Here is a 144,179-nt window from a genome sequence, read left to right on the forward strand (position 1 = left end):
TTCTTCTCAAACTCTTTTCTTAGCTCTGCTGCTGCTGCTACCACCGCCTTCCAGCTTCCTTCTTCTTCCCTCTCATATTCCAGGCTCTTCCTCAGCTCCCGCCCAGGCTCCATCCCAGGAGCAGGAGTTTAAAGGGGGTGTGTGTGATTGACACCTATAGTCAGTGCGGCCTCCTGTCCCTGATCTGCATAGCCACGCCCATCGCCCGCTATTGGACGGAAGAAGCCCCGCCCCCGCGCTGTGGCCCCGCTCCCTGCCTCAGAGGCCGCCCGGAGATAGGAGAAGGCCCCGCCTCCTTTGCTGAGGACCCGCCCTTTTCCCCGCCCTTGGCTTGAGGCTGCCCGGAGACGGGAGCCGGCGAGCGCTCCGGCAATTGGTCAGCGTCCTGCGAACTTTTCTATTGGTTGCTAGTAGCGAGGGTGGGCGTGCCCGGCGGGCGGTGATTGGCGGAGGGCGGAGGGGGGGATGTGCGCGAGGGAAGGGGCCGCTCCTGGCGGGGAGAGGGCCCGGGGGTAGCCGCTGCAGGATGGGGGTGGCCGGAGGAGCGGGTCGCTGAGCAGTGCGCCACTAGCCCCGGCAGCTCCGCCGCGCTCAGGGCTGGCCGCACCCCCCTCTCCCCGTCCCATGAGGAGCTGAGCCGAGCCGAGCGCCGGGGCAGCATGAACCGGGTCAGCGCCGCTTCCATCGGCAGCGCCGCCAGCGCCAGCGAGTACCGGGTCTGCACCAACTGCCGGAAAGTGCTGAGACAGGTACCCGGGGCCGGGGCTGCTTGTGGGGGGCGGGCGGCGGAGCCAGGAGCCTTGGGGACGCTGGGGGGGTAGTTGCCATCTGCGGGACCAGCGGCGGAGGAGGGACCCGGGGCCGGTACGAAGGGGGCGGGACGCGGTGCGGGACCGAGACCGAGGGGTGTGAGGGGGAGCGGCGGTGGAGTCGGGGGGCGATGGGGTAGCGGGGAGGGGGGAAGAAGCGGGTGATCTGGGACCTAGGTGGAGGCTGTGGTGCTCGGGGGGCGGGACGTGGGGTGGGGGCGGCTGGGAGGGCGGCGGAGCCTGGACTTGGGGACACTGGGGGGTGCGGCCGTGGGGGTGCGAGGCGGGATACTGGGACTCGGGGGGACGGCGCTGGAGACGGGACCCGGGGACCCTGTGGGTGGGAAGCCGGGTGTAAGGGGGGCGGGGTGGTGGTGGTGGTGAGGGGAGGGGGGGTCGAGGCAGGATACTGGGACTCGGGGGCGCTGGAGGTGCGAAGGGGGACGGCGGCGGTGCCGCGAGTCGATACTGGTGTGCTGGGGCGAAGCGGAGGGGCTGTCCCCTCAACGCATAGGGTGGGGGGTGAAGAGGAGTCGCAGTAGATCTGAGGGGGATCCCTAGCCACGGACCATCGGGGGGTGGCAGGCGGGTGAGTATGAGGCGAATGGGGCATAGTCTTTAGGTACGGGGAGGGGGGGCGCGGTGGGCATCTCAGCCCCAGCAAGGTAGAGGGAGGAGCAGACTGTCCTTCCCACCCGGTGAGTGGCCCTCTGGCGAGGGACCCTCTGTGCTGCTTTCACTGATCTCTGCATCTGCTTCGCTCCGGTGTGTCTGAGAGGTTTCCTCCGGACCATAGATGTCCCTGTTACCTGGTGAGCTCAGCCTTCAGCCGCATCTCACATTAGTGGGATTCCTAGTTTGCAGCCCAGGAAAGCTTATGCCTGCAGAAATGTGTTAGTCTTTAAAGTGCTACAGGACTCTAGTTGTTTTTGCTGTGTACAGACTAACAGGGCTACCCCTACGGAACTAGTTTCTCATGGTTCGCATTCTCCCCCTTAAATGCTTTTCTCTTATTAGCAATTCTGTCTGAGAAATAAAATATAATAAAATATACGTAGAAGTCTGTTTTAAGGCTTGTTGCTGTGAAAACTACCCTAACACTTTGCTGTGGGGATTTGTATTGGATGTATATATGTATTTCTGCCAAAGCTTCCGGACCCTAAGTGTTTACTGGGATGGATCATTAGAAACACTGGCTCTGGCTGAGTCTTGTACAATGGGGATTAGAAAGTTTATCCACCTATCCCTTAGTAAAAATGAATTTATCACTACAGTTTCTAGAAAACCTTCCCCCCAGCCCCCGACTGCCTGTCTGAAATTTAGAGCATTTGAGAGAAAAAAAATCTGTCTGGTTATTAACAGCTCCCCTGGGCAGACTGTCCTTTAGGATTATTCTAATCGTTTACCATCTCCTCTCTACATGTGATTAACTGGGAACATTAGTTGAAGTGCTTTTTGTTTGTCCAGCGCAAATGAGTTAAAATTGCTGAGCTGTGCAAATGCATCAGGATTGAGAGACTGAAAAATGCAATATCTTTTTTTTTTTTTTTTTTTTTTTTTTTTTTTGGTCGATCTCTCTCTAAATACATTTTGCAACAGGGTTGTTCTTGTAACTATTAAGAAAGCATGTAAGTCAGTGAAGTCAAATATTTGCGCTCTTTGTCCAAAAACTGTTTTTCTTCCTCTGTCGGTCAGGCTAAGTGCCAATCAAAGTTGTTTTTCAAGCCTCTTTTCGCTGCAGTAGGCTGCTTTTTTTTTTTTTTTTTTTTTTTTTTTTTTTTTTTTTTTTTTTTTAAATAAAGGGTTTGGGTTTTGGAAAAGAGGTGTGGGTGAGGGGAAAGCATATTTAAATTGAGTGAAAGAGATGGGCATCTCAAAAGTCATGTTTATATAATATTTTAATGAAATTGAAGTCTTATTAAATGTGAACACTTGGTATGTGCAGTTATTTTTCCATAAAATCTTTGACCATATTCCAGTTGATACTTGGTGCTCAGCTCATTGTAGTGTAGCTTGTGAGAAATGTAATGGATCAGAGAGAGAAGTGCCTATCATTGCAGTCTAATGTTAACTATTTCACTGCTGGGTCAAACTTTAACTTGTTAACTAATTGCTTTGAGGAAAGCAAATACTTAAAGAAAAATTTCACAGAAGTTAAAAGCCTGAAGTTCTCTCTGAGAATTGACATGTTTAAAGGAATTGACTTAACAAATTAACCAGTGCCACATCACTCTATGTAGAGAGTGGGGAGGGGAGCTTGCCATGATCTTGTCAAATAATCATAGTTTTTGCTGACTAATAAATTGGTGTTTGGCAGTTCTCCTATTTATAAAATTAAATTGATCTGAGATTTCTTGAAGCCATAGTGTCAAACTGGTGAGTAAGTCTTTTGTTTTATACCTTGTAATGCTAGCAAAAATGGCTATAATATACTTTCTGCTAGCCTTTAACATGCATTACTTTTCTAGTAATGATTGTGAATAATTATTTATTAGCATATGCTCTGATGAAATGCTGCTATTCAAGTAAATTAGGGAAGTTAATGGTGGCATGCTTACATACCAGGGTGCTGGGCACTGTACAGGAACCTAGTTGGTTAACTGGATCCATACAGCTCTCTTCGCTGTCCTGCCTTATGAATTCCCTGTTGGTGGACTGTGCAGCTACTTTTGCTTCAGGATTCATAATTCCAGTGGCAGTTGTTGAAATTAAATTAAGAGCATGTGACTTGAGAGGAATATTTTGTGACTGAATTGGTTGTGATGTTATGGCCTCTAGCCCAGGCTAACCAACAAACATAGCAATATAGAGCTTGTCTCATTTGCTCTGTAAGAAATATGTTTGGTGTAATAAAGTCAGTGTAAACTTTAACCTTTTGCACAACATTAGCTAATTTACAAATAGAAAATACAGAATTCTTCTTAGGTGTAAATGAGATGCAAACTTTGATCTAGGTCTCAATGTATATGCTAAAATGCCTTGAAGATTGTTGTTCCTTCACCTTGTTTTATGACTATATTCTTTTAAAACTCACATGACAATGCGTTGGAAAAATGACTATAAGACATTCTGAATCTGTTCCTATTCTCATCTGTTTTTAAACTGCTAAAGTATAATATGAGCAACAGCTATTGTTGGATTGGGTGATATAGCAGTGAGGGAAAACAAGCCTTCCAATTTATAATGAAATTCTGAAGAGACAAACTGAATATAAACTCCTTTGGGTGAATTGGGGTATCTTATATTGAAAGATAGAAATGGAGAAAAACTAGATTTAGTGTGCTTAGTCTGTTTATTTTGGATTAATCAATCATGCTTTTTTAAGATGTTTTCAGTCTCTGGAGAAAACTAACTAATGCATTTTTCAATATGGGAGAGCCCATTGTACAAAGATTATCATGAATAAATAAATAAAAATGCAGTCTGGATATAGTGATCTAGCAAGCTAGGGCTGCTGGTTAAATGTAAGATTATACATGCTACTTGAGTAGCAGAGGTGGGAGGAAATGCTCATTTGCTTTGTAGAATTCAAGAGGACTATCAAGAATGTCATCAAGTTAAGGAAATGCCACAGTAGTAAAGCCAGTTGAATTTGACTGTCTTTCAGAGTAGGCTGAACCAGACTGGGAAGTGAGAAGTACCTACCAAACCACACACTGCCTTTTGTATTGTCAAGAAATGGTACAGTGTGGTTTTCTTTAGGGACCTAGTAGTCAAAGTACTACTTACATGAGTGGATCTCTTCATTTTACAATGTTACACATTTTATTTTTAAAGACTTCAGATAAACTTATATATCTCATATAGAACACACCAGTCTTCCTAGTCGTCATGGTGTCTCACTTCTCTGTTTTGAGCTGTATCACAGCTCTTTAATTTTATAGTCTTTTAAAATTAGCCATCTGCGAAATCTCTGATGTAATTTTTTTTTAAGGCGCTCTCATAATGAATTAACACACCTCAACATGAAAATACAGATAAACAATTTCTTATGTTGCCAACTCATGCTTTTGTCACAAATTTTGTGATATTTGGTGTTTGTGTTAGAACCCTAGTCCCTGGAATCTTACTCATGAAAATTTCAGCTTTCATTTAAAAGAAAAATTTTTTTTTAGCACATATGGTTGCGAAGAAAAGATTGAAAATGTGAACTCTAAAGACTCAAAACTAGAAGGCAAATTTAATACAATGCCAAATTTATAACTTAAAAAAAACCTCATGAATTTTTGGGAGTCTGATGCATGATGTTTGAACACTTGGGGTTGGCAGTATTGCCACCTGCCATATTTTCTCATCCTGTGTTGTACACCTGGCTTGTTAGCACAATATTTCTAGTTTTAAGCAAAAGAGTATTTTATTACTTTAAATTCCTTAGTGTTTTTACAAACACTTGTGAAATTGTACAGAGCAAGTAACTCCTTTTCTCTGATAACTGCAGTGAAAAGACAAGAATGGTCTTCGATGTTTTTCTGACAGTTTGTATGGCTCTGTATTTTTCCAGACTCTGACCCTTTTGGATAATTGTACTCTTTTTCCTTGTTTAATTATTGGCTTTGCTGTGTAGTATTAGAATGCATTGTTCTCTCAGCATAAGATGCTCCTGTACACTGATACTGAGCATTCTTGTGTTCTTCCACTTATTCCAAAAAAGTAGAGTAAAAATATGTTATGTTTTTCTAATCTCAATTGTTGGAAGTTAGAAAATGGAACAGTCAAATTCTCACTGGTCTGAGCAGAAATTACCCTTTACTGAAATGTTATTGTCTTGCAATGAAGAGAACAACAAATTGTCCTCTGGGGCAAAATTCAGCTACAACAGACAAGACAGCACAGTGGAAGAGCACAAGACAGTGAGCTACTAAGGTAAGGAGAGTTTGGCTGCAGTGAGAGTTCAGTAGCAAGGGAGAAGCTGACCTCCATGCTAGCATTCTCTGAAATGCTTCTAGTTCTATGCAAAGGGCCAGAAAAACAGGCAGAACTGAAGGGTCTTAATTCATGGATGAGACAAGTGTGTAGAAAGGAGGGTTTTTTGGTTTACTAAGAACTGGAGAACATTTTGGGAAGGGATGAACCTATACAGGAAGGATGGGCTCCACCTAAACCAAAATGGAACTAGACTGCTGGTATGTAAAATTAAAAGGTTATAGAGAATTTTTTAAACTTAAGGACTGGGGAAAAGCCATCAGCTGTGGAGAGGCACACAGGTAGGGTGGAGACATCCATTAGGGATGGATTTATTAAAGGGAGAATTCTATATTCCAGTAAAGAGGCTACGAAAGAAGTTGGCAAAGTTCAGATAAGAGCTAGTGAGGAATAGTTAAACGTAAGAATCCCATTTAAATGTGTCACATGAAGGCAAGCAGCTGAATATTGACAAGCGTACAAAGGCTTGTATACAACTGCAGAAGTCTGAATGCTGAGATGGGTGAACTAGAGAGCCTGGCATTCAGTGTGGATATTGATGTAATAGGCATCACTGAAACTTGGTGGAATGAGGATAATCAATGGGACATGGTGATGCCAGGGCACAAAATATATAGGAATGACAGAGTAGGTCATGCTGATGTGTGAGTGGCACTATATGTGAAAGAGAATATAGTCAAAGTAAAAATCATAAATGAATCAAACTATACCCATAGATACTCTATGGGTTAAAAATGTCATGCTTGAATAATGAGTATAGCAGTAGGAATATACTATCACCATCCAGGTCAGGTGGTCAGCAGTGACTGTGAAATGCTTGGGGAGATTAGAAAGGGTACAAAGGCAGAAAATCTAATAATACTGGAGAATTCCAATAATAATGGAGGATTTCAACTACCTGCATATTGAGTGGGTATATGTCACCCTCAAGAAGGGATGCAGAGATAAAATTTCTAGACACCATAAATGACAACTACTTAGAGCAGCTAGTCCTGGAACCCACAAGGGGAGAAGTGATTCTTAACTTAGTCCTAAGTAAATCATAGGATCTGGTCCAAGAGGTGAATATAGATAAACTGCTCAGTAATAGCGATCATAATGTAATGCAAATTTAATATTCTTGTAGGGTGGAAAACGTCAAAGAAACCCACCACAGTAGCATTTAACTTCAACAAGAGGAACTACCCAAAAATGAGGAAGATAGTTAAATGGAAATTAAAAGTAAAAGTCATAGGGGGAGAGAGCCTTCATGAAGTTTGCAGGTATTTAAAAACATCATGATAGAGGCTCAAATTGAATGTATATCCTAAAAAAACAGTAGGAGGACCATAACAATGGCTAAACAGCAGAGTAAAAGAGGTGATTAGAGGCAAAAAGGCATCCTTTAGAACTTGGAAGTCAAATACTAGTGAGGGGAATAGAAATAATAGAGCATTAACTCTGGCAAGTCACGTGAAGAGTAAGTATAATAAGGCGGCAAGCCTAGAGAGAATTTAAAGAACAACTAGCTTAAGACCACACAAACTAACAGCAACATTTTTTTTAAGTATATCAGAAGCTGGAAGCATGCCAACAGTCAGTGCGGCTATTGGCTGATTGAGGCGCTAAAGGAGCACTTAGGGAAGACAAGGATCTTGTGGAGAAGCTAAAGGAGTTCTTTGCATCAGTCTTCATTGCAGAGAGTGTGACTGAGATCTCCATACCCTGGACACATTACACGATCCATTGTCTACAGCCAAGCCTTAAGATACAACCTTATTTGCTCCGATCCCTTAGAGAGAGACAAACACCTACAGGATCTCCATAAAACATTCTTAAAACTACAATAGCCACCTGGAGAGGTGAAGAAACAAATTGACAGAGCCAGACGGGTACCCAGAAGTCACCTACTACAGGACAGACCCAAAAAGAAAACAACAGAACACAACTGGCCATCACCTACAGCCCCCAGCTAAAATCTCTCCAACACATTAAGGATCTACAACCTATCCTAGCAGATGATCCCTCACTCGCTCAAGCTGTGGGAGGCAGACCTATCCTTGCTTACAGACAGCGCTCCCAACCTGAAGCAAATACTCACCAGCAACCGTACACCATACAAGAAGAACACTAACCCAGGAACCTATCCATGCAACAAACCCCGTTGCCAGCTCTGCCCACACATTGACTCTAGTGACACCATCACAGGTCCTAACCATATCAACCACACCATAAGGAGCTCATTCACCTGCACATCTACTAATGTAATATATGCCATCATGTGCCAGCAATGCCCCTCTGCCATGTACATTGGCCAGACCGGACTGTCACTATGCAAAAGAATAAATGGACACAAATCAGACACAAAAAATGGTAACATCCATAAACCAGTTGGAGAGCACTTCAATCTCCCAGGACACTCTGTAGCTGACTTGAAAGTTGCCATACTTCAACAAAAAAACTTCAAAAACAGACTTCAGCGAGAAACTGCAGAGCTGGAACTCATCTGCAAACTTGACACAATCAAACTGGGTCTGAATAGGGACTTGGAATGGTTGTCTCATTACAAGAAGTAATTGTCACTGTTCACACATTCTTACCTCCTAATCAATGGTTGTGAATAGGATTCAACTACTCTAACTGAATGGACTTCGCTCATACCTAACTTCCCCATTGTTGTTACTTACCCTTAGATGTATGTATACCTCCTCTCTGATTTCTATTCCTTACATCTGACGAAGTGGGTTACAACCCACGAAAGCTTATGCCTGCAGAAATTAAATTTGTTAGTCTTTAAAGTGCTACAGGACTCTCGTTGTTTTTGCTGTATACAGACTAACACGGCTACCCCTCTGGAACTTTACACCTAATCTATTCTTTTTCGGTGAGAGAACAGAGGAACTGTCCCAGATTGAGGTGTCCGTAGAGGAAGTTTTGAAAAAATAACTCTCCAGAACCAGGTGGTATTCACCCAAGAGTTCTGAAAGAACTCAAATATGAAATTGCAGAACTCCCAACTGTGGTATGTAACCTGTCACTTAAATCAGCCTCTGTACCAAATGACTGGAGGGTACATACTATAACACCAAAGGCTCCAGAGGGTGATTCTGGCAAATATAAGCCAATAAGCCTAACTTCAGTACCAGACAAATTGGTTGAAATGATAGTAAAGAACAGAATTATAAGGCAAGAATTATAAATGAACATGGCGCGTTGGGAAAAGTCAATGTGGCTTTTGTAAAGGGAAATCATGTCTCTATATTAGATGTATATTAGAATTCTTTGAGGGTGTCATCAAGCGTGTGGATAAGAGTGATCCAGAAGATACAGTGTACTTTGACAAGCCTTTGACAAGTTCCTCACAAAGGCTGTTAAGTAAAGTAAGCAGTCATGGGAGAAGAGTAAAGGTCCTCTCATGTATCAGTAACTGGTCAGTACCAGGAAAAGACAGAAAGCAAACGGTAGAAGTAAACAGTAGGTTTTTCACAACTGAGAGAGATAAAGAACGTTGTCCTCCAAGGATCTGCACTGGGACCTGTGCTGTTCAGTGTATTCATAAATGATCTGGAACAGTGAGGCAGCAAAATTTACAGATGATACAAAACTACTCAAGATAGTTAAGTCCAAAACTGACTATGAAGATTTACAAAGGGGTTTTACAAAACTGGGCAACAAAATGGTAGCAGAAATTCAGTGTAGATAACTGCACAGTAATGCACATTGGAAAACATCATCCCAACTATACATATAAAATGATGGGATCTAAATTAGTTATTACCACTCAAGAAAGAGATCTTGGAGTCATTATGGATAGTTCTCTGAAAACATCTACTGAACGTGCAGTGGCAGGCAAAAAAGTTAACAGAATATTGGGAATCATTAGGAAAGGGATAGATATAATAAAACAGAAAATATCATATTGCCTCTTTACAAATCCGTGGTACACCCACATCTTGAATACTGCATGTGAATCTGATTGCCCCATCTCAAAAAAAGATATATTGGAACTGGAAAAAGTACAGAAAAGGGCAACAAAAATGATTAGGGGTTTGGAAAAGCTTCTATAATGAGGAGTGAGTAATAAGACTGGGACTTTTCAGTTTGGAAAAGAGACTATTAAGGGGGATTATGATAGAGGTCTATAAAACCATGACTGGTGTGGAGAAAGTTTAAAAAAGGAAGTGTTATGTACTCCTTATAACAAAAACTAGGGGTCACCAAATGAAATTAATAGGCAGCAGGTTTAAAACAAACAAAAGGAAGTGTTTTTTCACACAATGCACAGTCAGCCTGTGGAACTCCTTTGCCAGAGGCTGTTGTGAAGGCCAAGACTATAACTTGGTTAAGAAAAGAACTAGATAAGTTCATGGACGATAGGTCCATCAATGGCTATTAGTCAGGATAGGCAGGGATTGCTGTTTTCCAGAGGCTGGGAATGGCTGACAGGATGGATCACTTGATGATTACTTGATTCATTCCCTGTGAAGCACCTGGTATTGGCTACTTTCGGAAGACCGTATGCTGGGTTAGATGGATCTTTGGTTTGACCGAGTATGGCTCTTCTTATGTTATGACCCAGTATGGCCGTTCTTATATTCTGGCCAGTTTCTGCCTGAGTTACAGGGAAGCAAGGAAGTATTGGTGGCAGATTGGCAAGGAGCAGTTAATTTTTTTCATAAGAAGCTTCCAGTTTGTTCCCTGGGCTTTATTAATGGTTTTAATTATTTTATCTACTGTTTTACCTACTAGTTGGTGGTATGTTCCAGTACTCAACAGAGTATTGGTATGTTCTCCTAACTCACCAAACTCTGAGTTAGAAGACCTGGGTTCTGTTCTCTGCAGTGCTAATTAGTTTTACTATGACTTTAGGGAATTTGAGAGAGAAATTCAGTGATTTGCCTATTTGTAGAACAGGGCTAATGCTCAATTGTGAGAATGTGGTTGGAGATCTGCAGAAGAAAAGTTCATTGTAAATTAAGTATTAACTTTCTCCTTTCCATTTTGGCTTGGGAGGTTGGAGGAATAGAAAATAGTCATTGAATTCTCACTTCTGCCCTACTCTTGCTCAACTAGGGGTTTGGGTTGTGCATTTATTGGATAATAGGGCCATTAGATACTGTAACATTATGGTTCACTCTGCGGGGCTAAATATCTGGTTTTGTGTCCGTCTGTGTTGGTCAGTCTGTCATTACTAGAGTCCTATTCAGCAGAAAAGAACCTCAAATTTTAGCAGGAAGGAAGCATAGTTGTTTGACTTCTTCTTAACCATCACAGTAGGAACCTGAATGAAGGTGATATATATTTGATTCTTCTACCTTGCATCTGTAAACCTGTACATCCCAAAATTTCTTTACCAGTGTTCCCTGTGCAGTAGATCCTGGTGACATATGCCACCTTAGGTAGAGTTTGTAAAAAAGCTATGCAAATAACTGCAATGTTGTGAGGAATTGTGTTACAAGAACAGGGGCATTATCCATACATAGATTTTTTTTTTTTTTAATAACTTTGAGCCAATATTTTGAACGTACTAGAAAAATAACTCATGACGTTCTTTCCTAACCAAAAAATAGCTTTCAGTATTAAAATTCATCACAAGATCTAGTATTTTTTGGCACTTTTACCCTGGTCATTTGATCCAGTATTGGTGGTAACGTGGGCTTCCATGTTCAAATTTGATGTTTTTAAAGATCCAATTTTAAACTAAATCTATCCAAAGTGGGCATGTTTGGTTTGAAGACCACATTCCATATGAATTTAACATTTTCCCCCCAATGCTTCAGAATCATTACACGTGAGCTTCTGAATAGACCAGAATAGGGGGATGTATCCTTGCCTTTCTTGCTGCTGCACCAAATCTTAGGTACCGCATTCAGCAGAAATTATGTAAGAGTGAAACCCATTTTTGTTATGGAGCATCCTTCTCTAGGTAGATAGCAACCAAAGTTATGTTCAAAAATCAATAGTGGGATTCTGTCTACCTATCAGTGTTCAGATGCTTTATAGATGGCTAAAGAAAGCTTTATCCCTGAAAGTAAACTGTCTTACAAAAGTCCTATGCTTGTATCATTACTGACATATCCTCAATAGGTTTGGTAACTGGAGGAATACCTTAATTCAGTTAAACTGTTCAAGGAATATTCACTTTAAATGTCTGTTTTAACCCACCAATTTACTTAGTTGTTTTGAGATAGGCTGCTTAATGGAAATCAAGAGTTGTAAATTTGGGTTAGATCCCACACAGTATTTCACCTCAACAGAATCATGTTGTCCAAATATTCAAGGTTTAGTAAACGCAACTATTGATACTGAGTTACACTATTTCGATATGGCTCAGTTGAAATTATCTTGTGTTATCATACATAGTGTTTATGCAGAACTTTGTCCCACCAACCAAGTTTAATTGGCGATGAGTGGTGAAGACTGAAGGATATTTTATGAAGAGAAAGCCTATGACGTAGGTCTTGTTTACATCAGAAACTTTGCCCTAGTTCCAGCAATTGGTGTCAAGCTACCAATGTAGCTACTCTGGTGCAGATCCCAAGTGCAGATGAGGAAGCTGTGATCTATGCAGAAATTCTGCTAGTAGTCTAACTAGCATCAATGGAACTTCCATGCAGATTGTATCTTGTGAACTAGTATAGCTGTGTTAGTGACTGGCTGTTCAGTTGCTGGATTTGGGGTTGATATCCAATGCAGGCAAGGTCTTTCACCTGTAATGCTGCATAGCTAAGCTGTTGTGGTTAACAGCTAAGCCGTCAGGTTAACAGCTTCCTTTATCTTAGCTCGGACAGCCTTAAATTTGAAATTTTTGTTTATTCACATTCTCTCTAATTCATAATTTACTGAAATTGGAGGTCCCATTTTGGAGAGATTTGTTTGATTCAGGCTCTGGTATGTCTTATCTTTATCCTAGGAGAAAATGAGTTACTGGTATCAGATGCTTCTTCAATTGAGGCAGATGCAAATAAATACATTTTTGTCAAATAAGAATTTGCCACTCTCTCGCCTGAAAGAGGACTCCGTGTCCCTAAAAGCGTACTCCTAAATCTTTTCTTCCACTTATTTTATTTTGTGAAATATTCCAGCTCCATAAATGTTTGAGTTCTTCAAATACTTAATTTCTCAAGTTAAAAAAGTCAGGCCTGATCTACACACAAATTTTCTACTAGTATAGCTATGTCAGTTAAGAGTGTGATTTTTGTTTTTTAACAGATAGTTAACTGGATGCAGTTATAGTTTATTCCCTTTTCCACTTCCTTATAGGAAAAAGCTATACTGGTTTAAATACTTCTATACCAGTATAATTGCATCTACAATTTAGGGGTGGGAGGGGAGGTTGTACCATTTTATTATACCTGTGTAGTTTCAGTGGTACAACTTTTGCATGAGGAGCAGGCCCATAAACAAGGTGGGACAAGCAGGGCAGCCGCCCAGGCATAAGGATGGAGGGAGGGAAAACAATGATAGGGGACAGAGGCCTGCAGCGGACATGGTATTGTCACCCTTACTTCTGTGCCGCTGCTCTCTGGTGTCACTGCCTTCAGAGCTGGGCTCCCGGCTAGCAGCTGCTGCACTCTAGTGGTGCTGCCTTCAGAGCTGGGTCGACTGGCCAGCAGACACTGCTCTCTGGCCGCTCAACTCTGAAATAGTGCTGCCACCAGCAGCAGAGCAGAATTAAGGGGGCAATACCATACTATGCTGTCCTTACTTCTGCACTGCTGGTGGCAGTGGTGCTGCCTTTAGAACTGTGCAGCCAAAGAGCAGCGGCTGCTGGCTGGGGCATTCATGTTGTTTGAAGCACAGGAGGACTGTTATCTTTAATTCCTCTCCTGTCCTGCACCCAATAACCCTCCTACATTGTTTTTGTTTGTTTGAATTTTTATCCTGCTCCTGCTATTATGGCAAGGGGGTGCCATTTACGGGAGATTGCAGCAAATGTTCTAGCCCCAGGCAACTTGAGTGTGGAATGTGAGTTCTGCAGAGGAGAGGGGCTGCTCCCAGCTTGTTGCCTTTGGGGCAGGGAGTCAGTATTTTGTTTACACACAGAGGCCAGGTGATTAAGATAAAAAAGGGATGGTGATTAGATTAAGTATCTGAAAGTCATTAGATGATCCTGTAGACAGCAATCCTTGGGGGGGAAGAGGGGAAAGGTGTTGAAGAGAGAATGCGGGGGACGGACGGACAGACGATGACTCAGAAGAGCCCTCTGAGCCAAGGTTACATTCAGAAAAGAGGGAGATGTGTGAGAACTGTGACTGGGGGCGCTCTTGGCAATAGACGTTTTACCTGATTAAGGATTGGAAGATTTGATCCTCCAACTTTTTTTCAGGAGCAAGAACTACCCAGAGCTTGTGCGCCTGTTTATTTTCCCTTCCTGCCTGCAGTGGCCCTGATATACCTCTCCATTTTTTTCTCAACTTTAAAATGTGGAATTTTCTTGGTGTTTGATTTTAAATATTTCCCCTATGAGAACTGCAACTCAATCACTGTAGTGTTGTGTTTCAGAGCCTTCTGGAAAGTGTTGCCAACTCTCATGGTTTTGTCATGAGTCTCATGATAATTATTGCAAAAACAACGACAGGACTCTCGTTGTTTTTGCTGTATACAGACTAACACGGCTGCCCCTCTGGAACTTTTCACCATGTTAATTATTATTTTCCTTAAAACCCCAGCTCCTGGAGTGAAGTTGATATGTGATGATTTCGGCCTTCATTCTTAAAGGAAAAGTAAGTTTTTAGCCCTCGTGGCTATGGAGAAAACTTCAAAATGTAACTCCTGTGCACTGTAAATATTAAAAAAGCAGAAGACAAATAAAAAGAGTGCCAAATCTGTCATTTTTACATAATCTCATGATTTTAAAGCCAATCTTATGATTTTTGGTGAGCCTGACTCATGAGTTTTGATTATTTGGGGTTGGCAATACTGTGAAAGTGACTTGAAAGTGTTAGACTAGAAACTGACTTTAAACAGAAATGAAACTATTATTTGTAGTATGGTAACACCCCCTATGACTTCAGGCAGGTGCAGTATAAACTCAGAGCCTTGCCCTAGTAGGATGCTTTCAAAAGTTAAATGATCTATTCCAAGCTTGGTGGACTGCAAAAAGTAAGTAGCCTAACTGATAGAAAATAATCTAGATTTTTCTACTATTGTTTCAATTGTTGTATTCAAGAATTTGTAACAAAGTAAGAATTTACATTAACATTTTAAACATAACTAGTGTCCTTTAAGTGACTTGGTATAAGATGTCAGAACATGTATTAGAGGTGAGTGGGTCTCTTATTTATTTATTTTTCATTCTTTATATAGGAATTAGATACAGTGCTTCTGTCATCTGCAAAAAAAACTAGTTTTTTCAGGTGTCCAGGTAGCCCCTGGAATGTTAATCATGGTCCCATTTGGACTACTGAATAATCCACATCCCCGCATAACATAGTGTCAGTGCTTAGGTCGGTATAACAAAGTCAGCAGGAGAGCTTCCTCCTCTGACATAGCAACCACCTCTTGTGGAGGTGGAGTTATTAAGCCAATGGGAGAACTCTCTCCCGGTTTAGAGCGTCTTCACCAGAAGCGCTACAGCCGTGCAGTTGCATGACTATAAATTTGTAGTATGACCTTCAGGCTCCCCATGCACCATAACAAAGTGCTCTGAAGACCACCTTTTCTCCAGGAGCACTGTTTGGTTTAGACCAACAATTCTTGTAAATGTAAAACAAACAAAAAAACCTTATGTTCTTTCTATGTATGAAGGCCAGGAGAAATTCAGACCCATAGCTTAAAGTTATGAGGGGTAGTCTAAAGAGCTACCTTACCTTTTGAGATGCAGAAAATTTCCATAGGGAATTGACTTTAATACTTTTTAACATTCAGGATTTTCATAACTGATTAAGAGTTAAATATTCATAAGCACAATGTATATTTTGATTAGTGCACTTCAAATCAAAATTATTAAATATAATTGACTTTCTTAGACTGTATTAAAGAACTCAGATCACCTTTATATTTCACACCACTAATCCCAAATAATGTAAACTCTGGGGGTTTAACTCTTAAAGGGAGGAGCATACATGAAAATCACTCACCTACCTAATGTTTTCACACACAGATATTAGTTACAGCAAGTCACATGAAATAATTTAGGAATTAAAAACTCTAATCTGTAGAGGTGCCCAACAGCTCAAAAAACCAAAATACTGTTAGTGATTGAGGAAAAAAATGTGAATTGTCTTGGTCTAAAACTTTTTTTTTTAAAAGGACGACAGACCTCTTTACTCAGAATCAATTTGTTTGAGTCTCTGTTCTGTGCCTACATTGGAGTCCCTTTAATTGAATATCAACAAAATAGAACTATAAGTCATATGTATTCTCTTGTTTGTATGAATTCTGCAGTTGGAAATTATTAAATATGAAAGCACATGTACAGAATACTGAACCAGAGCCAATTTAACAGTGTCTATTGGTAAATGTGTTTAATATTTCCTACTTTATCTAGTGTAACTATATTCCCTTTGCTACTCATTAATATATTTGAAATTTTTTTAAACATATGATTCTAAATCTGTTTTAATGTAGTTATGCCTTTTAACTGAAAGACAGCATCTGGATTTTCTTATTCTACTGAACATTTGCTAGACTATTCAGATTCCTAATTTAGGGGCTGAAAACTAGGGCAAACCTATTTTTTAATATAAACTAATAGTGTTTAACTCTAAGTCAAGTTGACTTTAAAATTGTTACACACACACAACTATATGTAAAATGAAACTTGGGTGGAAAGACTTGCACAGGCCACTTGTCTTTGTTCAGATATAATTTTAATTTTTAAATGCAATGTACTCTGGTCATGGATACAGGGCAACTGCACCTTTGTGCTCTTTCTGGTTTCTGAGTGCACCACCTCAGGTGTAGGCCTTGTTCCTTTACATATGCTGGGATGGAATTTAACAATTCTCCTGCCTTTTGACTGGGACCTGGGCTATGTGTATATCCGCCCTTCTTAACTTGCAGGTCTGACCTGTGTTGGGGCACCTGAGGGTCTTCTCTTCAGGAGTCTGTGACAGATGGTGCATAGTGACCAAAAATGTTTGAAAACTAAAGTATTGTTTGTTTAGCAGTAGGAACAAAGCTTTTAGGAAAAAAAAAATTTAAAACAGGCTTTTTGGCACATGTAGACTAACTTCTTCAGATATCCCCCTCCCTCTGAGTCTGTGTGTCTGTCTTGTTTGCTGGAACAACTGGCTCTCGAGTGTCCCTTTAAATCCTGCCAGAGTGTTTTTGTTCTTCTGTTTTTGGCAGATTCTTGGTCATTCTTAGTGAAAACCATTTTTGTAGGTTGGGTGGAGACAGTTAGAATTATTAAAGCTACCAGTTCTGGCATTGTCCCTTACAGACTCTGAAGTCTCAGTTGATGGCTGTCTGTCTGGAGTCATCTCTTCATTTCTGCGTGTATTCCAGAGCAACCCCCAGTGAGTTAAACCAATATAGTCATCCAGAAAACCTCTCGATACTGGGTTGGCCTGCTTATTAATAAATTATTACAGGGCATCTCCAAATTGTCACAACTTCCAATTCTGGTTTAGCCAAGGTACCTGATGTTGCTTTTCAGACTTAGCTGTGGTTCTAACATCATCTAGGAACATTTATCTACAGTACTGACTACATTAATCAGTGAAGAGAGCCAAGTTATTGAACTTAATTTACTCTCCCATTTTATTTTTTCTCCTTAACTCCCTTTCTGGTAGTAGTACAAGGAATAAAACACCTTGCAGTGGCTAGACAAATATCCAGCTACCAGTTTTAAATCAATTTAATATAGATTAATCTGCAACTATATGCATTTTTTATCAATACTTTTAAGTGATGTGACTCCTGAGTGGAAATTTTAAGTCTTTGTGGAAAGAGATGCATTGAAACAGCACCTTGGGTGTACATCTTTTTTAAGTTAGATGTAAATTAATAGTCACCCACCCCATAATAGTGAAGGCTGAATCTGCCGACACATCTGAAACAAACTAGGTTATAGCCTTATTTGTCTCTAGTCTTATTTTTTCCTCCAAATCTTATTAACCATGTTGTTTTGGCTACCATCTTGGATTCTTATATAATTTTACTGCTTACTTTGTAATCAATATATGCTAATAAAATAAACTTTATTTTAAAGTTAAGTGCAGGAAGGACTGAACAAAAAGATGAGACGAGGAGTGACTTTCATTCAAACTGTTTAAAACTGGTTTTCCATATTTAACACCTTGGGAGAAAATATGTCTTTGTTAAAAATTCAACACCTTAATTCTCCAGTTTCCGAGGGACCCAACAGTCCACATCTTAGACCTCCAAGGAGTTATCCAGCAAAAATGGGGAAGAGAGCATTTGACATACTTGATGTACCCAAGAAAAATAACAAACAGAAGAAAAATATTTTTGTTGGGAGCTGGGGGACTTTATGGCTGCCTTAGATATATTTTAAAAAAGCAGAAAGGTGTGAAAAATATTCCGCTTCTCCCCCAACCTCTTTGCAGATCACTTATGTGAAAAAGGACTTGTGAAATGTAATAGATTTACAGTGCTGGATACGTAGCCTGCTTGTGCACAGGAGACATGTAATACAAGCAAAAGCAGTTCCACCTTTCCTGGTGTTTTAGAGGGGACACTCATTCAGGTGAGTATAGCTTTTCCTCTGTCTAGTCAGTGCTTGGCTGCTATCCAGCCTTCCACTATAGGCATTGATTTCAATGGTAGTGATTGTGTTGTGTACACTAAAATTTGGACTGCAGGTTTTTTTTCTTCATTTATGCCACAAGAGTAATTTTCAACCAAATCATAGTCAATTCTGTGGCTAGTACAAAAGAAGATAAAAGTACACTGCACATGGAGAAAGATCCAGCCAGTACACAATTAATAAAATATCTGACATGCTTGGAACCCAGTAGTTCAGAGAGGTTTTCCAAGACTTCAGCTACTGCCTGAAAAAGGAGAGGGGTGTTTATAAGCAGAAAGCTGCCTGTGGGAGTGACTGTAAAATGAAACTGGCTTGTGTAACTCATCCCCATTTTTGATGAGAGGTTCCCTTATTCCTTTGTATTTTGGTGAGATCATCTTCATCTTTTTTTAAAAGGGTTCCCACACAGTTTTAAATTAATCAACATAGTTATCATATAAAAAGCTTTCTAAAAAACAGTTAAAACCATTCTGATCTCTGTCATGTTTTTCTCTCTCCAAATAGAATTTGGTTTTATGTAGCACGCTGCAAACTAAAGGTACTTTGAAGCATTTTCCAGTGACAACAACAAGTTAGATCCAGGGGTGTCAAACGTGGCCTGTGAGGTTAATTTTCGTGGCCCATGCATTCTAAGTGCTACCAGCCCGAGCGCCGCTGGCCCAAGCACTCAGGCTGGCCGGTCTGCCCCAGCTCCCAGAGCGCTGCCAGCCTGAGTGCTCCCAGCCCTCAGAGCCCCGCCAGCCCACCCCGGCGCAGAGCGCAGGTCTACTCCACCCCTGGGCTGGCCAGTCCACTCCGGCGCAAGAGAAGAAGTGTCAAGTTTCCAGGCAGAAGTCATAAAAGATAAATTTAACGTGCATTGTCACTGAGTAAAACTTAATTTTAGTTGAAATGTGGTAATGCATTTTGTACTCTGAAATCTGTTTTATATTGGTAGATATTTCAGTTGAAAGTAAAATACTTAATTTTTTTGGTTAATAATAAAGTACAGTATTAAGTCGGTATGGAAAGTGAGTAAGTGAAAGCTGCACCATAGTGTTGCCTCATTAATTTTTTTTTTTTTTTTACAGTGTGGCCCGCCAAGTGAACAATTTTGTCTTAAATGTCCCTTGTGGCCAGATAACTTTGACAACCCAGAGTTAGATGATGGGATAGCAATTTATACTGTGACAGTGTTTGTTCACTCAGCAAAAGTTTTTACAGAGCTGTGGACTTTAGAAGCTGACTTATTGAGGTGGTATGTTGGCCGGAACACACACTATCCATTTCCTCTATTCAGATAGTGCCATGGTTTCTTACTCTTCTACCTGAACATCTGCAGAGGAGTAGCAAAAAAAAAAAAAAAAAAAAGCATATCTCAAAGATGGTACTCAGACAGCAGTTTGAATGGTTTACGGTAGATGGCTGAACATTGGGAGAGAAGGCAAGCAAGCAATACTAGATGACCAAGAAAAAATTTAGTTAAATAGTAGTCTTCACAGGAGAACCTTTGGGGGCTTCACAGTAAAACACAGTACAGTGATCAGTTTTAAAAGCAAACTAAAGCAAGTGCAGACAAATTTCTTAAATTTAGTTTTAAACGCCAAGCGATGCTTCCGACCATAGTTCTCACGGCATCAAGTAAGAACCATAACAGCGCTGTGTCTAAACTAGCAAACTTCATAGCTGCAAATTTCATAGGTACAATTAACCAATCACTTTGTTGTATAATTTTGGATTATACAGTCTCACCTTCCACTCTTTTATAGCTGCTTTTCAAGTAGCAGGATTCCACCCTGCACTAGTATCTGAAAGATATGTGTACTTATCCTCTTGTAACTTCCACATACAATGTTCATTTTACAAATAAGGTGTCTAACTTTCAACCCTTCAAACTTAACCCCTTGACAGTCAGGCTATGTTCTTTCCTTGTGATCATCAACCAGTAAAACACTTTATGGGTCAGACCCTCTGGGACACCTGTGCATCCTTATTATGTTCAGTGGGTTGGATGGACATAACTGGAATGTGATAAACAATTCTCATGATTGAGAAAAAAGGACTAGAACCCAGATCCCTCTCCCATAGCTGTTACGGGCTTTGAGATGCTAACTAGAGTAAAATGTAGTAAAACTGTCAGTAAACAAAGGGGATATGACTTTGAATCGTTATGGTGACCAGATCTTTTCAGAAAAATGGCACTTGTCTAACTTTCGTCATTTTTCACATTAGAACTGTAGTTTTAAGTCACTGAAATGTTACTGCCAAAAATGTTGAACACGTGAATATATATAAAAGCAGAAAAACAATCTGGACATAATCATAAACATTTGCTTGCTTACTTCTGGAACAAAATAACTATGCCTTAACTAAGCATTTTAGATGTTCATTAAACCTAGAACTGATCAGAAAAGAGACAAAATTTAGAGGGGTGTTTGGGATATGGTTATTGGTGCTGTTCGCAACTTGACATTATGAAATTCATTTCTGCTTTGTTAAAGTACCTTGAAACAAATGATTAGATGCGATCAAAGACATTACCAAAAACCTGAACTTTTGATTCTGAATCCTTCCCACCCTTTCAAATGTCACTTAGAACATGAACAAGGCTCTGCCATCCCTGACTATTCTGGGTCTCGCTTTAGATGTCTTCTATGCTAAATCCATAAGTTTTCACCCTCCGGTACTGTTCAGAGGGATTATTTCGGTTGGTCCCTTTTACATGTTCCTCTAGCTGCCAGTGGCAAGTGCTCTAGCTTCATTCTTAACACGTCCCAGATATTTCCATCTTTTTTTTCTGGATAACTTTAGAAATAAGGGTGATGTGAACTCTGAGCAGTTCAAGCATTTGTTATATATTTTCCCAAGGCATTTGGTTTTGAAGGTATTTAGACATCTGTCTATACCACCTAGATTTTCAGCTTTTACATCACTGCATTCTCCTCTTGAGTGCATATACGTTACACTTTAGGTGTATGCATGCCCTATGCACTTGAGTTGGCACTGCCTCCTTCTCAGTTCCTTTCTATTGATCCCTGTGAGTGATAGACACAAAAGTTGACTGATTTTGTTTGGGTGAGGGACATATGAAGGATAAATGTCCCATTTGTACCTTTCTTCAGACAAGAACAAAAAAGCAAAGTGACATAAAGTATATTAATTTAAAAACTTGATCGGTCCCTGTTCATGAAACGATGAAGACCTCTAACATGAGGAGTGCCCCTCTGGCTGCTCTAGCTCTAAAACAGAAACTGGAGGACAGACTTTTCATCTTGCTGTCCCGCAGCTTCCTTTGAAGCCATCTTTGTCCTCGGAGACTCTCAGAACATCGGTCTTATTTTTTGTCTGAGAAGGACAGTGATAAATCCTCCAGCACCAAAGTAACAAACAGATTGTTGCTGGCTCTGGCAAGGCAATTGAACCTGGTGCTTTTACTACTTCTGCCAGAGAGATCTTTAACCCTGATGTCATCATATACAGTACCCCTGACATTATTGGAAGAACGTTTGCTTCTGATATTTATACTGTTGACACCGCAGACATTCTTTGTGGTGAAAGACCTTTTGTCTCCTTCTCCTTGACTCACTTTCTTCATTTACTGGTACCAGTTACAGCAGCTTCAGCCATGTCAACACTACTTATTTCCACAGAACCATCAGCTCTGCCAGCACTGTTGGTGCTGGTAGCACCATTGGTCACCTTGACTCATCCCTCTGCCTTCCATCTGCCTCAGCTACTTCCACTGGCTCCAATGGATACATCTTCGATGTTGATATCACCAGTTCCTGAGACCTCCACAAACACCTACAGGAATTGCACCTCCATTCTTTGAAGAAAGCTACATTTCTTCCTTTTCAGACTCTGAGCATGGTAGAGACCTATCTCTCCTGCAAGGTCTTTCAAATCTTACAGGTCATACTCTACTTCATTTGTGCTACAGAGCAAGAACATTATTTGTAAAGATGCCTCTGTTTGCTGCCCACCACCATGGACAGTACAGACACTGGACTATCCATGTTGGTCATCTTGGGCCTCTTGGACTGCTACCAGAGTATCCATATCTTCATTGGCCACAATCCAGGAGAAAGTCGTCATCTCCATCACCTGTCTGTTAGAGAAGATCCTCCTACATTTTGACAGCATCCTCCACTTTTGGAATCCACAGAGGAAGAGGTGTCTAGGGAAGAACCTACAAATATCTTTCCCCAGATGAGGCCATAACTCTAAAGTCTTTGGAAGAATGTGACAATGACTCTGAAGTCTTTCAAGATCTCGTGAAGAAGGTGGTCATATTACTATGAGTGAAAGCTGAAGGCATACAGGACAATCCACACATATTTGTAGATATTCTGCAAACTCCAGCTCCAGAAAGGGGTTCCCTTCCCATTAATGAGACCTTGTTAGACCGTGCTGAGACCTTTTAGCTAACCCTGGTGTCTATTACACCACTGCTTATCATGTGAAGAGACAGTATCAAGTTACCTAATAGGAATTTGATGATTTCTTCAGCCCCAGTGTCCCAAACTCTGGTGGTCACAGTGGTGAATAAGCTCTTGGGGTAGTCTTGCCTGAAGGCTACCCTGAAAGACAAAACATGAGATTTGATTTGTATGCTAAAAGGCCTATACCATCCTCATCTGCAAATGAGGGTGTCAAATTATCAGGCACCCTTGTTCAAATATGTGTAATTGGTCAGCAGTTGCAACATTTGTGGACAAATTGCCTGAGGAATACAAGGAACAGTTCTTGGCTTTAGTCTCTGAAGGACACCACTACCCAGATATGCATCTTGGATATTATTTTATGCGCTGTGACTATAGCCATCTCGATGAGACGCTCTTTCTGGCAACAGGCCTCAGGCATTCCAAAGGAGTGGCAAACCAAAATAGAATATCTTCTGTTTGAAAGCTCTAAACTTTTTATTAAACGACTGATGATGCCATGAGCATATTAAAATTCCTGTGTGACTCTACTTTTGCTGTTTTTGCTACTCCCGTAACAGAAAGAACAGTTTGAGTCTCAGGTGCAATATAGATCCCTAAAAGACCCCACTAGATACTCCCTCCCAGTTTGACAGTGAATCATTTCTTTGAATAGAGTTTTTCAACCAGTTGTGCATCCACCATATATTAATTTCATCTAGACCACATTTCTCTAGTTTGCTTATGAAAATGTCATATGGTGCTGTGTCAAAAGTCTTACTAAAATCAAGATATATCATGTCTTCTTGACAAATCTAGGTGCTTGCAAATTGATTGTTTAATAATTTGTTCCATTATATTTAATATTGATGTTAGGCTGACTAGTCTATAATACCCTGGATTCTCTTTGTTCCCCTTTGGAGAAGGGCAAACAATACCCATCTTTAAAGTCTTCTGTGAAGAATCAGTTTCTGTATCATCTGACTGACAGATAGCTAATGTAATGCAAATTTTTACAAAGACCTTCCAGAAGCAATTTTGGTAATTACAGGCCAGTAAGCCTAACTTCAATTCCAGGCAAATTGGGTGAAACTAATAATAAAGAAAAGAATTACCAGACAAATAAATGAACCTGATTTGTTGCAGAAGAGTTAACATGGCTTTTTTAAAAGGGTAAATCACACCTCATCAATCTGGTAGAATTTTTTGAGGATGTCAACAAACATGTGGACAAGGGAGATCCAGTTGATGGTAGTGTACTTGGACTTTCAGAAAGCCTTTGACAAGGTCCCTCACCAAAGGCTCTTAAGCAGAGTAAGCAGTCATCGGATAATAGGGAAGGTCCTCTCATTGATCGGTAATTGGTTAAACGACAGGAAACGAAAGGTAAGAATAAATGGTCAGTTTTCAGAATGGAGAGGTAAATAGCAGTGTCCCCCAGAGATCTGTACTGGGACCAGTACTTTTCAGCATATTCATAAATTATCTGGAAAAGGGGATGATGAACAGCAAAGTGGCAGAATTTGCAGATAACTGTCTTAAGTAATTTTCTGTTAAGTCCAAAGCAGACTGCGAAGAATTACAAAGGGATCTCTCAAAACTGGGTGACTGGACAAAAAAATGGCAGATGAATTTCATTGTTGATAAATGCAAAGTAATGCACATTGGGAAACATAATCCCGTCTATACATACATGATGAGGGGATCTAAATTAGCTGTTACCACTCAAGAAAGAGATCTTGATGTTATTTTGCATAGTTCTCTGAAAAAATCTGCTGAATGTGCAGAAGCAGCCAAAAAGCTAACAGAACGTTAGGACCCATTACGAAAGGGAAATTATAATAAGACAGAAGATATCATAATGCTACTATTTATTTCCATGAAATGCCCACACCTTGAATACTGAGTGCAGTTCTGGTCGCCCCATCTCAAAAAATATTTCTTAGAATTGGAAAAATTACAGTGAAGGGCAACAAAAATGATGAGGTGTATGGAACAGCTTCCATATGATGAGAGAGTAAAAAGATTAGGACTTTTCAGCTTGGAAAAAAGATGACTGAAGGGGGATATGATAGAGGTCTGTGAAATCATGAATGGAGTGGAGAAAGTGAATAAGGAAGTTGTATTTAACCAGTCACATAACATAAGAACCAAGTATCACCCAATGAAATTAATAGGCAGCAGGTTGAAAACAAACAAAAGGAAGTATTACTTTACACAATGCACAGTTAACTTGTGCAACTCATTGCCAGGGGATGTTGTGAGGGCCAAAACTATAATTGGGTTTTTAAAAGAGCTAGGTAAGTTCATGGAAGATAGGTCCATCAATGGCTATTATCCAAGATGATTAATGATGCAACCCCATGCTTTGCGTGTCCTTAAGCCTCTAACAGCCAGAAGTTGGGACTGGACGAAAGGGGATGGATCACTTGATAATGGTCTTGTTCTGTTAATTCCCTCTGAAGTATCTGGTAGCCACTGTCGCTAGATAGACCATTGTTCTGACCCAGTATGGTCATTCTTATGTTCAACTAGTTCCTTAAGTATCCTAGGATGAATTTCATCAGACCATATTGATGTGAATATATCTAACTTATCTAAATATTCTTTAACCTGTTCTTTCCCTATTTTGGCTTGCATTCCTTCTCCCTTGTTTTTAATATTAATTGTGTTGAGTATCTGGTCACCTTTAACCTTTTTAATGAAGATTGAAGCAAAATAGGCATTATCCACCTCAGTTTTCTTGATGTCAACAGTTGTTAGCTCTCCTTTCCTAGTAAGTAGAGGACCTACACTTTCCTTCATCTTTGTCTTGGTCCTACTGTATTTAAAGAACCTCTTTTTATTGCTTTTTATGTCCCTTGCTAGGTGTAACTCATTTTGTGCTGTAGCCTTTCTGATTTTGTTTCTAATGCTTCTGCTGTTCTTTTGTATTCCTCCTTAGCAATTTGTCCATGTTTCCACTTTTTGTAGGATTGTTTGATTTTCAGGTCATTAAAGAGCTCCTGATGGCTCCATATTGGCCTCTAACTATTCTTCCTGTCTTTCCTTTGCATCGCGATGATTTGCAGTTGTGCCTTTACTGTTTGTTTATTATTGTCTCCTTGAGAAAATGTCATCTCTCCTGAACTCCTTCTTCCCATGGGACTTTTACATACCAGTTCTGAATTTGTTAGTCTGCTTTTTATTTATTTATTTATTTTTTCCTGAAGTCCATTGTCCTGATTCTGCTGCTCTCACTCCTTCCTTTCCTTAAAATCATGGCATCTATCGTTTCATGATCACTTTCACCCGAATTGCTTTCCACCTTCAGTTTCACTACCAATTCCTACCTTTTGGTCAGATTCAAGTCTAAAATGGCTGTCCTTATGGTACTTTCTCCACTTTCTGAATAAAAAAAAATATTGCAAATCAGTTTCAAAAAAATTATTGGAAATTTTGTGTTTTGTCATATTAAATTCCCTTATTACTTCCAGGTCTTGTGTGTTTTGCTCTGCCTCCTTGATTTCATTCCCCTACCATGATATCACCCCTGTATTTTTACCTCCTTTTATCTTGACTCAGAGACTCTCAACTGGTCTGTCTCTCACCTCCTTCTGGACCTTAGAACAAGCGTGTATATTTTTGATGTATAATGTAACACATCTCTTTTTACTCTTCCTGAACAAGCTATACTCCTCTATACTACTATTCCAGTCATGAGACATATCTCATTAAGTCTTTGTGATGCCAATTAAGTCAAAATTTAGCATATGTACTAATGCTTCCAGTTCTTCCTGGTTTATTCCCCATGCTCCTTGTATTTGTGTCTAGACATCAAAGATGTTGAGCAGTTTCCTCTGATATCCCTCTTGTTGCTCTTCTGACCCTTTTGTAGTTTTCCATTTTCTCCCCTCCCCCACCTCCTCCACTCCAACATCTAATCCTTTAAGGTTGCCTTTTTAATACTCACCTGTGGGCTTTTATCACTTGTCCCCTTTGAACCTCATTTAAAGCCATTCTCACTAGATTGGTGAGTCAGTATGCAAAGATGCTTTTTCTTTTCTTGGTCAACTGGACTCCATCTCTTCCTAGCAGACCTTTGTCCTGGAATAACATCCCATGGTTGAATGTTGAGCAATGTATAGAAAGTCTGCTGTCAGTATGTTCATGCCATTTTGATAAACAGCAGAAAGGACTTCAGTAGAGCCACTTATGCGGTAAAATGAAAGAGATGTTTGGTCTGTGTTGAATCTCATCCAGTATCACCCAGTCATGCAGAGTTCACACACATTGGATTATCTCTTGCATCTGAAGTCTTCTGGTCTCTGTCATTTCAGTGAGAGTACAGTTAGCATCAGTTTCCACATAACACCTGTTGGTGGAAGGATTTTTTTTGGTCTTCACATCCCTTGGTAACCAGGTTTTTAAAAGGATTATTGCTCATGTTTACTTTCCTGTTTCTGATCCAGTACCTCCCTGGAAGTTGAATATTGTACTGTCACACTGAATGGGTTTCCTCTTTGAACTGTTAGCAACAGCTTCCTTCCTTATTGCTGTCAATGAAAACTGTTTTTGGTAGCAACTACTTCTGGAAGGTCGGTGTCAGATCTTTAAACTCTTTTAGCCAATACTCCTTACGTGATATTCCACAAAGACAAAGGCCTCTCTTAGGCCACACCCTAAGTTTATGAATATGATGGTGTCTGCATTCAGCCTTGACCAGACCATACGTGGTTGTTGTTTTTTTTTTTTTTAAAGCATTCTTTCTGAAGCCCCACTCTAACAAGGCTAAGGAAGAGCTTCATACTCTGGATGGTCTATTCTTCTACTTAGCCTATCCCCCAAAAAAAAAAAAAAGGGCTTGGAGATGACCTGAAACCCCTTGTGTAGTCCATGTTGAAAGGGCAACCTGTTGTAGCTCAGAATATATCACACTGGATTTCTGATTGTATCAAGCTCTGCTAGAATCTAGCAAAGGTCTCTCATCCTCTGAGGATAACAACCTATTCTACTAGGATAACAACTCATTCCACTTCACGTAGTTTGTTGAGCAACACACCCAAAGTGGATCTTTTGTAAAGCAGCAAACATGGTCATCTGTACATACCTTCTCCATACATGACTCCAGTCACTGAAACTTGTTGAAATAATGTGAACTTGGGCAAATTGGTGATGCAATCTCTGCAAGTAATCAGAAGTCCTAGCACCTGCAAGGAAACAGCTGGTGAATGTATATGTGCACCACCACTGTAAGGAGGAGAAGTTACTGTACGGTAACCGTTCTTTGAAATGTGTTGTGCGTCTGTACATTTCACAGTACTTCTGCCTTCCCTGTTACTTTGGTTATTCGCTAACTGATGGTGAGAAGAAAGAAAGGGAGGTGGTGGCCACACCCCTTCATGCTTGTGGCTCCATGCATGAAGACTTCAGGGTCACATGTGCCTACTGCTGGCAGAAGTCTATGATATATATTGGGCCTACATACCTTACAAGTGGAATGTGTATGTGCACAACCCTTCTCGAAGAACAACAGTTACTGTACTGGTAAGTAACTGTATTTTACTGTAGTGGGTTGAAAATTCATGGTTTAGTCTTTAAATTGTAAATGTAAATAACAAAATCTTGTTTAAACAGGTAAATGGTGCTGTTGCCATGATATTTTCTTTTTGATATCCCCTTTGGCTTGTGTCACTGCCAAGGGATGTGAATTGATTCATCTCTCACCGTTTGAGTGAGGGAAATGGTGGTGGTCTTCTCAGTAGATTTGTTTTTTCATAACTAATTATCCCCATGTGTTTTGTGATGTTGGACAGGCTTTTGGTCTCTGCTTGCAGGTTAGTTCAGATTCAAATGTATTGTTAAGTCATGTACTGTCTGTTGTATCCATGTATGCTTGTTCCCATAATGAAGTCAATGGTTATGCCAAACAGGAAAGGTGCAAAGATGCACTCTTCTTGGACACCATTGTCTGGTTAACCATTAATTCAACTCTGTATTTACTTTAACTGCAAACTACACCTTGATATAAAGCCCTGATGTTACTTTTTTGTTGGTATACCATGACACCTAAGGATGATCCAGAGTGAATTGCGATGGAGGCTGTCAAGTGCTTTCTTAAAATCTGTGAAGTTTGTCTTTTGCCATTTGATGCTCTTTAATGATTATTAAGTATTTGAAGTTTTGATTAAAATATTTTAAATATTTTAAAAATCTAATGTCGTTAGGAAATCCTCTTATAATAGGAAGATGCCATCTTATTTGCAGTATGGGTGAACATCACTCAGCTTTGCAGCATTCATAGGCTACTCATAATGTTGCTTGTATTATAGGCTTGACAAAGCACTCGTAGTGAGTAATCTTGCCCAGTTGAGAGATGGATTATATCAGGAGTGTCCAACCTTTTCATGTGAGGGGCCACATTGCAATTTTTTTTCACTCGGGGGGCTGGAAGGGGATGGGCTAGTCCTCCACCTGGCTGGTTGAGGGGGAGCTGCAGCTGCGCCCTGCCAGTTTGGGGCTGGAGGAGGGGCTACTGCTGTGCCCAGCCAGCTGGGAGGATGGGGTTGGGGGGCTGCTGATGCGCCCTGTCAACTCAGGGTTGGAGGGGAGGGGCTACTGCTGTGCCCAGCTAGATGGGAGGGTGGGGTGGGAGGGCTGCTGATGCACCCTGTTGGCTCGGGGCTGGAAGGGAGGGGCTACTGCTGTGCTTAGTCAGCTCAGGGGTGGAGGGGCTGCTGCTGCACCCGGCCGACCAGCACGGGGCTGGAGGGGACCAGGGCTGCTCCTTTGCCCCGGTGGGCCGGATAGCAGCCTTCGGCAGGCCAGACTCTGGCCTGTGGGTTGGACAACTCAGGATTAGATGATCCCTTAGATCTTTTGTACTTAATAGCTATACTTCTGTGACTAGCAGTATGCCTGATAGTTCTTTAGCTTTTTTTAATTAATATCCATATTTAAAAATGGGCTTGCTTTATTGTACTGAGACTGCTGTCAGACTTTTGTTCAGATGTTAATTCAGGCTTTTTAATGTGCAAATAAAATGGAACCTGTATTATATCAAATGTTTGTTCTTTCTGTTGTCAACAATTTACAACATTGACTTAATGAGCTGGATTCGTTTGACATAACTCCATCAAGTTCAGCACTTAGATACTTTGGTTCTGGGCAGTGTAGAAAATCATAAGTTGATGAATTCAGTTGACCATACTTAATGTTGAAGGAGAATTTGTAGGCAGAACAAGCCATGGCCTCAATTTGTGAAATGGAATATTCCATGTTGAATAGCTGGTAATGGATAAAAGAGATTTGTAGGGAAGTATGTTACTACTTGAGGTTTTTTAATGTAAAGTATATGTTTTCCTGACACACTCATTTATTTCTTTTGAACAGTTTTGCTATACTGACTCAGAGGAGCCATACAGGTAACACGATCAAGAAAGTATCTCTTTTGACGCCCTGCAAACGTAGACTTTGGACAGCGTGACTGTTCAAGAGCACCAGCATCAAGTTAGCATGATAACTTCTTCCTTATTCCATTGTCGCTAAAGGGAGTGTATTTCGCTAGAAACTACACATAAGAGAATGAAGAATAAAATAGAAAAGGGGAGTCAATTGAAAATTCTTTGCAGTTACCATAGATAATTGCTTTCATGATCCTCTTTTTAGCATAATTAAACCCTTAATTCCTCTCCCCAAAAAACACCCATCTAGGCAAAAATCTTGTGCAAAGTAGAGACCCAAACCATGACATTTAGTCGCTATTTAATTTCATTGATTTTTATCTATTTTTCTTGGGGTGTCAGGGTATCAAGCAAGAGTCCTGGTCTCTGGTCCAAATTGAATCCAAGGTTGGTAGATAATAAAATGTCAGTCATCCATGAATGCACACATGCAGGTGTCCCTTTCTTTATCACTGAGACCTAGCTGATGACTGTGGTATGAATTTTGGCATAGTTGTCTCCCATGGAGTACTCAGTATAGCATGGGCTGAAGGAGGATTATTGAGGAGGTGATGTGACATGTTTATGTTCAACTGACAATGTAGGAAATCTCTGGCCCCAAAACTAAATGTGGTGATGTCATAGAATTATAGGGTTAGAAAGGGGGGACCGCAAGGACTATCTAGTCTAACCTCCTGCCAAGATGCAGGATTTGTTGTGTCTGAAACATCCAAGACAGATGGCTATCCAGCCTCCTTCTGAAAACTTCCTGTGAATGAGCTTCCACAGTCTCTCTAGGCAGTCTGTTCCATTGTTCTTACATCTTAGGAGAAACTTTCTAACTGTATTTGGGTATCAGTCCTGGGATAAAGTTGAAACTAATTCTGTTGTAATGATAACACTGTCATGCCACAGATTCTCAGTCTGGACTGTTGGAGATCCTTTCTGCTGCAACACCTTTCATTAAGGCTGATAGTGCTCTAACTCTAGTGATCTTTCAGAGTTGGCTCAGGCTTTCTTGGCCATCGTGACAACCATGAGATTGTCCTCTGTCTTTAAGGGCTTTCTTGTTGGGTATCACAGGTTTCTGTGCTGTTACCTTTATTTGAGTGTGAATGAGGCCATTAGAGTTAATGAGAAGATTAGGGTGAAGTACTTCAGCTCTTAATCTTATCCCGCCTGGAGATTGCAGTTTAATGTGTTTTAGTATTTGGGTAAGATTTGGTGCATGAGAGCAAATACTTTTAGGTTTGGTTCAGATAAGACAGAGGCAAATATGGTGCAAAGCAGCTGGAAGATATGGTTGCTAACTGAGAAAGTATCTTCCTTTGTTACCTGTGTTCACAGTCTGGTGTGTTGGCTGAATTTCCAGCTTTTTAGACTACCAAAGAGCAATCAGTAGAACTTCCTTCTTTCATCTGTCTGGCAGGAGGATGCAACCTTACTTTCTCAGGTGGGCCTCTCTATTCCAGGGCTCTGTTACTTCTGGATTAGATTACTGTAATGTCTTCTACTTGGGGCTACATGTTAAATCCATTCAGAGAAGCTAGTGCAGAACATAGTATCTCACCTATTAAATGGAGTTTCTTGCCATGAGTGCATGACTCCCGTGCTTTGGTGTGCATTGGGCGCCTGTTTGCTTCTGGTTGGAGTTTGATTGCATTGTTGACCTATAGGACCCTAAATGACTTGGAACTTGCCTACCTGAGACTGCCTCTCCATGAGTGATTCTGCTGCAATTATAGTCAGTGGAGGTGATTGAACTAGACTCCTGTTTATATAAAAAGGTGTGACTGCTGGCAGGACATACTTCAGGAGGACCTGTCAATTTCTGCATCATTTCCCTACATCCAAAATAGCTCAAATTTATTGACCGTGAGGATGTGCTGAAAATGAAAAGCCTCTGTGTTTGAGTGTACATTTGGAAAGAGCTGAGGTTGGGGTTGCTTAGATGTCTTTCAGAACTTGGGGGTTAAGGAGAGCTTCTGTTTCTGTTTGCTGGCTGTATTTGATTGGGTGGGATCTGCTGCTGTGTTGGTTTTCTTATTAGTATGGATGGGTATTTTTAATGGCTGGTAGAGTCTGGGGTAGGCATCTTTTACTATATGAAATCAAAATAAATATTGTGATCTGTTACCAAAGCAAAAATTCTGACCTTTATTTATTATTATTATATAACCAATTACTTGTCCATTCATCATAGATGTTAAATGCATGGTGCCTAAATTCATGCTGCACAAAAAGCACTACCTGTCAAAAATGGCTAGTTGTATAACTCCTCATAAGAACCTATTCTATCTGTACTCTGTTTCCACAGATAATAAATTAAAAATTATGTTTCTAATAGTTTGTTGTTTTAAGCGGTGTACAATTGGCTTGTTAATATTGGGTGAGGGAGTCAGTGGGAAAGGGGAAATAAATTTCATTGCCAAAGTGCCTTAAATTCTGTCAATAAACGATAAAATCTTCAGGGTTACAACATACAAACTAGAGAATCTGGACATTATTTGTTTTAATGGTCAACTCTGAACATTCATAGTTGTTGACTTTTGTGTTGCTTCTGTAGCTATGATCTAAGAACTAAATTTACTATAGGAATTGGACAGCTTTAAAAAGATGCTCATGAAACATTAAAAATTTTGAAAAACATTTTTCTGTAATCAGAAAGCATTCTGCTTTACATCATATTTGCTACTTTCTTTTTCTTCTGCTAAGGACGCTTTCTGTGAAAATAGGACTCTTAAAGAGTTTGTGCTTTTGATGTGTGTTCCACACTTTTTACTTTTATACTTGTAATGTCACAATATGTTGCTGTGAAAATTTATTGCAAATGGATTATAATTTGAGGTGTGTGGGAAGGGAGATAAATTCTTAAGCAACTAAATTACTGGGTTTTTTAATATAGTTGTTTTAATGTTAAAGAGATACAAAATGATGAACAAGTAGAAATGTCGTCATAAGTAAACTAGAGAAATGTGGTCTGTATGGAATTTCTATAAATTGGGTGCATAACTGGTTGAGACTATACTCAGAAGTTATCAGTAATTTGCTGTCAAACTGGGAGGACATATTTAATGGGATCCTGTGAGGTCTGCCTGGGTCTGGTACTACAGTGGAAGCTGCTTAATAGCACAAACCCGGTGTTAACTTTTGGCTCAAGCAATATTTTGCCAGGAACCGATCCAATTTATTTTAATGTTAATGGGATTCAGATATTGGCAATTGCATGCTGCTTATGGAACTTGTATTTGAAAGAGGCCCCAGCCACAAGCAAGCTTGCAGGGCTGCGGCCAGGGAAGGAAGCGGTGGGATGTGCCTTTCACTGGCTTCAGCCTCATAAACCTGCCTTTTGCTTATTGGCAACCACTAGCTACATAATGGCTACTTTTTGCTGGCAATCCAGGGCTTGCTAGTAAGTGGAATTTGTTGTATTTAATATTTTCATTATTGACTTGAATAATGGAGTGAGAGTGTGTTTAAACTTTACAAATGGTGCCACACAGGTAGAGTTGCAAGCACTCTGTGGGACAGGATTAGAATTCAAAATGACCTTGATAGATTGGAGAAATTGTCTGAAATCAACAAGATGAAATTCAGTCAAGGCAAGTGCAGAGTATTACAATTGGGAAAGAAAAAATCAAATGCATGACTACAAAATAGGGAATAACTGGCTAGGTAGTAGCAGAAAAGGATCTGGAAGTTATAGTGGGTCACAAATTGAATGAGTTAACAATGTGGTGCATTTGCAAAAAAAAAGGCTAATATTTTGGGGTCTATTAGCAAGGGTGTCATATGTAAGACATGGGAGGTGACTGGCACGCTCTGCTTGGCACTGGTGAGGCTTGAGCTGGAGTACTGTGTCAAATACTAGGCCCTGCTCTTTAGGAAAGTTGTGGACAAATTGGAGAGAGTCCAGAGGAGAGCAACAAAAATGGTAAAGATTTAGGAAGCCTGGTCTATGAGGAAAGGCTTAAAAAAATGTAGGGGGAACTGATAATAGCCTTCAAATATGTTAAGGGCTATTATAAAGAGAATGGTGTTCAATTGTTCACTGTGTCACTGATGGTAGGACAAGAATTAATCTGCAGCAAGGGATATTTAGGATAGATATTAGGAAAAAATTTCTAAATATAGGGGTAATTCAGCTCTGGAATAGGCTTCCACTGGAGGTTGTGGAATCCTCATCATTTGGAAGTTTTGAAGAACAGGTTAGACAAACATCTTTCAGGAAAGGTCTAGATCAGTGGTACTCAGACTGAGGCTTTGAACCGCATGAGCTTACTGAGGTCTGAATATCACTGGTCCTGCCTCAGTGCAAGCATCTGGACTAGATGATCTGGCAAGGTCCCTTCCAGCCCTACGTTTCTGAGAGTCTGTATTTCTAAATTGGGATGCTTCAGAGTTTTACGTTATCTGCTTTTTTTGTTTAAGGTCTTGCCTGTCCATGGCTCTGCTCCTCTCCTTTCTCTGGTCTTGATTCATAGATTTCCAGCCAGATATTAAACAAGTGTTACTTGTAATAAAAATGAAACACTTAGTTTTGAGGGGGTTTTTATAGGCAAAAGAAGAATCTCGCTTTTAAAGCAAAAGTATCAAACTATTGTGCAAAAGCAAGAAAGGTTTTCCTTTTAATAAACAAGGACTATTTCAGAGTTTCAAATAATATAGTAATTACTGACCTTTCTGAAAGTGTTAAATAGTTTTGACTCAATAAATTAGATGCTTACAGAACTGCTGCCACAGTCCAAAAGTGCTGATCACGTCAGAAACTTATAATCCATCCATGAAGTTATGATTTGAGTTAGTTTGTTTTTCCAGTTCGGCAGCTAGACAAATAAATGACTCTTCCACTGTATTTCTACACCCTCCCCACAAATAGAATAGTTACATACACCCAAGAAAACCTTGCCAGATTCAGAATGATGCTTCCACATGTCCTGTACATTGTTTTTTGGCAATTTTTGGGGGTATATTCTGTTTTAGTCACAAATTCTGTTACTAAATGAGTGCTCATATAACTTCTCTCATTCCTTCTTTACTGTCTTCCTTGGGGCAAAGTAAGGCATGGGTTGTGGAAAAATCTGGTAAAACTGAAGGATGCCAAATGGCTATGATTTGATACCTCTTTGATATCAAGCCTAGTCTATTCTTACTGAAAACCAGAAGGTATAATCACAAGCAGCAGGTATCAGTGCTGTCAGGATCCAAGAGCAGAAAATTGGGCAATATTTAGGCTGGTCAAAATTAAAATGTAGGTTAACCTTGCTACAGCATTAAGGGGTGTTGGAAAAAATTCACACCCCTGAATTCTGTAGTTATGCCAACCTAACCCCTGGCATAGATGTGGCTAGGTTGATGGAAGAATTCCTTTCTCAGTCTAACTACCGACACTCAGGGAGGTGGATTACCAACATCAGGTGCGCCCCCCTAGTAGGAACATTTGGGGTGTGTGGTAAGGCTAGGCCAGTCCCAATGGGAGGTGGGGAGGGAGTGCCATCCAGCCCCACTCTGCCCCCAGTGTGGTTCCGCTCCCAGCCCCAGACCCACAGCTCCTGGCCACGGCTCTGGCCCACCCTTGGTCCCAGCAGCCGCCCCACTCCCAGCCACAGCTCCCTGTGGCCCTGTTCCCTGCTCCTGGGGGCCACTGACAGGACTAAGGGGGAATGTGAGGTAAAAAGTTCGGGGACCATTGACCTACATCAACAGAATAACTCTTGATGTAGGAAGAGTCTACAATGCTATAGCACAACAGCAGCATGGTTGCAGCTTTGTTGCTATAGTGCTTATAGTATAGACATAGCCTTAGGAAGTGATAGCAAGGATAATACAAGTGTAGACACTAATTCATGTTGTTTGGCCCCTTCCAGTTAAAATCCTGTAATATTAGCTATTCTTTTAGCACTAAAAGCTGGAGTATTTGACCTCTTGTGATTGAGAGTCTAACTGGGTGCCAAATTTAAGTCAATATAAACCCCTGGGATGTGACAATATCATGGTGATGGTAACTTTTTTGTATGCCTTCAAATGCTGTAGTGCTAAGTACATTATAAAATGACATAGTTTATAGCCAGGGCTCTGGCTAAAGAAAGGTTAAAATGTCAATGAGATGGAGGTAAAGGGTTGTAGGAAACCTTATGAAAAGATCTGCCCATAGTAAGAAAGAAAGATGAAGTGTATCTAGTCACAAACCTTAAGTAATAAATATTAATTGTAGACTCATACTGCAAATCTGTCAGACAAGAATTTCAGTATGGGAAGCTGTTAAATCTCATGATTGAATAATGAGGGGTTTTAACTACTGCAGTGTGAGCTTGTCTGAATTTCACCACTGGGGCAGGGCTTAGAGGAGCATTTTATGGATACTATTGAAAAAAATTGTTTTTAGAGCCGCTTGTCTTATTGCTTAGAAGGGGGGATGTGACTCTGGTGTTAAAGGAAGATGGTCAACTTGACATTTAAAAAGAAAATTCATAAAGCACCTTTCTAAATAATGTGTGAAAATTAATTTAAAAATAAGTGTTTTAATGCTCCCATTTGGTGTTTAAGGGTCTCTTCAGCCAGAAAAAACACTGTACAAGGGGATACAGTGAAAATGACTGTATAGTGTCAAATGCACACAGTAAACAAACATCAAAGCTTTATTCTTCAACTCTTTAGTTATAATAACCTTGTCAGTTGTAACTTATAATAGTTATGAAATTTTCAGTCACATTTGATTTTTTTCTTTTCTAGTTGAGTGTCCCATTAAGTAGGAAGAAGGGGTTAATACAGGGCATGGATGTAGAAGCTCCAGTGGGCTACCATGATAGCAGTACAGTTGAGGCTTGATGCAATAATTGAACATGACCTGGTGAGGATGTCACTCTGATGACAAATTTTAAAAGGACACATCCGTAAAACTCTGAAAGTGTGTCATCACATGTTGGAAGGTTCAGTTTAAAAAGAAAATATGAACCATAGAATCATCTTAGAGGCTATTTAGGCAGATTGCAATAGAAGTACATATAGTTTGGATGCTTCTGAATTGAGAGAACAAATATACTTGAATGCTTCTGAATTGAGAAAACAAATTTGCTTGAATGCTTGAAATATCTTAGATGTAAGAGGGGGCAACTAGTGGCTGGTGAACTAGTAGAGAATTACGTGAATTTTCCATATTCTATACAGTAGAGGATTAAGGGGAATTTCCTGTTTCAGAGGCACTTCTTATGAGCAATCGGAGAATGGCCTTGACAAAGAATGAAGTTTCTGAGGAAGTTACAAAGCAATATAACTCAAGTGCATTAAAGCGGTGACAGAATTGTATTTATCTGGTGTTTTTGAAGGATATAAAGTGTGAAATAGTTTACATCAGCAATCTATATATTCTTAAACAGCAGCTATCTTCTGAAGACTGGAAAGCTATTAGAGTTTGCTAATGAACAATAGGACACCTATTTTACAAACTAATTGGGAACTGAGGTTTTATTAACTGATTTTATGAACTCCTAACAACTCAGAATTACAGTAGCTACAGTGCATAATTTGCATTATGATGCACAGCATCACTTAGTCCTTCAATCTATTGCAAAGTGATTTCCAATGCACTGAAGACATCAGAATGTGAAGAGATGTTGACTTGTTCTTAATTGATATCACTTTTATGTGATTCAGCCCTTCCCCCTTTGGGGGAAAAATGGTTCATTTAACTGATGGTTCATATAATTGAGGTTCTATTATATTGTCTTAAAATGCTAAGGGAGATCCTACGAATTAGATGGAGAACCATTACTTAAGTAGTAGGCATATTTATGCATCTTACAAAGAGGAATATAACTTGATAAGGTCAGACTAGCACAGCTTTTTGGGGGGTGGAGGGAGAAGGGGACTTTACTGGGTCACCTGTGGGTTTGTTCTTTGGAAAGAGTTACTAAAACTGTAAGGATAATCCAGTAGACACATGATCATAAATCTTTCATAAAGTTCCTCACAAGCAAAAATCATAGTGGAAAGCTGCTCCTCATTAATTGTGGGATGCCTTGTTGGGGGAGGGGTCTGTATTCAGACCAGTGCTATTTAATATATGGATGATTACATTGTGGTTGGTAACATATAGAAAGTGGAGGGGAGCTTGTGGTGGAAGCGAGTTGGTGGGCCAGATTCTCCCTGCCATTCTAGCCCCTTTACACCAGTTTGTGGGTCCCCCAAGCTGGAAGAACTGGCTGCTGTGGAATACTTTTGACATAAGGAGAGTGACCCTTGGGCAGCATAAGTCCTCAGAATGAGGCTGTGCCTCTTGCCCCCTCCCTCTTTACTTTGTTAGTCTGGTTGATACAATTGTTGGAATTACATAGTTGCCATACTCCGCTGTCTATTCAACACTTGGCATCTGACAGCAGACACACTCCCTTATAGTTGCTAAAAATAAATTTTGAAACTACAGTAAATGAGGGACAGTCTTTGGATCTGACTTGTTTTGGCAATGTGCATACTAGATTATTTAGCAAGTATGAAGGACCATGTGGTGAAACCTACAGAATGAAACTATTTTATACTTTAATACATAGTTAAGTGCTCTAAAACTCTCAAATACTCTTCCTGAAAAATCTTGCTAGCAATTATACATTTTACAGAAGGGAAATAACGGAGGTACTTGCTGAAGCCCCTACCACAGCTAATGTCAGAACTAGGATTAGAACCTAGGAATTTCTCTCTACAGTTCAACGTCATCTTAAGAACTCAACAGAAATGTAGTTTTAAAAGTCACATATTTACTGATGAAGCATTCTGTTACTTAAAACCTTGCATCATGAAAGCTGTTCTTTGCGTACAGTTATGTAGCATGAATCCTCCCTCACTGGTCAAAACAATGTGGGGAGAGGGAGATAAATTACACAGGCTCCCTTTTTAAAGCTTATAATGAGCATCTTGAACATGCACAGAATGCTTATCATTGCATGTCTCCCTGAAGGAGGTGGAGCTAAACTTTGACTCCATAGAGCCTGGTTCCAAAGAAAAGATGCAGTAGCAAATATTCGTATGGTCCAGTGTGTAATTTCACTGTTGTATGTCAATGTTTTGTACAGTATAGCAGATCAGCATATATTTGGAAGGCTTTGATCATCGTTTTTCATGAGCAGCTATATTTTTCTGAGGATAATGAGCCTAGGAAAGGGGAGTTGACCTTGACATTCCTGAGTTATTGATAACTTAATGAGCATTAACTTTGAATGAGGTGGATTTTTGATTGCTGTACTCCTTCCTCAAAAGTCCCATGTGTGAAAGTTCTGACAAGATAAATGAATCAGCTGTGTCTCACCTCTATCTCCATGACATCTATCTTTCTATCCTCCTCCTTTGTTTTCTTTACCACTGATAATCTGCAACAAACTGGATGCTTTTGCCTGTGAAGTAAATGTTGAATAATTCCTGGTCCATAGCTAAGCTGGGAACTCCAAAGGGTTCAGCAGCCTGAAGAAACACTTTCAAGGCCATCTCACCTGGGAAGCAGGGAGAGAGATACACAAGTCTCCACAACCATCTCACCGTCTCATTATGTGGAGTAGAAAATCCAAACCAGAGTCTTCTCTTTCTATCTTTATGATAATATTTTGTTTTGTTTTTATCCTGCTACGCAGCACAGTGCTTATAAATAACCTATTTAATATGATGCAATTGCCACTGACTGAACAGGTTTGTATGGTTACTTATGTTGTGTTCAGGACATTAATGATTACGTTACCCACCTTGTCTCTCAAATATCCTTGGACCGACACCACTACAACTACACTTCATACAAAGAACCAAACAGCCTATTTCATTGGTTTATATGAGACATCATTCTTCTTCAGTGGGTCTCTTGAAAAGATGGTCACCAAAGATGAGGTAGGCTGTAAACTATTTTCTAGGATGCAAATGTATGAGATTAAGAATTTTGAAATCTCAACTACTGATGTATGGTGCATGGCTGCCTGAAATTATATTGGGAAGGCTGCAAGATCTTTCCATCCATCATAATACTGGTATAAGAGCAACATAGTGATATCCTTGGTTTCTAATTGGAGGGATTACAGATGATCTGGTTATCAGATAGTTGTCTTTGCTATTGAATAAACTAGTGAAAACTCTTATGGTCCAAAATCCTACGTTATTCCATCAATTTTAGATTGTTTGTCATTAGAGCTGGATCGGAATTGGAAATCTACTTCATGGGAAATTCTGACCCTTCTAAATGTTTTTCATTCTAATTCAGAATGAAATGATAAAAATTCCTGTAAAACAAAAATTCCTAGATTTTTTTTGGTTTGGGACTATTGAAGCATTTCGTTTTGTCTTGTATACTTTGACTATGTATACATTTAATATAATATAAAGTATAAATATAATCATATTTAATTTGTAAAAGTTGAATCAAAACACTGTCAAAACAAAACATTTTGACTTTTTCCCCCATAGAAAAATGTTGTCAAAATCAACATATTCCTCAGAAGTATAGATTGATAAAACGACTTGTTGACAGAGCTGCTCAGTTTAAATTTTTTTGACTACCACTCCTTGCAATTTGTCCTCCAGATTCTTTTGCACAGCCTAAGGCATATTGCCACATCCCTAATGTTGGCAAACTGAGAATTGAGATTTTTCTGTAGCTTTTGTCATATTATTGGGGGAAGAAGACTCCAAAGAAACACAAGAAATATCCAATTGAATGTGAAGCCATTTTGATTACTAAAAACTAGAAGTTTAGTATTTTTATTTCTTAATTAATCTGCAGTTAAAAATCTATTTAATCAGGATGAATGTTGGTTCAGTAATTAAGCACTTAATAGCAACTAAAATACAGCTATTAATCCTATATTACAAAAGCTTCTTGGAGGGGAGGGAAGAGACATTTTAGATGCTTTTTTTAATTTGAAACTCATTCTTTATGGAATTGCTAGCTTCCATGTTGTATCTGGGTGCCTCTGCTATGACTCGGTAACTCATTTTAGGTTGGTAAATTGATCAGCCTGCCAGGACTCAGAATTAAGTCTTTCTGCTTCAGTTGCTTTATTTCCACCAGGTAAACTGCTTTCATTCGGTGTGTTTCAATGGAAGATGCAACAGTCATGAACACATGTATACATACAGTTTAATCCAGGGTTTGTTGCGTGCATGTTTGTGTACCTATGTATATATGTACATGTGCTGTGTCTGGAGTCACATAATTTAGCACTTATATAAAAAGCACATTAAAACTAACTTAACCAATGTCATTTGGTTATAATTTTTTAAGGGGAGCATGTAGATCCTGCTATCCTAAAATGATGGATCCTCAAATCTAGTTTATAAAAAAGAGTTAAAAAGGTTTAGTATACTTCATGAATAATCTTGAAACTATTTTTGATTTATGAAGGTGCTTTAAGAATCAAAATCCTTAAGCATTAATGATCTCTTGAGCAATGCCATGAAACTTTATATACACAATCTTCTATAGGCTCTTCTTGACCTGTGGTTTTGTATTGATGCACCTATATATTTTGCTCTTCTTTTTTGTATAATTATTACAAGAATATTTCCTTGTATGTTGGTCTGGGTGCAAGACAGCGAATCTGGCCTAGGAGAGGCATCTGAAGGTGAGTTTAGGAAGATTGTCCCAGAAGGAGAATATCAGACAGCTTCCATTTACTGTTAAGCGCTCAGATCTTAATCTACTGGTACTTATGATTTTGAGTATCTTTGAAACTATTGAATTTCAACAGATCTTCTGAATATCTATTGTTTCCTTCTTTTACAAGGACACAGTCAATCCAATTTTAAAGATAAAATAGCCTACAACTTTGAATTCAATTAACTTCACAGCTGCAGATAGTGAACTGTGCCTTAAAGTAGAAAATTAAATCAGGTGCCCACTTCTATTGATAAAGCTAACAGTTGGTTTCCATTAAAATCCCTCTTCTAAAAGTTGTAACTTGGCCACATTAACTTGCTTGGCATAGAGTCTGTGTTGAGATCTTGTACCTAAGACAAGTTTAATTTATTATGTATTTAAACAATGTTCATTAAAACCATCTTAATTTACAAGACTTCAACAAGTCACTTCAACCCTAATGTAACTGACTCATGCTTTCAAATGAGGGTTTGAAAATCCAGTCACCCCAGGTAAATGGTAAGCTTTCCCTGACCTGTGATGGGGCAGACTTAATACATTTCTGCAGATTTAAGATTCCATTTAAAAAAAAAAATTCTAAGATAACGCACAATCTTCCAAATGTTAACTGATGCAGTGTTGTCTGCTTGAGTCTGAAAGTGTTCCATTGTTACTGCTATTCTGACTGGCAAAGCTGATCAGTTGCAATATGAAATTAAATGTATGGTCATTCTTTTCTGCTGTTCACTGTTTCTCATGACTTTTTGGAACTGAAAGACTCTCAAAAGAGGGATTATCTCAGTTCATGCTGCTAATGCTACTTGGAAAAGCAGTGCCTATCTCTGCTCCCCGCATGGGTGCCATTTTAGATTTTTTGAGAGGGGGCAATTTAACCATGATACCAGGGTCTACTTAGGCACCGGAAAACTCTAGTTTTTGGGGGTTTTTTGCAGGTAATTAACTTAGAAATTAGGTGACAGGAGCACTGTACCTAATTCCTATATAAAGAAAAAAATATATAACAAACACCGGTTAAAGCCATATTTTAAGTTTATTTGTAAATTTAGAGCTATCAGGAGATGGGAATATTTTGCTGTACTAATTCCAAATTAGACTAGGTGGATAATAATGACAACACTGATTTAGGCCACTACAAATGAAAGAATTTTAAAAATTTAATGTCGTTAACTATTTATGTGCTTTACTTTGTGCATTTCTCTAAGTGTGGACAATGAAAAAAATCAATTCTAGTTCTTTTAATTAATTTCTCTTTCGGTGTCCTAGTGACTGCCCCAATGTTCGGGTTTCAAACACTGCACAGGAATCTTGGTCTAAGAAATATTTTCAGTCAGATACGTAGTTTTAAAAACGGTTTTGGAATCTTTTTTTGTTGTCTAGCTTTGTAGGTTTTATAGCTTTTGGTATTTTTTTAAAAAGTCATAGGTGCTGAACTAAGGATGCTGTGGTGCATCACTCCCTGACTTGGTTTCCATCATATATAGGGGCAGCACAGAGGCTGCATGATCTCCAGATTATTCTAGGGCATGGTATTTTTTGGAGATCTTTCTAATCCATCATGAAAGAAATTTTCAGCTTCTGTGTTGTAACTTGATCTTTCACCACTAACATAAATGAGCTGATGCTAAACTACCAGGGTTAAGATGAACATTTAAAAGCTTGTCAAGGGGGAAAGTAGTAGTAGAGAGAACACATATGCGTTAATTAACAGATGAAGGAGGGGATGAAATTAATGATGGCTCAAAAGTAGCTGAGATACCAAACTTTAAAAAAACAAAACTTCTTAAGTCACTATCTAGAGTGTAATTGAAGCCTTGTCTACATTTGAAAAATAAGTCGACCTAACATAGGTTGACTTAAAGTCACTGCTGTAAGATGACTGATGTCCATACTTCCCTCTTTGGGTCGGTGGAGTGCTTCCGCACCAGGAGTACTTCCACCGATCTAAGAGGGGCGGTGTAAGGAGCTGAGAACTTGGTCTCTCAGCTCCCTCGTAGGGAGCCTGGCTGCCCCACAGGCTGCCTGGCTCCCCACAAGCTGCCCCCCTCCCGCTCCCCTGTTCCTGCCAGAAGCTGGGGGAAGCTGCCTATGGCTTCTTACCTCCGCCTTCCCACTCTCCACTGAAACTGGGCATCCTTATCAATCTCACAGCTGAGCCATGAAAATTACAAGGCAGCCACACCAGGAGTGGGTGGAGAAGTGCCTGGGTTTCTCCTCCCACTCCCAGCCTAGAGCAGGAACCAGATACTGGGGCTTCTCACCTTGCTCTCACTTGGGAGTGGGAACCAGCTGTTCAGGGGACTTTCTAATGACAGCCCCACAGCCGATGTAAGGGGACACAATGTCTACATTGACACTGCATCACCCGAACTAAGTCAACATAAGCCCCACACCTCTTGTCAAGGTGGTTTTATTTTGTCAAAAAAATAGGGAAATTGTATTGGCAGGTGCTTGATTGCAGTGTGTACACCATCTCTGTTTTGTCGACCAAAGCTGACTTCGGTCCACAAAACTCTCTAGTATATACTAGGCCTAAATTATGGATGTTAGCAGCAAAGATCTATAATGAACAAATTTTGGCAGCCAAATCTTACAAATTGTTCAGATTGGCTTGGGTTTATGTGCACTGAATGTTTTATACAAATAGTTGTGATAAATGCAAAGAATTGAGTTGGAAGGAGGTTTCTAGTGTGTTGGTGTACAGATTTGAGAGAGTAAACATCACTTCAATTAAATACACTGAGGTAATCAAGTTTGTGAGACAGATCACTCAGAAATATTAGAGTAAATACAAGAGGAGCGAAGATTACTTACCAGTTGGAAGAGAAGAACAGAGAGCACAAGCAGACACACAGCTACAAAATGGCTGCTTGAGGGCAGCAGTTGCTTAAATCTATCTGTACATGTAAGCACCAGTAGTTCCTCAAAGGGTATTCTGGGAAAAAGGTCCTAGAAAAGTGCAAACCTGGGGAGATTTGGTAAGATCAAGGCATTCACAACATTTGACTGTAACAACCTACATGGATCTACCTGGTAACCTGTAGGCAAATGAAAGATTCTCACAGACAAGTGGGATTAAATGGCCTCACTGGAGTACTGCCATTCACTAAAAAATTAGAGGGTTAGAGGAAAAAATGGGAATGTTTTAAGTGTAATTTAAATAATATTTGGTGTGTGACAGCACATGCTTATTTCTTCACAGCGGGGCAAGATTACAGGTGGTCATTCTTTAGTGCTGTTCTTGCAGCCTGAATCTTCCAAAGCTGGGGTGTCTGAGGATAATTATGCCCTGAATGTGCCTGGGGCAGAAGCCTCCCCGTCTGCACAGCCCTGTATCTACTGATGTCATAAGGAGCTTGCTCTTGCATTTTTAACATGTTGACATGTGAAGGTGAGAGGTAGATCATGATGAAATCTGCAGCAAGCATCTGCAGACCTAAGCACAGAGCTTGAGAGCTTCCTTCCTCCCACAGCTGAGCCTGTTTATTTCAGGAAAGAAAAAGTGCTGCAGAGGCCCTAGCCCTGCTATTGGCTCAGCCAGATACACCTCTGCATTCTTATTTGCTGAGTAATGAATAGGCCAGTGAGAGGAGGGGGCTGAGGAGCAAGCGATGTCATCACTCCTGGCTGGTGAGGGTAGTGAGGAGAGAAGCAAGGTTGCTCCTAGCTGTTATGAAAATTAGGAATGGCTTTTGCCCCCCAACCCCCTGTAAATGGCACCCCTGCCCACAGGAGTGGAAATGGAATCCTCTGCCAGAACCACCCTCCCCCTCACCCCCAAAAAAACTTAAGGCAGGGGTTTTCAACCTTTTTTTAGAAACTGTACCACTACTGTCTCAAGGTGTCATTTGAAGTACCCCCAAGGCCACATGCGTGCCTCCCCCACCTCCTGCGTAGGGCAGGAGAGGTGTGCCGCCCCCCACTAGATGGTGCTGCCCCTCACTAGACAGCTGCCTCAGGGAGGGGGCTGTACCTGGGGAGGGGGCTCTGCCACCCCTGCTACCCCCACCCTGCACTCACCCGCCATGCAATGCCTGGCTCTCCCAGCCCAGTGCCAGCTTGGAAGAGGCAGCCTCACCCCCCAGCCTGGGGAGGTCACAGGGACAGCCCTGCACGACACGCAGCGAGGATGGGGGGCGCAGGAGGCTCCCAGCTGCGCATCGTGAAGGGCTGGCTGGGCACCCCCTTTCCCCCCCGCAGGCCAGCACCTGGGGCATGGCCCCCTTGGTACACAACTGCCCCGTCTCCCACCCGCTCCAGCGTGCAGCTGGGAGGCAGGCTGCAGCCACGCACCTCCTGCTGGGTCTGGAGTGGGGCCCTCCAAAGCGCGGGGCCCAGGGCAGTCGCCCCGATCCTCTTGCGTACCCCCTATGGTACTCTGAAGTGCCCCCAGGGGTACGTGTACCCTGGTTGAAAACCTCTGACTTAGGGTAGGGTAAATAGTGGAACACACACTCTGCAGAGAGGAGGCGCAAGATCGGGCATGGAATTGCTGCTTGTTGCTTCCACCAGCCTCAGGGGAATTCAGATTCACAGGTCAGAAGGGACCATTGTGATTGTCTAATTTGACCTGTATAAAACAGGCTACAGAACTTCCTCAAAATAATTCCAAGAGCATATATTTTAGAAAAACATCCAATCTTGATTTTTAAAAATTGCCAGTGATTGAAAATCCATCATGACCCTGGGTAAACTTGTCCCAGTGGTTAATTATTCTCACTGTTAAAAATGTATACCTTATGGCTTCAGGTATAAAGGATTCACTGGCCAGATCAAATACAAAGGGTACAAAAGATACTCTATAACAAATGCTCAAGAGCAGCAACTTGGTAAGATGCTCCGATGTTAGGTGGATGCTGAGTTTCTCACTGGGGAATTGCCCCTAGAATGATCAGTGGGTTCTTGCTCACTTTTTCATATGTACCTAGAGCAGAAAGTATCCAGATTTTCAAGCCCTATTGGCATAGCCTTCCATACATTCTGTGGAAAATAGTTCTGTGTAGATGAGGATGGGGGAAAGATTTTTATTGTGTAGTTTTGTTACTAATAACTACTTCATTCCAGTGCCCAATGAATACTTGAGAGCAATAATATTTTTGCTGGCGATTCAAGAAACTGTGAAAACTTAAAACATAAGGTTCTCTCCCTTCTCCAGTAAAACCAGTGAAGACCAGACTTGACATTCCTGGTATCTTTAATATTTAAAAAATAATTCCTCCCCGCTCCTCCCGCTCTTCAGGTCAGTGTGCTAATGCTACAGTATAGAACACTCATAGGCATTGATCGTGTTGACAGGTCTACTGGGTATGGTATTGGGAGGCTGTACGAAAGCACAGACCTCGAGAATCTGCTGAGACTTGGAGATGTAATGGTCTGACCTGACTGTTCTGCAGATGTAAGGGATGTAATCCCCGCGTCTCTTGACATAATATTGTGATAGAAACTCCATAAGAAGATTGCAGTCATCCAGTTCCCTTCCCTCATATCCACAGAGGTGCAATTTGCCTTTTGTCAACTGGAATTGCAGTAACTGACCAATCAGAAAAGTTCTATGAGGGTCCTGGCCCATATCACTCCAAAATGTTCGGTATTAGTCTGGCACTCCTTCCTTCAACACAAGGTAATAATATCTCCCATGAGACTGAGATGTGGAAGGAAGAACTTAGCAGACAAATGAAAATTTGAAGGCATCAAACAGTGAAACTTGCAGGAAAGGTTACCTCCTGTCCTAGGACTTTAAAGATTGAACCAAATTGTGATGAAAGTCTTTAAAAAGTGTTTCTGATAAGTCACTATTTCTTGCTGATCTTTTGAGATTTAAGATGGGTTTAATTCTGAATCTTTTTTAGAATCATAGAAGATTAGGGTTGGAAGGGACTTCAGGAGGTCATCTAGTCCAACCCCCTGCTCAAAACAGGACCAACCCCAACTAAATCATCCCAGCCACGGCTTTGTCAAGCCAGGCCTTAAAAACTCTAAGGATGGAGGTTCCAACACCTCCCTAGGTAACCCATTCCAGTGCTTACCACACTCCTAGTGAAAAAGGTTTCCTAATATCCAACCTAGACCTCTCCCACTGCAACTTGAGACCATTGCTCCTAGTTCTGTCCTCTGCCACCACTGAGAACAGTCTAGTTCCATTCTCCCTGGACCCCCCCTTCAGGTAGTTGAAGGCTGCTATCAAATTCCCCCCCTCACCCTTCTCTTCTACAGACTAAACACGTTCATTTCCTTCAATCTCTCTTCATAAGTAATAAGCCCCCTAACCATTTTTGTTGCCCTCCGCTGAACTCTCTCCAATTTGTGCACATTCTTTCTATAGTGGGGGGTCCCAAAACTGGACACAATACTCCAAATGTGGCCTCATCAATGCTGAATAGAGGAGAATAATCACTTCCCTCAATCTGCTGGCAATGCTCTTACTAATGCAGCCCAATATGCCATTAGCCTTCTTGGCAATAAGGGCACATTGTTGACTCATATCCAGCTTCTTGCCCACTGTAACCCCCAGGTGCTTTTCTGCAGAACTGCTGCTTAAGCAGTTGGTCCCCAGTCTGTAGCACTGCATGGGATTCTTCCGTCCTAAGTGCAGGACTCTGCACTTGTCCTTGAACCTCCTCAAGTTTCTTTAGGCCCAATCCTCCAGTTTGTCTAGGTCTCTTTCTATCCTGTTTCCACTCTTTTTCTTCCTAATCACCCTGGTGCAAAACTACTAAGGGAGAGTGTAATGTAGTTTGAAGTGAAATTTTGAATTCCAAAACCATTTGTTTGATTTATGCGTTGGCAATATCATCAGTGATAAACAGAGTGCAAGCTAACAACATGGGGGTGGGGGAAGGGTTGAGGGGTCAGAGAAAAATGTGTCATGAGAAACAGATGATGGGGACCCCCTTTCTCCTCCTCCAAAAAAGAAACCCTGAATAACCTATTGTATGGCACCTGGTGAAAATGTATAATTAAAGCAAAACTTGTAGACTGGAATTGTAGTGGAGATGGAATCATATATGAAACCTGTGCGAAGGTTGTCAGGGATATCCAGTTTTACTGTGGGTGTTTACTTGGTACAACCTCACAGCATAGGAATTGCATTTCAAACTGCAGATATTTAGGGATTCCTAATTGTGCACACAGTTATTAAAAAAGTTTAAACAATTGTAATTGAAACAGTTTTTTCTTGGGTAGCAATAAGCCTCAGAGGAAATACTTCCATTGTAAAGTGTTGCAAATCTGAAACATTGCTTTCTGTCCAGTTCTCTGCTGTACTTATTCATATTTGAGTTCATTGGGTAGACCTTAAGTCTTTAGAGAGTGTGTGCCCAGAAATGTGGGGTCTGATCTAAAACTTGACAATGCCAAGGTAATCATACTTAATGCCTGTAAACGTCCCATGTTTTAATAATAGCATCCTGAAAACTTGTATAACTGGATTGTCTTTGTTACTTAAGCTTGTCAAGAGCACAGTAGTGTTTTAACCAGTTCCCACTAAAACATAAGTGAGTGGGGGAAAAAAATCAGTCCTTATATGTCTGATTTGAATATTTTACTTTCTACAAACCTGTGTTATCAGTCATAGGGAGTGATCTTCATATAGTATCATCCAAATTTTTGCAAATGTAGACCTGTACTTTAATGTCTTAGAAAGAGTGAGTGAGGGTTACATACTTAGTTGTGGACTTAGTGAGTACATGATTATTGATTATTTAAGGTTCATTAGTTATGTACAATAAATTCCAAAGTATATGTTTAAATAGAACTTAGATAAAATAGGACTCATATGCATGTTCTTACTTTCCAGTATAAACTATTTTTGAAATCATGGGGTAGGAGGAGTGATAACATTGGATACGTGTGAAATAAAAATAGCAAACACCCAAAAAAGGGGCTGCTTTGACCTTTCATGGTGTGATTTAGTCTTAACAGAAAGTGACAAATGAATTATCTCATTGTCTTTACCTTTTATTGATCTTCATTATGCTTTCAACAGAGCTATTTATTCATTGTTCACTTACCTAAATACTGTTTCCTTCTTCCACTCTTAGCAATAGTCTGTGTAAAACATCAAAGGAGTAGTAACATACAGCAGTATCATAACTGTGATCTGCAATAAGGTAGAAGGAAATCTGGCCTGGTTTTGCTCAGAGGCTGTATGCAGACTGCTTTTCAGAGGATTGTGCTGAGAAGGCCCTGACCATGTGCCTCAGCCTGGTTAACCAGCCTCATGGAGTCTTGCCATTGGCATTCTGTGTGTCTGTTAGCGCAAGAAAGGGCAGAATATATGCCTGAATAACAAAATGGAGACAGAATGCATTAAATGCTCATTTCAGCTGAATTGTTTTCTGGCAGCAGAAAAAAGAGAGCAGGTAAATCTGCCAGAAAAGTGATTATGCTCACCAAGAGTACATGAGTGGACAATGCCCCCACCCCCTCTAGAGAGAGTAGTCCCTGCTAAAGAGGGCAGTTTTCTACCAGTAGTAGAGTTCTTAGCCATGAACTCCACCCTAGATCCCAGTTCCTTGTCTGGAATGGGGCTAGAAAAGGGAAGCTCTATTCTACACCTGTGCTGCACCAAAGCCTGGTGATTATGTAACAGTTCATTTCAAGTGGTAAAATTGGCTGGCACTTTGAGTGCCATGTTACTTTATAGGTGAATTTCCCACCCTTACCAAAATCATTAAACCTAGTTACCAATTCTTATTCTTATTCCCCTTTTCCCAACTAGCTGGGATTGGGGCACTGGATCATTCTTTTCCAGGCTTGCTGGTCCAGTGCTCCCTCCATATCCACTCTGTCTGCCTATACACATTCTATCCACCATTTTCTTGGCTATCCTAGTCTCTGCCCACAAACTCTAGTTTCAGAGATCTCCCTATCAGGATTCCCTTCATCCTTCATACATGCTCATACCGTCCTAGCCTCCTCTCTTGCAGCTTCTCTCTGATACCACAGACCTTGGTCTCCCTCCTGATATATTTCGGCATGTGATTCAAAGATGTCACCACTCTCACTGACTGCAAATGTTTCATTTCAGTGGCTTCAAGTCTTCTCAACGCCTCTTGTTGATCCACTCATGCCTTACAATGGTTTTGTATGGTTGTCTTTCAACTAGTCTGGGCATCCGTTTATCATAATTCATTGCACTTATCTTGTGCCATATTTCTCTCACTCTTAGCAGGCTTGCTTGCAGTAGTTTTCTGATATCATTTGTTACTACTCAGTCACCCATATGACTTCAGTCTTCTCTTTACTCATTTTGAGGTCTTGATTTGTTAGGGCCCTGTTCCAGGCATCAATCCTCTGGACAAATCTTCCTCAGTATCAGCCACTAGCACAATATAATTTGCATAGATCAATTTCATGCCACCTTCCATTTGGATTTGCCTACTTATGAAGTCCATCACATTTTCAAATATTAATGGACTACTAAGCACTGATCCCTTGTGGAACCCTACATATACTGAAGAGCGTTCGCTGCACCTTTTGTCATGGAACCAGCATACAAACCCATCACCATCTGGACAAGGTTCTCCAGCATCCCATGGAATCATAGCAGAGGCACAAGGAGTCATCTAGGTACTTTGAACGCTTTCTCCAAATCAATGAAAGCCCATCTGTGCATGATGTTTCCCCTCCTACTTTGTTTCCACCAACTGTCTATCGATCAACTTACTGTCTGTCATCCCTTTTTCCTTTTCTAAAACCACTATTTGACGAATGTGACTATATAATCATTCTAACAGTTTCGTGCAATGGGACAGCAACTTAATTCCTCCGTACTTTGAACAGTCTTATATGTAACTTTTTTGTTTATATATTGTTACAATATGGACTTTTATTTTCTTCTTCACAAACTGTGTGCAGAACTCGTGTGAGCCAGTGAACACCAACCTGTCTCAAGGCTTTAACCATTTCTGCTGTGATTTCATCTGCAGGCTTTGCCTGACCTCTTCCTCAGGGTAACCTTGTTGTTGGGATATATACTGATTTCACACACAACCTTCACTACTTCACTCATATTTGGGGAACCATTAAATGGTCATTCACTTTGGTGATTTCCCGAACAACTTTACAAAATTCGTCACAAACCATCACTCCGACTCAGTTTCTCCCTCTACTATCACCTGTGTAGTATAACTTTCAGCCCAGACCCAGGCTGCATTTCCTAACCATTTGGTCTCTTGCATGCACAGTGCATTGTTGTTGTTTCTTTGGACTATCATCTTGGCCAACTGCATGCCCTTACATATTAAAGTTGACACATTGAGAGTAGCAACTTGCAAAGATTTGTAGATATTTGTTTCATGAGTCTGAATTTTTGTCTGGTGACTCACCTTTTGGACTAGTCTCCCTGATTCTGGGGAGAGGCCTCCAGGAATTTTATTGGTCAATGGGTGTCGAGCTTGAGGTAGATGAACTCTCTACTTAGGGCTAAACAGCCATCTCACTGTATGCAAGAATCCTTGGTAGGGCAATAATGAGCCAACCCTTAAAACCAGTAACTACTCTTGCCTTTTTAAGTGCAAGCTGAAAATGAGCAAAAAGCCAGTGTGTCACTTAGCATTGCAATCTAGATCTCTGGCTGGTGAAACCTGACAAGACCCAGAGCTTGGTTGCTGCGTTCCTCTTTATGGGATATTCGGTTGGTTCTCAGGAATGCATACAGTTTCCACTTGTCTCTCCAGGGCTCCATAGTGTCAATACTTTTATCTCGTACTCTAAAAACTTATTTCCCACATTGGGAGAGTTTAAATAGGAGTTTTCCTTCTCCGAGGTCATTTGCCTGTCACTGCAAAAGGACCTCTGAGCAGCCTGGTTTTAAGGCACCAGATACTCAGCTTTCACATCCCCACTCCTTCTTTGGAACACCTCTGCCATGAAAAGGCAAATGGTAACAATTTGTTTGTCACCTAGGTGGTATTACACTGACCATTTTGGAGCCCTTTGTATAGGGACTAAGCTCATCCTCTGGCCCATGGCAACCCTTAGGAGACATTAGCGTAGTTACCCAAGAGAAGCTTGAGTTATCACTAGTCCTCTGGCCCTGAAGAGCTACACTATCCCAAATATTCCTTCTGCAATGAAAATTAGAATTTTAAAATAACTTCAGAAAGAGAACAGATCAAATACAGTTCTAACAGTGGACTTAGTAGTTAATGAAACAAACATGTTTCCTAAAGTGTCAAAAATTTAAATACTTGCTGCTTTGCATAGTTCTTTCTACTTACGGATATTTTAGTGCTCAGTTCTCCAAATTAAACATGTAAGAAAATACAGCAAAACTGCTTGCACGTGCCCATTAAACAAAGAGAAAGTATTCACCTCTTCTGTTTTCCACAGAATTTGGTTTGTAAGTATTGTAAATTATCCTGGGACTTCAACAAGTTACATCCAGTACATTACAGTAAACTATCTTCCTGCAACTGGTTTCACGTGAACAATTCGGATTATTTCAGTACGGGAGACAGCATTTCCTCAGCTATGAACACTTCTCTGCCAAAGTAATGAACATTCCTCTCATGTAATCCCTAAATCATCAAACTCTTATTTTAACCTCTTACCTGAATACTTTTGCACCGACATTATTTCTGATGGTCTGAAAAATCAAAGTGGGTGGGATTTTTTCCCAGAACGATTACAATAATATGCACTGCTAGTGTTTTTACTTCCCTATGCCGCAGTCTGTTGCAAAGACTAGTGTTTAAAGTAATCTCAAAACAGTGCATATATTCATTTACAAAATTAATGTATTTATCAAACACCTCTTTGATGGCATTGTTGAAGGCATTAGCATTTGTCAGGTGAACATAATATTTTAAGTGCAAATCTGATACTGGTGCAGATGGGCAATTTATTAAAAGCAATCACTAATAAAGAGTAATTGCTGACTTCAGAAGATATGCAGTCATGGATCTGAGAGCATAAGAACTAATCCTTTTGGAAGGAAAGTGGCTGAATGGATATGAGCCATTTGATAAGCAATACATTTGAGTGGGTGCACAAGCCTTAGGGAAGGTATTTATGCTGATGTTGGAAAGTATCTTCTCTTGTTTTACTTATGGTGGAAGGAATAATGCAGATCTGTAGACCAAAGACTGATTTATTTATTTTCCTCTCAGTATTCAAACTTGGTTGGCATCTTGCAATGAAACTTGTCTACACCTTTTGATGTAGAGCATCTGTTTATTGCAGAACTTCATGGTTGTTTGCAAGGCATACAATAGTTCAGTAGTTCATAGTTATGCAAATCTTCATCACCTTGCATATAGGAACTGAGATAACAGGCTAATACTGTTTTTCCCAAGGTTAGTGTCTTAAGAAGACTTAGTTGACTATTATTGAACCAGTAAATCAAAACTCATTCGTTCTTATGAAGATTATGCTGCTTGTGAATTGCAATCAATGAATGTATGTACTGTAACATGCGCACACAGAATCCCAGGCACTTTATTAACACAGATTATAATAGGAGAGCAGAAAGTTACAGGAGTGAATGATGACCATGTAGTTTACTCATATCTTCATTAGTATTTGGTCTTACCCATCTTGGACTTGATCCAGCTCCCATGGAAGTCAGTGGAAGCTGAATCGAGACCCATATATTTTCTTTAAATCTTAGTTCAGTTCTTTTCTCAAAAAATACACTGCCTGTTGTATAGTAAATACATTCTGTACAAAGAAACTTGACATGAACTCTTTTGGGGACCTGCATCTTCCTTAGCTTTAGTTTGTGTTCTGTAGGCCTTGTATCCTCTAGTCCAGCGGTTCTAGTCCACTGGCGGTACGCCGAAGAAGGCTGGGTGGTATGCGCGCCGCCGGCAGAAGGGCCCTCCCTCCCAGCCTTGCGAAACTGTGCCGCTGAAAAGGGGAAACGGCAGAGGGCATTGTTCCCGCCATGGAGCCCGCTGCGAAACCCCGCCGCTGCCAAAAGTCCCGGTCTGCCGCTGCCACCGAAAGCCCCCCTCCTTTTTTTCCCGAGTGGGGGGGGGGGGGGGGGGGGGGGGGGGGAAAAAAAAAGGTTGAGAACCGCTGCTCTAGTCTCTTCTGAATTTGATACAACTCAATTAGCTCATCTTTTCCTGAAAGAGTGGAAGCATAGTTTTTCTAGTATAAGTTCTTATAAGTATATAAGTATAACTCTGGTTGCTATATGAGTAAGTAATAGCTTTTTTCATAAGAATACTTGGAATTTACAGGGCATTTCTAATCTTCAAAGTCTGCTAAAGGTAGACTTTATATAATCAAATATATATAATCAAATTCAGTATTAAGGGAAATGGAATCAAGAACCATCTCCCATGGGTAGCCTTGTCAATCTTGTGTCTACTATCACACTAGAATTTTCTTTGAGTTCAGTATTTCTCTCCCATTCTGGCAGTTTGTTTGCTCTGAAGCATTGTGTTAAGAGTGTTCAAACTTTTACCACATATTCTGTAAAGTAGTCAAGGTTAGATTTCTGAATGTATGTTTTTTTAATTTCCTGTCACTGGCCAAGCTTCATTCAGTCTGTTAGAGAGCAATTGCTAAGTCAATCCAACTGATATGGTTTGTTAGCTCCATCTGTTAACGAGTTGTAAAACATGCAGACAGTCTTTTAAAGATAACTAAGTCAAGGCCTTCAGCATCTAATCTTGTAAGATAAAGTAAGTTAATATGTTATCCTTGCTAATTCTAATAGAAGCATGTGACTTTTCTTTATAGGAAAAAAGAATCCGAGTCTCTCAGCCTTTAACAAGAGGACCAAGTGCCTTTATACCAGAGAAAGAAGTAAGTTTGCAAACTAAAACTACTCTGCATATGTAATAATTACATTATGAAAATATTCAGTGCCAGATTCAGGTAGCTTACATCTACTGGGTAGTACTTAGTCCATGAGTAGTCCCACTGAGAGTCCAGTACAATTATTTGTACTTTATTACAGCTCATTTAGTGTGAGCATCAGAATCTGGCCCTTAGTGAGTAAGAGTCAAACTTTGCTCCTTATCTGCAGGTAGCACCCATTGACTTATGGACAGATTTCTGTCTTCAGATGCATGCATGCAACTCCCATTAAATCTGTGGGGCCTACAAGCACATTGTAAGCTTTTTGGGAGAGGGGCTCATTTATTATTTATATAATTCCTAGCACAGTGGAGCCCTACCTGGCTGTAGTCTTTAGGCAGTATGCAGTATAAATGTTTAGTGATCAAAGAGCAGGATCTGACCTTCAGTTTCCATAAAAGTGAAAGCGTGAATAACTTTGTGGAACACAACTAATGTCCATATGAAAATTATGGTCACAAATGTGCAAACTCGGATTGTTTCAGAGATTTAAATGTTTATGCCTTGATTACAGATTGCTGTAGTTTACATAATGTTTGCTATAGTATATCTATAACTTACCTGCATAGTTCTCTGTCTAGGAATTAAATCCTTATAGGAACATTTCCTGAGGGATTGTTTGTGAAAGCAAATTGTAAAGGCATGTTCTACTTCTTGTTTTATTAAAAGAGCTAGTAACTGTTAAAGCCAGGCAATTAGAATAATAAAGGGTCTAAATGTTAAAACAAAACAAAATAAAGGAAAGGCAGGGCTGTAGTGTTTCTTGGAATAGCTCTCCACTCCTAGGCAGAAGGGAAAGAAACTGCAGGATCCCCACCCATTATTCAGGATGATATAGGTATTGATTATTCACAGAATCCTGTCTGTGGGGATTAGAGAAGACTATGAACCCGTGGCTTGATTTTTATTAAGAAAAGGTGTGTGTATTAACTTTGTTTTGAGCATTTTAGAGACTTTTTAATGGTATCGTGTACATTTAAAACCTACAAAACCCTAGACCTAGATGGTTTGATATGGTTCCTGAGAGTTGACTCTTTTCCCAAGCAGTATTTCCACAGTTAAGGTCAGCAAAGGCACTTTAAAAAGGAGAGTTCTTCTCACTGGCGAGGGATCTTGGGCTCTGGAACTTGCTCCCCATCCTATCGTCTGCTAGAACTCAGATTTGTTAATCTTTGGGCATACTGCAACATCTGTCTCTTTTGTGGGTATTTGGCTCATAGGAGTCTGAGCAGAGTGTCCATCAAGTTAGGGTCTTTGGTTGTGATGGGATATGGTTGGTTAGTTTTGCTGTTGTGGGTCAGTCCAATAATCAAATAAACTATCCTGCAATTTTAAAATTTTGTACTGCATGTTTCCAATAACATAAGCCACTTAAGCCTGGGATAGGAAATGGGTAATAAATCACAGAATTCTTCTTTTTGCATATTAGTGTGGCATGCTGGATAAAGTGAGTGGGAGTCTGCCCTCTGTTTAGGGATCATTTCTAGTAGTTATGTTTAGGGGTCATGTCTCATAGTGTATGCCAAAATATGAATTTCCAGAGCTATAGTATCTAAGGCTAAGTGTAGACAGCACTAAATTGACTGAAGAATTCTTCTATCGACCTAGCTGCTGCTACTTGGAAAGGTAGATTTATTACAGCTTTTGAGGAACCCTTTCCATCACTTATAGTGTTTACCTTACAGTGTTGCATCTGTGCCACTGTAGCATTTCTAGTGTAGACATACTCTTAGTCTGAAAATCAGGGGAAATTTTCTGATAGTAAGAACAGCCTCCCAGGGAGAATGATGGAAGGCCCATTGCTTGGTACAAAGCACTAAAAGAGGCATTGCAGGGAACAATTCTTTACAGAAAGGTGATAGGACTAGTTAGTTAGATGACTGAAAAGACTTTTCCTCCTCTGCCTTGTGATTCTGCAACAAAACTTTGAGGTAAAAAGAGAAGTTGCAGTAACTTGTTCATATTGGGGTGGGTGTATATTTTATTCCTTCACCAAATTCAACAAAAACAGAACTATGTTTGATAGTTGCAGTGATTTTTATGTTTTAATTCCTAGTAAACTAGTAGGAGTGGAAAAGAAGGTCATGATATTTGTAATGATAAACTAGCAAGCCTAATGTTCTGTTATAGGAAGTTAAAGAATAACTTGGTATTCTAGTCTTTCTTGCAACTTTTTTTCCACAAATGAACATGTTTAGAATGGCGGCTGTTTGGTGATAAAACACTGGCTAATAGCTACTAATGTTTTTTGTTAAGGCTTGCATTTCAAGAGCTACTGTTCTACTACATGATTTTATCTTGTAGCCCAAGGTCTGGGTTGCCTGGAATGGTTAGTAAAGAAACGGTTTAAAGAAAGCATTAAATTCCTGTCTTAAATAATGTTGTGAGCATTTTGAAAAACTAGCATTTGAGCTCTCTAATTATACAAATATAAAAACTGGTCCATTTCTCTGATTTAGTTACATAACCGAGCCCCCTCCCCATATTAACTTTGAAGTAATATTTTGGAGCTGAATTCTCAGCTGATATAGGTCAGCATACAGACATTGACTTCAGTGAAGCTATGCTGACTTGAACCAGCTGAGAATAAGACCTTTTAGAAGGATTTATTGCAAACTGTGCTTCAGTCTCATGGAAACATGTCAAAGTAACATATTGGGTGCACAGCTTCTTAGCAGATTTCTATTCTTTAATTTTGTTAAGTATTCTCTGTGTGTACATATGCACAAACATCCCAAAACCCACAGAAGTTGGGATTTGCATGCACAATTGAATTGTGTAGGTATCCAGAGTTACTTGAGAGGGGAAAATCTATCTTATTTTATCTGTTTTATTTTTTTACTTTGCTCTTAAGGTTATGCAAGCAAATGGTTTGAATGAACGTACTAACCTTCTTGTGGAAGAATACTCAACATCTGGTCGTCTGGACAACATCACACAGATCATGAGTTTACACACTCAGTACTTGGAATCTTTCCTCCGCAGCCAGTTCTATATGTTGCGTATGGATGGGCCCCTTCCTTTGCCTTATAGGCACTACATTGCTATAATGGTATGTACCAAGAATTAACACACGTTCTCCTCTATCTCCTTGATGCCAAAAAACCCCCTCAAACTGTGTTTATAAGTAGACCCGTCATAACAACTTGGCTTCCTTCTGAGGTGGGAGAGCCTGACTGCCAGATCTTCCCTTTCTCATGAGGAGTGTGAGTGGACAGAGTGCTCTACCACTGGCACTTGGTAATTCACACTGGGGCACCTCCCACATACGCACCCATTAAGTGAGGTTTTAGTGTTTAAAACAGTGACATATATTGACACCATTGTTATGGGTATCTGTCTGTCTGTACCATTCAAACAAAACTCATTACAATTATTCTAGACTTACTGCAGAGCTGTTCTTAATTGGGCACATGTGCTTCATAATCTAAAATATGGTCTTCTGCAATGTAGGAGTATATTTTTATCTTGTTCGTTTCCTCTTCCCCCATGCAACAGAATCAGACTATACTCTAAAGGTATGTCTACATGGCAAAAAACAAAAAAACCCAAACCTCTGCAGCAGTGAGTCTGAGTCAATTGAAACCAGTCGGCATAATAGTGTCTTCACTAAAGCGCTACAGTGGTGCAGCGCAGCACTGTACGTATAGACAAGCCCCCAGACTCTGAGACTTGCTGCTGTGTGGTATTTTTGCAGTGTAGATATACCTAAATCTGCTGCCCTTGTATTACCTGTTCCTGACTCTTTTTTTTTTTTTTTTAAACTACTTTAGGCTGCTGCCAGACACCAGTGTTCCTACCTAATAAACATGCATGTTGATGAGTTTCTGAAGACTGGAGGAATAGCAGAATGGCTGAATGGTTTGGAGTATATCCCACAAAGACTGAAAAATTTGAATGAAATAAACAAACTTCTTGCGCACCGACCCTGGCTGATCACAAAAGAACATATTCAGGTACCCATCAAAATGTATCTAGATTAGCAGTATAATTTTATTAATGGAAAGTTCCAAAGAATATGCTAATATCTACTCAGGCTTTATATTTTTGTTATAATTTTCTTGTTGAATTAGAAATCTACATAATTAGTAGAAATTCTGAAGATATTAGGATATTAAGTAACTGTAAATATTCTTGTAAGAAAAATGTTTGGGGTCCCCACCCACAAAGATGGGCATTAACAGAAATAATTCTTTAAGTAGAAAATAGGACAGCATATGTGCCTTTATTGTTTGAGGGTGGTTTGGAATGAAAGAAAAATTATTCTTGGATGCTGTGAGTTAATTCCACCTCATATAATATATTCTCATACACTTTCTATGTTGGCCACTAGGGCTCACATTTACTTTTTTTTTTGTTTTTGTTCTCATTTCAGAAACTTGTCAAGACTGGAGAAAATAATTGGTCTCTTCCTGAATTGGTGCATGCTGTGGTCTTGTTGGCACACTATCATGCCTTGGCAAGTTTTGTATTTGGTAGTGGCATTAATCCAGAGAGAGATCCGGATACCTCTAATGGGTTCAGACTTATAGCAGTCAACAAATTCTGTGTCTGTGATCTTGCCAACGACAACAACATAGAAAACGCATCGCTTGCAAGTAGCAACTTTGGGGTTAGTGTTGCACGAGTATTCTTTGCTTGCTTCTGTTTTGTATTAGAATATTTTTCCACTCTTTCCTATTTAACTGAATTTTGTTTTTGTACATAATATTGTAATGCTAGGGTTCTGGTGGCATATAAGCTTTTAGCCTTGACAGTTGGCAATATATCAGATTCAAAATCACATAATTCTGATTACAAGCTTCAGTTGCAAAGCGATTTTTAATAGTTGATCTCTTGAACTGCTGGGGTTAGATTAAGGATTCTTTTCTTCAGAAAGCTGGAAGCCCTAGTTTTTAAATAGTATAAATCAATTTTTTAGCGCCAGATGTTCATGAGATAGTAGGTGCCGCAATCAAAATGGGAAAAAAATTGCAAGATGGTAATCAGAATTGTGATCTATTTAAGGTCAATAATCTCAAAACTGGCCCGTGTTTGAAACACTTTTGCAGATGAGAACAAGTACTGACGTCCCGGATCAATAAACTTTTTTTTTCCAGACAAGTTTTTTTTCCTGAACCAAACAGCAGAGAGAATTTTGATCTCTAGTTAATTATATTGTGTAAACCTGGGTGTTTGCTACAGAACTAATTTTGTAATGCTTTGAAAAGGAAGCCTTAAATTGTACTACAGGTTGATCTGCTAGACTATTCTTGGGGCTGGGGAAGGGGACACCCTTGGTGCATTTTAATTAGCAGTTCTGAATTACAGTAGAACCTCAGAGTTACGAACACTTTGTGACTGGAGATTGTGAGTAACTCTGAAATGTTGGTAATTCTGAGCAAAACGTTACGGTTGTTCTTTCAGATGTTTACTACTGAACATTGACTTAATACAGCTTTGAAACACTACTATGCAGAAAAAAATGCTGCTTTTAACCATCTTAATTTAAAATAAACAAGCACAGAAACAGTTTCCTTACCTTGTCAAATCTTTTTTAAACTTTTTGCTTTTTTTAGTAGTTTACATTTAATACAGTACTGAACTGTATTTGCTGGTGATGCTGCTGCTTTTTTTTTATTTTGTGTGTCTGCTGCTGCCTGATTGCATACTTCCGGTCCCAAATGAGGTGTGTGGTTGACCAGTCAGTCCCCAACTCTGGTGTTTTTAACTCTGAGGTTCTTTGCTAACAAAATAAAATCTCTTTTCACAAGTAAGAGATTGAAAGGAGAGAGAGAGAATAACAGATTTAGTTTGTGCATATCTGAATGATAAATGCAATACATTGCAATTGGCCTTTTTTATCACTACAAGATGTGGTTTGAATATGGGGTTCTTCCTTATAATATTTATATCTTTATATGTAAAAGCAACTAGTTTGGGTTAATAAAAACCTTAAAATAGAATATTGATTCACTCTCCTAAGTTGGGCTCCTGTATTGCTGGTGTCATGGACAGTGTGACACATTAGTAAGATGGCTGTCAGCAGCAGTAGAACCAGAAGAGTCAATTTTAATGTTAAAAACTGTTTTCCAGAGTATATGTCAATATTTATTCAGGGATAAGTGAATTTTTCTGAGCCTTCAGAATTTTGCAACATAGTTTGCTCTTTCAAACAATGTCTGCATTTCTCAATTACCCCTGCTGCAATAAAACAGTTTGATAGGCTTGACTAGTACCCACAGGTTTCTTCCTTTTCACTGCCTTTCCTTGTAACTTTGGGTATGTCTACAATGCAATGTAAGCCTGGGCTCAGGCTCAAGCCTAACACCCCCCCACACTTTCATCTACGTACATCGGGCTAACCGAGGCCTCAGACCCAGGGTCCCAGGACCTTGCAGGGCACAAACTTGAATCACACTGGGACCCAGGGTTCAAGCCCTATTGTTATGCAGTGTAGGCCCAGTGTAGGCCCAGGCCCACTTAACTCGTGTTCTGGGAGTCTGCCAGGAGTATCCCTCAATCCCATGGGCTTAACCTCCTTAATCCTCTCCCAACAATCTTCAGTGGACTCAGTTGAAAATGGAATGGAAAATGGAAGCCACTCCCTACTCTTATCCCCACAGCAGTGCAGTGAGTCAGCGTTAACCTTTCCACTGTCTTCTGATCACTGAGCTGCAAACACACTATCAGAGAGCCTTCTGTGGTTGCAATGGAGACCCAACAGAACAAGCCTTTTGCAAAACATGCTGCTTCATGGTCACGAGAGCGCAACCAGATTTTGGTGAATCTCTGGTGTGAAGACAGTAAAACTGTAGATGTCAGAGAAAGTACCGGGAATGACCACACACACCAGCAGATAGCTAAAAAGATGGCAACTTTGAAAATTTTCTGGACCAGAGACCAGGATAGTGAGTGGATTAAGCAGCTCAAATGCAAGTATCGGAAGACCAGGGACCAGAACTGCATCTCAGGCAACTCGCCAACCTCATGCCTGTTTTATGAGGAGTTAGATGAGATGCTGGGCACTGCGCCCAGCATGGAGCCAATAGAGGTGCATGACAGCCTGGCCAGCTGGGACAAGGGGTGGATTTCCAATTAGGCACAGCAGGCATGTGCCTAGGAGCTCCAAAACAGTGGCGGATTACCGCACGGGCCAATGGGGCCCGTGCCCAGGGGCCCCAGCAAATTTGGGAGCTCTGCACGAACACTGGAACTCTGGCCCCACCCCCTGCTCCTCCTCCTCGTCTCTCTCCCAGGACCCTATTGCCCTGCTCCTCCTTTTCCCACTGAGGCCCCACCCCTTGGCCAGGGTGGAAACTGGAACCCAGCAGTGAGCCTGGAAAAAATGAATTCTGTGTGTGTGTTTGGGAAACTCTTCTATTTCCAAATGTAGTCCATTTCAGTTAGAGGTAGTCTGTGGGTAACAAAATCATTTTTCCCAAGTATAACTGGGATATGCATTTTTGTCCAGAAAAGTGCTGTGGGAGGGGAGTAGGAAAGCTGTGGAGTTCTGCATGTTTGCATGCAGCCATAACAGGGCAAGCCATATGCAAGCTAACGCAGCATCATGTTTGCAGCTGTCAGAATCCATGAAGAAGTTAACATTTTCTGAACTAGGAACTCCAGATTGATAGTCACATGGTGGAGAAGAGTGTATTTTCCAGGGCCGTGTCGGTAGCTGACTCATCCACTCCATTAATAGATGTGCTGTTCAGTCACTGTGCGTTTGAATACTTTTCCTGCATACACTGCAGGTTCTTCTTTGAGTGCTTGCTCATGTCCCCATTCCCATGTAGGTGTATGCGCACCACGTACACCACCGCTGGACACTTTTTCCTAGCTTTTTCCTGGTGCCCCGCCCTTGTGGCGTGGTATATAGACAACTGCCACTTCTTTCTGTCCCTGGAATGCTTCTCCTCTCTTACTCTGAAAGCAGTACCTTCAGTGATTGTGCCTGTAATGAAGTGTAAATAGTTAGTATTTGTAGTGTAAATAAATTAGTTAAGAACCTGAACTTCCCTGCCCTGTATCAGAAGACACAGCTAATCCTCCTCTTTCCATCGCAGAGGGGTTCTTTACCAGTGACAGAGGGCATGAAAGCCCAAATTACAAGGCTCACCAGGAGCTCATGTGAAGGATGGCCCAAAACCTTGGCCTCAACGTGGAGGAAATTGAGGACTTTGCTCTGGCTTTGGTGAACATTTTGACATCACCTGGCTCATCTAGAGTAGCACTACTGTTTAACGAGGCAATCTCAGAGCCAATAAAGGTATTGTGGCAGATCCTTGCATCCCTTTAACCCACAGTCAAACGGGTTGAGAGAAAGTACTTTGTCCCCTCTAAGGGGTATGAATACTTATATATGTACCTGCTACTGGGCTTCTTGGTAGTAGCTGCAGCCAACGAGTAGGACAGGCAGTGGCAGCAGGGCCGGTCTCCTAAGGCGAAAGACGCCAAAAAGCTGGACTTATTAGGGAGGAAGGTCTACTCAACAGGGGGCATCCACCTGTGAATATCGAATCACCAGGCCCCCGTCGGTCGATATGACTTTCATTCCTGGTTGGCTATGTTCAGTTTCAAAGACCTCCTACCATAGGAGTCAAAGGCGGAGTATGGAGCCCTAATCGAACAGGGCGGAGCCTTTCTGGATGTTGTGGATGCAGCAGGCCGCACCATTGCCACGGATGATATAGCTGATGGGATGATATAGCTGAGGTTGGTCCTGCTTTGAGCAGGCGGTTGGACTGGATGACCTCCTGAGGTCCCTTCCAACTCTAAGATTCTATGATTCTATGTGGTAATGAGGTGCAGCTCCTGGTTACAGTCTTCAGGCTTTCCGTTTAAGATGCAGATGACCGTGCAAGATCTACCATTTGAGAGGAGTTTCCTCTTCTCTGACCAAACAGATGCCTGTCTGCACAGCCAGAAAGACTCCTGGGCTACTTTGAAATCATTAGGCATCCACATGCCAGCCCTGTTGTGGAGGTATTTTAAGCCACAACCTCTGGGCCAATTCAATCAACAAGTTCATGAAGAAATTCAAGTTCCTCATGATCTCCCTTTCCGCTATCATCCCTTCCGTAGATCCAGGAGACTGGTATGGAGCTCTCGACTTAAAAGATGCATGCTTCCCCACAGTCGTTCTGTGGAGCCCCAGCAAGTTCCTCCACTTTACAATAGGTCACAAAGACTTCCAGTTCACAGTTCTGCCCTTTGGCCTATCAGCTGTGCCAAGGGTATTCACAAAATGCATGACAGTGGCGACAGCTTCCTTAAGGAAGGCAGGAGGACAAGTTTACTCATACCTGGATGATTGACTGATCAAGGGCTGCTCCTTGGAGCTGGTGGAAAGGCACCAGTCCATTTTCTTGAGCCTGAGGCTCCTGATAAACCAGCAGAAGTCAGTCTTCTCCCCAGTGCAGAGCATAGAGTTTATAGGGGCTGTCTTCAATTCAGCCCAGGTAAGAGCTTTCCTCCTGGAGAGTTGTTTCAGAGCTATTGAGGCCCTCATAAAGAGTCTAAGAGCCTTCACAGTCACCACAGCAGGGAATTGCTTGAAATTACTAGGCCATGTGGCTTCCTGCACCTGTGTGATGCAGCATGCCCGTCTCAAAGTCAGAGCCCTTCAGACATGGTTGGTATTGGTGTACACACCAGATCATCACTCCTTGGACAAAGTGGTCACATGGTGACCCTCGCCCTAAAGTGGCGGCTTGACCTGGACATAGTGTGCAAGGGCGTCCTGTTCTTGAAACCAGTTCCCTCAATGTAATTAGTCACTGATGCCTCAGACATAGGGTGGGGAGCTCATCTAGAGACTCTCAGGACACACGTTATGTGGGCACCAGAAGAGCTGTCTCTTCATATCAGTGTCAGAGAACTGAGAGCCGTGGTCCACTTAACATGTTGGGCATTTCAGCCCTATCTTCAGGCCAGATGCATTTCTATTCTCACAGATAACACCGTGGCTATGTTGTACATAGACAGGGGGAGCCTGCTCCTCCTCTCTCTGTCGGGATGCAGTGCGCCTGTGGGACTATTGCATAGCGCAGTCCATTCACCTAGAAGCCTTTTACCTGCCAGACTTGCAGAACAAGCTAGCAGATGACCTGAGCAGGTCATTCATCAACCATCATGAATGGTCCATCCATCCCGACATTGTCAATGGCATTTTCCAGAAGTGGGGTTTCCCCAAGTAGACTTATTCACCACCAGAGCCAACAGGAAGTGCTCCCAGTTCTACTCATACCTGGGATACAGCCCGGCATCTCTTGCAGAAGCCTTTCACCTCCCTTGAGGAGGAAGTCTGATGTATGCATTCCCTCCTACAGCTCTAATTCACAGGGTGTTACTCGAAGTCAGGAGGGCAAAGCCACAATGATCCTTTATAGCCCCAGCATGGCTGCGGCAGCATTGGTTCTTAACTCTTCTGCACCTGTCGAGGGACAACAAGCCTATCATCCTGATATTGCTCCTGGACCTGATCTTGCAGGAACATGGCCTCCTGCTTCACCCAGATCTTGAGTCTCTGCATCTGACAGGTTGGAAGCTCTGTGGTTGAGGGAGGCGAAGCAAAGCTGCTCAGCTGTGGTCCAGACGGTCCTCGTGACTTGAAGAAAACCATTAACCAGATTGGTTTACCTGGCTAAATATGGGCATCACAGAAAGGGGTTTTGCTAAATGAGGCACCCTGACCACTTATCCTGGACTATCTACTCTTTGAAAAATGAAGGCTTTGCAGTATCGTCTGAGTTCATCTGGCCACAATTTCAGCCTTCCATCCACTAGTTGCTGGCACATCAGTTTTCGCTAACCCAGTCTGCTCTTGGTTTCTGAAAGGTCTGGAGCGGCTATACCCCTAGGTGCTGCAGCCGCTGCCACTTTGGGGCCTCAACCTGGTTCTGTCAAGGCTTACAGGACCTCTGTTTGAGCCTATGGCAGTGTGCTGTCTGCTCCATCTTTCATGGAAGGTAGTCTTCCTGGTTGCCATCACCTCAGCAAGAAGGACCTCAGAGATTAGGATCCTCACTTCCAAACCACCTTATACTGTATTCTTTAAGGCTCTATTTGAGGCTCTGTCTGCACCCAGCCTTCCTGCCAAAGGTGGTCTTGCATTTTCACAGTAACCTGGACACTTTCCTCCCAGTTTTTTAACCAAAGCCTCATGCTAACATGGAAGAGCAGAGGCTTCTCTTGTTGGATGTCAGATGGGCCTTGGCTTTCTACATAGAAAGGATCAGGCAGTTTCGAAAGACTTCTCAGTTGTTCATGGCTATTGCAGAAAGAATGAAGAGGAATCCAATGTCTGTCCAAAGGATGTCCTCATGGATCACATCATGCATCCACATGTGCTGTGACCTAGCGAAAGTTCTGCCTCCTTGCCTGATAGAACATTCCACAAGGGTGAAGGCTTCATCAGCGGTGTTTGTGGCATAGGTTCCAATCTTAGACATCTGCAAAGTGGCAACCTGGTCGTCCATTCATCGTTTATCATTCACTATGCCATCACACAACAGGCAGTCTTAGTCTGTATCCATATCAGCATGGAACTCCGACCTCACTGCCTAAAACACAGCTTGGGAATTACCTACATGGGAATGGACATGAGAAAGCTCCACTCAAAGAAGAAAAAACAGTTACTTACCTTTCTGTAACTGTTGTTCTTTGAGCTGTGGTGCTCATGTCTATTCCAGGGGACAGTGAGTTGGTAGTTGCCTATATACCGCGCCATGAGGGCACCACTTCAGGGGGCACCAGAGCCAACCTGGCACATACCACTAGGAAAAAGCTTCTATCAGCGGTGCACGCAACACGTGAACACCTACATAGGAATGGATATGAGCAACACATCTCAAAGAACAACAGTTACAGAAAGGTTAGTAACTGGGTTTTTTCCCACACCAGTAGCTTGGAATAACATCTCCCTTTACCGATAAGGCACCACAAGAACAGTTGTGTCCTCCAAAATGTAAAAGGCCTAAAAGAAAAAGCCTTTTGTTGCAAAGCCACTTACTGCCCCCCACAGCTCAAGTAGTTAATGCAATTTTTATAAATTTTTATAAAACAGAAAAAGCTTATAATTTTAAACTTACCATTGTCTCAGCACTCCTGTAACTGCAGTTACCCAGGATATGTCCAGAAAGATTCTGTGGACTGAAGCATCCCTTTCACAATATATTTTGGTTCAGTTTTGAAATAACATTTTATAGCCTTGAGATTCCACAAGAATTAATTCTTTGCTCCTCCACTGAGCTACTTAGGTCAAGAAACAAAGAGTTATTGTCTTATTTCAGGCCCTTTGATCTCCGCTGCCTGCTGTACATCCAGAACTGGACCCTGGGCCAATGCACTTTCACGGACCATTCCAAGCAGAAGGGTTTTTGTGATGAAGTTATAGTCAAAGTTATTGAGTGGATTGACAAGCAGCGCCAATACCAGCAGCAGAAGGATGTAAGACTGGAGTAACAGCATGCTGAGAGGCAGGAGGAAAGGCTGAGGTTTGCCACACAGCTGGAAGACAGGGTTTCAGTGAGGGAGCAGGCATTCCTGGAACAGGAACGATGGTTAAGAGAGAAGGACAGAGCACAACAGAGAACTGTTGCAGCGACCTATATCCATCATGTCTGGAAGAGCATCAGTTCCTGCTGCCTCTCCCACACTACAGCTCGATTCCCCTGCAATGTGCCCTCAGTCCAGAAGTAACTTGGAAAACTCTTTGTTGGGGTGGCCCATGTAGTCAAGTTTCATGAGTGGCTAGGCAGGGGAACAAAACCCGTGCAACCTTTCTTCTTGAAACCCTCTCCTGTGGATAGCTTCCTCCTTGCTCCCTTGGCACCAAGTGCATGGAAAACAGGGAAAGAAGGGAAAGGAGTCCCAGGGGATATGCAGCATTGGGGTTTGTGTCATGTTTGCCTGGTTCATGATCTTGTTTTTCTTTGGAAATGTTCTTCTCTTACTTTTTTGGGGTGTTGTACTGCTGACTGGCCTGTGTATTAATGGATGACTGTTGTACTGTTTTAACCCATTTATAAAGCCTTTAATGTCAAGAAAATTTGCTGTCACTGCACCACATCATGATTTAAGATAATAAAACTAAAACATGATGAGGAGCAATTATGCATTACTAAGCAAACACTATTCCTCATTCAGTTAGGTACAGCAATTCACAGCACAGTAACTTTCTTATATGAGCCCATATTGTGATTCATCATCCTCCCTGCACAATTCATTATTTTTCATGTCATTCATAAGTTAATTGCATGGCAATCAAGTCTGGAACCCTTCCCTCTAACCCCCAAATCCGTTTGCCCCTCCTTCCCACCAGCACATGCTTACAGGTACTATTCCCCCTCTTCCATTGGGCCATGAAAATTCATAATGTGAGAACACAAAGCATTCCTGACGTCTGTTGCCTGGGTGCAGCCAACTCCAGCTGTGATAGGTGCACTTTCTTGCTGAGTGTATTGATTCAGTAACCCATCACTGTCATAGGTCCATTCAGGGGGAAATGGCTTACCTCTGGCTTCACAAAGATTGTGAACAGCAGAGCAAGCCACAGTAGTGCAGACAGCATTGATGACAATTGCCTCCAAACGGGTCTGTAATTACCTCCAACAAGATTTTAATCTGCCAAAAGCACATTCAACAACCATTCTACACCTGCTGAGAATGTAATTAAACCTTGTTTTACCAGTCTGTGAAATCAGGGCATGGTTTCATAAGCCAAAGCAAAAGGATAGGGTCTCCCAGAATAACAGTGTAGACAGACACTCCATTTATGACCGTGTCATTTGATGGGAATAATGTTCCTCCCTGTCCTTGAATGTAGACTCTTGAGCAGCAAAAAACTATAGCATGAACTTTTGCAGTGCAGCCCATGTTGACATTTTTGAATTGGCCTCTGTGGCCCATAAGGGCCTGTATAACAATGGAGTAGTACCTTTGCAGTTTAGGTACTCGTGCTCCTTGAGAAGGGCAAACTATGGGCTCATGAGTCCCAGTGGCCCCAGCACAGCTAGAAATCCTCATTCTCTCAAAGCCAACAATTATCTCAGGAATATCTTTAATGCCTGCCACTTTAGGGTAAACCACATGTCTGATTGCCTCAGAAACCTCTACCACTGCTTTACTCACAGTTGACTTTCCAATACCAAACTGGTTGGTTGACAACAGACCTGTAGCAATCTGGGGTAGCAAACTTCCAAACGGTAATGGCAGCCTGTTTCTGATCAGGGAAGGGTGCCGCTGTGTGTCTTTATGCTGGGGAGTCCAAAGCTCCAAAATGATGCTTTCTTCATGCAAAAGTTCTGGACCCACTGCTGGTCATCCCAGGTCTGCATGACGATGTGATGCCACCAGTCTCTGTTTGTGGTCATGCACTGGAAGGGCCGGTCTACGTAGGGGCATCAGTGGCTATGCTGATTGTACTGAGCAGTGTCTGCCAATGTGAGTCTGCCTTGTGTGGATACTTCTCCTCCTCTGCTGCCACCTCCTCCTGCTCCATCATGAAATCTGTCAGGTACTTCTGGTGGGTCAGAAAAAACTGCTGAAATATTCACCAGTACCTCATGAAAGCTCTACCTGTTTCCTGACAGAGCAGTGAAACCAAAAGCAAGAGAAGTTCTTCAGAAGGCGCCGCCTCCATGTTGCTGGCTGTGGTAGCTGGGAGCACACAGATCTAAATGACTCCCTGGCCAGCTGTTCAAACTTCCTTTAACATGCAGCATGGGTAGTAAAGTTTTCCAACAATGAATCACGATCAAAGGGCTAGAGCAGCCACATTTCATGAATGTGCTAGGGATTCTGGGATATGGTTGGTTTGACTTGGGTCAGCATGCTGGAGTGTGGACACCAGAGCCTCAGGTTTGAGCCCAGGTTAGAAAAGTCTTAGCGTATGATTTAAGAATCAATGTAGATACTCAAGCCCAGGGATCTCCAATGGGTCAGCTGACTCGAGTCCCGCTAACCCTGAGCTTACATTGTAGCAAGGACATACCCTTTCTGAAAGACTTTCAAAGATGCATCTTATATAATGCACTTAAAGTACATGTACCATATGCTGGATTTTCAAGAATACGGGTAACTTTTGAGACTATTAAATTTGAGCTTTCACTCCTAGACAATTGATGCCATTTACTTTCTATTTTTCCAGAATATCATGGGTTTTGTTTTGTTTTGTTTTTTTTCAGATTGTAGATTCTTTGACTGAGCTGGAGGCCTTAATGGAAAGAATGAAGAGGCTGCAAGAAGAAAAGGAAGAAGAGGAGGCCTCGCAGGAAGAAATGGCAACTCGCTTTGAAAAGGAGAAGAAAGAGAGTCTTCTAGTCATTACTGGAGGTACTTCACCCTCTCTGCCACCCCTTCTTTCTCTGCTCTATTATTACTAGAATTTGCCACTCCAGTCCAATTACTGGACTTCGGTAGTTACTCTAATCTGGATTTTCATAGGTTAGTAAAGCTGGCTCATGTGTCACTACCCGTCTGGTTCAGATGTCTTGATTCTCAAATATATTAAGCCTCATTGTTACTAGAAAATCAGTCTCTTTTGTCAGTAAGAAACTTACACACAACTTCAGGAGAAACTGCTTTTTCATACTGCTGTGTATCTTTAAATCCCAGTGTATTCCTTAAAAGGATTTTTTGAATAGCAGACTCTTGTACAACATTTTCAAATAGTGTTTCTGGAAAGTCCCTTGCGAATAGTCTTGGAAGCTGAAATTTTCGGTTCAAGAAAGAAGTATTACATAGACTGGCATCGCAGACTTCCCTACATTACTCCATCAGTGAGCTTAAACCTTCCCCTTAAGGGACAATCTCGAGGGGAGGAGGATTGTATTAAAATCACCTGGTTTTGAGATGTTGCTTTGTTGTCCTATAGCCCTTACTCGTATTGTGATGGAGGTTTCATAAAACATTTTTAGTTTATTTCTAATTTATCCTTCAAAATTCAGAGTTGGGGAGTCTGTCTTGGTATGTAAACTACTCCCAGCTGTATTATGAGTGCTATAGCCAGCCACTCCTGAATTATATTGCAGAGCTACACGAGCAAATTCCCAGTCCCAGACTTGTCCCCAGAAATGCATGTCTTGTACGGCCAAGCTCTCTCCTGGACACTACAAAGCTCATATAAAGTCAGTCATTTTATTAATAGAAAATGATATGCACAAATCTTGTTATCTCAAATGGAGTTCCCCAAACACTTTAGTCCAGACACACTGGTCTAGATAAAGCCATAAAACATGTTTATTAACTACAAAAAGGTAGAACTTAAGTGATTACAAGTCATGAGGCATAAAAGTCAGAATGTGGTTACAAGAAAATAAAAGGTAAAATGCAACTAACATCTAACTAACAAGCTATACATTAATTCAAAGCAAACGTTTCTCTCACCATATGCTTTTGCAGTCTTACTGGCTGGATGCCTTTCTCCAATCCAATGCTCTTCTCCAATCCAATGCTCCTTTCCTTGTCCTTCAGGAAACACTTGGGGTGTCTGTTCCCCACTCTTATGCTTTTTCCTCTTCTTGAGATTGCTCTCCAGCTGAGGTTCAAGAGACAGAAAGTCTGTGGGGATGGGAATCTCTAGCTGTTCCTTTGCCAAGATGTCAATTTCTCGCTCACACACTCTTTCCTGTCAAAGAATGGCTGCTTTAACCAGATGACAGTCCAATTGATTTTGTTGGCACCTGGCTGAAGCATCAGTTTGTCTTTTGTCTCTGAGGAACTGATTTGTGCCTGTTTTTTCTAAACTTGGAACATGTCTCAGTAATGTCATACAGTAGAATCTTATAACTTTACATACAGTGTTGCTACACATATTTTACTAGGACAGTAATGATCAGCAAATTGAGTTGTCAGATGATACCTCTCAAGGCATACTTTGTACAAAATTTATCATAGTCTTGCAAAAGGGGTGAACATAAGGGTACAGACTGTCACAGTGTGGTACAGTAGATCCTTTCTATAATGCTTTTCACAATTACAAACCTTGGGCTATAGCGAACCTGGTCCCTGGATCCAACCTTGAGCCCCAGAGTACTGGCAGTGGGCTGAGAGCTCCTATAATAAACCCCTGGGTATGACAAACAAATGGTTTGGATCCCCAGGGATTCATTATTGGGAGGTTGTACTATATTAGTATGTCTTCTGAACTGTTCTAAAGTTTGTAATAAGAGAAAATAGCTAAAGATGCTATGCTTCTTAACTTACCTTTGAAAAAAGGAAAAGCTATTTCATAGTTACTGATCTGTGAAACTCCCACTGTTTTCCCAGAACACTTTAATGCCAGAATTTAAGTCTTATAGCTGCAGGAAAAAGCAAGTAGGAAAATACAAACCATAAACCAATGAGAATTAAGTCTAACTTGGAATGAAAAGCTACATCTAAACTGATTCAGGGTATATAGGTTTATCTGGTGTACTAGGCGAATTTCAGAAAGACGTATTTCTGTTGGGAATCTGCAAAGAGACTCCTGTGTTGTGTTCTTTGGGGGGAAAAAAACAACTTTAAAATATCTGGAAGAAATTTTTTCAGCCTATGCACACTTTGTAATAGTTAGATCTAAAAAACCTGTCCAGACTAATTCTCATTGATCAAGCAAGATTCCTTAATTTAGATAACTGTGGCAAATACATAGAATTTCTCTGTCATTATTTGTCTGTTTTAGGGTTTTATATTGCTGCCCATCATCATGGTATCTGTCCACCTTTTATGTAAAATCAATAGTAATAGTGAAGTCCTTAGTCTCCCTTTTTGGGGGTAAAATCTGTGTGTGGTAGGGTTTTTTGTTTATTTTCTCCTCTCCCCTCGTCTTGGTTGGTAGGGGGCAAAGCTGTGTCATATATCTTTGTCTCCCATAAAATTGTATCAGCAGGCTGGATTTTTTAAATCTTCAAGGGTGATTATTTAGGGCAGGTGTCATGTAAATTTCTTCCCACAGGGTTATGTCTTGATTGTTTAATGATCCAGAGAGAAGATAAAGCAACTCTGTGATTCTTGGATTAACTGATATTTTTTTAAGGTGTGAACATTGGACATATGGCAACTTTTCTGTCAGTGCATGTGGAAGTGAGCCAAGAGTCAATACCAGGGTCAAATGCAGTCAACTATGTGGTAATCAACTTCTGTAAAAGTAGTTACACAATCAAGACACCTATTTGTTTGATGGAGACAGATTGATTTCTGCTAGAGAACCTGTCCTCATTTAGTAACACATTGGAGCTCTTCAGAGTTGCATAGTTACTGTAACTCTTAGTGTAAGTTCAGCCTGGAGCTTGGTGTACTGTATTGTTCCTTGCTTTCATATTGTTTTGAACTGGTATCTATAAGCCAAGTCCTGTATCTCTTAGCTTCTAATTTATTGCCTTTTGAGTGCTCCATATGCTGTACTACAGAACAAAGCTGATGGATTTCAGGAGAGCAAACCCTCTCTGGAAGGTGGTTGAGTAGCCTTCTCAACGTGCATGTCAAGAACTTCACATTTTCTCTCTTGTGTACTCAAATCTGTAGTTGTTTTATTTTAGAGTATCAAAGGAGGTGTGATCTTTTCTAGTTTTCAGTGGGTCATTAAATGTATATGAATGCTTAGCATAGCTCACAGGTGTTTGTTATATGGCATATGTTCTCTAAACTCTTTGCTAGTTTGTATGTAGTAAGAAAAATGTAGACTACAGTTGTATGTTGTAACCTAAGGTTTTTTGTTATAAACAGTACTATAAAAGACATACCGCTCCGTTCAGTCTTACATTTTTCACTGATACCATCTTGTATATAGCCTGCTGTAATCTCAAATTCAATAAAGCAAAAATTGAACTTGCCTTTTCTCCCAAGCCCTCTATCTCCATTCACCATTAATTGACTCACAGCTTCATTCTTCCTAACACCCTAAGCAGCATTAGGGTCATCTTTGATATATACCTCCTCATTCAAGTTATGACCAAGCTAAGTCCTAGACTTCCTTGCGACGTCTCCAAAATTGAACCTTTCCTCCCTATTCCCACAACTAAATTACTGATCCACTCCCAGGTCATGTCAAATCTTCACTATTGCAATCTTCCCCTTCTCTGGACTTTTTGTTACAAACCTCATTCCCTCATCCCATCCTGATATCTGTTTAAAAATATCTTCCCGTTGTTTCAATGAGGGGTTTTAGAGAATCTTTGGAAAAGGGAGAAGTATAAAAATAAATTCAAACTATTTACTTGCAAAATTAAGAATGCAAAAATTTAAACTCTGGTGCGAAGTAAATCAAGCAAATTAATGTGAATTAGAAATTGACAAATGTATGCAAGCAGAATATCATAAACTGAATGGAAATTGAGTGATTGAAATTCTCCCAGTACTCTTCCTACACCAACTTTTTTTCTTCTTCTTTGTACCTAATATTTAAAGTTTGCAACTAATTCTTTGTTCAGCTCACCTTGTAATCTTTGAGGAGGCGGTCAAAAGGCTACAATGGCCTGCATGCTTATCTGTCTTAAACACAGAATTTTGCTGTCCTTCTCAGCATTTGATGATGAGATGGTTTCCACGTCGGATGTCTCCCGCTATATCGAAGATCCTGGTTTTGGGTACAAAGACTTTGCGAGGCGGGGAGAAGAACATCTGCCAACATTCCGAGCTCAGGTACTTAAATGCACTTATTTTTTTTTAAAATAAATTAACCCCAGTATTTTAAGGACATGTCTACGTGAACATTTGACATGCAGAAAGCTGGGGCAGAAAGCACACCAGCATGTCTTACACTAACTGTCTGCGTGGATGCTGCACACTAAAAGTTCCCTAGTACCCTTTGACATACTGCTGTTTGAAATAATGTGCTGCTGTGCTGAAGATTTATGCCCCAGCTTGCTGTGCAGCAAGTGTTTATGTAGACATGCCTGAACTTTCTCTTTACTGGAGAAATAAGATGTAGTAGTAGCAGAACATCCTTGTTAAATGCCCCTGTCCCAGCAGAGGGTCAAGAGCTGGCCTACACTGAAAAGTTAGATCGGCACTGCTAAGTCCCTTAGAGGTATAAAATATCCACACTTCTGAGAGAAATAGTTAAGTCAACCTAATCCCCAGTGTAGACAGCGCTAGATCAGTGGAAGAATTCTTCTGTCAATTTAGCTACTGTCTTGCGGGGGAGTGGATTACTTACAGCAATGAAAGAACCCCTCCCATCGCTGTAGTAAGTATCTACACTGACACGCAGTGCTGCAGCTGTGCCCCTGTAGCGTTTTAAGTGTAGACATAGCCCAAGTAGATAACTGCTCCCTATGGTGTATTTTTATATTTGTAGCATTTTGTTCAGTCAGCTGTTAAATATCTCAAATGAAGAGGCTTCCAATGCTTCACTTGGATGACTAGTCCACCCTCTATTAATTGTAAACCTCAGGCCGCGGGTATTAGGTCTTCCGTTGTGTTAGCAGAACAACAGTATGTAACTTAATTAGCTCCACATACTTGGAATATAAGCATATGGTTTGGAAGAAAAGAGCTGCTTTCCTTTCCCTCCAAATGTTAAAACCTTTTACTAGGTAAGGCCCATGGAATCAGAAGAACACTTGACAGAAAGGATCAACAAATACTAAATATACAGTAGGTCACACTTTAAAAGTTTCCTCCAGTTTGAAAGATTCTGACAGTTTGAGAGTGGTTCCTTGGACTTACAAGTTCCTTCTGTTTTGGAAGATTCTAAGTGTGAATACAGTAACATTGAAGATTTTGGCTCAGCATGCTACCACCTTTTTGTTGTGTTCATGAGGTGCCTAGCACTGTGAGGCCCTTATCCATGACTAGGACTCCTATGCAGTATTGCAATATAAATAAAAAAATAAGGAAAGCTCTAGGAGTTCAGAACATATCACTAACTAATGTCAGTTTGATCACATGGGAATCTAATATTAATAAACTGCAAGTTATGGAAAAATCTTAAACCATGTCAGAGCACTTGTAGGCAAAGCAAAAGAGGTGCAAAAAGGAAAATTCCCTGGTAAAGTAAAGGATTCCTGTCTACAGATATATTTAGGGCTTGTCTGCACTTGAAAGTTAATTTGGATTAAAATAGGGTGTGAATTTAAAGCACAGTATCTATTCCTGGCTAATTCCATGTGTAGATAAGCCCTTCGATTTGCAACAATCTTTGCTGATCAGGATGAATTCATGCTGCAATTTTTCATGTACAGTAAACCACGTTTTGGGAGGTGACTCAAACACCACATCAGCAAAATCTTTGACATAAACAGTAGATGTGCATTGTAGACAGGAATAAGGCAAAATTTGTGTTCGTGAGTTCAAAGGAAGTGCTGACCTTTCTAGGAACTTTAGAAGGCTCCATTGGGAGAAGGCTGACAGTTGTCAGTGACTTGCGTCATTACACATGTACAGCACTGCTTCAGAAGAGCTTTACGGAAGGTTATCCTGAAATTTCTTTGCCTGCATGAAAGGATTTACAGTTACTGACTTTCAACTTCTCCAGAATAGCTAACTTGTTTTACTGTATAGTAGCTGAATGGTGGCAGAATGTGAGACATTTTACCCAAATCAGATCTTCTACTGTAATATTTATATTGCAGAAGCATCGAGAGGCCCCAATGATGGAGCATGGCCTCATTGTGCTAGACACTTTATGAGCATAAAATAAGATAATCCTTGCCCCAGAGAAGTTATATTTGAAGTGGAAGCCTCGAAGGTGTTGCTGCTCAGGCACAGCTGGCAGCATTTTTCAAACTGCTACCTCTTTTCCTTAGTCATTGGTGCAAGTGTGAAGTGATGTCTTTAAGCAACAACACATCCCAGTGCTACTGCTCTAGCTTTTCAAAGTAGCTGTCTCTGAATAATATCAGTGTGAATATTTTCCAGTCTGAACCGAATCTGCAGGACCTAAAGACTAACGCAGAACAGACCATGGAAAATTTATTGATTAAAATCCCCCTTTTGGGCCGAGGGCAGAGGCATTAATAAAGTGGAATGAAAGACAAAACAGAAAGAGGAGAAAATCTTCAAATGGGGGAGAAACCAGAGGGAGGATCAAGGGGGAAGGCACTATTTGCATATTTGAATATTTATACATCACTGATGTATTTCTTTGTGTTCTTACAGGACTATACCTGGGCAAATCATGGCTTCTCCCTTGTGAACAGGCTTTATTCTGATATTGGGCATCTCCTGGATGAGAAGTTTCGGATGGTCTACAACCTCACATACAACACTATGGCTACACATGAAGATGTTGACACAACCATGTTGAGAAGAGCTTTATTTAACTATGTTCACTGTATGTTTGGAATCAGGTATGTAACAAATTGACTTATCTAATAAGTGTATTTGGAAGCATGTAAGCAATATGTATTTACTTATTTGATCACAAAAAGCAGTGTTTTAGAATTGGTGTCTGTGACTTTAAAATTTGTTTTCTGCAGTAAAATTGGTACAAATATTGATGATGTTATAATCTAATCTCTCCATTTAAAAAAACGTAGTTGGTATTACAGAATCAAATTTAGTATTGATATTTTTACAGAAATCTGTCTTCTCTGAACTCCTGGACAACATTGTCCTCAGTTCAGAAAAAAGGAAATGCCACACTATTTAAATGGCTGTTAGGAAGTCAGTAACTTTTTGTTCTTCTTTGAGTAGCATACCTATGGGTTCTCTACATCAGGAGGTGTGAATGCCATGCACTGTTGATCAGAGATTTGTCATCAGTGTCTATGAGTAACCCCCTTCTCTTCTTTTGCCTCCCCCACCATCTTATGTCAATGATTGCAAGGCCTTTCAGAACCTTGTGTGCCAGAAACCCTACATATTCCACTGGAGGAGACACAAGAACACCAACATTCCTTGTTGCATATTCTTCATGCCTCTCCTCTGGGCAAAATCACCTTGTCCATCAAAGATATACTGCTGACCTCTGTGTGGCAAACTCCAGCTAATATACCGCCTACATGTAAATGGGCTGACGGAAAATACTACATCCCACCCAAAGGCTCAGAATGGGGCTTTTTTTCTCCTCCCACTCTGCACCCAACTCCCTGGTCATAGAGGCAGTTAATGAACAGAATAGATAACATTGGTTCCACTCAGTGCCATCTGATGGACCTTTTGGGATTCAAGAGCTACTCTGTTTTGCTGTGGTTCAGAGTAGCTAATTACCAAATCCTGATAGTAAAATATGATTTTACAAACTGTTGCAAATTTTCATATTTTATTGAACTCCTGCCACAGGATCATGAGGAACAATTTCAAGCCCTTGTAACAGAAGGCCAGACAATCACCAAGGCATCTGTCCATGCCTCACTTAGTGTTGCTAGTATAGCTGCAACATTCCATGGCTATGAAGTAACCAAGCTTCTTGGTAGCAATCTTCCGATTTGCCTCAGGAGGTACAAAACACATCTGAGGGCATTCCTTTCAAGGGACCCAAGTTGTTTAGTGAAGACACGGACAGGTCTCTTTGATCTCTTAAAGACTCTTGGGCAACACTATGATCCCTAGGCCTCTATACACTTGAGGCAGAGCAAAAGCACAGTAGATTGCAGATGGCTTAGCGGTCTCACCGAGTCCACTACCTACCCATGAGAGCTGCCGAGCCCCCCAGAAAGAAGCCAGGATCACTAAGAAAGGAACATCCTCTACAGTAGCCTCCCAGTTAGCAACATCCTTGAAAGGACTTTTGTTTTTTAAAACCATTGGTCAGGGGTGACAAACTCTCTCTTGCTCCGGATCCTACACTGCATGTATCCCCCCTCCACCCTTATTGGAATTATCTCCCATTTCCTACTTTCCTGGGAGCTCATTACTTCAGACAGGTGGATTCTGAAGGTAGTTTCTGCAGGTTACTCCATCCAGTTCAGCTCCTTCCTTCCTCCCTCTTCAGGTACCACTCTCATTTGAGATAGGAGGTACAGTCTCTAACACTGGGGGCAATCAGATCTGTTCTACCAAAATTCATTGGAAAAGGATTCTATTCTGTAGCACGGTGTCTCCCACAATTCTGGAACGTCTAGACAATCTTCTCTCTGCAGCTCACACAGGCAGATTAGCATTTTGGTGCTGTACAGTCTACTCCTGCTGCCTGCCAGATTCTCTGCCTCTGTGGGAGCAGGCAGACGGGGTGGTTTCTTTTTGCTCCTGCCCCTCTTCTTTCTATTTTAACTTTTTCTGCCCTGTTTTTTGGGCAGTGGGGAGCAGTGTTCTCTCCCCTCAGCATTCCTTCTCCTCCCTAGATTAGTTACCCTTTTGGGGGCTTAACCTTCCCTGACCCTCTGCTGCAATGTCTCCCTGCTGGCTCCTCTGTCTCTTACAGGTATGGGAGAGCAGCCAAAAGAGCACCGGGTTAAATCCAAGCACTGCTCTATTTGTGAGCCAGCCTTCCCAGGCTCGGTAGATGGCGAGGTATGTCCATCCTTCTATCCGTAAGTGTGTTAAATCCTGAGGCTGCAAGTCAGATAGGCAGGTGGGGTCCCCTGCCCACTAAGGCAGCCAGAGCTTCAACAAGGGAAATTTGGACCAGGAACGCTGCTATAGAGCAGAGAGGCTCCAACTAAGGGGGTTAGTCTCAGGGGATTCCTGCAGAACCAAGAGGGGGACTATTGGGGCTATCCCTCTACCCCCTTCCTAAAGTGGGTCCTGAGTGACCTGGGAAGGAAGCAGGGTTTCTAATCAGCCTTTCCTCCAAATCTGAGTAGGATGGCTCTGACAACAAGTCCCTGCTCTCCTCCCAGGGGGAATGGGGACCAGTGGCAAAGAATTCTGAGGGAGACATCTCAGAAAAGCCACAAAAGGCCTCACCAAAGCTATAGCAGAGCTTCCATACTCCTAAAACATCCAAAAATGTTGTTTTTTGTTATTAAAAAGTGGGGGGGGAGAACCACACAAACAAACGATATGAGAGTCCACCACCACCACCACTGAGGAAGATGAACTCTCTGGCTCTGAAACTTGAGCAGGCCCCTGTGGATAAGACTCAGAGTAAATTTGTCCTCTCCTGAAGCTGCAATATCGATTGCTTCACTCCTTCTTGGAGGAAGTAATTAGGGATGAATGGAACAAGCATGATAAGGGCAAGCATATTAACAAGAGCAACCTATATTATAGGAACCAAAAGGCTCTATTGCTGAGATACAGAAGGTTGATGATGCTGTTGTAGTGTTCCTTATCAGGGATGTGGTTATTCCCTCAGAAGGGGCGTTCTACTGTAAGGAAACCACAAATTGAACCACTCTCAAAAAGATCTTTGAAGACTCCTCCACCATCCTCCAAGAATCCATGTCAGCTACCTGCTTTTGCAAGAGCATCTCTTTCCTGGCTAGAAGATCTCAAAGCCCTTAAGGACAGAGATCACCCTGACTTTGTCTCCACCTGAGAGTCTCCATAGCAACAGTATTTGTAGCAGATATCTCAACGGATGCAATAAGGTTCTTGGCATGAGCCATGGCTTCCAGCCAGACACCACCTATGGCTCCAACCTTGGAAAAGGGATATTCATTCTAAGCAGGTCATATGCTCAGTCAAGCTTACAGGCTCCCTCCACAAGAAAGCTGGAGAAGGTGGTGGCTGACAGTGTGACAAATCCAAACACACTTTCCCTTCTCACTAAGTGTCCTAAGGAGAGAGTATAGATCAGCCTTCAGACAGAGGCTCTCCTTTCTCTCCTCATCCTCAGAGATACTAGCAAAGGGACAACAGATTCCCCAAGGGATAACAATGGAATCAAGGTCTGGGGCGCAAGTCCAGAGGGACCTCTGCCTCCCCCCATCCCTCAAATCCACTTTATGACAAAGATTGCATAGGCCTCTCCCAGCTGAAGCGAGGGGACAGGATTTCCCATTTCCTAGAGAAACGGTTTTCATCTTCCAAAAACAAGTGCATCAGGGAAATGGTGAGCCAGAGAGATTTCCTGAAGTTATGGGTTCCACACCATCTGTTCTTCATCCAGTCATCCAGCTCCAATAACCCCATAAAACACAGTCTGATCCAGGATGAAATATCTCATCTTTTAGATATGGGAGTGATTGTGTTCCCTCAGAAAAAAGGTTCTCTGGGTTCTGCTCCATCTTCTTCACTGTGTGCTTCTGTGCAATGGGTATCAACCATTCTTGACCTCAGAAGGCTCAACAAATGGATGAAAAAATGAAGTTTCAGATAGAGACCCTGGTCTCTGCAGTGTCATCCCTGTCCTGGGGGAACTTCCTGACTTCAGTAGATCTAGCAGGCACATCTTCATATCTCCATCAGACTGGGCCACTGCAGCCTTCTGAGGTTTGCCTATGGCAAAGAACCTTTTCAGTAGTGAACACTCCTGTTTAGCCTGTCCTCGGCCCTCAGGGTTGGTACAAAGATGATGGTGGTGATAATAGCCAGACTTAAGTTGCAGGGAAGTCATCTGTACACTTTCCTGGATGAACTCCGGTCAGAGCTTCCGTTGCAGTCAGCAGCATGCAGGACTATGTCTTGGACATTGAATCTCCTCCAGGCACACAGCTTCATCATCAATGCCATCCAGGAATCTTCTTGCTTTAGAGCCGCCGGAGGCCTACTATCGCACTATGTCTCCAACTGCTAGGACTCCTTGTGTTATGCAAAGGCATCACTCCAAGGGGACAATTTATGCATCAGAAGCCTTCATACTTAAGGTGTGGGACCTCAAACACAAGAAAGATCAAGTACAGGTTCCAGCACTGATGTTCCTCTCCTCACAGTGGTAGTCAGCCTGTAACAGGGCCTGCAAGGCATATTTAAAAGCCTTCCAGATCCTCCAACTGACACCAGCTGGAGGGCTGGGGAGAGCTCACTTGGATAACCAAACAGCCAAGGGGCTCTGGAGCATAACCTCCTAGAGCTAAGAGCAGTCAAGCTAGCTCTTGCAAAGGTTCCAGCGCATCCTAAGGGGGAGTCACATCCTGGTTCAGTCAGACAATACAACTACAGTTGCCTATTTAAACAACCAAGGGGGAACAAGAAGTCCAGCACTACACGTGGAACTAATGGAAATAATGGAACAGTTCCTCCTTTCCTTCAGAAAGATGCACATCACAGGGGTCCTGAAGCAAAAGGCATACTCGTACAGGTCAACAACTCGGGGTGGTTCCTGAACCAGAAGGTTTTCAATCTCGTTCACATGTTTAGCCTCCCTTCAACCAACCTGTTGGTGAACCGTACAAATGCAAAGAGGCCAAAATACTTCACAAGGAAAGCAGACCCCAGATCCATGGGGACAGATGCCTTATCATACAGTTGACACAGGGTCTACTTTACATGTTTCTGCCCTTTCCACTACTGGGGGAAGGTGGTCCAGGAAATAAAATATAAACAGGTGATGGTAATACAGATAACTCCTCATTGTCTGAGGAGACTTTGGTTCTCAGATGCACTGGCGCCCCCACTTCAGCTTCCATGGAGACCTCACAACCTCTCACAAGGTTCTCTTCTTCATTCAGACCCAAAACAGCTACAATTAACAGCCTGGCTGTTGAGAGGGAAGCACTAAATGTCCTCAGGCTGTTCTCCATAGCCATTAGGACATTGCTTTTGTATATCAGAATATCGACACTAAAACCATACTCCGTCTGATCTATATTTAACTGGTGCCAAGAGCATAATGCAGATTCCAGCTATTCTGGATTCTCTCCAAGAAAACATAAACAGAAGCCTTCAGCCCAGTACCATTACTACTCTTCCCAAAATGGGATTTTCCACTAGTTTTGAGAGCCCTGACAAGCCATCCCTTCAAGCCTCTGACTTCAGCTTTTCCTTTATCCATTAAGACTTGTTTCTTGTTAGCTGTAACATCTGTTAGGTGAATGTTGGAGCTGGTAGCCTTATCTATACTATGTGTTCCATGAGGACAAGGTGGCACTCAGGATATCAAAATCCTTCCTAAGATGAATTCCTCCTTCCACACTTTCCAAGAGGTTGTGCTTCCTTCTTGCTGCCAAAAAGCACAACATCCAACTGAAAAGGCGTGGTACACCTTAGGGCATGTCTACACTGGAATAAAAAGCCTGTGGCATAGCCAAAGGTGGCACGCATCCGCTGACTTGCACTCACTAGGCTGAGGATGTGCTAAAATTGCTCTGTAGTCATTCAGGCTTGAGCTGTAGCCCAGGCTCTGTTACTCTCCCCTCTCAAAGGGTCCCTGAGCTTAAGCCTGAATGTATACATAGCAATTTTACAGCCCAGCAACACAAGCCCCACGAGCCTGAGTCAAACACTCACAGCTGGCCCCAGTCAACTAATTGCTGTGTAGACAAACCCTGAGATGTCAGAGATTTTCAACACTATGTCAAGCATACAGTGTCCTTTCACACAAAATGGAAGACCTGGAAGCTCTGAATCCCTGTCATCACTAGGTGGATTAGACTGCATGTTGTGGAAGGCTACAGATCCACAGAAGTTCCTGTCCCAAAAGGGATTGAGGCACACTCCTCGAGATCCTCAGCAGTGTCATGGACAGAACAAGGAAGTGCGTCTACTTCGGAAATTTGCAAAGCGGCCACTTGATCTACAGCAAACACCTCCATTAAGTACAAGGTGGATCTTCTATCTTTTGAAAAGGCCTCCTTTGGTGGAAAGGTGCTGAAAGTGGTGTCCCAGAAATAATAGACTTTTGAGGAAACTCTTCTTTCCTACTGAACTCATTTCATAACTCTCCCTACATCTGTTCACTGGGCCTTGTTACTTCCTAGACATCCAGAATTGTGAAAGACACTGGGCTGCGGAATGGAAAATTTCTTACCCATAATTTCCTTTTCTGCCAGCAGAGTCTCCGATAGTTCTATGCACTGTGAATGGCTCAGGAATCCCGGGTCAGATACTAAGTGGGGTTGTTACCATATGACCATCTTCCTTGGTCTACTGTACATAGTTATTTTGTTATATCTGGAATATTTTTATTAATGTTATGCAAGTTTTACAGTTTGGGAATAATCCATCTGGCAGCAAGCTGGGGTGGGGTGGGGGGAGGGGGGCAGAGCTAGACCGTGTGGTGCCAAAACACTGATCTGCCTCCATGAGCTGCAGAGAGAGGAGAACAGCCCAGACATTCAGAATTGTGAGAGATGCTGCTAGAAGAAAGGAAATTACCAGAACTTCTTGATTCTGAAGAAAAATGGGGTGGAGACCTATACTGGATGTCAAGATATTGAACACTTTTTTGTCCACTCCCAACGGTTCAGAATGGTAACCCTCGCAGCGATAATTCCCTCTGGACCTGTGGTTCTCAAACATTTTGTATTGGCAACCCCGTTCACACAGCAAGTCTCCGAGTGCAACTTCCTTCCTCCCTCCCCGCCCATATGAATTTAAAACATTTTTTATATTTAACACAATTTTAAATGCTGAATTTACAATCCCATTCTTTAAAATAAATTTACCTTTTCTCACTGCTCTTAAATTAAGATTAAAAAATATTTTTATTGAATTGTTTTTATAACCAGAAAAGTTATTTTTTAAATAGTTACTGATTAATACTGGGGGAAGGGGGTGTAAGTGAAGAAACTTTGTCAATATCACTTTTCACAGCGGACTTACTGGCACCCTGTTGCCACCCTTACTTCTGTGCTGCTGCTGGCAGCAGGCCCTTCCTGCAGAGCTGGGTGGCCAGAGAGCAGCGGCTGCTGGCAGATGCCCAGCTCTGAAGGCAACACCACAGCCAGCAGCAGCACGGCACGGCAGAAGTAAGGATGGCAATGCCATACCATGCCACCCTTGCTTCTGCGTAACATTTAACCTTTGCACTGGGAGGGCTGGCTAAGGCAAATTTTGGAGTGGCTGTAGCCCCCACAAGGCCCCTGCAGCGCTGCCCTTTTCTGTGTCTGACTGTTAAATTATAAACTACGTTTTTTGCCAGTCTCCGTGTTCTGGTTGGCCTGTAGTTTAATGCAGCTCTTCAGCTGCTGAACAATCAAACCCTCTAATGTTGTCTCAGTCCCAGGGCTGCCCTTAAGGAAAACGGCACCCTGAGCAAACTTCTATTTTGGCTCCCTTTCTGTGGATGCAGAGCAGAGCTGGAGGTGGAACGGGGTATGATAGCAACCCAACGGGAGATGCCCTAGTCATTCCCTGGCCTCACATATTGCTATATGTTTATCCCCTGACTCCCTTACTGCACAAGGTCCTGAACAAACTGAAACAAGAAAACATAGTAGTCATCCTTCATAGCACAGACTTGGATGACACAGATGTTGTTCCCAGAGCTGGTTCGCATGTCCCTGTGATTGCCTCTTCTCTGACTGCGAATCTCATCACCCAGAAGTTGGGATTCATCAGCCACCTGAAACTCTCGGCAGTTCACCTTAAGCTGTGGCTATTAGATGGCTCTCTGGTGTAGAACAAGACTGCTCCCCAAAGGTACAAATAGTGCTGCTTCATAGCAGAAAACCCACAACGAGGAAAACTTACCTGCAGAAGTGCTTCCAGACTTGGTGCAGTCCCTGATTGTATACTGTCTTTCAAGTCTCATGTAATGCACATTCTTGATTACCTGTTCAGTTTAAAAGCCACAGGATTATTGCTGGGTTCCATGAAAGTTCACGTAGTTGCTGTCACAGCTTTTCACTCCCCCTCAAGCAGTTTTCAACCTTCACCCACCCAACCACTATGAGATTTATCAGAGGCCTGTTCAACTTCTTCGCACCTGTTAAGGAACCAACTTCATGATGGGATCTCAACTTAGTTCTCAACACACTGAAAAAAGGCCCAGCTGAATCTATGGCAAACATTGATCTATCCCTTAAGACCTCATTCCTCATACCCCCTGACTGAGGTGATGGCTATGAGAGCTTGGAGCCCACTATACATGGTGTTCTGTCTATGACCACACCCTCACTTCCTACTAAGGTTTTTCCAGAATTCCACATTAATCAAGAGATTCAGCTGCTGGTGTTTTTAATCTTAAGCCTTACTCTTCGAGAGGAGAAATGAGCCTCCATACACTGAATGTAAGAAGAGTCTTTGCTTTTTACCTATATAAGATTAGGCCCTTCAAGGCTTCACTCAGACTTTTCATCTCAGTTGCAGAACACATGAAAGGATGTATGATTTCCACCCAAAGACTGCCCAAATGGGTTGTAGCATGTGTCTTAAACAGTTACGAAATAGCAGAGATTCGCTCTCCTTCCCCTCCCCCCAATCCCAAGAGTTATTGCTCATTCCACCAGGGTTCAATCTACCTTTTTGTAGCTGTCCCAAAAAAACATACCTGTCCTTGATATCTACAGGGCAGCCACCTAGTCTTCAGTGCACGTGTTTTCCTGGCACCTACACTCTTGTACCTGCTTCCAGAGCTGAAGGGGCTTCAGTGATTCTGTTCCACTGAATCTGCCTCTTCAACGCACTCCTCCATAAATGAGGTACTGTTTAGGAAACTTCTGATGTGCGGCCCCTGTAGGGGTGCTACCTGAAAAAGAAGCTATTTACTTATACATTAACTGAAATTTTCCAAGATGTGTCCCTGGGGGTGCTCCATTTCCCACTCTTCTTTCCCTCTGCCTCGATGTCTTTCACCGGACTTCCATGATTGAGAAAGAACTGGAGTGGCAGTGGGTCTGCCCCCTCCCCATATGCTCGCATAAAAGAGCATGAGGGTGTCTGGGGTGCAGGCATGGACCCACAGACACAGCTTATAAAATCTCCTATCAAGAGTGCACAGGCATATGCGTGTCCTGACATGGAGCACCCATAGGGCAACACATCTCTAAGAACTCCAGTTATTGTACAGGGTAAGTAAGCATGCCTTCGAGTATTTCAGTTCATAAATACATGTAATTTCAGAATTTAAAAAGCTCTGTGGGTTCAGAAAAAAATATTCAGTCTGCCTTATTTTGCTTAGGTATGATGATTATGATTATGGGGAAGTTAATCAGTTACTTGAACGCAGCCTGAAGGTTTACATTAAGACAGTGACCTGCTACCCAGAGAGAACTACGAAGCGCATGTACGATAGTTATTGGCGTCAGTTCAAGCACTCAGAGAAGGTAAGTGTTTCATAGCAACACATGTTACACAAGAGGCCCATGTGCTATGTAAACAATGTAAATAATAAGATGGCTTGCAAAAGGGTGTGTATCTAGTAGCGTTAACTTTTTTAACAATAAAGAAAAAGCTTAAAGAATTACTTAAGTACTGTACAGTAGAGCCATATAAGTTAGTTCAATGAATGTTAAATTTCACTGTTGCAAAAACATTTCTTAATCAGCAGACCATGAACAGTATCTAGTGACTCCTAAATGAAGCTGGATCCATAGATCTGTATATAGAAAAATGGGCAGATTTGGAAATAGTGAAGTAGTCAGCTGTTCCAATACTTCGTGATTCTTATAGAGATGAAAAATGAACTTATATACATGTACTTGTCTGCTGTTTCATTGGTAAGGAACATCAGTGTTTTTATACACCTGAGCATGCGCGCACACAAATTTAAAGTTAACTACCAAGCATTAATAATACTTGTATGCCTTTTTAGTATGAATGGCATACAAATTGTGCTCTATATTAAGCGAAATATCTTATTGTGCCGGTGGCCAAGGTGTCTGAGCACCTTACAATAAACAGGAATGACTTAAAAATAGGACTCCTAAGGGGTGACATAAACAACCGCCCTTTATCTGTACTTTCTCTAATCTGTGCAGGTTTCTGTAAACCACTACTATACGTGCCTCCAATCATGAAGATTGGATCTTTGGTACAAGCAGGTTTTCTTAAAGACTTGTAATAGATAAATTAGGATAAAGCTATTGTTGATCTTCCTTTATGTATAGTTGTTATGGTCCCATCATATCGCCAGCTAAGCTGGAACAGACCTGGTCAATACTTGGATGGGATAAATAAAAAGGACATCTAGAAGTTGCAGAGAATGATTTGTGGGATTCAGTAGATGGTATTCTTTTCTCCTAAAATTGGTGTCTGAGCCAGTGCCCCAGCATCGTGCTAGGAGACATTGTGCTGCTAGAAGTTCCTGGGAGTTGTGCAGTAAGATCAGATGCTAAAGGAGCCAGCAGCGATATGTGCATTTCTTATTCCTTGTTGTTAAGTAAATGTCATTCTGAAACCAGCCTCAGTCTTCCTTGCAATAATTCGCTGTCCCTGAGGTTGCATTTATTTGGCAATTGACTGCATATAGTACATATGTTGTGTGATGTGGATTAATTACATAACACTAATAACAGAAATCTAGTTCTCAGAATATAATGCTCATAGTCAAGGTGAAAGGAAAGTTTTCTGTCATGATTTCCTTTACTGTACAACATTGTTTTGTTGTGACTTCTGCTGAAGCAAATGGACCACTGCTTAAAGAAGTAATTAAAGCTCATTACCTGGGAATCCAGAATGTCAGATAGCCATCTGGAGAAGAAGTGGCAACATTTCAGTCTTGTACGTGCCACTTGAATGTAGAGAGAAGTGATGGATGCAGCTATTTTCATTTAGCACAAAAGTCTAAATCTGTAAGATAATTAAGTGATTAAACTCTTCTTCCCAAACACTGGATGATAAATGTCCTGGTGAACTAAATGATTAATCTGTTCTTTTTCATTTTAAACAGGTCCACGTAAATCTACTTTTAATGGAAGCCCGTATGCAAGCAGAACTTCTATATGCCCTTCGTGCCATAACTCGTCACTTAACCTGAAGCACCCGTTGGGAGGGGGTGAATGAAGTTTAATGGATCTGTAAAGACCTTTTGAAATAAATACACACCAGAAGCTGTATGTGACATAGCATCAAGTTACTCAATTCTCTAGTGTCAAAGGTTAGCCGGGTTTTTGGCGGCTGTAATGTGCAATGACGTGTTTTATTTTCTTGATGCTTAACATTACTAATGATATAGCAAAAATAACACTGAGGAGCACGACTTTTTCTGGTTGGATTTCAGGATCCTGCTCAATATCTTCAAACTAGTTTTGTTATACTCAACTCTAGCGCTTTGTTCTTAAACACAGGAAAAAAGTGTTTATCTTTTCAAGCAATCATTTTTCAGATTAGTGGAATCCAGCAAAGGTTGTTTGGACGTTCTAAGAAATCTTAATGCCATGTCCTAACTCTAGTAGAGAGAAGCATGTGCTGTATTAAACTGAACTGGCTACTGGATTCTTTATCTCCTGGAGACTACTTGTCATGCACTGTTTTACTACAGCAGTTGAAGGTGATGTGAAATGTAATGCCTACATTGTCCACGTTTTAATGTGACATTAATCATGATAAATTCTACAGCATGCTACTCAAATGAAAAATTCAGTTATTTTTTTTCATTCCTCTTTCCAAAAGGAGGGGTTTCACAGTTATCCATTTCAGCTGTACATATTATGGTTCAATCTTGGATAAACTTGTCTTACTGACAGTCACCCTCAGTCTTCTTTACAGCATACATGCTTATCATAGTGTTGCTTGCAGTTCACTTAGCTAGCACCTGTAAATTTAATACAGAAACTGACCAAAAATTTTTTTCTTTGCACTTTCTCCTTTCTCCAGTGCATTTTTTTAATTAAGTAAAGCAAAGGAAGGCTAACATACCTGTTCTTTTCCTAATAGGTTTATAGACATTTATTTTCCAGGATTTTTTCATTCATAGTGTATGAACACTTTAATATTCAGCGCTAAAATTGTGTTTCTATGCATTAATGTGTGTGAACAAAAGAAAAGTGCAATATTTAAAAAGAAAGCAAGCTTTTCCCTATTATGTCACTGCTAAAGTGCCCTTTTTATACAGCCATAAAGAAATTTGAAAACAATTTCTTTATTGTCCAAGGCTTAGCGTTTTTGTTTTATCTTGTGTGGGTTGAGCAATCTGATATTTTGTGGATGCTTTGGTATCTAAATAAAATCTACTTGGACAACTAATAATGTTGGGGAAGGGAAGAAATAAGCTGCCAAAAATGTCACATTTTTGCATTATTTTGTGTTGCTTGACTAGACTAATTTTAAGAGCACACAATTTCAGTGTTTATAGCTTTACTTTGGATTTTGTTAATGAACCAGTGAAGTGCCTAAAGAGATACTTAAACTTACCCAGTAGGAAACAACTGTCACTGCTAAAAATTATTTGTTTTGGTTTTTGTTTTTATTTTAAGGAGCGTGATTTATTTTGCTTTTACACATATTAGAAACTAACTGGATAGGTTTTTTAAAGTTCCACTGAATTGTAGAAGATGTAAGAAAAAGTTTACATTGAAGATTTCAGAATAGCTTTTTTAACATATTAGTCATATTTTAACATCTTTCACGGAGGGAGAGAGTATTAAATAAACAAACATGGACCAGTATGCTACTGAAGTTAGTTTCCTCCCTCCTTCCCTCTCAATAACTTGCTGTGACACCACTTGTTGGGGGTTTTTGCTTTAGTTGTCTGTTCCAGATTGGAAAACTAAATGATTGTACACTTAAATATACTTTTTCTGCACTTTTGGACTGCAGTCTATTTGCATGAAAAATCTTGTGAGAAAAAAATAAACTTTTTTGAAGCCAGGATAAGAAACTATCCAACAAACTCTGCATCAGAATCTCTCCTGTATAAAACATTGCATAAGTAAGATTTATTTATCTTGTATAGCTAACTACAAAGATTCAGAAGAAGTGTTGATCGGTTGATACGCATTACCTTGGATTTGACTTCTTTAACTTGTTATAATCTTTTTCAACTTAGCTATAGTGGCTGCGCCTAATGAGTTTTTGCTTGTAACAGTTCTATTTGCTAAGGATATTCTTCAGTTAGTAACTCTGCCTTTAAGTGATGGGAACTATACAGTGAAATTCCTTTAATATGAGAAGCCAGGTAGTTCTCAAGAACAGTTAAGTTTTGGAAGGAAGGTGAAACTAGTTTAGGTAACTATCATAACCACTTAATTCCTCTTCAGAAACATAAGGAAATTTTAAAGTAGCTTGAGTGTTTAGTTGTGGAAACGTTAGTGCCTTTATTTTAATCTTTCGCTACAGAATTTACTTTTCCAGCTGAATTGCCTTCTCAGCAAAGTATGTGATTAGATTTTAATGAATTGATCTCTTCATAGTGAAACGGTTAAAAACACAAACATTGATTTCAGAAGTTGCCGCATCTAATCAAATATGGCCCATGCGGCGTTCCACATTGGGAAATGTCATTTTACAACTAGTTTGCTGTAACTTTTCTATATAAAATGCGAACATAAAAGTTACAAAGCTGTTTTCCACTTTTTCAGAGTATTGAATTTACTATATAATGATTTATAGCCTAGCTTTTATACTCAAAATGTGATATTTTTAAAATATAGATGTTTGTTCAGGATAGGTGTTAAAGATATAGGATTATACCTTATATTTTACCTACATCTTAGGCTCATTTTGTGCCAAACTTAAATGTGCAACTGTTTAAAAAAAATGCACATGCGAATGTGAATCCTCAAACTTCACTGCTTAACTTCCTTTGTCAGAAATGAACCTTGGGAGTACATGCACAATACTGACTTTTTGCTTTCTCTTGCTGGGGTTTGTTTACCAGCATTAACGTTAGTTATCAAAATCCCAATCTTCATCAACATAAAAAGAAAAATGCATCATCTATCTGCTGAAGAAAAGGCCTGAACTATTGGCTCACTAGGGTAATGACTAACCCATATATCGTAGGAAATGCTGTAAATAGGAAATAGCTTTTTTATGAGATTGGAGTGCTTATTAATCTTAGAAGCATTTTAAAAGTATTTGTGTTCTGGTCAGGTCTTAAAAATTGCTTGTCTGTAATGAAAATAAGTGGGGAAAAGTGCAAATTGGAAAAGCCATTTGCGTTAGTTCAGTTTTCTGTGGAATATAAAACTGGCAATTGAACATCATGGAATTGTAGTCATACTTAGTTTAAAATGGATTCCGCTATTATGATACAATTTATGCTAACAGCAGGTGATTCAAACAGTTGTTGTAGAGTCCCATGAGAACTAATTTTTGAAATGCTTCTACAGTTCACTTATCCATCAAGATCCATGATGTAGTTCTAGTGCATATGATGCCTCCATTAATATTACTGGGATTTATGCAGAATTGGACCAAAGAGCTTTTCCCCATCAGCTCTTTTTTTGCCCCAAAAAACGCCCAAAAACAAAAACTAATTTGTTAATGTTTCAGCAAAAGGGAGCTACAAAATCAGCAACAAAACTAAAAAATACATATTTAGGGTTACAGTACATTTAAGGCAAATTAGAACAATCAGGAAAAACAAAGCTTAAAAAAAAAATTGAAAGGCCAAAGGGCCACACTTTTTTAAAGGTGTTTAGATTCCTGAAGATGCAGATTAGGTGCCTACTAGGATTTCCAAAATGCCTAGACCCTAACTCCCATTGAGTTCAATGGATGTTAAGTATCTAGGCACTTCTGAAAATCCCAGTAAGCACCTCTCTTCATCTGTCAACCAGATTTTTAAACATATTCAGTTGCCAAAAGTTAGTAGCATAAAAATCAATTTTCATGGATATTGAAGTAGCAATGGTGTGATTTGCATTGGTTTATTGGCTATAAATAGGTTTTATTCACTTTATCAAAAGATGTTCATCTGTATGCTGCTACCCTTGTATAGCAAAATCTTGACACTCTTGCATATGCATTTGTTCATCATAAGTACATACGTTTAACAGATGTGCTGAGACTGACCAGTTTAGATTCTTGTCTTCTAGGGTTAAATTTTGCAGCCTCCGCTTGAACTAAGCACCCATTGGATTCAGTGGGCATATGGCCTGTGTCAGGTCTTCATATCCACAGGGCCTGATCCAAAACCCATTGATTTGGTGTTGACTTCACTGGGCTTTCGAGCAGGCCCATAGTGCATAAATAAGAGGGAAATGGATCAACCATCTGTAAATGAAACTTACCCCCTAGCTGATCCAGGCAGAGGCTCTGCTTGTGACACACACATACTGCCAACCCCAAGATCTGGTCAAAAGTGTCTCATTTTTCAAAATCAAATTTTAAATTGGAGGGAGAGGCCCTGTAATTTCTAAGGGTCAGATTCTGCCATCCTTATGGTATGAGCCAGCTGGATCACTCATGGAGGGATGCTACTCAATATGGGCATTGGGGATCAGATTCTGGCACTGTGATTACAATAAAAGACCTAAAGAAGAGCTCTGTGCAAGCTTGAAAGCTTGTCTCTTTCACCAACAGAAGTTGGTCCAATAAAAGATCCATCACCCATTTTGTGTCTACAATAAAAAGTCCACTTACACTTCCTTACACTTGACCCAATCATGAAGGCCCTTCTCAGACAAAACTGCCCTTGACTTTGGGAGTTTTGCCCATCTAAGTGGTTTAGATCTAAACCACTCAGTTCTCTTACATGTACCTTCATATAACTGAGTTAGACACTAAAATGAATTCCAACAGGGATTCCCTTTAAACTGTCTCTAAAATCCCTTAAAATGAGGAAGACTGCATAATGGCCTTTAGAACAAAGTATCTTTTTTTACTTTTTGTGGGACAAATAAATCTGATCATGATTGCTTGACAGCGAAGGTTTTTTACCCGCTGTTTAAGGGGGCCTGATTCTGCTTTAACTGAAATTAGTAGCTGGTTTTGCTCCTGATTCTGATGTCAGTATAAGGTCCTTAAGATACTGATGAATATACAAAATAATGGGCCTAACCATGGAATTACTGTTATCTGAGTAAATTTACTAGTGTGAATCAAGTTACTCACATGCTTAAGCATCTGTAAATATGGGGCTGTTTAACAGGAAGAAAGTAATACAATTAGGAAGGAAACCAGTGTTTTTTATTCTCTAAAATAAAATATCATTAAATGGATAAAACGTACACAAATGGGTATTTTTGTGTACAGGGGAGATATTGGCAACACCTTTTCCCCCAAGATTACCAATGAGATTTCCTTAGAAAAGATACAGCTTTGAGTTGCTTGGTTGCAATGGAGTAATTGTGGTATCCTGCCCATTTTATCATTCTGCCGCAGAAAGGGGTCGGGGGAACCATGGTGCCTTTAATTTTTGAAAGTGTTTGAATCTCCTTTTCTGGCAGTTATAAACTTCTTTAAGGCAAAGTTTTAAGAATTATGGAGCATCAGCTGTCTGTCCATCTTTAAGGGTATAGATACAATGGTACCGAATTTATCCAAACAAAATATTATCTACACTTTGCCACATCCAGCTTTACATTGTGCTTCTTCATGCTTACTTCATGTCACCATGATTCAAACACAGTGTGCTCCACCAATGCACACGATAAATGAAAAAGTATTGAGTGATTATAGGGAACAGTATACTAATGCTGACAGGATTAGGGGCACACCCACTCAACAAACCTTCCAAAGCCAGATAAATATTGAGATATCTTGTAAACTTGGACTCCAGTCCTGAGTCTCAGAAAACACACAAAGCCACAAAATACTTCCTTGATTATGACAGAACTGGATATAAACTGTAGCTTACAAGATAGGATTTTAACTTGAAATCTGTGTTGTACCTTAATTTTTGCTGGACATCCACATAATGAATGTATATGCTATGTCTTTATCTGAAACAAAATTCAAAAATCACACTGCCAACTACTATTGTTTTTATTCAGCATTGTATTCACCTTATTTTAAGTTGAGCAATATATGTAGCATGTTGTGAACATCTGTTGATCTATATAGTTATTCTTTAATTCATCAGTATTAACACCAATTCTTTTTTGTGTTCTTTGGTACTTTTTATCCAATGTAATCAGAAGCTGTGATATGCCTTTGCGGTCCTGTGCTTTGTTACTGTAACATTTCTATTTTTATGAAGCACATGACTATAGGCTAATGTGAGGCAGGCATTGTGTTCATACATGACTGCCACTTATCAATCTCTTGTACTATGTAAGGTTTTAAGTAGAATAAGCTTTTAATAGTTAATTGATGCAGTTTAGGATTCACACAAGTTACAATGTTCAGTATGTGAGAGTCTTTGTATTTATAGTTTTTAATTTGTAAAGTAGCAGATTTTGATCAACATTAGCCACTTTAAACTGCTCTTGCTAAACAGACCCTGCTGTAGATAAAATACCGCTGTAAATCTGGGGAGTAGAGGAATGGACTAATGGCAATGTCATCAGCGCTCTCTGCTGATTATAAAGCCCCTTTCTATGAATGAAAAATCTCTGGTGAGATGCTAAAAGTTCAGGGAAAGAGACTTATTGGTTTGGTCACAAATCTTTCCAATTATCATGAAAAGCTGTGGTTTAAAACGCATTGCCAACCCCCCCCACACACACATGCACAGTGAATATGCTATTCATAAAGGTGAAATTTGTCCCTGTGCAGAGGACCAGTGCAAGCATAATTTACAGGTTCTACACAACCACTCAAAATAACGTTAGGGGGTGATGTAAGTGTTGCTTAGGCTTTATGCTGCCCTGCCCAGAAGTCAGTTTCACTGAAGATGAGCTTCTGTAGTTAGTTCATTGAAATTCCAAGACTCCTTTTATGTTTTCTTAAAGTATGAAAATAGCTACGTTACTTTTAATTTGATGTCCAGGAAGCCCTATTGGGCAGGAGAAAAATGCCACGTTCCTTTCCAGTTGACATGAAGTCTCAAAGGTAGTTATAGTTATGGGTCTAATTTAATTGGGACTAGATTGTGACTTAATTATCTGCCTGGAGTAAGGCGCAATAAGTTGTTGTGCTGCCTGGGGAGCAGCCCTGGAGGGAGATTGTGAGTTGGAGAGAAACAAATCCCCTCTCTGGGGCCTCGTGCTCCAGAGAGGAAGTAAGCTATGCCAGGTCTATGCTTTATACAGTGTACTCTTCCCCAATGTACCAGTGCAGCTACGCAGGCAAGCCAAGAGGATGGAGTTAAGGACCCAACTCTGCCCACCCATCTGTAAGGAGTGAGGGCAACAGCAGTTCTTTAGAGCCTTCTTGCTGTTCTGTGCTGCAATCTATGCTATGGGTAGCCAGCACAAAGGAGTAAGTGGGCATCTTACCACCCCATTGCCAAGGAGGCAGCGGGGTGGTAATCACGCAAGCTGGGCCTCACTTTGATCCTGAAAGCTTCATACACCTTTGCAAATGGTATTCCCCCATTAGATGTTAGTAGTTTTGAGTTAATTGCAGGATTCCACAAGAGCTTTTAGCAAACTTTTTTTCTTCTGTGTTGCTGATTTTTTGGATAAACTGACCTAGCTGGATCCATTTGTGTGTGACTTTTTTTAGCTTTTAGTTATCAGACTTGAATTCATCTGACCAGATGCAGAAGGAAATTTTTAGTGAATTAAAAGACAAAACCCATTTTAAATAAAGGAATCGTGTGTATTAATGGGTTAACAGCAATTCAGAAATCTGCACTTTTTATGAGGTTTTGAAAAATTCTATTTATAGGTACGGAACAATGGGGTTTGTTAAACTGTCACATTTATACTTGCTGAAATTTCTTTCATTGTTATCGGTAGGAATTTTATTGGTTCAATAAAACTGGCAAAACTGTATTCAGCTCTATTGTCTTTTATTTAATGTCTGTGTAGAAAACACTTTGTTGCAGTGGTATGTTCCTGCCTGCCTTCAGAAATCTGCCTTCTGAAAGGCTGTATCGGTTACCATGTAGGTTTTCTTCCATTGCCATGCCATTGGCATGGTTTATCACATTGATATATGTGTGCACTAGTCCTTTGAACATAGGTTGTGGAAAACCTGTGGTCATTGCTTAAGTCACTATCATTAAACACTCAGTTGTGTCAACAAAATGAAAACACCATGATTGCCACTTTTGATATGGTTGTCACAGTCCAGGACACCAGTATTTCCACTCTGTGGCCCAGCAAGGGCACCTACTCTACACTTCCACCTCTCCTTCCATTGTCTGTCTTGGATGGAGATGGGTGTGTATCCCTTCTGACCATGGTATTTCCAGGCTGCACAGTCTCTTGCCGATATTGTGAAATCTCCAGGAAATCTCTTCAGAGACAGACTAATTGCCACAGGTATAAGTTACCACACAGCTCTCTCTAAGCAAACACACTTTATTTTTAGGGTAAAAGCATTGGAGAAAACAGATGAAAAACAATAAGCATACATGCATGCTACCAAGCGTACCACAGATCCTAGATCATCTTCAACATGGGCTTTGGCAGGTGAGGAGTCCTTCAAAACTCCACACAGGTGTGTGTGTTCCTGTGGTTTCAAGTTCATAACATGCTTTTGCCCAAAACAACCCAGCCTTATGGGGCCTCAGTAGGCCAAAGTCCTTCAAACCCTTCCTTAAGGACTGGGGCCCTCTGTTTACTGGAGGTCTGTCTGTCTGCTGGATCAGAAAGAAGGCCCAAAGTCACTTTAAACTCAGGTTATTTAACCAAAAGTTTTTTCTTTGGTCCCTGGAGAATCGAGTTTGAACCATCGTGCAATTCTTTCTAGGTGGTGGGGGCTTTCCAGAGGAGTTACAACTTGAGTGAATTTGTATAATCACTTCCTGCTGGTCTTAATTCCTGGAGGGCTGGGTCCCCCTTCTCCGTGGAATTACATAGATCCCCAGCCCACAAGGATACATATACCAATCATTTAGTACAATGGACTCCAAAGATTCTCAGTTCAATAAGGTTTGCAGGAAATTGCCAGGCATTACTATGTTCAGGCCTGGTAATTTAGATAGACTTTTTATTTTAAAGGAATAAAGTGGTTCCTTTTTAAAAAACAAAAAAACACCTTTTCCCTATCTCTCTTGCTGTTAACAAGCAGCCTAGTCGTCTCACACTCTCATTCAAAAGTGCAGACAGTGAAAGATCAAGGACTGTACAAAAGTAATGCCCTCTGAGGTAGGATTTCCCATCCCTAAGGATTAGGTTGCATGGTTGCACTTGTTAATAGATAAAAGCTGAAGTGCTACAGGCCCCTTAGCAAAATTTCCCCAGTTCAAATCCTGACCAATGGCTTGATTCAACGAGTCTTCCACCATAAGATGCTTATTTTCAGTTAACCTTCTACAGTCACCTCCATAATGAACCACAGCAAACGCAGCACTTGTTCCAAATGCCACCCATGAACTTTTGCCCACTACTTCTCACTGCCAATAACCTTGAGGAAAGAGCAGATGTTGCATTTCAATGCCCAGGGGTAAGAAAAACAGAGATGCCCAGTCTATACTTGCATGGGCATTTTTACTACCATGTCATCTCTACCTGCTCTGAGTAGTGCAAACCTGTGCCCTGTTACCATTAGATGTCTTGCAGTCCCTGACAGCAGTGAGCTTCCTGAAAAGTTCTAATGTAGATGCAGTGCTAGGCCAGGTCTAGACTCGAATGTTTGCGGACATAGTATTGTCAATTCCGGTGTGATCACTTATGCAATATATCTATGCCAGCAAAAGCCCTAGTCTAGGTGCAGTTATGCCAGCCAAAAAAGTGCTTTTGCTATTGTAGCTTATTTTGCTCAGCCTGCTGGCATAAGATATAAAAGCAAGAACATTTTTGGCCGATATAAGCTGCATTTACCCAAGGATGGTTTTGGGCTATTGTACAAGGTCCTGTAGCTACATTTAAGTGTAGATTAGACCAAAGTGTGGAGTTGGTTATCTGTGGTACAACATACAATCCTTTCTAATTAACGTATATAAAATAGGAGAAGATGCTTAGTGTTTACTTTGGATTAGTCTAGTGCACTAGTTTGAAGAGAATTTAAATTGAAAGAACAAACGTGGCTATATCATTTTAAATGGGAGGGGGAAGGGGAAGTAGGTTAACAATACTATGTGCAAAAACCCTATGTGTACTGTGTCCCCCAGCTTCTGTATGCAAAGCTTGCCTGACATAAGCCGAAGGGCAAAAACCCAATGTTCTTAAAGTAAACAACATCCACAACACCTCAAAGGGTGGTAACACGAAAGATCTACAACAATGTGAAGGAAATACAATGAACAAGGCTCCTAGAGAAACATGCCTTATCCAGAAGTCAAAACGTTACATCCAAGACTAAATCCACTTTGGTCTCTCTCTCCTTTTCTCTTCTTCACTGAAGGTTTTTGTCTGATGTGAATTGCTTCCGAAAAGCCAACTGTAAAGTGACTAACCATTTTTAGCTGTTAAAGGTCATGGTGTGCCAAACTACAGCAAACCAAAGGCTGGATCAGTCTGCCTCTTGCTTCTCTTAACTGTGTGCAGAGGGGTGGATCCAGCTAAAATACCTACTTTCTAATTTACTGAAATGGTTGCAGTGGATAGTTGCTGGACATGTTAGATGTAATCTGGGCACCCAGGCTCAAGGATTTGTTGCTAGAATACAGTCTAGCTACATTGACTTAGCTACTTCCCAGAAGATCCCACCTGCCCCAGTGCGTTCTATCCTATGCAATGCAAATATGGGTGCAAGTGCTAAATGAACAGCAGGTCTGTCCATGGGGTTTTAATCCTAGGATGTTGGCTATTTGGTTTAAATAAATTCTTGGCACTGCAACTGTCTGCTTCAATGAACTGAATGAGATTGGTCTTATGGAAGAAATAGTACGTGCTCATGTATTGAGAGGCTGTATCATCAGGCGTAAGTCCAAAGTGTTGAATGAAGGTTGCACGGATCTGAGTCGTAGTGTTAACTTTTCTTGCTCTCATGATTATTGTTACTACATCCACAGGCTTTTTTGTCTCAGCCACTTTAAGGTGTCTGAATTTCTAGTTTGCTCTCTGCATTTTGCTGCCTTCCTTGCCCTCACTTTTTGTTGTGAGGAATAGCCCAGCGGTCCCTTTTGTGGCAGGTTGAGTATGTACCATTAGTGGATGTAAAGGGCTGTGCTGGTCCTGCCTCTTTACTGGACCCGCACGCTGTAGGCCACAAAATGGGGCAACTTTCACTGCTTGCCGGTGGGATTTCCAAAAGCAGCTATGGCACTTTTGGAAATCCTCGGTTACCCTAAGCAGAGAACCTTAAATCTTCTTACCCCTTTGTGTCTGTCTCCCACTCCCGCCTCTCTGCTTCCTTCCTGGCCCCCCTTTGCAGCAGATAGGGAGCAGTAATTCCAGACTGAAGCTGAAAGGAAGAGCAAGTCATATTGCACCTGGAAAATGCACAGGAGTTGTTTGAATGGAGGCAAAGGACACCACATTGAAGCAAAAGTGGGTGGAGGAGCTGACCATATTGAGCTCAGATAGGAAATGGTATGTAGGGACCTCCCATTCAGCAGCAACGTGCACATAAAGCAGTTGGTCCAGGATAAAGTAATTACCTACCCCAGCAACTCAGATTCTGGAAGCGTTTCCTTATCTACATGTTTTCTTCACAGGGAGCAGGATGTGGCCCTGAGTACTCTGCCCTGATAGGGAAACTTTCCTTTAGAGCCCTTGTGATCTATCATGTCTGTCTGCACATGATGACAGTGTTATGCCTTTGCTCCACTGAGCGCTATTATAATCTGAATGGAAAAATTAACTTTACCTTTGAAGTTACGCCCTGAGTATTTCAAGGACTATTTTTACTCCTTTGTTGTTTCACTTCAACACACATTTTTCCCCAATCCGCTTAAAAGATTTATAGCAGGTGTACGGATTAATTGATTCGAAGGCCAAACCAGACCATTGTGATCTAGTCTGACCTCCTGAATAACACAGGCCACAGGACTTCCCCAGAATAATTCCCAGAGCAGTGGTTTTCGGGCTTTTTTCATCTGTGAATCCTTAACACATGTTGAATGGAGACGTGCACCCCACTGGAAATCTTAGATATAGTCTGCAGCCTCCCAGGCACCCATGGTCCACAGGTTGAAAACCACTGTGCTAGAGCATCTCTCTTAGTAAAACATCCAGTCTTGATTTAAAAATGACTCGTGATGGAGAAGCCACCACACCCCTGGGTAAATTGTTCCAATGGTTAATTACCCTCACGGTGAACAATTTACACCCTGTTTCCTGTCTGACTTTGTCTAGCTTCAACTTCCAGCTATTCGATCATATTATACCTTCCTCTGCAACACTGAAGAGCCCATTATCAAATATTTGTTCCCCACGTAGGTGATAAAGTCACTCCTTAACCTCGTTGTTAAATTGAAGAGCTTGAGCACTTTTAGTCTCTCACCAGAAGGCCTGTTTTCTACTTATTTACTCATCCTTGTGGCTCTTCTCTGAACGCTCACCTCCTTGAATTGGGGACACTAGAACTGGCCCCACTATTCCAACAGCAGTTACATCAGTGCCAGTGGTCTACCATGGGTTTCTGTTGCCCGGAGGCCGAGCCTGCATTTGCACACACAAACACCCCCCATCCTCCCACCCATGCAAGGCAGGAAGGGTCCCTGGCTCCCACCAGATGGCGCTGCCCCCCAGATGCCCCAGGAGTGGGGGTCTGTACCTGGGGGAGGCACGCCACTTACCTCTTCCTACTTGGGGAACTTAATGCAGCTCATTCCCTCCTCCTCTTCCCCCCACCACCCGCACTTACCCGCCGCTTGGCACCTGACTCTTTCGCTCTAGCCCTGCAGCCCAGCGCTGGCTTGGGCATCGCAGCCTCACCCCCGGACTCGGGGGAGAACGCTGGGCCCGGCCCTTCCTGACATGCAGGGGTGGGGGTCGCAGGAGGTGCTGAGGGGCAGCTGCCGTCCAGCCGCCCCTCAGAGCCTCCTGCGCCACCCACCCCCTGCGCAGTGTGAAGGGTCGGCCTGGCACCGCTGATCAGTGCTAAATAGGGAGGTAAAATAACTTCTCTATTCCTACTTGAAAGTCCCCTGTTTATGCACACAAGGACTACATTGGCCCTTTTAGCTAATGTCACACTGGGAGCTCTTGTTCAGCTGATTATCCACCACAACCCCCAGATCTTTTTTAGAGTCACTGCTTCCCAAGATAGAGTCCCATCCTGTAAGTATGGCCTATATTCTTTGTGCCTGGATGTCAATGTAACCCCCTCCCCACCCCCCAGCCATCTCTGAAGGTACAAACTCAGAAGGGGTGTGGTGTGCTTTACTGCCTGAATTTGTGGGTCATTCTGCTAGTGTGGGTCTCCCTGCTGAACTTTAAACTCCCCCCACTGGGGATCTGGATTACTCAAACTGCTCCTCCAATGGCGGTGCCTCCTGGGAAGTAATCCACCCTAACAGTGGATACTGTACTCCCTTCCTCAATAAATACACAATCCTCAAATTACCAAGCAACTCTGATAACATGTATAGAAACAATAGAAATTGACACAAAAAATGCCAAGAACAAGTTCTACCCAATAAACCTATATAAATGGGGCTGGATTTTTAAAACACACGTACATCGCCATCTTGAGAGGATGCCATAAAACCCGCCCCTGCTCCCTCCTCCCCTTTTTTTTGTTTGCTTTTTTGGTCACTTAACACAACCAATCAAAATTTTGTGCAGTATCAAGTCAAGCGCCTTAGGGAAGTCTAAGTATGTTGTATCAACGCTATTACGTTTATCAGCTAATAATTATAATTTCACCAAAAACAGAGCCTGACAGGCTAATTTGAGATTATTTGCTGTAAACCCATGTTGATTGACAATAATTATAACCCTCCTTTAATCCTTTGTTAATCAGGTCCTGTATCAGCCACTCCATTATCTTCCCTGGAATTATGTCAGACTGACAGGCCTATAATTATCCAGGTAATGCCATTTACTGTTCTTAAATTATCTAAACATTATCTTACTTGCAGTTTCCTTGAACTTCCCCAGTGTTCCAAGACATATTGAAAAGCAACATTAACTGTCTCGTGATCTCCTCAACCAGCTCTTTTAAAACTCTTGGATTCAAGTTAGCTGGACCTGCTGATTTTAAAATGTCTAACTTTAGTAACTGCTGTTTAACATCCTCCCAAGACAATAGTGGAATGGAAAGTGTGTTGTCATATATGCCTATATCACACCTATTTTTTTTCCCCAAATACAGAACAGAAATATTTATTGAGGAAGTTGAGTATTATTGTAAATCTATTGGAATTCTGGGTTCGAATCTACTGTGATAAATTATTTTCACTCCCTACTCATAGCCAAGTTGGTTAAATGATGAATAAGAAACTAATATGCTTGCAAATACCCACGCTGGCTCCACTCTGCAGCTATTCCTAAAGCCATGCAGATTTTTGTGAATATGCAGACAGCTCAGTCTCCGTGATAATGTGAAGTAGAGCACCCATTGCCATAGTATTTAGGTGCTTTGAACATTTTACAGATTTCAGCACAAATATTATGTCCAAATTTCATCTTACAAGTGCTGTTATTTGTCTGTCTTGTTATTCTTCTCTTTAAAAATATTTGTCATTCAGTTGGGGAGCAAACCATGTGACTTAAGTGACCAATCACACACCCAAGTAGCAACATCAATGTTACCAGCTTCCAATAAACTACAAAGAGTTGATTGAGTGGGATCAAGAACAGAAGGGCTGAATTTGCCACACATATCAGCAATGAAGATTTTGGTTAGCTCTAATTCTTAGTATGTCGGCATTATCAACCACCTCACCAAGTTGGTATCTTTCAACATGGTTGGTAGTCCCTGGCCATCTTTTCCTGTGTTTGTACAGTGCCTAGCATAAAGGGGTCCTGGATGACTTGGACTCCTAGGTGCTATGGTAATACAAATAATAATAACTGCAGTACTGAGGTGCCTTAACTAAATTATTTAGTGCCTGCCTGATGTCTGATTCCTGACTAGTTCCTCATGTCTGCAGGCACCAAATTCAAAGAAAATGAAAAGATAGGAAAACAAAAATCTGCTTTACGTTGAGGATTTACTTTAAACTAAAATTCAGAGTGAGAGCGCTGCACTTTACCTACGTGCCACTGGGCCAACTTTGCAGGGGTCTGGAGAAAATGATGTGAGCTCATGTACTGAATGTGATACAATATATACAAACAGAAGAATTAGGAACAGAGGGAGGGAAGAGCTGTAACCCTTGAGTTTCTTTAGCAGAGGAACAAGTTTTGTCCCTGGTTTGTTAGGTTTCGAGGTTTTGCTGTCTTAACAAAACAGCGATATTTTACTTTAATGCTCTTTCATCACTTGGCGATTTGCTTTAGAATTCAGTCAGCTGGGTTTTGAAGTAGATCTAACGCGGTGTTTAAATGTCAGTAGAGAGCTCCTCACACTTAACTTGCTGGCTCTGTACTGGGTGTATCCCTTGGAGATAAACCTGAAAGGGTTGGGTCACCAGGCATCCTGCAAGGTGAAAGGCCCTACATCATCATCCAGTCAGTAGATGGCACTGTGTGATCCTGAATGAACAGGAAGAGGAAACACCATCATGTCAATGCTGGGATGAAGAGCTAGAAATGGCAGACAGAAGCCTGGTCCCACCTACCTATGTTGTGCCTTCCAGAAGCCTGAGGTGCAGTTTGCATAAATCTTCATGCCAAATTGCGTACACTTGCAAAGATCCCAGCCTGCCTAAGAACAGCAGGTTTTATTTTCATGGCTTTGAAGGTATATGGTAACCAACCCCCACGCAGAGCGGGGCTGCGAGTGCTGGATTACACCTATCCCCTCTCCTGGCTGCTAACACAGTGCTCTGTGCAGCATGAGGCTTTGAGGCGCCGAGCTCGAGGCTTCGTGGGCTCTCACCCTGGGTGGGTCCCCATTAACTCTCATGCACTTTGAGTAATAGGATTGCTGGAGTAGGGCGGCCAGAAAGAAGAGCTCAAGCCAGCAGTTCCTAGCCCAGCCTCTAGGGGCAGTCCAGTGTCCTCTCTGACCTCAGGCTATTACTTCCCCTTCTGTAGCAGAGGGATTAAGGCACCTTCTACTAGGTAACACAGTAATAAGGTTCATTACAATATTCACCTCCATGGGCATCTTCAGGAACTGCTTCCTGTGGGGACGATGGCCTCGCTCTTCCTCAAGTTCCCCCATCTCCGTCCCCCTAAACTCCCATTCTTGTCTCCCTCCTCATTTCTCTCTTTCTCTGAACATGAGGTCTCATTTCTACATCCCCCCATGACAGCCCTCTGCCCCCGGAGCTCTCAGTCCCCTCCGGGCCTCTCTCCCCTGACTTCCATCCGGTTCTGCAGGGCGCGTGCTTGACAGCTCTTTCCCTGCACCGCTGTAGTTAAGGCAGTTCTGCTCCGGGGCGGCCCCAGGAATTCTTCACACGGCACGCCCAGCTGAACCACTCTCGCTTTAACTCAACCCGGGGGCCACACACACACACAAGTTTTATCATAACCTCCTTGTGTGTCCCTCTCTCTCCCCCCGCCCAGGCTCCCCGTCGCCCCTTTCCCAATTGTGGGCCCTCACCCCAGCTCCCCATCCTTGTAGCAGGTCTTAGGGTTGTTGCTGAGCGAGTCCTGCAGGCAGAGCGGAGGGCACATGGGCTGCTGGAAGCGGTGTGAGGCTGGGCAGGCCCCCGGGGGCACCCTGCTGCAGGAGCCTGCCCCACCACAGCAGGGAGGAGAAGCGGCACTAGCCGCCCCACTGCCTGCTCAGGTTTGGTCCCGCGGCCCCTCCTTCGTGATGGAGACTGGGGGAGCGGGGCAGCAGGGCAACAACTGATTGAGCGGCGTTGTGATCCGCTGCACGGGAGTTGCAGCGCCATGCAGGTTTGACCCCTCCACTTCCCCATGACAGATGGACTGTGGAGCCAGACCTGAGCGTCACTGTGACCCCACCAGCTGGAGCTCAGGTTAAACGTGGGCCTCGGCTGCCTACGTCTTAACTCAGCCCTGCCAATGGCACGGAACGTGTGTACAGTTGCAAGTGCCGCTGGTTCTCTTCCTAATGCCCAGCGGGCCACAGGAGGGTAAGCAGCAAACATCTCCCTCTGCCCCTGCTCTACTGTGCAATGTTATTTCATGGTTCCCCTGCAGTTGAACCAGCTGCCTCTGCTGCCACCTAGTGTCCTTCTAGAACAAAAGGTCTCTCTTCACAAGAGAGCAGCGTCTATTCAAAGGCCCGGTACTGTCAGCAAAATTAGAGCAGTGCTTGGAGCCGGTCTTTGGCCAGCAGCAGGAGAAGAGCTGCCACTGGGTTAATGGAAGACTGCCAGATCCGTCCGTTTCCTCTTACAATGAACAGATGTACCCAGTTCCCAGTGAGGTATTCAGTGTATGCATTGCTGCTCCTTTACCCAGCTTCATTCTGAGAGCTAACCCAGACAGTGGTAGCTGGCAAGACTCTTAAAGAGACGTCCGGACCTTCGTTGGCAGGACAAAACACTGACAATTGTCCTGCGTTGAATGAGCAACTTCCAAATTATGTGCACCACTGCCCTCTGTTGGGTAGAATCAGAACGGCTCAGCCATGTCAGAAATTGTACCCTGCTGAAAGAGATTCTCCCATAGCTTACGATTTTCGAGCAAGAGGTTCTGAAGTCCCATGGGCGCCATGAAGTTTAGAGTGGCCATTGTGGGCAGTAGAGTGAGAACGCTGACGTCCTAGAGGGCCATAGATTTCATAATGTCCTCCCCCCCGCCCCCAAGTGGAGTGTTCCTACTGTGGTGAAATTAATAGTCAAAACACCTGTGTGTGATACTCACAAAAGAGTTAACCAGCTCTCAGAAGTTGTCAAGTACGTACCCTGCCCTCTGCATGTGCCCAGACAATGGAGTGGTTCTGATGCTGGCAGCGTTGCGTGAGGTCACTCAATGCCCTGTGGTGTGGGTAGCGTTCTGGAGGAGGCCAGCCTCATCCAGCTCTCCTGCTTCAGCAGTTTGAATGGGTCACTCTCAGGAAAGACATTTTTTTCTGAATCACTTCTGGGCTCTTACCACTCAACGGAAAAGAGAGTGTGAACCGCAGTGTCAATAAAGTCCAGAGCTCAGCTTCCCCAACGTTCTGGAAGATCAGCGAGTTGGGTTTGGGCCTCTCTCTGCACCCAGACGATAGAATCCACAGACACAGGTTATCCTGTTAGACTGACAGTAAACAGTCATTTTAGGGGGTGTTTTATTATTATGGGAACATAGTCATACTAGCTCAGACCATGGTCCATCTACTGTCCTGTCTCCGACACTGCTCAGCACTAGCTGTTTCAGAGGAAAGTGCAAAAAAAACCCTGCAGAAAGAATAACATGTCTACAGGAACATTTCTTCCTAATCCCCAATAGATAGTGCTTGGTTTATGCCCCTGAGTTTACAGATTTATGCCCCTTTCAAATCTCTAGGGGCCTGGTTCTTCTTTGCGTTATGCTCTTGGTTATTGAATTGTTACTCTCATAACTCTGGATGGTCTTGCTATGAAGGTAAATGTTCTGTCCTTTTTTGAATCCTAGGAACACTGACGCTTTGAGGAGGATGCAAATCTGCCTTCTTTAAGGTGAGTCCTTCAGAATGGACCTTGTCAGGTCAGGTAATTTCAGGCCGACCTAACCTTGATAGCAATCTTGAAGAAAAAAAAAAAAAGGCACATACAGAATCCATTTCAAAGGCATAGTGTGCTACCTGGCAACCCAAACTCTGCACTGAGATGGCCGAGGACAACCTCTGAAAATAAACAGCCAGGACAGACATGGCAAAAGTACATAGGCTAGCTGAATATTTGTCTAGGAGATAACAGATACCGTTTAATACGAATTATCTCTATACCTGGATTACTGCTGTAATCACTGTGTAAATCAAAGGATTACGTTCTTGTCAGAGGTCTGCTCTTGTTTATACACCCAGTCCAACACAAGACTGAGCGACCTCAAAATGTGTGTCATCCCCTCAGTTTTTCATTGTAAAGAAAGAATGGAATGTGTTGATTGGTCATTGAGTGAAGGATCTGAATTTAGGAGGTTCCCAGGTCCCCAGTCCTCTTTCTAGTTAGATACAATGTCCCAAGTTTCTGTGTCCACCACCTGCCCTAAGTTATCTTTTCCTGCCCTTTTGTCCATCTCTGTGGAGTTAACTCTCTGATCTACCCCCATTTCTCTGGCAGGTAACACAGGAGCCAAGCAGGAGGAGAAATTAAAGCCTACAGAAAGGTGAGTAATTTAGAAGCTGCTGTGTGCTTTCACCCTTGTTCATCCAGCAGCTGAAACTGAGTGGAGACACCGCTGACTCTGCCTGGGGTGGCTGGCGATCTCTCTTGTCTTTGCTGCTGTCCTCAGTCTGAACGGATCACCTTCTTACTGCCTCCCATTCTATTCTTTTAAGGCTGGAAGGTGAGATTGGGTCCAGGGTAGCTAGTGTACAGCCCCTTATGGGGAAATGGAGGAACAAAACAGAAAGATTAGTGGTGCCTGGGAGCACACAGAGTGCAGTTCATGACACGCTGGTAGAAACACTTGAACCCTATCTACACTAGTGCTAACACTGTTTCTAAGTGCACACATTTTTAGTATACAGAGACCCCATGAAGCATGAGATTTGATTACCCCAATTTTAGCATTTAGTAAGGACTGCATAGAACTGGGAGTGAGAAGATCTGAGTTCTAGTCCCAGCTCTTCCTCATATTTCCTGTGTGACCTTGGGATACTCACTTAACTGATGACCTCAAGAAGGCTGAGATGTTTCATGCCTATTTTGCTTCAATCTTCACTAAAAAGATTAATGGTGGCCAAATACTCAACACAATATTAACAAGAAGGGGAAAGCAATGCAAACTAAAATAGGGAAAGAAAAGGTTAAAGAATATTTAGATAAATTGGATGTGTTCAAATCAGCAGGGCCTGATGAAAATCATCCTCTGGTACCGAAAGAACTATTGAAGCAATCTCAAAACAGTTAGCAATTATTTCCGAGAACACATGGCAGATGGGTGATGTTCCAGAGGACTGGAGAAGGGCAAATATAGTACCTATCTTTAAAAAGGGGAACAAAGAGGACCTGAGAAATTATGGACCAATCAGTATAACTTTGATACCTGGAGAGATACTGGAACAAATTATGAAACAATCAGTTTATAAGAACCTAGATGATAATAGAGTTAAAAGGAATAGCCAGTATGGATTTATCAAGAACAAATCATGCCAAACTAACCTAATTTCCTTCTTTGACAAGGTTACTGGTCTAGTGGATGATGGGAATCAGTAGACAAGATATATCTTGATATTAGTAATGCTTTTGATAAAGGTCCACATGAGATTCTCATAAGCAAACTAGGGAAATGTGATCCTAAATGAAATTACTATAAGGTGAGTGCCCAACTGGCTGAAAGACTGTACTCTGAGTAGTTAACAATGGTTCACTGTCAGACTGGGAGGGCATATCTAATAGGGTACTGCAGGGATCAGTCCTGGATCCAATACTATTTAGTATTTTCATTATTGACTTGGATAGTGGAGTGGAGTGGAGAGTACGCTTATAAAATGTGTGGTTGATACCAAGTGGGAGGGGAAGGGGTGGTTTGCAAGCAGTTTAGAGGACAAGATTAAAATTCAAAAGGACCATGACAAATTGGAGAATTGGTCTGAAATCAGCAAGATGAAATTCATTAAAGACATGCAAAATACTGTGATTTGGAAGGAAAAATCAAATGCACAATTATGAAATTATGGAATAACTGATTAGGTGATAGTACTTCTGGGGGTTATAGTGGATCACAAATTGATTAGAAGTAAACAATGTGATACAGTTGTGAAAAAGGCTAATATTCTGGGGTATAATAACAGGAGTGATATATGCAAAACCCGGAAAGTAACTGTCCCACTCTACTCAGTGCTAATGAGGACTCAGCTGGAGGACTGTGTCCACTTCTGGGTGCCACATTTTAAGAAAGATGTGAATATAAACCGGAGATAGTCCAGAGGAGAGCAACAAAAATGATAAAGGGATTAGGAAACCTGACCTTGTGAGAAAAGGTTTAAAAAGCTGGGTGTGTTTAGTCTTGAGAAAAGAAGACTGAGGGTAGGATAAGTGATGGGCCTAATCTGCAGCAAGGGAGATTTAGGTTAGATATTAAGAAAAACTGGCTAACTATAAAGGTAGTTCAGATCTGGATTAGGCTTCCAAGAGAGGTTGTGGAATATTCATCATTAGAAATTTTTCAGAATAGGTTGGATAAACGCCTATCAGGGATGATTTAGGTTTACTAGGTCCTGCCTCAGTGTAGAGGGCAGGGCTTGATGAGTTCTTGAGATCCCACAGCCCTAAATTTCTATGATTCTTCATGCCTAAGTTTAATAAAGCTAGAAAATATGACCTATGGGGAAAGAATTGGGCATGTTGATTGTAGAGAAGAGAAGACAGAAAGGGGACATAGCTGTTCAAATATGTAAAAGGTTATTATAAAGAGGACGGTGATCAATTGCTCACCACATCCACCAAGAATAGGACAAGAAATTATTCGCTTTATCTGCAGCAAGGGAAATGGAGGTTAGATATTAAGAAAAGCTTTCTAACTATAAGGATAGATAAGCGCTAGAACACAGTACCTAGGATAATTGTGGAATTCCCAAGTTTTTAAGAACAATACCTTCTGCCACACAGGAGTATGTAATATTGGTAAGTATACGGAGATCCTTGACTAGAAGGTGCTATCAAAATGCAACCTGACGTTATAACTATAAATGAGATCGGTTATCAAATTAAACAGCCCTTTTAAAAGCTGTGGTCTTTTCTTAAGCTTTCAACAGCGGAATATAAAAAAGAAAATCATTGTATTTGGATAAGATCATATGTCAGAGAAGGGTCATATTCCACCTTGAAGGAAAAATAACAAGAACCAAATATAGTCTCCATGTTGTTCTTTTTTTACTTGGCTTTTCATGAGGCTCTTTTTGTTTATGTGTTTGTGAATGTGAGCCTGGAATTACTGGCAGCATTCTTCCCTCCAGGGAAATCCATGCCAACGCCTACACCTGAGTCAGCAGCTTGCCTTGTCTGCAAACACCATGGGAAACGGCCATAAAATTCCTCCCACCTCTCAGGACAAAACAACCCATTGTAATTGCAGAGTAATGCCAATGCATAATTGCAAATGCAAAGTTACAGAGCTAGGAGCATGGAACGCAGGCTGTACCTACTGAAGGGAGGACTGTACCCCAGAAATGTTTTGGGTCAGTTCAACAATCTGAAATATTTTGAGTCAGGTCAAATCAACCTGAAATGAACTAATTTATTTCAATATTTGCATGACTGAAAATTGAAAAATTTTAACAAAATCAAAATTTTCCCAGGTAAAATTTTGCTTAGGCAGAAACTGCATTTTTAGGCAGCAGGTCATTCGGATGGAAAATTCTCAAGTAACTGTAATTATAAAAGCCAACCTTTCCCAATCTCAGCAGGGTTCCTGTAATTACACTCTCCCTGGAAGGCTTAGGCCATATGGGAAATCAATTCCAATACACTTTACTTAGGCCCAGCCCTCAAAGCTACTTAGGTGCCTAATTCCCATTGATTTCCATGGGCATTAGGTGCCTAAATACCTTTGATGATCTGGGTCTTAGTGCTCAATGAAACTAGAGGCACATGCTGCCAAATTCAGCTCTCCCCAGCATCTGGGGTGATTGGATCTGAGGGTTGGTTCAGCCAGTTATAGAAAGAGAAGCCAGATGCAAAATTCAGATTCCCAGATACGCATTCCCTCTCCAAAGTTTTGGTGGGTTGGATTTGGGGGGTTGGTTTGCTGCATTATGGAGATGGGTGACTGACTAAATTAAGATCCTCATCTGAATTCCAAGCCTCTTCCCAGCATTGATTTGGACATGTTCAGGCCAGTCTCAGTATCAGACCTGTTTAGTTGTTAATCAACAATCCCACGGTTACTAAAAGAGGCATGTGCACCTCTACCCCTTCTGCCCTCTCCCAATCCATTTTTGGGGGTGCTGACGAGCAGAGACCATTAATATCTCATTGACGCTCTGCCACAATTTACCAGCAGGCTTACCTCCTCTCCTGCAGCTAACTAGGATCTATGCATTGCCTGTCAAATTCAAGGCAGGGCAGACAGCCCTGGATTATGCCTGGCACATGGCTGGAGAACAGAACATCAGCAGACATATTTACTACATAAGAAATGTCTCATCTCCTAAATGGGACATAATCCTCGATTTTCCTTAATGCCATTTTCTCTTCGAAGTGAAGGCCATTACACAGCAATAGCTCACGGCAAGGCGACCGGTCATACCAGAGACCCACACGCTGCTGCAGCATTGGGGAGAAAGAGTGCCCTTAGCCACATGAGAGATGGGGGGTAGGCTTGTCTATCGATGTGCAAAACGGTCGTAATGAAACCAGAGCAGTTTGCTCAGAATGTGAACCAGGCTCGCTAAGGCTCATGGGAACTTCAGTCAAGTCGGAGCTGGTCCATCATGAGGGAGCAGTCGGTGGTTGCGTGTGGTTTGGAGCCACAGGTCAGACCAAAGTCAGTCAGGCTTTGAGACTCTGGATTCATTCACAGCCAAATTCAGGAGGCAGAAGCCCCTCACTGGCAAGCTGTATAGCATGTGGCACCAGGTGGAAACGAGAGCTTTCCAAGAGCTTGTGCGGAAAGACAGTGTAGCTTATATAAGATTTATGGAGACTCCTGCTGGAGAGGGCAAGGCCTCTGAGGCCCACTGGTGGGAATATACTTCAGGAGGAAACCTGAGAAATGTGAGCTGAGGTAGTGATGTCTTCCTGAGTCTGTACACAGGCTGAAACAATAGCTCTGCGACCTGCTCCACTCATCACAGAGGCTTGATAACTCTGAAACCAAAAGGTGACCATGAAATGGCAATATGGTTAACTGTTTCACTACTGACCATTTTATCAGAAATATCCAGCTGCCGTGTTCATCCCACTAGTTGCATCTACTCCTTGCTGGGCACCAAATGTCTCCTTTGGCCCTTTCCCACCTGCCAAAACCTCCAGCTTTGCCTCTGACACCACCTACGACGCAGTTATCTGCTATCGATGCCAAACTCCTTGGCAAATAGGAAAATGAAAACGTGGGGCCCACATAACATCTGCAGAACGGACTATCAAACCAAAGAACACAGGAGCCGCGGCTCGGATGGTTCTCGTCATTTCCATATTTCATTAGTTAAAAACACACATGTATTAATTAGAAGGAAGCTACTGCAGAAGGTCCAGTCTGTCACAGCACAGCACTGCAGAATCAAGCTTACCAGGAAGTACACTGTAGCGGCCTTTGACTTCAGTATTAGTGCAAATGTGGAAACTCCATAGGTCTGTCGGGCTTAGCTGACAATGGCAGTTTCTTTGAAATGAAGGGCAGATGGGATCCAGTGCTAGACAAAACTAAAGTCTGAATGCTTGAAAGAATATGCAGCTTCAATATACCCTGCCGTGTTGAATGCACTGTATCAGTAACTCACATACCAGGCGTATGATAGACACACCTTGCATGTTGTGCTGGCTGCCAACCCTTTCTGGCCAAACTTATCACACTTGAATTTATTTTTCAGTAAGTGATTTTTTGGCCTTGACTAGGCCAAGCTGATAACTTGGGAATAAAACCAGACTGAATCTAAGCAGCTATTCCTCCCTTCAGAGCTGAGGTAATAGTTTGTAGCCCCCTGGAGAGATGCGTATCTGTAAAGGGGCTCTGGGAGGGTTCGCTGCAAGAGAAGTGTGATCCGGTGAGCTGACCACAGAGCTGGGGATTCTTGGGTAAAATACGGCTCTGCCAGTAACTGGCTCTGTGACTTGGAGCAGGTTAGTGACCTCTATGGGCCAAATTCACAGGGAAGGTAAGTGCAGCTGGCAGTGGTTAAAGAGGCTTCTCCTCAACAGACCCCCCCCAGGCAGCTCTTACAGCCCCGGCTGGCAGAGAAGGGGATAAGTCGCCTGACCTGGCATCAGTGTAGGTGAATCTGGGCCAATATTCATGACCCGCTGGAAGACATGAACCCGCACATAAATACTGACGAGTCATTCTTTTCCAGCACTTTGTGCAGTCTTGGTGTAGGGCTGTCCCAGCAGCACCTGGCACAGGAGCTAAATCTAAGAAGAAGGAGACACTTTTATGAGCCCATAACTCCAGCCAGAGCAGGCACAAAGGCACAGGTGGCAGGTAAGTGCCCAGCTGCCATGGAAGGTAAGTGGGTGTTGGGTGCCCAACTGCCATTTGTGCCTGGGAGAAATCTCCCTCCTGTCTCATCCTGTGAAAGCTCAGATCTCATGAGCTAAGCAAGGTGGGTCAGCATTTGGCAGGGGATTTCCAAGGAAACATCAGTGCTGGAGGAAGTGGTACAGGTGCCGCAGGAAGGGGCACTCTTCCTTCCATGTCAGAACTGGAACCAGGTCCCCTGCATGGTTTTTAGGTGTCACTTTGCTCTTTGGCCGAGACCCAAAACTAAAGTCCTGAGCTCTATGATCACTAAAGAGATCATCCATTGTTGAGGTTTTTATTGTTTGTTTTGCAAGAGTGGAAGTGCTACCTTCACTGTTCTGGCCTGTATCTAACTCTGGTGGTTGGATCCTGCCTCCCCACATCCCTCCCCCTCCCCCCCCCATACTTTCAGCTGCTTACTGTATTTTTCATCCTGTCCTAAACCATTGTGTAATGATACTGTGCTAATCAAATAGCTGCCATGATTCAGCCCAGAGATAGCTGCATTTCATGATGAATAAAATGATCTCTCTCTCTCTCTATGTCCCTCCCTATATAATATATATGGGGGGCAGGTTGTATACATATATATAATCTTCATCCTTCACCTATTTCCCATGTGTGTCATGAGGCTTAATGAACTAATCCGTATAAAGTACTTTGAGATTTTCAGATGAAAGGTGCTAGAGAAGCATAAAATATTGTAAATAAACCACCCCGATCCTGAGTAGTGCAGTAACAAAGTGAAACTACAATACTGCTTTCTCCCACATTAGATATGAACCTGTGAGTTGCATTAGCAGTCTGAATTGTAACGATTCACTGCAGTGGGGCATGAGTCTTTCTTTTTTTTTTAAAGTCCCTTTCATTTTGTTAAAACCACATAGCTCCAAGAATAAAGTCAAGCTCCCACATAAGTCATGCCCCGATAAGGATAATCTCAAACGACAGCTAGTTTACAGCTGTAAATAGCTGTTTTTGACATTTGTTCAGTGTTTCAGGCAGTTTCTCTATAGACTGCTTGGACATGTATATAAAAGACCAATAGGATTTGGGACCAATGTTGTGTGTGAATTTAGTACTGTTTGCTGGACTGAGAACCCTAGAGTCCTCTGTTTCTCCAGTGATCTGGTGCAGCATGGGTAGTAGCAGTGTAAACTTCGTATGACTCCACCCTGACCTGGAGTGAGCACCTCTAGGCGTGACAGGGTGCATTGATTTTCAAGATCATTCACTCCATGACCGCTCTGCTGTTAAACCTTACAAAGTTCCCAGGTGTGCTGCGCTGTTTGCTAGGAACTAGGCTGGGATCCATACATTTGTTCCACACGGATCCCACAGCAAGGTTAATAACTTTCAGTCACTATTAAGCTGGGCTGGATTTGAACCAACCGGAGTTTCTTTATTCCATTGCTAGAATCTGAGCCATCTTGCCCCCCAGAATTCGGCCCGTCATTACATGCAGGTTGTGGGAATGCTACTACATACTGTCATCATGTTTTCTCACAAGCAGCATGTACCTAAAGTTGTAGCAGAGCAGCCAGATTCCCCCAGCAGAGATTTTGCACAGCGTTATGCCTACAAATGTAAAAGCTTAGATGAGCTAATAAAAATACAGCGGACAAGTCATGCGTAAATAGTGCACAGTGTGCAGTGCAAGGTGGGAAGGAGCCAAGAGTAGGGTCAGTGCATGTCTCTTTCATCACTCCTTACAGCATTAGTATGCTTGTAGACAGAATCAACAGCAGCAAACCACCGATGCAGTCAGCAAGGATCACTTTAAAGGGACAACGTTTATAATGAAAATCAAAATTCATTCCCCTGCATCCCTACCCAAGAGGAGGTGGAAGCTGAGCTGAGGTTAGACCCTTGTTTACTGGGGAGCAGACAGTGCCCCTGCGGGACATTGCATTTTGGAAGGAGGGCTAGGTCAGGCTAACCTGTGACCTGCCCTGTAAAGCCCTATGCTTAGGCGCTCATCTCTCACTCCACCCCACAGTATTCCAGATCCAGTGAGTCACCACTAACCCAGTCTCCTATGGCCCACCCACTTGGGGCTGGGGGAATCTCCAGTGGGGCAGAGGAGCATAGGAGATGTGGCCGGCACTGGAGTGTGTGCTTGTGGAGGGTCCGGGAGCTAGGGGTGAGAGTGGATGGCTATGTCCTGTAAGCAGCAAGTGCTGTTCCCCAGCCAGGAAGAGTTGTGATAAGGGGACAGGTGCCTGGGTTCCCCTCGAGCTCTGTTAGCATCAAGCGGCTTGTGCTCCTCGCCGTGCGTCACTGGGACAACTACAGTCAGACCCGGATCAACCTCTCCCTGATGGGATGGGGCCTCCTCGACCCTGGGGCCTCCTGCCCCTGTCGGTTTTGCCTGCACCAGCCCTGCTGAGCCAACCTAGTGTGCATGGCTGACCTGAGCCCCTGCCCCAAACCTACTGCAGGATGCTGAAGATCACCACTTCCCAGCCCTATGGGCGTCTGCCTCATCCTGCTTTCCTAGCTCACCCCCAAGGACTTCAATAGCCTTCCAAATTGATTTCACTGGGAGTCTGGGGCAGTGGTGTAGCTACGGGTGGGCCTGGGTGGGCCATGGTCTCACCCATTTAGAAAGCAGGCCCACCCAATCAGATTTTAAGCAATTCATCCCGTTTTTATCAGCCTCTGTTTCGCGTATGACAGAAGGCTTGTGCCCACCCGTGTCAACTACAGGCCCTGCCAAAAAATCAGTTCTGGCTACGCCTCTGATCTGGGGCGCCTGAGATCTGCAGGCCTGGGTCCTCAGATCTGCTTCCCCTCTCACTGGATGTATGCAGGCGGAGAACAGAACACGGACAGATATCAGGGCCAAATTCTGTCATCCTTGCTCACGCTTACTCATCCCTCACTCTGCAGGTAGCCTCCCTGTAAATTACTCAGTGTTAGTTAGCATGGCAGAACCCGGCCCCTCATCATTACTGTTCCTCCTCTGCCCTTTGTCGTGACATGCAAGGCAATGCGCTGACTGTGTTTGTTCAGACCAGTGAGGATGAGAGAGTCACTTATTTGTTGTCTCCGCCCAAAACACTGGTGGAGGGATCCCTCCAGCTGCGTCAGGCTCCCAGTGCACATCAAAAAAGATATAACTGAGCCCCAAACTGGGTTCATCGTGCAGAGATCTCCAGACGAGTCAGCATAGAAGCATGTACTTGGGAGACTTTGGTCTCTAATTGGAGACAATGGGGTGGGGGGTTGTCTGGAGTATTAGGGTGTGATCCAAAGGCAGTGAAAAGACTATTTTGGACCTCAATGACTTTGGAACGGGACCACATGAACAAAGACCTCAGGTTTTGGACAATTGTTTGGTTCCAGTGACCAGTTTAAAAAGGTTAAGGGGTGGTTAAGGAAAAGTGGTAAATATCCGCCCCCCCCCCCCCCAAGCAAATGGCAGCTGTGATTTGCTCTCCCTAAGGGCCCTTCCATCCATTTAGCTGCCTTGAAAGGCCATGGGATGAGAATTGCCAGCTAAAACACGCTGGCCCAAGTTCTGCCCTCAGCTCCTCCCATGAAACCCAAGGGAAGTCAACAGTGCAACTGAAGGCAGAATTTAGCCCTATGTGTTTCCTCCCATGCAATTAGCCTTGCAGAGGGGTGGGGCAGCATAACTCCCTTATCTACCCGCACCAACAGCCACGTGCTTGTGCTATGCCTTTGTATCACTGCCACTGAACAGGCATCAGCAATTTCCTATTTTAGTAGTGAAGAAATAACTTTGTGCTGCAGTCAGCATGTCTCACAGCGGAAGCAGTGCGGCGCTGGACTTGAAATCCATGGAAAGCTTGTCACCCCAGGTGGAACCCCAAACACTTTACAATCAGTGGAAGTTAATTTGCAATGGAATCCCCTTTTGAAGTTCCATAGGCCCTGCATGTTACCACCAAATTGGTTTGGCATTATTAACGTCGCTGCAATAAATACCAACGTGAATGGACAGCATGTGGCCACAAATCGTAACAGTGCCCCACTTTTCTTTCAGCAAGCGTCTGCGCAGTTCTGTTTTCCATCCCTCTCAGTCATCAGAAGAGCCCTTCGGGACAAACCTTCTGCCTATGTGAGTAGCGAGGTAATAAAAGCCAGACAACAGGGCAGCTGTGGCATCAACTATGAGTGAGCAAGTGCCGCCAATTCCCACAGCGATGTCTTTGAGGACGCTAGGAATGGCGCAGAGACTGTCAATGGGGAAAGCCATGATATGAAGGAAGAGTCCAACAGGGACACTGAGAATCCTGTAGGTGAGGATCATGGTGTTCTGGACGATCCGGACAAAGCCCTTGACGATGTTTGCTGCGACCTTGGCCACATCGATGGGGATGTTCACCAGCACTGTGCTGATTTCTTTGACATAGGACATCACTCCGTTCCAGAAGCTGTAGAGTTGGCCCACCACAGCATTGCTGAGCTGCTTGACGACATGCCACAGGAAATAAAACATGTATCTTACCACCTCCATCACCACATAAATGATGATTCTCAGGAGCTTGATGAAAGGGGCCACGATGATGCTGGCCACTCTTTTCAGCAGGCTGCCCTCTCCATGCTTCTCCTTGGCTCCCTGACCTTCTCCGTGTTTACTGCTCATGGTTTGCAATATCGGCTCTTCAGACTGGATCTGGGTTATGGTTTGCAATACGGCTTCCATTTGCTCCTGGCTTTGGCTGTCTCCCCCACAGTTGCTCTTGAACAAGCGAGCTCCTGAAGGGAACTGCTTCTCCAGCTCCTCCACAGACTGGGCTTCTAGCCTGCTTTCCTCACTCATGCGTTTCACAAATCCCACAGACCATGCCTCAGGAGCATCACAGCAAGCTGCCAGCCAGAGAAATTCTGGTATGGACACCTTGTTCTTAACTCGGAGGCTGGAAGGCACAGCTCCTGCAACAAGATACAGGCTAGCTCTGTTTGCACAATGTGGGACCAAAGCCTGCTCTACTACATTCTCGACATCCCTGTACCAGCTTTTGCTGAGAGATGTAGTCATAGGCACAGCATTAGTAAGGGTGTATGTGGCTCGCTGGAAATCATCCTCATTGAGGGAACTGGGGTTGAGCTGCCCTCTCTCATAACCAGAGTCCACATAGTCTGTGGTCAGGGCTTGACTTGCTCCAAGATTGTTCACTGAGCCAATTGCATCAGCTTCATGCACCATTTCCTCCAAGTCATTTCCAGGATCATCTAGCTGAGACATAAAAGAGAACAATTACTGGATGTCACTTACCTTGCTGCACCATATGAAGCAACATTCAAAATATGCACGGAAATGCATTTATATCTCACTCAGTGCTACACCCACTTCCACAGATGATATGAAGGCATCCATCATTTATATTTTCCTTGTAGCTTTTCAGATTAATAAATTTATGGCCAGAAGGGATTTCGATCATCTAGTCTGACCTCCTGCATAACACAGGCCATACCATGTCACCCAGAAATGTCTGCATTAAGTCTGTTATTTGTGGTTCAGCCACAATATATATTTTTAGAGAGGCATCCAGTCTTCATTTAATTTCTTCAGGTGATGGAGAATGAACTACATCACTTGGGGGCAGCAGACAGAGCCTGTAAGTCCCCAGCTATTCTGTGGTGTCAGTGCTATATGTACCGTACACTCCTTTTTGTAACTCTTGTACTAGGAAAACTTAGCCAGTAACTCCTGTGCCCGGCATTCTTGCATGGAGTCGTACTTGGAGTGACAATGGCGTCATGCAAGCAAATTTACAAGCAGTTTGAGCATAGTCGAAGCAATGTCTGCCCTGTTTTTCCCCAGATCTATCTTTTCACCAGTCATTCCTTCCTGACACTGCCTACATCCTTCTTGTGGAAAGTTAAAAGGCATGGTCCAAAGTCTGCCCTGAATCACACCCTAGGCAGCTCAAATGGCCTGATGTCTCTTGTATTTAGATAGTTGACTTGGACAGGATGGTTACAACAATTTGTGAACTTAGCATCTTATACACTTTTAGCATCCAGGTGTCTGTCTTTCTCTACTTAATTTCTTAATTGACTTACTTAAGCTCTAGGAATTGTACATAAAACATAGGAATTGCTGTAGTGGATCAGATCTCTGGTCCATCTTTGTCCAAAAGTGCCCAACACCAGAGGCTTCAGAAGAAAGTGCAAGGAACCCCAAGGAAGGCTGATATGGGGTAATCTGTCCCTTCACCAAATGTCTCACTCTTCCCCTTAATAGTCAGAGATTGGCTTAAACTTGGAAGTATGAGGTTTTATATTCTATCTAAAATTTGTTACCATTAGCAATTACAGCTAGGTGTTCTTGTTATCCATATACATGTCCAATCCCTCTTTGAATCTTGCTCAATTCTTGCCCTCAGTGATGTCCTGTGGCAATGAATTCCACAGCCTAATTGCAGGCTGTGTGGAAAAGTACTTCCTTTTATCTTTTTTGAACATGCCACCTTTCAACACAATTGAACGTCCCCTTGTTCTTGTGTTATGAGACATGTAGACGAGCCGTTCGTGCTGTGCCATCTCTTGACTATTCATTATTCTATATACTTTTATCATATCCAGCTTCTTGTCCACTGTAACCCCCAGGTCCTTTTCTGCAGAACTGTTGCCTAGCCAGTCAGTCCCCAATCTGTAGCACTACATGGGATTCTTCGTCCTAAGTGTAGGACTCTGCACTTGTCTTTGTTGAACCTCGTCACATTTTTTTTGGCCTAATCCTCCAATTTGTCTAGCTCACTCTGTATCCGATCCCTACCCTCCAGAGTATCTACCTCTCCCCCCAGCTTAGTGTTATCTGCAAACTTGCTGAGCCCTGGTCCACACTCACTTGGCGATTTGGTGGCAGTCGACGGGAGTTACACAAACTATGCAGAGTAGCTTGCATAACTCACGTTGACTGCTCTGCTTCCCTTCTGCGCGCTGTCTACACTGCGCTGTGCTACTTGATGGGGTGGTTTTACTCAGTCGACTTCCTGATCGATTGAGTGGGTCTACACTGACCGCTCAATCGATCCGGAAAGATAGATCTGGCGGCAGCGAATTTGCCGCCATCAATATAGACATGGCCTGAGAGTGCAATCCACCCCATCCTATAGATCATTAATGAAGATGTTGAACAAAACTGGCCCCAGCACCGACCCCTGGGGCACTCCGCTTGTGACCGGCTGCCAGCTAGACATGGAGCCATTGATCACTACCCGTTGAGCCTGGTGATCTAACCAGCTTTCTATCCACCTTATAGTCCATTCATCCAACCCATACTTCTTTAACTTTCTGATAAGAATACTGTATCAAAAGCCCTTATTCATCTCCTTTCTAAGGTAAACAACCCCAATCTTTTCAATCTCTCCTCATCTGAGTATTTTTCCACACCCTTGATCATTTTGGTTGCCATTGTCAGAACCCCAGTAATCTGCAATATCCTTTTAGGAGATGGGGTGACCAGTACTACGCACACCGTTCCGGATGATGCCAGCTGACTGATTTTGATGCACTGTAGCATTTTCTGTATTATTCTCATCCTTTCTTCATGTAACCTAACACCTTGTTTGTTTTTCTGAGTGCAGCCTGGGTCATGGGCAGAAGTCTTCACTGAGTTGTCCCCAGTGTACCCAGGCCCCTTTCTTGTACTGAATTTTGCATATGAATAGAATGATAAAGAGACAACCCAGAGACTCCACCATGTGTCATTACCAGACAATGAGGGTACTGTATACAGAACATGTGGCATGAATTTAATTTTCCAAGCACACTAGTTTGTGAATGCAAAACTTCATAATTATGAATCAGGTAGCTGTTTGCAGGTGAGTATGTAGGCAGCCAATTATCTGCTGCAGGAGTTGAGGTTCAGTCACAAATACTTCAAGTGCGGCTAAGGAAGCACTCTGAAAATGTGGTCTACTTTTGCTCAGATGGTTAAAAACAACAGAGCAGGCAGTGTGTGCTGCAGCTGGCAACACTGATTTTTCTTTGATGCCTCCCACCATTAGTAGTCTTTTCATGCGGCCACTATACTTGAAACCTCCAAGTCCTGCGAATGTTCGCTTTCTCTTTAGCAGAGGCCCAGGAAGGCTGTCACCAGCACAATTTCACACACAGGTACAGGCCACATTTCCACACTGTTGCAGAGCTCTCTTGGTCCGTAACACAGTCAAAATGAAGCTGCATTCATTTAGTGTGCTGACACCGATAGCCGTCTTTGGTACTTGCCTGGCTACCATTACCAGAGCGCCTCACAATCTTAATCGTAATATTTATCTTCTTCCGGTCTCTTTTTGAGACCGGAAGAAGAGCTCTCTGAAGTATGAAAGCCTGTCTCTTCTACTGAGAGTAGTTGGTCCAGTAAAAGATATTACCTCATCCACCTTGTCCCTCTCATATCCTTCAACAACGTTATAATCTTTAATGTACTTATCCTCACAACACCCCAGTGAAGGCGTTACCATTTTACAGGTAGGGAACAGAGGCACAGAGAGATTAAGGGTTTGTCTACATGGGGACATCGAGGAAAATTAACCTGAATTAAGTAAAGGCGTGAACTTGAAGTGGTTTAGTTAAACTGCATTAAATACTTATGTGACCAGCCTAATTCAGAATTAAAGTGGCCTTAATTCAGTTTATCTTAATACACTTCCAAATTGACTTAAGGCTACTTTAATGCTGAATAACAGCATTCACATAGGGGATTGAATACAGTATAACTAATCCTCTTCAAATTCACACCTTTAGTTAATTTGGATTAATTTTCCTGGATGTTCCCATGTAGATAAATCCTTCCTCTCTATAAGTATATGTCATTAAAACATCCTAACTGCTGGATCGCTGCACATCACATGGCTAATCAACAGTGGAGACTATTGACATTCCCTTTATTTCACATCAAATGACTACCTCTGCGCTAGTTTTGACGAATATTTCTCATACAGCCCTGAAGCAGACATTGTACAGTGGATGAGATAATTGGCGTTCCAAGTTACATCATGATATATTACAAAATATCATGTGATAGCCCTTAGTCACTCCACAGAGTAAAAGGATGCTGCTGTGTGATACGTCACTATACCTGTGTGTGTACCTACACACATAACTGTGTGCATGCGTTTACAGCAGTCATGTCTGTGTTTGTATGGCTGTGTACATATCACTCAGGAAATTACTTAGACGCTAACTGGTGTCACCACTTTTCTGGATGTGCTACAGGGCAGTGTGCTGGGCAGATTCCCAGCCTGATGCAACATCGCTCAGAACAATCGCTAATATCATCATTATTCATCTTCACTTTCTACCTTGCAGAGGCTGCATGACGCCTTGCCAGATTTGGCACTACATATACACAGATTAAGCAATTGCTTAGGGCCCCGAGCAGCTCCAGAAGGCCCCTTCTTTGCTTTTTATTTGTGTTGTGTGAGGGGGGGGCCAAAAATATTCCTGTTTAGGGCCCCCAATGGGCAGGCACTGCCTCTGCTCGTTGCTGCATCTGTGTTTGCTTATTTCTGGCGAGACAGAGGTCTGGTCTACACTACAGACCTATACCGGTATAACTACGTCACACAGGGGTGTGAAAAATCCACTGAGCCTCTCGCCAACTTAGATAGTGTGTTCTGGGGAGGTGGATTAACTACGCTGACAGGAGAGCTCTCTCCCATCGGCACAGAGCATCTTCATTAAAACGCTACAGTGGCCCAGCTGCGTCAGTGCGGCTGCCCCATTGTAAGTGTACTCCTGCCCAAATCCACTCACTTACTCCTCAGTGTTCTGATTCTTAGCGCTGATTTTTCAATGACAGGTCCATCTGCCAATTTGCGGCAGGTGTTTTTCTTCACTTCCTGTCCTAACCGGCTGTGCCATGTTGCTACACGGTAGTAATCAGTTACTATTTTCCACCACAAAGGTGGCTGCATTTGAGTGGGTTTTGAATGGGATGCCTGTATATGTGGTTGTAAAGTGGAAAACATAGTATGTGATCATATAATTAAAGACTGTATCATGATGCATGTGTACAAAACAGGGTGTGGGTGTGAGTGTGTGTGAATTAAGTTGCACAGGCAACTTAAATTCTGGCATTTCCTAACTTTTGAGTATTGGCCTTTGCAACCTTTGACTTTTAACACTTTCTTAGCACATAATGGCAGCACGACCTAGAGGACTCAACCAGACATAGCCCTATTGTGCTAGGCACTGGGTAGACACATAGTTAATGACAGCCTCTACACCAGAGAGCTTACAGTCCAAAACACAAGACGTAATAGGAGGATGAAACAAGTGAGCAGGGAGGATGGACAGGGGAGCCAAAATAATAGAGAATAGAATAGACGAGCTATGTCTAGAATTTGTAGCAAGATCTTGTAGCGCTTTAATGGAAAGTATCATGAGAATTGCTTCTATGCCAAAGGGTGCTATCCTGCAATCCCTGCTCAGACACCATGCCCACCAATGTCAAAGAGCAGGTCCTTGAGTCTACATTCAAGTGTTGCTTTTCAAAGATTTCCACAGATAAGGCTTTTTTGCCTGGCAGTCTCTGCTCCTTGATTAAGCTGTTGTTGGTAGCAGGAAGGCCTCCTCGTCTATACTGACCTGGATCCATATTTGTGTTTAAATGGTCCAGGCTTTTAAAGAGAAACACCAGTTTTGTTTTAGGGAACATTTTGAGGTTGAAAACAAAAAACAAGCAAAAGGGAAGGGGATGGGCTTTTTAAATACGTGCAAATGGATCTGGTTAGATAGAGAATGCAAACTGGATTTCTCTGGCCTAGCTCATTTCACAGCCACTCTGTCCAGGGAAGGAAAATCTAAAGCTTCTCGTTTATCTCACATCGTCACTGATCAAAGTGAAGCAAGGCTCACTGGGGCCAGATTCTGATCTCCCAGACACTGATGTAAACCTGGAACAATGCCATTGCGGTCAATGGTGTTACACTGTGTGAAGCTAAGAGCAAGTCCAATTATTTCAAGGCCTGATTTTTAGGTGTGTTATAAAATAATGCCTGGCCCAGGTACTTCAGTGTATAATGCCCAGGGATACAATGGTTTCTTAAATTGCAGCACTTGCTTAGAAACGACAGGTCTATAATCTGGGCTGATGAGAAGAGAGGGGCCAAAGGGAAGATCCCTGTGAAAGTGACTAGATTATTGAAACAGGGAACCTAAATATTGTGCTAAGGAAGTTTTAGTAGCTGGTAGTGAAGCCAGTCACTGGGTACCAAGGAGGTTTGGCTGCTGGGTGGATGCGTGTTTGGGAAGGGGGTGGGTGGCTGGGGAAGGGGTTGGCAGTTGGGTGCGGGAACATGTTCAAGGTGCTGATCAGTGAGGTATGCAGGAGGCCTTGGTGCTTGAAAGAGGGGACCCAGGGAGACGTGGCAGCTGGAAGTGAGGGTGAGGCTGGGAACGCTTGTGCCTGGCTGGGGCAGGCGGGCTTGGCAGCTGGGAAGGACACCTTCCCTGTTGCTGTGTTCTGCTGCCTACGTGATGCAGCTGGCAGATGTTGATCCCTTGTCTAGGTCCTTCTGTGCCCACAGCTATTAAAGATTCATACGCATTATTCAGCTTGGTAATTACACGCCTTTAAAAAGGCTTTTCTCTTTTTCAAGTGGCAGGTGGCCACCTTCGACAGGCGTCTGTGTAAAATGGAACGAGCGCCAGATGAATGGCCAGCAATAAGCACCCCCTTCAGTGACAGAGAGGAAGGCTAGGCCTGTGGCTGAAACAGGACTCGCGGGAGCCGGGATCAGTTCTAGCCCTTTCTGCGTGACCTGGGGCAAGTCACTCGGTCTCTCTGTGCCTCAAGACCCCATCTGTAAAATGAGGCGAATAGTAAGTCCCTTTGTCTATTTAGATGATATGCTCTTTGGGGCAGGGACTGTCTCTTACTGGATGTTTGTACACTGCCTCGCACAATGGGGCCATGATTTCAGATGGGGCCTGTAGGTGCTACTCTGATACAAATAATAATCATCAGTGCTGAGTGGTCACCCTTAATATGTGCCAGTTTTGCTGTAGCTGAAAAGATCAGATGACTTCAGTGTGTGCAGTACTACCCTACACTTACTAGTGAAATGCCTTGAATACTGCAAATATCAAAGGAAAGTTCTTTAGCTTTCTCAGGCCATTGGTAAAGATTTAAGGGTGAGCCCTTGTAAAATAATAACCCTACGGAGTCAGTTAAACATGCAAAGTGTCAGCATAGACAAGAGCAATTGACACTCAGGTAACATTTTTTTATACTAAATCCGCTTGCTTTAACTGAAAACTTGTATATTTCAGAACACTATAATACATCTCTCTTTCCGGCTACAGTATCCACAACAGAGGGACACAGAGAACTGCCCTAGCCTCAATGGAGTGAATCACAAATGTTTGTTGTACTCCAGTGTAATGAAGTTAATGAGCTTTTATCAGCTACTGGATCGGTGTTGACAACAGAATAAACATAAACTTGTCACTGAAACTTTTAATCCTATTAGCCAGAGCCAGTGCATCCCTCTGTGTTGTGAGATAGACAGACAGACAGACAGAGACAGATAGATTGTTTGCAGCATTATAGCCATGTTGATCCCAGGATATGAGAAAGACAAGGTGGGTGAGGTAATATCTTTTACTGGACCAACTTCTGTTAGTGGAAGAGAAGCTTTCAAGCTTCACAGAGATCTTATTTAGGTCTGTGAGACCCACCTACCTCACCCACCTTGTCTCTCTCAGATAGATACATAGATGTGATGGTATAAAAGGTGAAATCCTTCCTCTCCCCTGAGCCCCCTTTTCTTTCTTTCTCCCTTATTCCATTTTGGATGCAATGCCTTTCAGTTTTCATTGTAAGTGCTTTGGGACAAGAGACCATTAGTTTGTCCAGGGCTGAATACAAGCATAAATGCTAGTTTTAATACATTAATGTCTAGAAGGATTCCACAGCTCCGACATCTTTGCAAAATTCCATCCCCAACAGTCCACGATAACTTCACGCCTTAACCCTCGAGAAGATTTGCTTGACAGCCATTGGAGAGGCTGACTTACCTGCGGTTCAACCAGCCAGCTTTCCTCCCCTCTCTGAGCTGCTTTTGTGTATTTAAACGCGGAATAAAGAGGGGTCTTGTCCTCCGTGCTGTAGAGCGTTGCGAAGCGTGGCTCTTTGTTGTGCTGCTGACAGATTTTCACATGGAAAGGCTCTGCAAATCCTTCTGGTGGGGTTTCTCCATAAAAGAACTCATTGCATTCAGCAAAGCCAGCTTCATCCACTCCAACAACCCTGCCCTGGGAAAAGCCGGGGAAAGCTAAGATGCAAAGTGAAAATAAAATTGACATCTCCATGTCCACTGCCTTGAACCGAGGGAAGCCCCGGTTGTCTCTGCTGGATGCGATGCAGGACCTGTGCTGAGTACATGCAGCAATGAAGCCAGAAAGCGCCTGGAATCTGGGTGTAGTGTACAAGGGAAATGAAATACGAAACCGCAGCCGTTCCCTGCAGGGAGTGAGAGCTTACTGCATACTGCGCATTATGAAACTGAACATGTGCAGGGCTCTGCTGTCACACGCCACACAAACAAATGGCATGGGCACTAGGAGATCGCTCTCAGAGCTAATTTGGTGCAGGAGGGACCTTGACAACGGCTCTAGTTCTTTTGTTGCCCATTATCAGCTGACCAGGCCAGATCGCTGCTCAGAGCCAGGGTGTGTGTGAAGGGGGGCTGTATTGCAGTTGGAATTTGGGCTGCTTCAGCCAGGCTTCTATCTGGGACTCTGAAGGGGTGGGGGATTACACTGCGACGCCAACCCCACCACCCATGAGAGGGGGCCCTCTTCAGCCACATGAAGGGTAGCAGGGTCTTGGCAGTACCCGGCGTCCCCTCCTCTTTCCCCCTAAAGCTGCTAGTGATCTGTGAGTACGCTGCTCCCCAGCCACATTGCGCCTGGCTCTGATGTAGGAAAGCAGGAAGGGCTGACCTCCCTCTCCCCTTCTGCACCTGCACAAGGTGAACCCCAGTCGCTGGCCCTTAATGTAAAAAATTCTCAGGCCCAAAGGTCTCACCTGCCCTTTGCAGACCCTGCGTCAGGACTGAGTAACTCAAGGCAGAAATGCAAGAGAGTGGGAGTTGTGTGTGCTCAGTACCTCTGAAATCGGGCCCCTATAAGGATCTCAGATTGGACACACCAAAATAAGGCTCCTGTAATCAATGGCTACTTGTGAATATTTTGGCCAAACCTACAGAACCTGCAAAAACAGCATTTACTGGGGAAACGAACTGGAATGAAAGCCATTCATCACGGTCTGTCGTGATTCCATCTGTCCAATGGGCATCTGTACATGGCACCTTGGACAGTCCCATTTTTGTCCTGTGTGGTCAACTGGGTAGGGGAGAGACTATCCTAACAATGTAACCCCCAGCCAGCCCTCTGTCACGCCAGCCCCAGCTAACTGAGGTGCATTAGAGCTGGTCAGGAGGACCTGTACCTGATTAGGGAATGGGAGACAGCTGTCCGCCCAACAGGGCTGAGAGGTTGTTCATACTTGATTAGGGGATAGGAGGCAGCTGCCAGGCTGACTAAGTAGGGCTGACATGCCGGCCAGAGAAAGGAAAGGGAGGGGCCCAGGGGAGTGAAGGAGCAAAGAAGCCCCAGAGGTGGCTAGCCCTAGCCGAGCATTGTATGAAGGTGGTGGATGCATCAAGGCCCTGTAAATAAATTGCACTGGTGACTGCTAAACCAGAGGGTCTTTGGGTCCTTTGCGAGTTAGAAGGTGGCCAGAGCGGAGGGGCTACGGCAGAGCACCCTTATAGCTTCCATTGGAGTCCACCTCTCATTGCTGGGATGGTGAAGGTCTTACAACAAGAGACTGTTGCAAATAACAATGGCATCACAGTATCCATTTTGTAAGGCTGAGAGGGAGCAGGTCAAATCATCGTCCACCAGCAGCTGAAGATGAGACGGGCAGTGGCTGACAGATAGAAAAAGGAAGGGTTTAGGAGCATGCTGAGATGCACAGAACTGAAAGTGGGCATGAGGTGGAAGACTAGGTGGGTCTCGTTGACATGAAGTGTGACCACCTGGCCAGGGGGATGGTGGAAACGGAGGGACAAGTGGAAGAAGGTGAAACAAGACTCCCTGTAAGCAAAGAGGCAGAATCAGACACAGCACTTCTCCAAAGGAATGACTAGACATTTTCTGAACAAAGAGCATAGAGAGCATCAGGTGAGAGCCAAGAAAATGCACGCTTTCCTCCTGGTGGAGATGGATGGACATGGTCGGTTCTGTTGGTAAGTCCCTCACCAAGACATCAGTAGCATACAGTTCTGAGCCTACTTAATGTTATTTTATACTGTTATAGCAACCTCCAAACAAGGATCTCAGAGCACCTAACCCTCACAATCCCTCTGGGAAGAAAGGAAGGATTAAGCCCATTTTACAGAGGGGAAAACTGAGACATATAGAAGCTACCGTGACTTGCTCAGGGTCACACAGAAAGTCTCTGGAAGGGCTGAGAACAGCCCAGCTTTAATTATGAGCTTTGCCTACAAAGCCATTCTTCCTTTACACAGGGAGATGATATCTAGGAGTAGTTCCAAGGCAGGAAAATCTGTTGGCACCTTTACTTTACACTTTTGTTATCCAATAAGGGAGACAGAGGAAAGCTGAGAAAACAGTCTAAAGAACAACAGGAAATGTAGTAAATGGCTTTGTTTCGTTTCCAGACATTTGCCTGGTTACCCACCCCTGACAGAAGGTGTTAGTCACACTCAGGAGACAGCATGGAAAAGCAAATGCAGATACTGTTGGCCTGAGCCCAGAAAAGCAGAGAATCCGCTTCAGCTCAAAACCTGGATAGAAAATCTGCAAAAATGCACCTGGGAAATGAAGAACTGAAACCAGACATGAGGTGCTAGATTTTGATTAAATTTCAGGCTTACACTTATACAGATGACATAGGGTAACATTTTCACAAGCACCTAAGGAACCTAAATTCCATTTTCACTGGGCACCCAAGCGCCTAAGTCTGTTGAAAATGGAACTTAGGCTTCTAACTCACTTAGGTACTTCTGAAAATGTTAGACCTAATCAAGGATGAATTATACAGGCTTCACTATTCCTGCATCTAACAACCCAAGGATATTCATCTGACATGGTGGTGGTTATAATTTTACTATATAATTTTTCTCTCTCTGCTTAGACCCCAGTTATGTTTCTGCCTGAGCATGCCTCCCAGAAATGCAGAGCGGAAGAGAGATTATAAATATTTTCCCAAACCCAAATTGTTAGTCTACAATTGGTTGGTTATTTGCAAATTTCCAAACAGTCCCACATAACCTGGACAGGACCAGCATTATTTTGATGGGAAAAACCATCCAACACACTGGGAATATTGCTGTACACAGCTATGCATACAAAGGGTAGGTGTTCCCTCCTGTAGTAAAATGGTTATGACAGGGTTAACTGTGTTACCCAGAGTATTATAGGATGGAGCCATGATGCATCTCTCCCTTACTTCCTATTTTAGTCAACAGGAGTCATCGTGTGTCTTCCCCCCCCCCCCCCACACACACACACACACTCTATTGTGTTGCAGTTAAATAAAGCAGCAAGTTCCCAGCCTGCAGTCCTGTGAGCAGACTTATTTTTGTTATTGTCAGGAATCCCTTTACAAAATCCCAGGACGGAGGGTGCTGATAGGGTAGGGGAAATGACAAAAAGGACTAGCTGATGTGGACAGGCCTCTAAGTTGTTCTCCAGAGTCTCGGCTTTCATTTAAAAAGCCTATAGCTATGCTGGTTGCAAAGAAAACCGTGAACACGGGACCGGAGTGTAACTGATGCAGAGATGGCTTCTGCATGAGTTTGCAGAGAGTGTGAACCCATAGGTCTGAGGTGTGAACTGCCCCATTCATTTCATTGGGCGCTAATATATATGCCAGTGATGATGTCAGTGATGGCAACTCTGCAGATGCTGAGATAACTTCATGTCTTCAAGCTGCATCCAGGGTTTTTGGCAGCATCAAAAAGTGAATTTGGTCTCAGATTGGGATCAAACTGGCTACTAAGATCAAAGTCCACAGAGCAATGGTGATACCGTCTATGGTGTATTCTGTGGAGACACTGACACTGTAGAGAAGACATCTGAAAAAGCTGACGAGCCTCCAACTGAGACACTTGCGGCAAATCATGAACATCAAGTGGCAAGACAGAATTCTTAACACTGAAGCATTAGCAAGGGCTGAAATGCCCAGTGTAGAAGCAATAATTACTTCCTCACAGCTGAGGTGGTCAGGACATGTCACCCGTATGCCAGAACACCAGCTTCCGAAAATCCTCTTTTATGGTGAACTGAAGGAAGGTAATCGAGCTAGGATGGTCAGAAGCTACACTACAAAGATGTCCTGAAGAGACATCTTAAGACAGTGGACATCAATGTGGACACATGGGAAACATTGGCAGAAAACCATGTACAGTGGAGAAATTCTGTATCCGAGGTCGTTGAAAAGGTAGAAGAAAAACGATTAGCAACTTGTCAGTATCAGTATCAACTAATCAGTCTCAACATCAGCTAAGATACAACAGGGCTCAAAACCAACAGAGAGACATCTCCTGCCCTCGATGTGGCTGATGTTTCCGTTCAAGAGCTGGACTTGCATCTCGTCAGCGCACGGGAAAGTGCTCGTTGCTCTCTACAGTCATCATCGTTTGCGATGGACAGCCAAAGAAGAAGATGATGCTTTAAATGTCAACGTTGTTAATTGATTCACTGCTCAACAAAGCATGGAAGGAAGGCAAGGAAGAATCACACAAGGAAGAGCAACACAATCTACTCTGAGGTCTGGGCTACACGACAGAGTTAGGCTGACATAAGCTGCCTCGTGTCGACCTAACTATGGAAGTGTCTATAATTAAATTTCACTCCTGCTGACATAACTGCCCCGCTACGCCGACTTAATAACTCCGCCTCCACGAGCAGCACAGAGTCAGGTTCGATGTAGTTAGGTTGACACAGTGTCAGCGTAGATAATGCGTTGCTTACATTGACTGTTACTGGCTTTCAGGAGCCGCCCCACAGTGCTTCATATGGACAGTACAATCAGTACAAGCGTAAGGTACAAGGTAAGGTACAGTGCAAGGTAAGGCCGCGCACCGCCGCCACAGGAGGCAAAGTGTAGACACGCACGAACAATGTAATTACTGTGGCGGCTGTGTGCCAACATAAGTTAAGTCGACTTAATCACTGAGGCCTTGTCTACACTCAAAAACGAAGTCGACAAAACATGTCGACTTCCAACCACCTAAGAGGTCCTCCTGTCCCTCACCCCCCCACTGCCCGTTCCTGCCAGGAGATAGTCCTGGGCTTTTCCCATCCCCGTTCCTCATCTGGAGCCGGGGAAGCTGCCAGGGTCTTCTCTCCTCCCCATTCTCAGGGGAAAGCAGCCCAGGGCTTCTCACCCCTGAGGAGTGGGATCCAGCTGCCCTAACTTCTCGCCCCTCCCCCCCACTTTCTACCAGGAGCCAGGCAGCCTTGTCAATTTCATGGCTCAGCCGTGAAACTGACAAGGCTGCTGCTGACAGACAAGGTGCCCAGGTCTTTTCCCCTCCCCACTGGGAGGTGGGCTTCAGCTGCCCTCGAGCTTGGGCTTGCAGCAACCCAGGCTTTTTGCTCAGCTGGGAGTGGGAATCAGCCACCCGGCTTGGGCTTTTTTGTCAATTTCACTGCTCCAGAAGAAGAATGCTGTTAGAATGAACTTTTCCCACTCCTTCTTTCCCTGTGGGGCCTTTCCAGAGTTTGGGCTGTGGCCTAACTCTTGCACTGAACTCACCCATGAGGATAAGCTTATCTTCCTTGGCTGAGACAGTGAGAACTGCATCAAGAACAGTGTCCATAACCAAAATCTGCCCTCCTGCCCCTAAGCGTGGTGTGTCTCAGGTTACCAACCTTCGTCTCAGCACTGAATGCATTTTGCTGGTGCTGTATGTTCTGAGAAGAGCTCTGTGCTATAGTGCCTTAGATCAATGTCAAATACTATTGTTGTGTAAAGACTTAGAGGGGCATGTTTTGTACAGAGTAGGCGGAATCGTGCAGGACAATGAACTTCAGTGAAGACTGAGGGGGGGGGGGGTGACTAGTTAAAGAATGTGCATTCAAAAAAATTCCTTTAACAACCCTATCCCTTCTGTCCCCCAGAATTCCCAGTACAAGCTCAGATAATCCACCCTCTGGCCTTGTCTCTGCATTGTGTATGATGTGCTGCTAACACAGTGGTGTGTTGTTCTTCCCTGCCCCTAGTATGCAGCAGGTCAGTAGCTGGAGACTTATTCCTACTCAAAGGTCTATGTGGGAGCTGGTGGAGTAAAGTTGATCACAACACAGTGGCTGGCAGAAGAGACAAGGTCAGGCTTTCTCCAGCGTATTTTTCCACGTGAGCAGATCATATTACGGGGAAGAAAGTGAATCCAAGATGATCATGTTGTGATCATCACAAATGATAGGCCAACAAGAGGCCAATATTATAGTTGGCCACCAAGCCAACATTACAGAACAAGAAAGGGGTTGGAGGGTGGAGGGTAGAACACAAAGTCCATTTTCAGTTACTACTCTGGAGTAGCGATAATAGAGGAACACGCAGAGGCTTGCCAAGGCAAGTAAGTTTTACAGAAGCCTTTGTAGGACACACCTTTTGCATTTACAGCAGTTCAGCCAACTTAATGAGTCACCCAAAAACTGCACCTTGTACTGATGAGCTCTATGCATATGCCTGTGCTGTGGCAGTAGGCATGCATCTAAAAGAGAAGTGAGCTTCATGGCAAAGCCTAGATCTCTAACTAAATGACGGCATAACCAGGCAAAATAACTATATGTCTCAGCGCCTAGCCCAGCAAAAACTGCTTACACCTCGCTGAAGAGGGGAAGATGGAAGGAAATGACCAGTGCAAATCTTGATTCCCCCATGGAGGTGCATCCAAGTCCTTCTTCTTGACCCCTGCTCAGTGACTCAGTGACCCAATTGTGAGCCAGGAACCTCTTGGTGTCAACTGGTAGAGTGCACAAGAGATGTGTAGACTTTTACAGGGATCCCCTGTGTCAGATATATGAATAATAATTCAATAAAGGGTGACGTGAGGTCTCCACAGTATCCCATTGGTCAGCTTAATCACCGGGAAATATGTCTGGATGATATTTGTCATTACTGAAAATTATGTTCTTAAAGGCAGGTAACCAGCAGGCAACATGTCTCAGACAGGTTCCTTTCAAGCAGGAGGTAACAGACACTTATCTCCTGTTTGGTCACGTATGCACTGGGCATTGAATGTCCCACAATGGATGGCTGTGGGTATACTGAGCCAAATGCTAATCAAGAGATTGTGAAATCTCCAAGAGGAAATTTACAGGAATAAACACACAAGACGGGCTCCTGTTAGGAGTAAAGTCAGGGGACTGTTGGGATATAGCTGGGAATGCAGAGGTACAGCCTGGATCCTTCACTGAGGAGGCAAGATAACAGCATGTTTGTTTTATGAACAGAGAGAGGGTCATAGCCAAAGCTGGCTGCAAAATGCTGGAAGGACTTTGGGTGAGCATTGCTCTGTAGGACATGACGGGATCTAGTTAAGTAAATTTAGGTTCTGTAATGTGTGTTATGGTTTTATTTAATATGTAACCATTTGTTCCAATATTTCTATTTGCTATTATGTGAATCTCTATCCTCTTCCTTGTTTTCACTGTAAACATGCCTAAGTGCTGAGTGTTAAGCTGAGCGGTGATGTGAGGTGGACTGATTCTTTGGAAACAGCCAATCTGTGAATACTGTGAGTGTCTGGTGGACCAGAGGCTAGAAATTCCACGGAGACGCTCAAAGGGCTTGGAGTGAGCCAATCACTAACCTGACAAGAGAGTGCAGAGCCTGCACAGGCCTGGAAGGCGGGGCTTGTGTTGCCCAGGGCCAGTGGGGTTGAGGAGCTGACCCACGGCAGGCACAGACAAGCTTCCGCATGCTGAAGACAGGTGGTAACGAGATGCCTCACACCCTGGGTGCCCCCAGGAAGCATCACACACACCCCAGTGTGCCATAGGGGACAATTTCTTTTCAACTTAAAAAGTGATAATCAAGAACCAATCAGTCAAGAATCAACCCAATTAAGTATCCAATCCCAGTTACATGCCAAGATATCTGTTTTCCAAATAACAGTCCATTTTTAAAATTAGAATTGCAGTAAACTAGATTCTGCCCTGATGTCTGCGTGCAGATAATGCCAAGTGTTTTAGACTATTACAAATATGTAATCGCACCCACTATTAGATAAATGCTTTGGACTGTGTGTTAATCCAGTAACTAAAGGGTTAATTATCTCAGCGCAAAGAGGGAACATGTGGTTTGGGCCTATTGGCTAGAAGCCCTGGAACAGACAAACTATGACACATTCTAGGGCCTGATCCTATTCCCATTGGAGTCAGTGGCAAATTTCTTAATAACTTCAGTAGAGGCAGGACTGGACCTGTAGCTTAGTTTTTTTTATTGATTTCAGAGATAGCTGCATCCAGATGTTGTTCAAAAGGGAATTAAACAGGTTTCCAAACTGATTAGATTGTTGTTTAAATCTCTATCCCTCCTTGGAAACCTTTCTCTTTCCCCCATTTATCTGGAGGATTTGGATGTCACTTAGATCTTTGGTTTTCATAGATATAAAAGATTTCATAGATGTTAAGGTCAGAAGGGACCATTATAATCACATCTGACCTCCTGCATAGCACAGGACATACAATTCTGCTCAGTAATTTCTGTCTCAAGACCATAACTTCTGTCTGAGCTACAGCATCGTGCTTTTAGAAAGACATCAAATCTTGATTTAAACTCTCCAAGTGCTGGAGAATTTGCCACATACCGTACAAACCTGTTTGGCTGCCTAATGCACTTAGGAAAAAAACTGCACATAGCTCAGAGATTAAACTAAGATAATTAGAAAGCGGTGATAAAAAAAGAGATGTGGGTAATTATCACCAACAACATGAATGAGAGTTTCCAGTGCAATAGCATTGCTCTCTAAAATGGGTAATTCCATCCTGGGCTGCATATATATGGGAATCTTTTACAGAGAAAAAGACCATCCATTGCCCCTCCACGCTGCCTTGATAGGACCATCTGTGAAATATTGTGCTGATCTCCTGTGCTTCAAATATATATAGAAAAGATAGAAAGACAAGATAGGAAGTGGTGGTTTGGTGATTTGCTTTTCTTTCTAATCAGGCCACATAGAGCCAATTCCCCAGTGTGGTACTGGGGGCACTGCGCTGCCGTAACTTCTCTATGATGGATGGGGAGCCATGAATGAGTCATTACTGGCTAACATTTTTAAAGGGATAAATTTAGCTTAGCTATTAGTAGAAAGGTCTGGCTGGTGGGTTAAGACAGTGGAATAGTTTGTCTAAAATGGATGCACGTGCTACAGCACAATAGTGCAGACACAATCACTAGACTATATGTAAATATTGTGTAACTACAATTACTTGCTTTGGTCTATGTCCAGAAAAACTCTGTACGGGGGTCAGATTGTGTCCTAAATGATAAGGCCAGGAAATGAGTCCACTGTGTTTCAAAATGTCAGCTTGCTTTTCCAGAATCCTCCCATCCCACACTGTTAAATTCCTTTTGGGTGACATCATGTCTTGTATGTGAGCTTCACTGATATCTTGACAGCAAGCTGCATGTGTGGTTAAATTCAGAAGACAGAGGGGAAAAAAATAAACAAAATGTAAATTCAAATCCAGTATCTACCAGGAAATGCTAATATGACCTAGGATACCATATGCTATCGTACCAATTTATAACATTGGTCCAGCACATTTGGCATTTAGCAAATGGTAACCACACCCTCAACCATGCACCTAGACAAAGACCAGATCCTGTAAGTCCTCCTTGCAAGGGACTCCTATTGATTTAAATGATTTACCTGTATTGTTTTCAAATTTTGTAATGGTATTTATGGATTATAGGATTAGGCCCTAATTGTGATGTGGGAGAGAAATCCTTCCTGACCCTTCAATTTACACCATGAAGTATGAGATTTGTTTAACTACAAATGTTTCTGTTGGGGGAGACAAAGTAGGTGAGGTAATATCTTTTACTGGACCAACTTCTGTTGTCTCTCTCATACCCTGAGACTCACATGGCTACAGTACTGCAAACAATTTTTCAATTGATGAGTTAGCAGACAGCGGTTTTGCAAGAAAGAATCTTAGTCCTTCGCATTTCAGTACCCACTGCTCCATCAGTCAAGTACTGAAAGGTTTGCTGTCTTTGTCTCATGCTTCAGAAGTAGAGCACAAAATTCCTCCTACACCTTTTTTTTTCTGGGAGAGGTTTCCAGTCGATTGCCAGCCCTCCATCCCAGCTCTCTGGAATAACTGAATCTTTTTGATTTCCATGGGTCATTAACTGCTAGAGTGCTGAGTAACACCCTTGGTATATGCATGAGCGAAAGGGTTAATGGACAATGACAGCGCAATGGAAGGCAGCAATGAAAAGGTTAATGGCTAGTGACTGTCTTGAGCAGCACCAAAAGGCTTACTGCATAATGGTGGCACAGTGGGTGCAGCGGAGAAGCAGCAGTGACAGATGTCAGATACTCAATACAAACAGTGTAAAGCTGACTCAGAGGCTGAGTCAGTGCCTTACTAGTCATCAATTCTTTTTTTTAAATCCAGGGAACAGTAACTTCCCGCCAACTTCTTCTGAGGATACATTTTTGATTCAGAGCTTTCTGAACCTATGCCCCACGCCACCGTTCTCTAAAATCTAGAGCTGGACAAATAATGGATTTGTTGGGGCCTTGACAATTCCAAAAAATCAAAAATGAAATGCCTGTGAATTATCATTATGAATAGCTATGAACTGTGACTGACAAGGAATTGTTATTGGGTAAGAATGGCTCTATAGCGCAGGGGAGTTAGGGCACTCATCTAAGATGAGCAGGGGCCCCCCAAGATCAATCCATGCTTCAATGACTATTTATTTATAAAAAATGGAAAAACCAAGAGCAGAGACTGAAACTCACATCAAGCTATCTCCGTGGATAGGGTGCTCTCCTGCAATGTGGGAGATCCAAGTTTAAATCCCTTGTCCTATCAGACAATGAGGGGAACTGAATTCGGATCTCCCCCATCCTAGATGAGTACGCTAAAACCACAGGGCTAAATGTTATAAGGAGGGCACCATCTCCTCCTCCTACTGTTTTTTGACTCCACCTCCAAAAACTGAAATTCAGTCTCAGGAATATAGGGCTGGAAGAGACTTCAAGAGTTCATCTAAGTAGAGAGATGCTCGTAGAAGATTGTGATTTAGAGACACTCCCTAGCATAGGACAGTGTTGTGTGAATTGGGAGATGTGTCCTACACCAGGTCTAACATGGCTGCTCCCAGCTGCACGCCCCAGAGTCACTCCTGTCTGTGTTATTAAAGTTCTATTCCTTACTCATTCAATAGTTTATTCTTTAATGAACCCTCAAGATCGTTACAATCCAGTTCATCTCCCCGTGCTGAGGAAGGATTAAGTACACTTAGACCATCCCAGGCAAGTGTTTGTGTGGCTTTAAATTCCAGCCATTGGTTCTTCTTGTGCTGTGCTGTTAAAGAATCCTTTAATACCCAGTATTTCCCTACCTTGAAAGTACTTACATGCCATAATCATACAGGTGTGAGATGCAATAAGGTAGAAAGTCCACTGATCAGTTATGGAGAATGTACTTTGATATCACTGAAGTGAAGGCTGTGAAAGTGCCACTGATGCCTTCCAGTTACCTAAGCTCCTACTCAATAACCCCTGTATGTATCACCTCCCCAACCCAAAAATCAATCTCCCAAATACACGAAAAAGCTCACTTGAGCCAGAACCAATGAACTTTGGCAAGTAACCTTGTCTCCAAAACACCTCAGCAGTTATACACACATACCACTACTGAAATGCAGACATAGCTGGAGTGAAGGACACAGCACCTCATGATGTGAGGGGTAATTTTGACCAAAGACAACAAGTAAACCTTTACTTTATCCTAAGATCTTTAATAGCTATTCAGAGCAGGGGCAACAACCATTTTTAAGATCTCACCTAGTAGTCGTCCCCTGCACAGGGAACTGCATGACATTTAATTCCAACCTCTGGATCAAGCTATAAAGGAAAGTGATGGATTCTCCATCTCTTGATGTCTTCAGATCAAGACTGGATGCCTTTCTGAAAGATATGCTTTAGCCAAATACAACTTATTGGGCTCAGTATAGAAGTGGGTGAAATTTAATGTCCTGTGATAGACAGGAAATCAGACGAGATAATCTAATGGTCCCTTCTCACTTTAAACTCTATGAATCTATGAACTGCCTCTTGCAGAGGGACAAAACATTGATTCAACCCTGTTGAGATCTGTACCTGTGGGTTAATGATAATTAATTATTCCCAACCCACTGGTTGGAGCATTAGATTCCCCCTAATGCAGGGGTTCTCAAACTTTTTTTTGCTGGGACCCCCTTTGAAAATATTTCAGGCTGTGATGACCCCCCTCCCCCAAGTGATGGCTCTCTCCCATGCCAGGCTATCCTTACCGGCATGCATGGGGGCTGACAGCTCACAACCCCCGCCATAATAACCTCGCCACCCCCGAGGGGGTCAAGACCCCCAGTTGGAGAACCCCAGGCCCCAACGCTTTGATCCACCAGCCGGGCTGATCCCGCTCACGTTGACATCGATGGCAAAGGCCCTTATTGATTTCACAGGGAGCGGAACTGGGCTGCTAGCAAAAACCCGAGTGTTTCTTCACAGCCGTGAATGCGATGGCATGGCCCAGACATCCAGCGCCAGGATGAGGCGCTTCCATCACCCGGCCCTACAGACGGCCGAAAGTCAAACTCCGCTGGCGTCCTAGCGGGCCCTCGGTGCCTGGCGCCGTAGCCCCGTCTAGCCCCCGGGACTCTCCACCTTTCCAGGTGGCGGTACCCATTTCAGGAGGCTGATTTGTCGCATCCGGCCCCTGTGAGGATAAAACACACACACACACACCACAACACACACACCACACACTTTCACACAACACAACACACAACACAACACACACACGAGATCCAGCCTACAGAGCCGCGTGCACCAGCCATCGGCTGCAGGACAGTTCAGTTTGTCCCGTTGTACCCGTTGTACCGCGCGGCACCGATCTCGCGGGGTCGAGGCACCCCCGGGAAGAGGGAGCGGACCCCCCCCCGGGGCACGTGCAGCCCGCCCTGACGGAGCCACTGGTCCCGCCTGCCAGCGCCAGGCCCTGGCCGGGCCCCCCGCCCCCCTGGTGGCTGGTATTAGGTACTGCAGGCCCGGCGGAGGGCTGCGGCGTGGGGAACGGTTGCGCTTCTGCGGCCGCAGTAATTGTCCGGGCCCCTCCTCCAGCGCTAACCGACAAGACCAAAGTGGCGCGCGGCGGCCGAAGGGGAGAGAGAGAGACGCGCCACCGCCTCTTCCTGGGTGGGTGAGTGGGCGGGGCCCGGCTCCTCCCCCCTCCCGTTCCTGTACTCGGAGCCCCTCGTCTTCATCTCGCCCGAGTGACCCGCTCTCTGCGCCTGCAGGCCCCGCCCCCAGGCTCTGCCAGCGCCCCACCCACCTCGGGGCTGGGCCTCAGATTCTCGGCGGCGTCGCTAGCCAATCGCGGCTCCGCGGCGATGGAACAGTGACCGCGCCCGGCGGGGGAACTTCCGCCTCGGTAACCCGCATGAATGACGACAGCAGTAGCGCCAGCGCAGTCACGTGGCCTGCTTCCTTCGCCGCCGGGCGGGGCCCGCGCTCCGCCTCTTCTGCCGTCTCTGTGGTTCTTGCCCGAGCGGGTCTGAGCGCTGCGGCGTGTCTATGGTTTGCGCGCGGTGGCCTGTGGGAAGGTGGAGGAGTTATGGCGCAGGCCTAGGGAGCCGAGAGACGGGGACCGGCAGTGGCCGCGCGCGCAGCTGGCTTGGGAGCGGAGCGGGGGGGACCCGCTGTGTCTAGGGTAAGTCACAGTGCCGGGCGGAGAGACCACCCTGGGGGAGGGTGCTCCGGGGGGTAGGGGCAGCCCTGGGTGTGGGGGCCGTGAGGGGGCCGTGTCACGGGTCGCGTGGGGGGGCCGCGGTGGAGGAGGGGTCGCGTGGGGGGGCCTCGTGGGAGGGGGGCTGTGATGGAGGGGGGCCGCGTGGGGGGGCTGTGACGGCGAGCGAGTGGAGGGGTGAAGTGGGGGGCTTGTTCTGGAGGAGAAGGGGAGGGGCTGCTTTGGGGGAGCAGTGGCTGTGACAGGGAAAAGGGGGGCCTCTCTGTGCAGGGGGGAGAAGGTGCTGCCGGGTGTCACGCCGTTAGCGGAGCGGGGAGCTGTCAGTGATGCTGTTTTCCGTGCGGACTGTGTCCTGCATGCAGGTTAAACACCCTTCCAGAGTTACAGTCAAATGCAGTAGAGGAGCGTGAGGTTGCTCCTAATATCCAGTTCTTTTATAACGTTTTCTTTCAAAGTACGTTACCCAGGAAGTTAGTATCATTATCCACATATTACTGGTGGGGAAGGTGAGAGACAGAAAAGGGCAGTGACTTACTCCAGGTGACCCAACAGGCCAGCTGATAGCTGGGAATAGAAGGCCGCCTGAATCCCAGTGCTCTAGCCACTACTGCCTTCCAGGGAGAAAGGAGATTTAGTCCTCAAAAACTCGTATTGACCCGCACCAGGGCATGTTGGCTAAATCAAGATGGCTCTGTGATAAATAAGACACTTTTTATGAAGAAACTTAAATTTAATGCTCCTGTTTGTACAAATGGATATAGAAAGACTATAAATGTCTCCCTTTGGATGTTTGGATAAGATTGAAATGGGATGAGGAAGTCTAGAAAGGTAGATGCACAAGGCAGGAGATGTTGAAGAGAGAATTTGCTCATGCCAATCTTGTGTTGAGGAAATGACAGAAAACTAATCACGAAGATTTGTATGTTATCGGAGTGTCTTATCTGAGATACAGAGTAACATTTGTCTAATTTCAGTTATAGCCATTAATTGTAGATTAATTTGCATGTGTGATTTGACTTGATTGATATTGCTTCATATTTTTTATGAGAAAAAAATGGAAATTGACTGACTTTTAATATATATACAATACTTCTCTCACTCTGTCTTGTAAGGAGTTTTCTGTATATGTAATAATCTCATGTCCTATATTTCATTTTCCCTTCTCCCCCCATCCTTACAGATCCATGAAAATCTGAATGGATTATTCAGTTAAATAAAATGCTTCTCAGATGCAGCACTGTTTGCCAAGTTGTAGTTTATACTCTTTAACTGTAACAGGAGTTGTGGTTGCTGCTATAATTCCCAGAGTAATGTATTTTTTTTTTCAGTTAATGTCTTTCACTATAACTAGTAGTAATTATGATACTTTGCATTTGATCTTGAAGTAATTAAGATGACAACAGCAGCTAGGCCAACTTTTGAACCTGCAAGAGGAGGAAGAGGAAAAGGAGAAGGAGATTTAAGTCAGCTCTCCAAACAATATTCAAGCAGAGATCTTCCTTCCCATACTAAAATTAAATACAGGTAAAGGCCTATTTCTTTTCCTGCATAACATAGTGTGTAGTGATTCTGTGTTGATAAATTATTCTCAGACTTGCAGCGCTACTGAAAGAGAAATATCACAGACATTTACATGTTAAATGCTGATAATGTACAGACACAATAACTATACAGACACAAAATAAAGGCATTGCACCTGTCACAGCGAGGGTGTGATGGAAGGATAGAAGAGTTTCCAGTCTGAAGAGCAGACACTGAAAATAGGATGGATTGGATTGAAAATAATTATAATATTTTAATATTAATTGTATTTACTTGTTTCTTGTGGGTACCATGGCAGAAAAGAGTTTTTAGAAGGATCCTGAATAAGGAGAGGGTGAACTGAGTTGGGCAGAGTATTCCATGTGCAGGAGAAAAGATACAGGGTCATGTGGAGGAGGAGGAGGAGATGATCATGATAATGATAAATGAGACATCATCATCAAGGCTGACATTTGCAGAGCAAAGAAGCTGATGGGTGGGGGCATGCTAAAAGATGGAATAAGAGGTGTATGCATGGGTTGAGTTGTATAGGACCTTACAAGCCAATACAGAGGTTTTAAATTGACACATTGGGCAAAAAGGAGCCTGTGGGGAATAAAGAAGTCACACTGGGTAAGGAAGATCATTTTTGTAGCTGTGTTCTAGAAGGGCCAGAGGTGAGCAACATGAATGTCACACTGGCCGCAGAAGAGGAGGTTTTAGTAATCATGTGAGAAATGATCATGTCATGAACAAATTTGTTTGCAGTTGGGACGGAGAGGAGTAGCTCGATCTTGAGTATGTTCTGGGGGAAGAAATGGCAAAATTTGGATACAGTTTGAGATAGAATCCAAAATTTAAAGGGACAGTGTCAATTTAAAATTCAATCGCTTAAAAAAAAAAAAAAAAAGTTAGCTGATATTACACTTGTCTGAGTTCCCCTTACCACCAGTGCTAATTTTTGTTATTTTACAATCACACTTCCTTACCTTTTGAAATGCTTTGTCCATCTCTCTTACTGTGTGCAAGACCCAAATAGGTGGGAAATGGAGCGTGCTGGAAAAATAACAAAACCATACACAAAATGCTGTCAAATGCACAATATTAAAAAATGGAGGTGTTCCTGTACTTTTTAATTAAAGTCTTTGCTATTTGTAAAAATAGCATAGAAGACATTTTCAGATTT

General features: G+C 42.6%; 3 protein-coding genes across 6 annotated transcripts in view; 2 read left to right on the forward strand and 1 right to left on the reverse strand.

The window, feature by feature from the left end:
• The first annotated feature begins 477 nt into the window (after positions 1-477).
• On the forward strand, positions 478-97,069 carry SESN3 (sestrin 3). Of its 4 annotated transcripts, XM_067568059.1 has the most exons (11): positions 14,411-14,437; positions 18,230-18,369; positions 55,569-55,634; positions 58,543-58,740; positions 59,462-59,644; positions 60,064-60,300; positions 70,859-71,006; positions 75,175-75,293; positions 77,754-77,944; positions 87,484-87,628; positions 89,194-97,069. In XM_067568059.1, the coding sequence occupies exons 4-11, from the start codon at positions 58,546-58,548 to the stop codon at positions 89,278-89,280; spliced, it is 1,305 nt and encodes a 434-aa protein (XP_067424160.1). In that variant the 5' UTR covers positions 14,411-14,437; positions 18,230-18,369; positions 55,569-55,634; positions 58,543-58,545; the 3' UTR covers positions 89,281-97,069. The 4 variants fall into 4 exon arrangements, with proteins under 4 accessions (XP_067424150.1, XP_067424168.1, XP_067424160.1 ...); XM_067568049.1 differs by lacking the exons at positions 14,411-14,437; positions 18,230-18,369 and adding an exon at positions 478-749; XM_067568067.1 differs by lacking the exons at positions 14,411-14,437; positions 18,230-18,369 and adding an exon at positions 1,603-1,621.
• Positions 97,070-115,835: 18,766 nt separating this feature from the next.
• Positions 115,836-127,768, reverse strand: ENDOD1 (endonuclease domain containing 1). The gene is made up of 2 exons (XM_067567273.1): positions 127,475-127,768; positions 115,836-119,678 (listed from the first exon to the last, which is right to left on the reverse strand). The coding sequence occupies exons 1-2, from the start codon at positions 127,766-127,768 to the stop codon at positions 118,515-118,517; spliced, it is 1,458 nt and encodes a 485-aa protein (XP_067423374.1). The 3' UTR covers positions 115,836-118,514.
• A 13,420-nt stretch (positions 127,769-141,188) lies between these two features.
• The window catches only part of CWC15 (CWC15 spliceosome associated protein homolog), a 24,087-nt gene continuing 21,096 nt past the window's right edge, over positions 141,189-144,179 (forward strand). Inside the window, exons 1-2 of the mRNA XM_067567286.1 lie at positions 141,189-141,436; positions 142,858-142,996. Of these exons, the coding sequence (XP_067423387.1) occupies positions 142,866-142,996 (131 nt within the window). The 5' untranslated portion in view covers positions 141,189-141,436; positions 142,858-142,865. The remainder of the gene's footprint in view (positions 141,437-142,857; positions 142,997-144,179) is intronic.

The sequence above is a fragment of the Emydura macquarii genome, unplaced genomic scaffold (genome assembly GCF_026122565.2).
Source record: "Emydura macquarii macquarii isolate MOO-44397 ecotype Brisbane River unplaced genomic scaffold, CSIRO-AGI_Emac_v2 contig_318, whole genome shotgun sequence".
Lineage (NCBI taxonomy): Eukaryota > Metazoa > Chordata > Testudines > Chelidae > Emydura > Emydura macquarii.

What these genes read in the sequence shown, in the direction of transcription:
- SESN3 (XM_067568049.1), top strand. Translation starts at nt 660, where the DNA reads ATGAACCGGGTCAGCGCCGCTTCCATCGGCAGCGCCGCCAGCGCCAGC. An exon ending in TGCCAACATTCCGAGCTCAG is followed by an intron (nt 75,294 to 77,753) that starts GTACTTAAATGC and finishes GTGTTCTTACAG; the next exon opens with GACTATACCTGGGCAAATCA. An exon ending in AGTTCAAGCACTCAGAGAAG is followed by an intron (nt 87,629 to 89,193) that starts GTAAGTGTTTCA and finishes CATTTTAAACAG; the next exon opens with GTCCACGTAAATCTACTTTT.
- ENDOD1 (XM_067567273.1), bottom strand. Translation starts at nt 127,768, where the DNA reads ATGGAGATGTCAATTTTATTTTCACTTTGCATCTTAGCTTTCCCCGGC. An exon ending in GCTGGCTGGTTGAACCGCAG is followed by an intron (nt 119,679 to 127,474) that starts GTAAGTCAGCCT and finishes TTTATGTCTCAG; the next exon opens with CTAGATGATCCTGGAAATGA.